The sequence below is a fragment of the Panthera leo genome, chromosome D1 (assembly GCF_018350215.1).
Source record: "Panthera leo isolate Ple1 chromosome D1, P.leo_Ple1_pat1.1, whole genome shotgun sequence".
In the NCBI taxonomy this organism is placed as follows: Eukaryota; Metazoa; Chordata; class Mammalia; order Carnivora; family Felidae; genus Panthera; species Panthera leo.
Window position 1 is genome coordinate 50684465 of NC_056688.1, and position 144179 is coordinate 50828643.

A 144179-nucleotide genomic window follows, 5' to 3' on the forward strand; every position below is an offset into this window, starting at 1 on the left:
CTCCTGTGCCTTCAGGCACTACCCGCAGGATATAGTGAACAGAACTAAGGCCAAACTGCCTCAGTAAAACTGTCCACTGTTTCAACTTGTGCATTAATTGAAACTGTCCCTAGATGACATTATACCTGACTTTACTGAACAAACTAATCACTTGTTCTCTGTGACTTAGATTGATGCACCCAAACTTCCTGAGTAAGTTTTCTGTCAGCTCAGAAAGAACGTTTACAAAGATCCACATAGCCAGCAGCAATCCCATGGTCTCAGCAAGCTTATTCTTCATACCATGTTCAGCCATGGACATGTGTCTGCTTTTGGTATATCAAAAGGACACAAATGAGATGACTGTATGGGGTACAGTGGGGTGGCACATTACAAGTAAAAGTAAAAAGAGTGGATTTTTTTCAGTTTATAATTCTAGATGCTTTTCCAATCAAAGGTCAAACTTTGATGACATGTTAATTCCCTGATTGCACTGAATCTAAAAGACCGGCCTGAATACTTTGAGTTTAGGGAAGGAAACCAGCATGCTTCTCCCCACAGCTGTCCATATGTATTCAGTCAAGAGGAGGAAGCAGCATCCCATCTCAAAAACAAGGCGAGTACAAGCTGGAAATATCCCAAACAGTTCTTCAGAGGAAAAATGCTTAAGCGAGAATGGCTCACAGAAGTTCAGGTTCTACTTTGGGAAGGGCAGGCAGAGAAATTGAGAGTAAGACCTGCTAGGAATAGAAAAGGAAAACCGACAGCATTGAGATCATTGCACTTCAGTGAACAAAAGACCTCTGCAGGGCCTTTATGTGTTGACAGCAGGATGTGTCAGTATCGGGAAGACAAGATCCATTTAGGGAAACTGTGCAGCTGGTCAGTGTACAAAGCTAATCTTCATTACCTTTTCATTGATTGCTATTTCTCAATCCTTACAGGCCCTGGACTTAAGGGATGTGTCTGGAGCAGTATTTTCACAGTAACATATATAAAAGTATAGTATCTGTAGCCAGATTGCATCTGACCTCAGCAATGTCATTTGCTGTCTTTGTGGTCTTGGGAAATTTGCTTATGGCATATGAGGACTGTATACATATTAGCTGCTATTATTATTATTAATTCGTGTTATTATTAATTCATCCTCCTCCTCTTGAGGAGCTTCTCACAGTGTACCCCTTTGCAGTGAGAAAATGGGCAAAGTAGAAGGAAACTAATTCCTCGAGTGAAGCAACATTCCAAGAGCTTTGCTTCCAACATATTTAAACTACATAGCCATCAAGAAAGATAGATAGTGTCATAGCCATTTGGCAGATTGAAAACAAACAAATAAACAAACAAACAAACAAAACTGAGGCTTAGGAAGGGATAGCAACTGGATTAAGGTTACACAGTAACAAAGTGTTGGACTCATAATTTAAATACTACTCTGTCATTTTCAAAGGCTTCTGTTCATTTCACATGGTTAGAAGAATTCTCAGAAAGTATGCATTCTAATTCTTTCTTGACCTAAAAAAGCAGACAGTTATCTTTGGGAAAACTGACCTCAGATATCTTTTCCATCTTTCAGTGGTATCAGATATTTCTTGGTGCTTATTCTAAAGAAACAGGTTGGTTATATAAATTAATTATTCAGAAAACATTGGCAGGAGTAGAAGGAGGTGGGGAGCCTTAAGAAGTTCAATAGCCATGGTTGCCTTCTTCCTAGCTCTAGGGAATATAAAGATATAAAAATGACCTGGGCCATACCATGATAGAGCCCACAGCTGTCTTTGTTACTGACAGCTTTATTTTACTAAAACATTTGGAACTTCCTGCTTTCCATATGGACCCAAGCTTTACTTTAAACACATATCACATAGATATTCTAGATACTGTTAAATGAAAAGATTATATGAAACATTGAAATTGGTACTAGAGAGAGCTTTAAGATAGGGATATAATCCTTAGAAAGATATTTTTTTGTCTCCCATTAATGGAACCACATTAAATGCCTAAGGCAGCAAGCAATGTGAAGAGTTATGTTTTCTTTATTTTTATTAAGACAATCCCAGAGCTTTGTTTTAAAGAGGTAATTACATATCTTAAGTCAGACTCACTTACATCTCTTTGTTCTTTATTTGATAACTTACAAATGAGATATATTTAGGATACAGAATATTCCATGAGACTCTAATAAAGCAATTATGAGCTTCCCCTCCTCCTCCTCTTACTAGCACTGTTACTACTACTACTTTTAACATTGTAGTGTTCCTCAACATTATAGAGTCCCTATTACATGTTGACATTGTGCTGGGCACTTTACTTAGCTGATTTATTTTGTTGACCCAACAAGAGTACTACAGTGAAGAAATTGAAGTAAATTGATAGAAAAATCAAGATTATTCTTCTACTAGAAGAGTTAATCTCTTGGCTCTCTGGGAGTTGAATTTTGACTCTGCTAAATTACCTAAATTACTTTGGGTCATTTGACCCCATTCTGTGCTTCAATCCCTCATCTATTAAATGCAAATAATAGTGTCTACTGCATTGGAAATGTTGTTAGGATATTGAAGGAGTTATTGAAGAGAAAACACTTTGAACAAAGAACAAATGCTACCTATTATTACTTAATGTGATCAGCCTTAGATCACACAGTTTCATGCGACATAATTAAGCAAAAGCCACTAACCCACAAAATTTGGACAAATGAAGCCTGGTTGTGTGGTATGCTAGGTCTGAAAATATTAGAAATAAACTCAAAATAGGTAAAAGACATAAACATAAGACAGGAAGCCATCAAAACCCTAGAGGAGAAAGCAGGCAAAAACCTCTTTGACCTTGGCCGCAGCAACTTCTTACTCAATAGGTCTCCAGAGGCATGGGAAACAAAAGCAAAAATGAACTATTGGTACCTCATCAAGGTAAAAAGCTTCTGCACAGTGAAGGAAACAATCAGCAAAACTAAAAGGCAACCAATGGAATGGGAGATGATATTTGCAAATGACATATCAGATAAAGGGTTAGTATCCAAAACCTATAAAGAACTTATCAAACTCAAAATCCAAAAAAACAAATAATCCAGTGAAGAAATGGGCAAAAGACATGTTGGCCATCCAGATGGCCAAATGACATATGAAAAAATGCTCGACATCACTCATCATCAGAGAAGTACAAATCAAAACCACAATGATACACCACCTCACACCAGTTATGATGGTTAAAATTAACAACTCAGCAGGCAATAACAGATGTTGGCAAGGATGTGGAGGAAGGGGAACTCTTTTGTACTACTGGTGGGAATGCAAACTGGTACAGCCACTCTGGCAAATAGTATGGAGGTTCCTCAAAAAGTTAAAATAGAACTACCCTACGACCCAGAAATTGCACTACTAGGCATTTATCCAAATGGTGCACGTGTGCTGCTCAAAGGGAACATGTAACCCAAAGTTTATAGCAGTGCTATCGAAGTATAGAAAGAGCCCGTGTCCATTGACAGACGAATGGATAAAGAAGATGTGGGGTGTATGTGTGTGTGTGTGTGTGTGTGTGTGTGTGTGTGTGTGTGTGTGTATTTATATAATGGAATATTACTTAGCAATCAAAAAGAAGAAATCTTGCCATTTGCAACCACATGGATGGAACTAGCGGGTATTATGCTGAGTCAAATTAGTCAGAGAAAGACAAATATCATATAACTTCACTCATATGTGGCATTTAAAGTACAAAACAGATGACCATAAGGGAAAGGGAAGCAAAAATAATATAAAAATAGGGAGGGGGACAAAACATAAGAGACTCTTAAATATAGAGAACAAATTCCTACTAGAGGGGTTGTGGGTGGGGGGATGGCTAAATGGGCAAGGGGCATTGGGGAAGACACTTTTGGGGATGAGCACTGGGTGTTATACATAGGGGATAAATCACTGGATTCTACTCCTGAAATCATTGCACTATATGCTAACTTGGATGTAAATTAAAAATAAAAATAAATTTTTAAAAAGAATTAAAAAGACAGAAAATATTAGAGCCATTGTGTCTAAAGATAAATAGTTATTCAGAGCAGAATTCCTATTGTTTCTTGAATGGGAGTGAGGAACTAGGCTGATACCAGATACCTGCAGCCGTTGGGGTGAAGGCTCTGGAAGGGCACCTCCTCATTGGAGGGCAGCTTGAGTACTTGCCTGACTGAGGCTCTGCATGATGCCAAAGTCATCACTAATGAAGAGGTCTCCGACACTAATGTTTGCATTTAATAAGTGCTGTATCTTTTACCAAAAGGATTTTACTTGTTATTTGCATATCTGATCAAGCAGAAAACCTTACCGAATAAATAATACTTAACCTTATTGAAATAAAGAATTACATGCAAGAGCACATAATTTTGTAAAAGTTCCTTCTTTGGTAGGAATTTCCAGAAAGCGTAGTATTTTGATTTGTGTTTATGGTTGTGCATACAGTATATACATTTGCAGGCTATGTGTATATGTGTACATTTATCTATGTGGATGTATGGGTTTGCAAATATTCCTTACACATTTGTTAATTAGTAGCCTCTTACATATATGCATTAGATCCCAGTTAATTGGCTTTTTCATAACTACATGTTCACTACACACATTTGTATTTCAAATATACTTTACATTAATAAATATATTTTCTTTAAGAAATATTTGTTTACTTCGAGAGAGAGTGCAAGAGAGGGAGAAGCAAAGAGAGAGGGATAGAGAGAATCCCAAACAGGCTCCACACTCAGCCCAGAGCACAATGTGGGGCTTGATCTCACGACCATAAAATCATGACCTGAGCTGAAATCAGGAGTCAGATGCTCAACCAACTGAGCCACCCAGGTGCCCCAATAAATTTATTTTCTTAAACATTTTTATATTCTGATGTTTACAAGAATTATTACAGTTTGGTTTATTATGAGGGAATTGAAGTTTAGGGATTTTAAGTGATTTACCTCAGGCCACACCCCTATATGACCATGTGGAACTAAATCCTAGGGCTTTTCATTCATGCTATACCAAGCTCACCTTGCTCATCACTTACTGTTTCAATTTAAGTTAAAAAAAAATTAAACCTTACTCCCTCAAACGCCCTCCCTCTCAATTAGTGAAATAATCAGGTTTTCCTGCAGGATGATAGACATTCTTATCACATTCTTGTTGTATATATACATATGCATATATATGTGAATTTGTATATAAAACCATCACAATTTATCATATAGTACTTTAATTTCAAACAAAGATGAAATAACTAATTTAAATGTAGATAAATTCAGTAGCGGTTATCAAGCACTTATAACGTACCATGTAGTCTGATAGGATATGCTCTGATGGATAAGAATCTCACTGTCATATAGGTAAGATAATTGTGATAGCAGAGCTATATTCAATATGGTAGAGCAGGGAATGGCTCTTTCATGACTTTTGTCATGATGGTTTTAGGGAACTGGATTCATGTGAAACATTTTATCACAGAAGAATGGCATTCCCCTCTCCCCTTTTAATATAAGCTCCATGGATAAGATAATTTAGATTAGATATCATAAAATCTATCATTTTGCCCCTAAGATAACTCACCGTGTATAACTCCAAAGGTGCTTGTTTATTAAATGGGTCTGAACGAGTGTTTGTTATCTAACATTTTAAAATACCAAAACTCTCCATTCTCATGTATTAACATTGAGCTAATAGGTTCATTTTAGAGTGTATGATTTAAGCCCTTTATTCTATTAAAAAGTCAACCAATAATAAGTGATGTGAAATTAATTTACCAAAGTCACACGTTGAAAGACACATCAAAGTATAGTAATATATGAAAATGCCATCCCACTTGTGAATGAAGAGCTAATAATGAAATTATTATTGTCAACAGTATAATGAAGTTTAATTCAACAAAGTTTAACTGAACATCATTAGTATCTTCATTTATAATTGTAATCAACTAATTAAATGTATATATGATAATTACTTCTTGCCAAAACTACTTGTCTACTTCTTGCATATGTGTCCTGTCAGTATTTGCATTTGTTTTTGGTGAAATTTAAATCTCTGAATGGTAGCTTAAAAGAATGGAATGATTGACTTGACATTTATTGTGTGTTAACTGTCACAGCAATACTCACTGTGCTGACTGGAGCCACCATTTTAGGTAAAGAATGCTGAATGAAAGATACTGATGGCAAAACATAATGTGAGGCTAAAGAATAGCAACATTATTTACTAGATTCGTAACTCTAGAATTTTCCTTTAGTGGTAGTTAGAATTAAACTTATAATGTTTGTATATTTAATGGTCTCCCAGTGTGAACATATATAACATCATATGCCTTAGATACTGACAATCTTTATTTCTGATTTGAAGTAGCATTTAGAGTCCAAAGAATTGTGACACTCAGTTGAAAACTTTGTAATGACAAAAAATAACAATACACTAGTTAAGAGGCCATATATGTAGGAGGGATAAGTAGCTTTAATACAACAGACATATAAGGAATCCTTATAAGGAATTCCATGGAAAGTTTACTACGTAATTAATCAATCATCTGTATGTAGAAGCACTTCTAAACACTACCTAACGGCATAGAATGTAACAATGCTGAATAACTCCCTGTACTCAATTAAAAAAAACCCTTACTATGTTAAATTTGCATACCACAAAATAACACAATGGTTCTAGAGTGGCCCTGTTTGGTTTTATTGCTAGTACCCATCAGTCAGTCAGTGCAAGGTTTTGCCTGTGTCTTTGCCACTGAGTACTGTAAAACAATTGAAAGTAATTTAAATGCCATACTGATTTGCCATCTAAAATCTTTACAAAATCAGATATTTTTCAAAAGGCAAATGGGAAAGTATCCTAGAAAAGAATTTAGATCTGGAAATGAGGAGGGGAATAGGAGAGCTCAGGTTGTTTCAAAATACTGAAGAGTTGCTGAGCGGACTTCACAGAAAGAAATAGAAAGGGGCATAAATTGAAAGAATGCCCTATAAGGCAGTTTTTTACAAGTGATTTTGTTTTCAGTATAGTTCCTTACACGTAGGTATTCATCCACAGTAGTTCTCTTCATCTCCCTTTCCTAGAAATGTTAATATGGTAGGACTTATTAGTATCTACTAAATATATGCACAAAGCATATGGGCTCTCTATCATTAAATGTATTTATATAGAAATGGGGGAATTGATAACTAAAAAAGATAAGGAAGATCTTCCCTAATAGATATCAGTAATAATTCTGAAGTTACATCTATTAAGACTGAGATAGAGACAAACTGAAAGAGAATAAGGAGCTTATAAAGACGTCAAGAATATATGGGGATTAGGTTTCTGATAAAACATGCATAGCAGATTCCATCCAACTTAATAAAGTATCAAAATATAAAGCAATTTAATACTTCTGAAATTCCATTTCTTCTGTCAAGCTAAAAATACAGAAATTAATACAACCTTTGCCAATAATAGCAAGCAGTAAGATGCCAATTCTTGATGACATTCGTGTATATTTATCATCTATGTTTTTCTAGATGGATAGATACATGAATAAGTTCATCAAATATAAATGATTCTTATTTGAAAAAGATAAATTCTATATATTTTTTAAATTTGTTCTTCTGCAATTCTTAAGTTCCATAAGTGAGCATATGTTCTGTTTTTCCAAGTTTGATGTTAAAAATCTTTTAAACCATTATAAAAATTAATATTACTATTTTTTAATATGAAATTTATTGTCAAATTGGTTTCCATACAATACCCGGTGCTCATCCCAACAGGTGCCCTCCTCAATACCCATCACCCTCCCACCTCTCCCTCCCATCCCCCCATTAGCCCTCAGTTTGTTCTCAGTTTTTAAGAGTCTCTTATGGTTTGGCTCCCTCTCTCTCTAACTTTTATTTTTTCCTTCCCCTCCCCCATGTTCTTTCTTCCATTATATACATTTTTGTCAAATTTTACCACAAAAATTTTGAATTTATGTTGAATGTATAGATCAGTTAAGGAATATTGATAATCTCTGTGATGCTGTGTCTCCTTATCTCCTTATTTATGAAGCTGGCATACGTGCCCGTTGACTAATACTTTTTAACATATTTTAATATACTTTTGTAATTGTCTCAACCAGAACTTATCCATGTTTTGTTACACTGATTTATAACTACACTCAATACTAATTGACTAACTTTAAAAATGCTTTATCAACTTGTTTACAAGGTAAAAGATGTAAACAAAATCTGTAGATTCCAGTAATTTCCTTTTATTTGTAATTGCTAAGAATGTTTTTAAATAAAAATTAAATATATCTTTAAAAAAAAGAAATGGGGGAATTGACATAAATTATATCAGGGTCCTCTTGGTAGTGACATCTCTGCTAATTGGATGCTGGAAAACAGTGACCTTGCCACTCCATGGATTTTAAACAGAAGCTGACTGGTTCTGTCTTAACCATCTTTTCCATCAAGTTAAAGTGTCCATCAGTCTAGGACCTTTTAGTAGTGTGCAGAATTGTTATTCGGGTTCAGATGAGGGCTCTTGTGTTTTAGAAACCTATAAACATACATGTGTGCATACACACATATGCAGAAACACCCCACATAGTATGTGATGATAGGTACAGAACAGGGTATCCACAGTAAAAAGTCTTCTTTAGAAAGGAAAGAAGGCAGAAACCATGGTGGTCACTGGTCCACACCGTTGATGGAATCTTACTTGACGTATTGTGAAAAACTGTGCAGTTGAAAAGTCCTTTAAATAGAAAGGGGATCTGCTCTTTGAGATAATTCCCTTGCATTGTTCTGCATAGTTCCTGCTTCTGAATTCTGGAAAGTTCTTTCTTGTTCAGTGTCCTCATTGGAGATCTGAAGTGGGTTTTGCAAAGTGTACCCTCTGAGCTACTTTTTGTCAGTGAGGATTAAGAGGCCTGAGGACTGTTTACCGGTCATGGGCTTTTGGGACAATATGAATTCCCTTGAAAGCTTTTGAGACTTTTAATCTGTTTGCTTCTCAATCATGTTAACATGTAGTCAGTCAGCACAATCAAATTTCTTTCTTAAACATGGAACTCATACCTGCATATGTCTTTGCTGCTTCCTCAACTCCATGTACCCTCCCCTTCCCCCTTTCTCCCCTCATCCCTTTTTGTCTTAATCTGATTTTTGCCAAAGGGCTTAATCCCTGTGTTCAATTTATAATTATGAATAGATTTCTTTCTATTCCCTAAAATATTTGACTATCTTATTTTCTACTATTTTAAATCCAGAAACAATGAACTCTGCAAGGCCCAAAATTTTCTGGATTCTTTGTTTTCTTTCATTTATGCTCTCAAGGCAAATAGTTCTTGGTAGAGCTCATCCTTTTTGTTTACTGTCTTGCTTAACATGGCAAGTAATAGCTAATACACACTAATATGATATCTTTTTCTGCCTCTGTTTCCTTGAATTATAGACTTCTAGGCATTTGGTCTACCTTTCATGTTATTACACAGCAAGAGCTTTACCAACTATTTTGCCATTGAATTAAATGAATCCCTGTTTTTCCAGGCTCTAATTCATATTTCCTTGTCACCTTCCAGTGCCACATAATTTAAATTATTTTACAGCAACACTTAATTTCAAAGCACTAATTCTTATATTGTTTAACATAAACATTGTTTAACATGTTAACATGTTTAACATGTGCTAATGGCTAGACCTGCTGTTATAATTAATGGCTGAAATAACAGCCTGAGGTGTATATGTATGATCTGTAAGCAGTTAGTTGTCTTCTTTGCAAACATCTGTCTTCTTCTGGCTTCACTATTTTCTATGATCTTGTCATCATCACACCAGCTCACAGGGGAGGTAGCATGAAGGCATGTATAGAGCAAGCACACCGCTTGAAAAGCTTGGCCTCGTATCAGGCACATGGTCACACCACACTGCAAAAGAAACTATGAAATGTAATCTAGCTGTATGTTAGGAAAAAGAACAAGTAAATATTTGTGAACACTTATACCTGCTATAGGTCCTTTTGGCACTTTCTCCATTGTTAAGATAGCCTGGCCACTAAAAATAAAATTATTTTATGTGTTAAATTTCTTTTTTTTCCTATAGGAAGATAAACAGGGTGAATAATTGATACAGACAAACTGGTTATGTGCTCATGTTATTACAGTTTTTTTTAGTGTGTGTGTGTGTGTGTGTGTTGTTTTTTTACCAGTTGGATAAATTATAGGCTCCTTCAAGAAAGGACTCAAGGTCTTACATTTTGAGTATTTATAGTGCCCTAAGCATAAACATGACAGCATAACAGTGCTAAATAAATCATTGTTTTCTGTTCATTATTTAATGCTCTAGAGCAGAGTTCAGCAATTTTTTTTCTATATGGCTAGATAGTAAACAATTTAGGCCTTTTTGGCCACAGTCTCTGTCGCAACTATGCAAATTTGTTTTAGTACAAAAGCAGCCATAGACAATAAATAAATGAATAAGTGTGGCTGTCTTCCAAAAAATCTTTATTTACAAAAACAGGCCGCAGGCAGGAGTTTGGGCCCTAGAGGTAATTATCATTCTACTCTTACCAGTTGCTTAATATAGAACACCTTGCCTAAACTCTCTGAGTCTCTGAATTCCAGTGTGAAGTAGAAAAAGCCTATCGGTACTTTTTTAACTATGTGATAATGTGAGAAGTGCCAGTCACTGAGCCTTGAAAGGAGGAGATTCCCATTCAGTAGACACATATTATCATCACATCTATTCCTTGTTGAATGTTTATAGGAAAGAAAGTTAATTTTGAATGTCTTTCTAGTCTTTTAATAGAGTAAGGAACATTGGAGAACTGAAACTATTATTTTTCCTTTTATTTCTCACCATGAGTTTGATAGCGGATGCTCAATAAATATTTAACTAAGGATTTGAAGACTCGTCTGTGTTGTCGCGTATTAATCACATGAGGATCCATAACGTTGCTGTGGAACAGTGATTCTTAACCTTTCCGGTTTTATATTCCTCCCATTACTATATCAAAGAACGAAGAGCTCAGCATGATAGAAATAAAAGGGCACTTTATTTTGAGAAATATATAGAGATGTTTATAGACATTGTGTTGTTTCATTTATCATTGATGGTAAATTTTAAGGACAGGGTTACTGCCTTTTTATTGATGGAAACCAGTTTTACAACTCTGGTTTTAAAACAAATGATTTTGTTCAGTTTTGAAATGTATAATGATATAGATAAGAAAAAAAGATATTGCCATGGTAACTATAAAACCCAAGGATAATAATTTTTAAAAATTTATTTTATGTTTATTTTTGAGAGAGAGCGACAGAGTGTGAGCAGGGGACGGGCAGAGAGACAGGGAGACACAGAATCCAAAACAGGCTCCAGGCTCTGTAAGCACAGAGCCTGACATGGGCTTGAACCCACGAACCATGAAATCATGACCTGAGCCGAAGTGGGACGCTTCACTGACTGAGCCACGCAGGCGCCCCCAAAGAAGATAATAATAATTTTTAAGTTGGAGTCATGTTATTGTCAGGTGGGGTTGGCGGGAGAAATCTGCAATATTGGTTAAAAGACATAACAAGTGAAGGACAGTAGTCTAAGAATTGTTTTGAAAAACATACAGCCCATTGAGTCATTTTCTTGTCCCTCCAGGGTTATGCTTGTAGCTGGTTAATCACAACTTTATAGAGAACCTGGGAGGAAAAACAACAAAAACAAAAAACTCTGTATTCCTTCCTAGATTTGAAATTCATGTGATGGCTCTATATGAATACTGTGTGAATGGAGTTTTTAAGTAGAAGTAAAAACAATACTTCCCATTAATTGGTGAAAAAAAGATTGTCACAGTTAATTTTTTTCACCTGTGATTTAATCAGCATGTGAGGTAGCCTTTGTCAAAAGCAGTGGTGGGTGATTAGGGCATCAATTGAATAAGATAATTTCTATATTTGAGATGCTAATATACTAGTGGGACAAACAAGTAAGCAGGCAAATGTAATACAATACTACCAGTGATAGAGGTGCAGTCAAGGTTAAAATAAAGGAAGAAACAGTTCACATTAGGGATTCAAAGATAAATGCTTGAAGTGAGTCACAAAGAATGATGATATCTTCCCCCAAAGATTAAGATGGGAAGGGAATTCAGAGAAGGGGATTCCAGAAGGACTTAGAAAGCAAAGTCCACTAACGTTGTTTCTTATGCACAGCTCTACCTTTCTGTTCCTTGAGTTTGCACACGCTTTTTCTTTACCTGTAAATACCTTTGTTGCCTATTATCTATCTGGTGAAAATCATCATTCTTCAAAACACAGCTCACATGTCTTCTATTTGTGAAGGTTTCCCTGTCGTTTATAAGCACATTGAGCCACCCTTCCTTTGTTCAACAAATGTCCTGCTCCTGTTACATCACTCTGTTTGGCAATATTTTTTCCCTTGCTTATTTGCCTCATTAAACTAGAGGCAGTTTATGGACAAGCACACTTGTTGGCAAACAATAGATCATCAAATCTTTGTTAGTTAGATAAATGAACAAGTATTTTCTTATTCTGTTTCAAATGATAGTCTTTTAGTCCCAACAAGAGTGTTGGTTTCTTAATCGGGGCCTTAATATCTAACTACCTAATATCAAGTTTTTGCATCATCTAAGGAATTTAACACATTGTTATATAGGTCAATGCATACCTGTTTTAAATACTGAATGGATCACTTCATGATTTAATGATTTTCATTGTATAGAGTTACAGATCAGTCATCTTTCCTTCCATTGCATTATATAAACCATCAGCTATTTGAATGAAAGAAATTTAAAATAATATTATTAAAATCATATTTTAAAAATCCAGTACAAATTTATGAAGACATTGCACAATGCTGGTCATTTCTTATTTGTAAGCAATTATAACTATATGGCAAAGTAGTAGTAAATTCTATCTTTCACAATTTTTCTTGCTTCCACCCAGAAATGAAATGCTTTGAAAGTATTTAAGTCCAGACCAGTAAAGAAAGTCTTACAGAAAAAATGATATGTGTGTACCATATCAGAAGAAGTTGGTATTAAAAATGTAACCTCACCTGCTTAGATATCTCATATCTTAGAATTTATAAATATCCCTTAGTCTACAGCATTTACAAAGCACTTTGTTTATAGGATTCATACAGATCATTTTATTTGAACCTATCAATGCTTCCGTGGGTTAAAATAGCATTTATATTATAACCCCAATTTTAAAGATTATAAAAAAGGAAAGATAAGTGATTTGCCCAAGGCTGCACAGGTAATAATTGGTGGAATCAGCTTTAAAACCAAGCTCTTCCTAAATGTTTCTCGTTCTCTCTAAATTATACTATAGTGACTGTTTGAAAGAATGGTTTACAAGATTCAAAATAATATTCTGGATTCTTGTCAATTACTTAAAGGTATCACCTGGAAAAGGAGCATAGTATACTGAGAGAGCAATCGGGAGAAATTCAGAGGGTGAGAATTATGGCCCTAGCACGAGACTTTAGCGATGCTTCTAACCAGATAGAAGTCACTTAATCTCAGTTTACACATCTAGAAAATTGATATGGTAGTAACTTCCCTGACCATATTTTAAATTTCTATGAAGATCAAAGAGCTTTATAAACTATAAATCATTGTCTAATCATACAGTATCATCATAAAGTTGCACGATAATAAATGTAAAGGACACTATACGCAGCTTTGTGGTACATACCTGGTATGCTTTTATATAGTAGCTAGGAGATGCAAGTTCTAACTTTGGCTCTGCTACTACTTGACTATATGTCTTTGAAAAATTCCTATAACCTCTCTTTCCTGACCTGCAATATTAGGATGAACTATATAATCTCTAAAGCCTTTTCTGTGTTGAAGTGTGTGATTCTCGGTGAATCCAGCCATACTTTTTGGCTTGGACTACCTAATCATCAGCAGAATAAATTGCAGAGACAGCTGGCTGGGGTTAGGGGTATAGTCTCTGGCCACAGAAGAGCATAAAACTAAGGGGACCACACAGTCATCAAACAGATGACAGAGCTCTCATTAGCAATGTGCTGAAGCTAGTGACATCCAGGGACAATTACAGCTGGCATTTCTTCCATGTTAGGATGCCTGTTCAATTAGTTTTTCTGTGCTAGCTCAGTCTGAACTCATCCTCTGAAAAGTCAAGAAAGGGCCCTTTGTTTAATAATCAGAGTTGGAGCAATAATCATTAAGTTAACACGTTATAACACATCAACTATATACAACAACATGCTATGTAATGGTAAAATTAAAAAAAAAAATGAATGGTACTCAACCTTCTGTCTTGGAAGAAGCATGTGGTTTGATACCAAAGAACTTTGAGTTTGGGGCCCCATCTGTTGCTTCTTGGCTGAATCTCTTTTATTTCCTATTATGTTCACTGACTATTCCCATACCTGACAAATAGATATTATGTGTTGACCAAATAGATATTCTTTGTTTATATAATACTTTCTCTAAGTTTTGTCAGAGAAAATAGGAATAATAATACCCAATTTATAGAGTCATTTGTGAGGATTAAATGAGGGTAAGAACAGAATGTCCTTTGCATGGTAGTTACTCAGCAAATATCCCCTTTTCTTATGCAAACTCTCCTACCTTTCCTTATATTCTAGTGTGGAGGAAGTACTGAAGACATCTGCCCACACAGATTTAAAAGTAAGATAATCTATGTAATAAATAAACCACATCAGCAAAAGGAGCCGTTAATTCAGATTGAGAGATGAATGTGATGAAAAACAAGAAATGCAAGTCACTGAAAGCCATTGATGTAACCACTTTGGTCAGGGAGACATAGAAATAAGCCAAACATGGTGGAAGCCCTGTTCTTATTGCCTGTCATACTGAGGAACTGTATCAAAAGTGATACGAAGGAATATGCTTATAGGAATTGCTCTAAATTGAGGACTCTCTAGATTAGAATTACAGAGAATTTGTTGAAGAGTATCCAGAGTGACCAAACAGCAGGGTCTTTTGTTTGCTTGTTTTTTAATAAAGATGGTATTATGTAAAAAAGAAAGCTTATAGGTGAGAGCCCTAGAGATCCAAGTTCAAGTTATATCTCTGATACATGTGAGAACAGGAGCAAGTAACTTAATCTCTATAGGCATCAAATGCTATCATTTAAAACAAAATGGAGATAAAAATACTGATTTTATAGAATGGTTGTGAGGAGTAAGTGAAATTATGTACCCAGTACATTGCAAGAATAGACTATTTGTCACAGTGTCCAAAATGCAGTAGACACTCATTATGTATATGTTGGTAACTCAAGTCACTGAATTAATAGTTGCGATACTATCACTTCAGAAGGAACATATAATGATTTAATTGAACTTGCCTATGAGGTAAGGTACTCAAAAATATTTTATTTCTTTGACTTAGTAGAAAGATTATTAGAAATGTATTAGAATTTTCAACTGCAATCCATAATAGGATCCACTGAACTTTTGGAGGTTTGGTTGATGAACTCAAACAGGAATCATTTGGAAGGAACATTATGTGTAAACACTCCAAATTCAGAGAAAGTCTTGGGTTCTCTATTACTTATTGCTTAGAATACTTTATTGCCAAGATTCACAGAGCTGGCATCATGAGCATGTGACCAATGCAGTGTTCAGAGCCTAGCATTCAGAAGAACCTTGCCTTTGGGATTGAAACCCAATGATTGCCATCTTGAAATTCTTAATTAGTTGGTCTTTGAATTTGTAAGTGAATTCTGATGGCACAATGGAACATTCTCTGGGAATTGGAATTTTGGCTCATAAATGATAACTACCTCCTACCTCTTCTCTACCTTCCTGGGATAGGCTTCTCTGTTGCCTGCTTTCTTCTCCCTGGTACCCCAGGTCCCAGCCTTGCTTCCCTTCCTGCCCCTGCCCTAGGACTTGATGCTGTTCACCCAGGGTGACAATTCGATCACATGAAGGGGAGATCCATGTTCTCCCATTGCAGTGCCACTGCCACTCCCTGATTTGGACAAATGGATTTAGAGTCAGGCACACACTCTGAATTTTCTTGGGCTAGGCAAGATGGCAGCCACCCCTGAACTTGCTGGCAATGCCATTGCACATTCAGCAGGTGTCTCAGCACGACGCTCATACTCAGTCCCTTTATCTGGATACTGAGTACATCCTGAAACAGAGGAGAGGTTTCAGTGTCTGACTGGTCATTTACCTACCCTGGGTTGAAGTGGTGGACCCATGGGAAGGAGAGCTAAACTTGCCGGCCCTCAAGCAGGGCCTTGTATTCACATTTTGTATTGGTTCTCACAAATTAGGTGGGAGGTCCTGAATGTTAGGCACACAATATAGCCGAGGCCAAAGCTAGCACATATTCTATAATGTGACTGAGGTTTGTCCCCATCATATATATACATTTAGATATCTTAAGCTTCTCTGAGTACGGAGCCTCTCTATCTGTCTATGTACTGAACATACTCACTTGTAAGTGTCAAATACCTCAAACTCAAATGGCCTAATTAACACTCAGGTTTGCTTCCATCCAACCCTCCTGCCCTGACTTCCAGTCTGATTATTTTCCAAGAATGTCATGATCATCTTATTCCCTTTTACAATTTAAGAACTCCGAGTCATGTTTGAAAATTCTCTTTTACCCCTTTAGGTGATACACGTCAAATATGTTTCATAGAATTTAGTTTCAAAATATCTCTTTAGCCATTTCTCTTTGTCCTATCATTATGTTTTTAAGTTTATTTGTTTATTTTGAGAGAGACAGAGAGAGAGAGAGAGTAGGGGGAAGGGGCAGAGAGAGAGAGGGAGAGAGAGAATCCTAAGCAGTCTCCATGCTGTTAGCACAGAGCCTCACTTGGGGCTCAAACCCACCAGCCACGAGCTGAGCCAAAATCAAGAGTTAGACATCTAATCTACTGAGGCACCCAGGTGCCCCCTCACTATCATCATCTTAATGCAAGCTCCCACAACTTGCCTGATCAACTATATCTATTCTCTCCTGCTCTCAGCAACTAGGATGATTTTTTTACAAAGATAATCTGATCACATTACTTCCCTTACATTAAACTCTTAATGGCTTCTGATTTCTCTTAGGGAACAAAGAGCAAATTCTTAACTTGGTCTGCAGTGTCTGTCATCCCTTGCATGATCTATCATCCACTGTCTATCCTTTCAGCCTTGTCACACATGATGCTCCCTGATACATCCTTTGCTTTGGCCACACATTGCTCTTTTTAATTCCACTGAATGTCATTCTGCTCATGTTGGCTTAGTAACTCACCTTCCCAACCTTCTCATCAACTCCAGCTTTTCTTCAGACTGTGGTTCACTTATTCCTTCCTGGAAAGAGCCTGGTCTAATTTTTATGACTATCACACAATGCAGAACACAATGTAGCATGTCCTGGTAATAATATATTTAATCTTTTAATTTATATGTGTGATTCTTTGATTATTAGCTGCCTCCCCTCACTAGACCATGGCCAGATATATTGTATCTCTACAGTTTTTCACAGTGAATGGAACATAGTAGCTGCTTAATAAGTGTTGATTAATTCATCGAATGAATGAAAGTGCATTTAGCATGTTTTTCTTTAATAAAACCTATAGGGCAAACAATACACGCTGTTCCCACCCTGTATTATGCAGTGTGACTAGAAGTTGCAGGTTAAGGCTATGCAACTTTTGGAATATCATTTGATCTCTTTGCATCTTAGAGCACTTAACCTATAAATAGGTTGGATAATAGCCTATCAAAGCTATCTCTCATTTAATAGGGGATTCTGTTTAAGAAACATCACTTGATTCTTTGGCCTTGCATTTTTCCATCCTTTGTGTGTGTTTGTGTGTATGTTTTGAAGAGGTATATAAAATGGGGGTTTATTTTTGTTTCATAAAATAAATAGTTCATTTTTCAGTGGTTCATTTTCCTTGCTTGCTAGGTGTTTTACATGTTCATGCCTCTGGATATTTTTTTAGGGTGTAAACTGTTCATCAAGTATAGTAAGAATAGAGATGTGTGCATGCGTGTGTGTATATGTATGTGAATATATGTGAGATTAACATTTTATTCCACTGTTTCTGTTTGTCTCTTTTGGTAAGATCAAAATATTTCCTATCAAATATTCTGGTTTCTACACTAACATACTTCTGCATTTCCATTTAGGAACCTGCCACCCTAGCAGCCTTGGGCAGTCAGTCCAACTTGTTATGACTGCGTTGGGCCCTCAGGCGTCACCCCATCCCAGTGTCTATTTGATTCTCATTTCCAGGGCAGCCACGCTATTGGCATTGTCTGCATCTTTAGTCTCTTGAACTTTTTTATCAAATTCAATTGTCCAGTTTATTTGTCTGTCTTCTTTATAAGATGATAAATATTTTGAAGGTTGGAACAGTTTCTCTTGAAAGATGTATTCCCTAGACCCTAATCTGTAGGGTTGTCATATAATTTGTTGGATGAATGATAAAATTAGACCTTGTGACGATGTGGGATATGATCTCTTAGGACTCCTCACCATCTTATCTTAGCATTGCCCTATCTGACTAAGCATACTCCAGGAACTTTAAGGAAAAGATTCAGCCTTTCAGATGCCCATTTCTCTTCTTTCTCTACTATACATGTTTCAGATTTGACATTTTTCAAAACAGGGCATTTCAAGATGTTGGCAATGATTAGGACCCTTTCATGCTTCAGTGGTGTTCACAAATGGAATTCAGAGTTTTAGAGTCAGAAAACTCAAGGTGAAGCCTTGGCAATGCCATCTTTTATCCCTGTGTATCTTAACCAGTCAATTATCTTTAATTCTTCATCAATAAAGGAGGTTTGGTAGTAATGATTTTGCATGGTGGTTGTTAGATCAAGTGCAATATTTTAAGTGAAACCACTTCATGAAGAATACAACACGTTGTTATGCTTGTTATGTATTTTCACTTACTGATTTATGAGCTGTTTGATTTCTAAAGACTGGACTGTGAATGTAACTTTTTGCAATATGATTAACACACATCTATTCGGAAAGGTATTTACTTAATAATAATTCTATGGATGGAACATCTGTAGCAGATTACCAAGGAGAATTCTGAGTCTGTGATTTTAAAATACTGGGTCTAAAAGATGGGTGCATATCAACTATAAGATGATGTTGATAATAGCAAATTCTGTGTGTTTCTCATGTTAAATTTTAAAAGATAACAGTGCCTCATTTAATGTTCAAAGCAGTAGGACATTGAGGTATAATTCCATTTCATAGTTGACCACACTGAGCAATTAATGAGGGCACCAAAAGTTTCCATTTTTCTTCCTTCTTTTCTTCTTCTCCTCCTTCTCCTTCTCCTCCTCCTCCCTCTTCTTCTTCTTCTTCTTCTTCTTCTTCTTCTTCTTCTTCTTCTTCTTCTTCTTCTTCCTCATCCTCCTCCTCTTCCTCCTCCTGCTCCTCTTCTTCCTCCTCTTCCTCCTCCTCTCCTCCTTTTTTTCAGGGCAGCAAAATCAGCCAGGATCTTGTGATGGCAATACTCATTGCATATGATCCAGAAACAAGATAGCTCTTTCAAGTTGTGCGGAATGAAAGTTATTCAGTTTTTTGTAACGCTTTTATAAGAATATTTTATTTATCTTAAGTGATTATCCTTACTAACTGTGTTCCAAGAAGCATGCTATTTTTGTCAATGGAGTTAAAATGCATACAGTGGTTAGTACAATTTTGTTCTTATTTCAGAAGACACATTGTCTTAATCAGTCTAATAGAAATTTAGGGGGAAAACTATTTTTTCCTCATTGAAACAGAATACTTTGCACAAGGAAAATACTCCAATGACAAAAGCCTTGCTTGTTTCTAATATCACTATTTTGTTTCTCTTCAAGAGGAAAAAGAAAGTCATCAGAAAATGTGATTCCTTTAGTGTTGTTGAGAAAAGAGCTTCTTACCATGAAAGTTTTGACAATCTCTGTGAAATCAATGCATAATTAATAGTAACTGCAAGCTATTCATGGTTATAGGGTCTAATATATTAGAATAATAGACTTGGCCATGACAGCTTCTTCTAAATATTTCTCAGCAGAGTGATAGCATAGATAACAAGCAAATCAACTGTGTATAATCATGAGTCTTAACTTAAATTTTCTGTGCAGGATCTAGACACAAAATTACTGGTGTTAAAGGCCTGTGATTACTTAATTCTCCTTCATTCCAACCTCATTAATTAAAATGATTTTAGTCCATTGGCTTAATCATGAGATTTTCCTAAACTATAATTATATTAAAAATTTTTTTGACATACAAGTACATATTCTCATAAAGTGATGATTATTGGAAAAAAATACTTAGAATTAAGCTTTATAATGTATTTTGAAGTTCAATGGGGAGTAATTTTTATAAAACATTTCTGTTTTCTCCTGATTATTTGGAAAATGATCCTAAACTTACATTTCTGCCAGCTTTTAGACATGTTGTGAATAAAGCACATAACCTTTACTCTATGCTTGGATCCCTTTTGGATACAAAGAAGAAAGGAATAAACAAGTCAATGGATTATATGCGCTTGTTACTGGCTAAGCATGTGTACTTGTTTTCCTCAATGACTATGTGAAGGGAAAACAAGTGTTAAGATGCATTGAAAAATTGCTATTTGCTGGACTTCATGAGGCAAATATCCTATTTAATTATTTCAATAATTCTAATTTTATACATGAAGAAACTGAGCTTTAGAAATTTAGTGACTTGTGCCAGGTTGCAAGTTGAGAATGAAAGGTTCAGGGTCAAAACTTGGGTATTTGGATGCAAAATGTCAGGCCTCTCCCTTCATATTGTAGCTGCCAGGCTGGCAAGCGTTGCTCCAGAATGAGTGCATGCATGCACCCCCTTTTGAAACTCCTTTAAGTCTTCCAGCTGATTTCTTTTGACACTCTATCACAGACACAGACTGTGATCAACAAAACTCTACACTGAAGCGTCGAGTGCAAGGAAAAGACTTGGAAGGAAACTGATATCCTGACTGCAACAAGAACACACAGAGCAAATTTGCTGAAAGTAATCCAGGTACCTTAGGTAGGTGAGTTATCAGCGGGAGAACATGAAGTAGTTACCAGATTATCTTTCTACTATGAAATTAAGGCTCTGATATGTAGAGAAAATCACGTTTTCCAAAAGAGTATGCAAGTTAAATGATGTCTCTGGGACATCATCTACCATGTATCCATAATATGAAAAGGGCATAACATCTGCATTAATAAAAGTAATTCTGGCTGCACAAACAGAAAACCTTTAAATTGCCAGTGGCCTAAGACAACATAAGTTTTTCATTCAACACAGTCTGATGCATTGTTCCTAGTCAGGTGGCACTTAGGGACCCGGGTGTGTTCAGAGTCCCACACTCTTGTAGATTCCAAGAGCCTTCTCTGTTCAGCCAGAAGATAGAGACTACAGCAAATTCAAACTTTAGCCTTTACCATTTTTACCAGAGTGATATGCTCACTTCAACTTAATATCTTCCTGGCTAGAACTAATCACAAGGTCCTGCCTAGATATAGGAGATGGTGGGAAATGTAGCCCCTGATTGAGTAAACCGCTCCCTGCATTAATTACACCTTGGAGAGGATTAAGGATTAAGTGGTGAGTAACTGCCTCTACCAAAGTATCAGCCAACTGCCTTATGGGGAATGTTAATGTTAAGAACACCTACAGAAAAATGAAAAGCAGATAGTCCACGGCCAAAGCAAAGGAATAGATGGGGTGAAGGTGTGGAAGTAAAACAGTTAAAATGTGATCATGAGGTATGAACAATAAATAGTTCAGGGTGTTACTTGCACAGGGAGAGGATATTTGAACTTTGCCTTGAATGAAGAAAGAGATTAAATTGATTGGGAAGACAAATTAGGGAGGAAACAGTCATTTATGGAGCACTGACTATGGCGGGGGGTGGGGGGACCTATTGGGTGGAGGCTGGCACAGGCAATAAAAGTATTCACCCAAGGCAGAACAAAGGAGATAAAAGTTTATTGAACACACTGCAAGGGAGCAGAAGCTAGGACAGCAAAGGAGAGATTGTCTGCCAGGAGGCAGTGGTCAGGAGCTGTAGTTAAGGGACAGTGGTTGGGGACGGGACTGAGAAGGTATGGGAATGTATGGAATTTTACCTTTTTGGTGCCTCTGCCCCTTGTAAGTAGCCCAGTTGTCAGCTAGTGCTTGTAGATATTTTGAGGTGTGTCTCAAGAGTCTGTTTGTACTCAGCCTTGTGGTCACTGTGGGCCCTTTCCTCTTACTCAGGTTTCCATTGTCAAGCCTATTGCCTGGAAGCTGCCTCTATACTTACCTTGGTCAAGAAACCTGTTAAATGCTTTACACATGGCATCTCATTTAACCATCAACATCATGCAAGGTTGATATTGCCAAGTCTCTGTTTTTAGAGGAAGAAACAAAACAAAACAAAAAAAACCTAAGAGTGATTTAGACATGTAGCTTATATGCACAGCAGAAATGGCTAGTGGAAAACACACTCCTGAGTGTGCTCTGTCAGTATTCTACTACTACACTGCTTCACTTCTGATACCGGGTGTGTGGGCTTTCCACACAATCAGGCAATTCTGCACCACCGGCTTAGTGTCCTGCAAATAGTGTCATATCCCACAGGTTAAGGGCTCAATCCTACAAGACTATCCTCTTACCCCAACTTCAGATTCCAATCACAAGTCCAGTTTGTCACCTGTACTTCTGACAAACTGGCTGTAGATAAGAGGTTTCCATAACCTCCTCCTTGGGTTCAATTAATTTGCTAAAGTGGCTCACAGAGTTCAGGAAAACATTTCACTTTCTAGATTACCAGATTATTGTAAAAGGGTAAAAATCAAGAACAGCTAGATGGAAGACATGTGGAGGACAAAATATGTGGGAAGGAGCATGGAGCTTCCATGCCCTCTTTGGGTGTGCTACCCACCCCGCATCTCTAGGTGTTTACCCACCAGGAAGCTTTCTGATCTCATCCTTTTAGTTTTTTTAGAGGCTTCATTACATAGGAATACTTGATTAAATCATTGGCCAGTGGTAATTGAACTCCATTTTCAGCTCCTGTCCCCTCCCCAGCATTGGAAAGGAAGGCTGAAAGTTCTAACCACTAAATCACATGGTTGGTTCCCCTGGCAACTGGCTACATCTTCAGGTGCTTTCCAAAAGTCATCTCATTAATATAAAGGTGATTGAAAGGGTTTGTTTTGAATATCAAAAGACACTTTATGGGTCTTATTAGGAAATTCTGAAGATTTTAGGAACTGTGTGCCTGACACAGGGCAAGACCACATATATATCTCTTATTATAGTTTACAGTATCAGACCAAATTCTGTACAACTCAGAATCTTATATGCCAAGAACAAACAGATACATTGAAACCTCTTGAAAGGTTCTGTTCCAGACACGATTGCATTTGATTAACTTTTCACTCCAGTTTCCTGAGAGGAAACCAAACTTCAGGGCAGGTATGGTGGGAAACAGTTAAGGAAGGGTTTCAGGAGAATATCTACTGGATAATGCACTATACCATAAGTACATTCTCTCTGATAATGACTTAAAAAACAGGTCCTTGTGGAGAGGGGTGACGTAGAAAGCACTTAGGAAGAGGGAAAGTCCCAGTAGATATTTAGTGCCAACTCTACACCAGAAACTCCTGCAGGCACTTATTATATCTCATTGAACCTTCATGTAACCCTCTGTTGATGCTGTTAACATTCTCTTTTATACACATAAAGAAATAGAGACAGAGGTTATACTCCAAATACTCAGAGAGAGTCTGAGCCTGAATTTGAATTCACTTTGTCCGATTTCAACTTTCAGGTGTAACATGATGCTATAGTGTAAAGGATAGAGGTCCATAAGAGGAATGTCTGTCTATTGAACTTTCAGAGAAGAGAGAACATGAGAACAACAGGGAAAAGAGAAAGAGGACATACTATGTTCTATTTTTTTCCCTGTGGTTTTGGTTCCTTTTTAGTTCTGTGGAAGGACATAGAGGGCAAAGATGATATTCGCTAAGGAAAAATAAAGGTATTATGGCTAAAGTATTCACACTAAAAATAATTGTATCGGCTAAGATTTGAAACAGATTCCTGACTAAAATAATCTATAGGCATAAATGCAAAGCCAAGTACTTTGGTTAAAACAACACAGCACAAAACAAAATAAGGAACAAATGAGAGAAAATTATTTCAGTAAAGAATCTGGAGTTCTAGATTAATGCAATTGACATGAAAAATAGTTATGGATTTAGTTGACCAAGAGTTACTTTGCAGACTTAAACAGTTCCTGTCAATTTTGATGGCATTAGGAGAGTCACAACGTCCCACTGATGGGACACATGCCATCTCTTTGAGGCAGGAGCCTTGCCTCTCTTATTTACTACTGTATTCACCAGGACACAGTATCCTTCCTGCAAGACAGTTAAGTGCTCGAAAAATATTTGTTAGATGAGTAAATGAATGAATGATATCAAAACTGACGATGTGACGTGTGGGCCTCCTAGAATTTTCTTTTCACATTTAAGGGTCTAAGCCAAGAGAGGCAGGATTAATTCATTTATGTCACACATATTTACTGAGCCTCATGATATGTCAGGTGCTCTGCTAGATAATTGGAAATAAAATAATGCCAATACAGGATCTATTCCTCATGGAGCCAGTATACTTAGGGAAATACAGATGGAAAAAAATGTCTCCAACTTCGGTTATATTAGAAAGAGGTAAAGGGCTCTTTGAGCTATAGAAAAGTACACGTTTGGACGTGTGTGTGCAGAAAATAGATATTGGAGCTATTTGAAGGGATGCCATGTAGGGAGAAACATCTGATCCCTTTTTTGTAGTTCCAAAAATCATAACTAGGTGTGATCCATACAAGTTACAGGAAGGCAGTGTTCTGTCCCATATTAATGAGAAACCTGTTAAAAGATTTTTCTACACAAAAATAGAAGTTTCTGGCTCCTGAAGTGATGAGTTCCTTTTCACAAATGAATTTGGGAAAGGTAATTATTATTAATAACAGCTACATAGTTGTTATAAAGTTAATTTTTTAAAGTGTCTTGTGCACTTATTTGAATAATTGCAAAACTTTCAGTTATTAGTATTACTAATTATAGTAAAGGAGACATGGGAGGAGAGAAGGAAAGTTGGTGGTAAAATAGACAAAAGCTTGTCATTTGTATCCGTGGAAGAGGAGAAATTCACCTAGTTTTCACTTTCACTCTTGTCTACTTGCTCAAATTGGGGACAAGAGTACTGATGTGTTAAATTGGTCAGATTAGAGATTGTTTCTCAATTCTCTATAGCTCCTTATAAGCGGTGTGCGGGCATAGATTATCTGGGTGAAGCAAAGGTATGTTTAGTATTCCCTTCCATTACAGAGGGATTTAGGAAATCCACCATGAAATATGGAGACTTCTCTGTGGTACAGTTGAGTTAATAAATATGTCACCAAAGTTTATCTAAAATTTTTCTCTCATTTAAATCATACAGGTTTTCTCTGCCTCTAGATAGGATCGCCAAACCTATCAAATAAAAATACAGTATTCCCAGTTAAATTTGAATGCAGTATTTGGGACAGCTTTTTGCTAAAAAGTTATTCTTTGTTTATCTGACATTACAATTTGACTCTCTTATATTTGTCATATTATGTTACATTGTGTTATGTTATGTTATGTTATGTTATATTTATTTAGCAAACTTACCCTAGAGCAATATTTCATAGTGGGACAGGTGTCAGCAATAATTACCGTTAAGTTGAAAATATGAAATGTATTAATGTGAAATATAGATACTCTGTATAAGCATTGTTTTAGGTGTCAGAAATTTAAAAAAAAATGAATTTAAAACTGCCTCTTTCTCTTATGGATGTTAGAATCTAGTAGTAGGTGACAAACATGTAAACAGAAGCAAAACCTAGCATTGAGAGAGAGATGCTATGAGAGACAGATGAATGGAGTAGGGTGGAGGTAACCAAGGAGAAAGAGTGAGATCTGACCTGGCAGAGGTGAGGAAGGTTCAGGGAGAGTTTTATAACAGAGACAAAGTTTAAGTTGAATCTTAAAAAGGTAAATTGATCTTTATCAAGAAGATAAATTCTACTGTAATAATTATTAAATATGATTTTTTATCCACATCTGTATTAGGCTACAAGTGTACAAAGTGTAGCAGTAAATAAAAGGTTAATATTGAAAGTATTCTTCATTTTTAATCATATGATATGTGTGCTTTTAAATCTGTGTTATTTTTATAATAAAAGTAAAGAATTAATTAAATGCTTAGGACTCCAAGCAGAATCCAGATAATATCTTTAGAAATAAAGGCCATATTTTTAGTGTGAGTCAATAACATATTAATTATCATTTTGAACCAGCTTGCTGTTGTCTATTTATTGGCCTTCTCATAAAGTATTCCATTTAAATTTATTGGGATGGATTTTCCTTGTAGCACGTAACAAGCTATTAAAAACAGTGCCAATGAAGAAAATAATTACCCAAAATCATGGCCAATAGCTGAGCCAGAGGCTTGATGGGTTAATTGTCTGGAAAGCAGTGGCTATGACAAGATGCCTTTATTTAAACCTCTTACAACCCTGTGTAGAGGCACAAAGAAAACTCATTTGCATATTAGCAGCTTTGTATTAGAAAATAGACTGGGTGGTGAGTTTAAAAGAAAGATAATGTCAAAGGATTTTACAAAGGGACTTGAAGAAAGGTGGAAAAAGAAAAACCAATAATTGAAGAAAAGTAGAAAAAGAGAATCTGTTACATTCTATGTGATCTTATTTAACTCAAATACAACACCATAGGTGAAATGTAATTGTATATGTCTTTATATTTCAACTTGATGTAATAGGTTCTGAGATGTTAAGCAACCAGAAAAGGAATACGTAGCTAAGTAGTAGAACTGAGGTGTAAACCAGGCTTATCTAACACAAAAGTCCAAACATATGCACTGTACCTAGTTGCAGGTAGTCATATTTAATTCAAGTATAAACAATAATAATGACTATTGTTATTATCATCATTGTTATGTAGTGATTTGAATTATTGGAAGACAAAACAGACTGCTCCAAAAAAGTGGCAATGTGGATTGTTTTGCCCCTAAAGTTTCTTAAAAAAAAATTTTTTTTTAAATGCTTGTATATTTTTGAGAGAGAGATAGAGTGCGAGTATGGGAGGGACAGAGAAATAGGGAGACGCAGAATCCGAAGGAGGCTCTATGCTCTGAGCTGTCAGCACAGAGCCTGACGTGGGGCTCTAACTCACAAATCATGAGATCATGACTGGAGCCGAGGTTGGATTCTCAACTGACTGAGCCACCCAGGCATACTTGCCCCTAAAATTTCTAAAGCAAAGCCAGGTCACCCATAGATTAAAAAAAAAAAAAAAAAAGGTAGATTTTTGTATAGCGAGCAAGTTTGGACTAAAAAATCATTCCTACCTTTTCTAATTCTATATTTTTCTATCATATTGCATGTGGCTTACTCTCTATCCACTTGAGATTACTTTCTGATATTTAAAAATACCAAATCCTTTCAAGAGTTTTTATCCATTCTGGTTTTGTTTCTTCTTAGAATGCTTATTTTGTGAACTACATTTGCCTTAAGACTGAATTACCAGTTTTTGACTCCTCTTGCTAACAGCTCCCTACCTTGCTAGATTTAGAGGTTCTCTTTTCTTTATTTCCATTGTATTTTTTTCATTTTATTTTATTTTAAAGATAGAGCACAAGCGGGGAAGAGGAGCAGAAGGAGAGAGAGAGAAAATCCCAATCACGCTCAGTGTGGAGCCCAATATGGGGCTCCATTCCATGATCCTGGGATCATGACCTGAGCAGAAATCTGGAGTCAGATGGTCAACTGACTGAGCCACCCAGGTGCTCCTCCATTTTATTTTAAACATATTTTTATTATGGTTCTTATTATTATATTAGAGATAATATATATGTTTTCAAATCTATATTTTAAACACTGAGCTCCTAATAATAAAAAATTATTAGTCAGAGACAAGATAAAAGAGTTAATGACCTTTTCCAGTGGAGGCAGTTTAGGGGGAGTTGGGTAGGATTGCTTTGTATATTCCAAAGACATAACCACTGAAATCCCATAGACCAATGTCACCATTCACTTTTCTAGACTGTATCCCTTACTCATGTCTAGCCATATTCCAGAAACTATGCATTCTTTATTTTTTTATTTTTTAATTTATTTTATTTTTTTATTTTTAAGTTTATTTATTAACCTAGAGAGAGAGAGAGAGAGCAAGCTGGGGAGGGCAGAGAGAGAGAAATTCCCAAGTAGGCTCCACATTGCCAGTGCAGAGCCCAGTATGAGGCTTGAACTCACAAACTGTGAGATCATGTCCTGAGCCAAATTTGGAGTCAGATGCTTAACCCACTGAGCCACCCAGGTGCCTGAAACCATGCATTCTTCATTCCTATCTCTGCAACTTTGCTTATGCTTTTCCACTTCTCAGAATAATCTACCTCAGAGATAGCAAATAGGTTCCATACAGAGTATTAAAATGTTTGATTGTAGCTCCCTAGGTGGTAGTACAATAAGAAGGGTGACTCTGCATGTGTCAAAGAAGAGTCCAAAAGCATTTGCTTGGGTAAAGACAGGGTGGCAACATGTGTGTCCATATTAGTGATTTTAATGCTATATCTTGCATTTTCCTCATCTAAACATCCCCTTCTGAATCTTTAATTTGACTATAAAAGATCTACATTTAAATCACTAATCAACATGAAAAGAATAAAGAGAAAGGAATCTAAATGTGTCACTAAAGAAAATCAGCAAAACTTGAGAGAAAGATGAGAAAGGATCAGAGAAAATCACCAGAAACAACCACAAAAAAGTAATAAAATGCCAATAAATACATATCTATTAATAATTACTTTGAATGTAAATGGGTTGAACACTCCAATCAAAAGACATAGGGTGTCAGAATGGATAAAAAAACAAAACCCACCTATATACTGCCTAAAAGAGACTCATTTTATTTTATTTTACTATTTTTTTAATGTGTATTTATTTTTGAGAGAGAGAGAGCGAGCGTGCAAGTGGGGGAGGGCCAGAGATATGGAGACAGAATCTGAAGCAGGCTCTAGGCTCTGAGCTGTCAGCACAGAGCCTGACATGGGCCTTGAACTCACAAACTGCGAGATCATGACCTGAGCCAAAGTTGGATGCTCAACCAATTGAGCCACTCATGCGCCCCCAAAGGACTCATTTTAGACCTAAAGACACCTGCAGATTGAAAATGAAGGGATGAGGGTACATTTGTCACACAAATGGACGTCAAAGGAAAGCCTGAGTGGCAATACTTATACAAAATAGACTTTAAAACACTGTAACAAAAGACAAAGAAGAGCACTATATAGTAATAAAAGGGACAATCCAACAAGAAGATCTAACAATTGTCAATATTTATGCCCCAAACATGAAAGAAGCCAAATATGTAAAACAATAATAAACATAAAGGAACTAATGGGTAATATCACAGTAATAGGGAACTTTAACACCCTACTTACATCAAAGGATAGATCATCTAAACACAAAATAAATAAGAAATGTCTTTGAATGACACAATGACCAGATGGACTTAACAGATATATTCTGAACATTCTATCCTAAAACAGCAGAATACACATTGTTTTCAAGTGCATATGGAACATGCTCCATAATCACATATTAGGCCATAACACTGGCCTCAATAAATACAAAAAGACTGATGTCATAACATGAAACTTTACTGACCACAATGCTCTGAAACTAGATGTCAACCACAAGAAGAAATCTGAAAAGACAACAAATACATGGAGGTTATACAGCCAGCTGCTAAACAGGGAGTGTGGGTCATCCAGGAAATCAAAGAAGAAATAAAAAAATAAAAATAAATGGAAACAAATGAAAATGAAAACACAATGGTCCAAAACTTTTGGATGCAGCAAAAATGGTCCTATGAGAGAAGTATACAGCAATACAGGTCTACCTCTGGAAACAAGAAAAATCTCAAACAACTAAACCTTACATCTAGAGGAGCTAGTAGGAGAAAAACAAATGAAGCCTAAAGCCAGCAGAAAGAAGGTAATAATGAAGATTAAGCAGAAATAAATTATATAGAAACTTAAAAACCCCAAAACAAAATAACTGATCAATGTAACCAGGACATGGTTCTTTGAAAAAAATAATAACATTGATAAACCTCTAGCCAGACTTATTGAAAAGAAAAGAGAAAGCACCCAAATAAATGAAATCACAAATGAGAGGGATGAAATAACAACCAACACCACAGAAATACAAATAATTATGAGAATATTATGAAAAACTATTTGTCAACAAATTGGACAACCTGGAAGAAATGGATAAATTCCTAAAAACATTTCAATTACCAAAACTGAAAGAGGAAGAAACAGAAAATTTGAACAGACCTATAACTAGCAAAAAAATTGAATCAGTAATTAAAAAAACAACAACAACAACCTCTCAACCAACAAAAGCCCATTGCCAGATGGCTTCACAGGGAATTCTACCAAACATTTAAAGAAGAGTTAATACCCATTCTCAAACTATTGCAAAATATAGAAGAGGAAGGAAAACTTCCAAATTTTATTCTATGAGGTGAGAATTACCCTGACATCAAAACCAGATAAAGACACCACAAAAAAAAGAGAACTATAGGTCACTATTCCCAAGGAACATAGGTGCAAAAAATCCTCAACAAAATACTAGCAAACCAAATTCAACAATACGTTAAAAAAATCATTCACCATGATCAAGTGGGATTTATTCATGGTTTGCAAGCATGGTTTAATATTTGCAAACCAATCAACATGATACATCACAATAATAGAAAGGATGAGAACCATATGATCTTTTCAATATATGCAGAAAAAACATTTGACAAAGTACGACATCCATTCATGATAATAGCCCTCAACAAAGTATGTTTAGAGGGAACATACCTCAACATAATAAAGGCCATCTATGAGAAACCCACGGCTAATGCTCCAAATGGGGAAAAACTGAGAGCTTTCCTCTACAGTCAAGAACAAGACAGGGATGTCCACTTTTAACACTTTTATTTAACATAGTACTGGCAAGTCCTAGCAAAGCAATTAGACAACAAAAAGAAAGAAAAGGCATCTAAATCAGTAAGGAAGAAGTAAAACTTTCTCTCTTTGCAGATGACATGATGAAAGAAATTGGAGAGGACACAGACATAGAAAGATCTTCCATGCTCACAGATTAGAAGAACAAATATTGTTAAAATGTCTATACTACACAAAGCTATCTGCAGATTTAAGGCAATGCCTATCAAAATACCAAGAGCGTTTTCACAGAGCTAGAGTAAACAATCCTAACATATGCCCGGAACCACAAAAGAGCCCAAATAACAAAAGCAGCCTTGAAAAGCAAAGCAAAGCTAGAGGCATCACAATTCCAGACTCAAGTTACTTTACAAAGCTGTAGTGATCGAAACGGTATGGCACTGGCACAAACATAGTCACATAGATCAACGAAACAGAATAGAAAACCCCTGGGGTGCCTGGGTGACTCAGTCAGTTGAACTGACTTTAGCTCAGGTAATGATCTCATGGGTCATGAGTGAGTTTGATCCCTGCATCAGGCTCATTGCTGTCAGCACAGAGCCTGTTTTGGATCCTCTGTCCCCTTCTCTTTCCCCCTTCCTCACTCATGTTCTCTTTTATTTAACATAGTACTGGCAATGTCTCAAAAATAAATAAACATTAAAAAAATACAAAACCCAGAAATAAACCCACAATATATGGCCAATTAATCTTTGACAAAGTAAGAAAGACTATCCAATGGGAGAAAGAATGTCTCTTTAACAAAGAGTGTTGGGAAAACTGGACAGCAACACACAAAAGAATGAAACTGGACCACTTTCTTACACCACACACAAAAATAAACTAAAAATGGATTAAAGACCTAAATGTGAGACCTGAACCCATAAAAATCCTAGAAGACAATACAGGCAGTAACTTTTTTGACATTGGCCCTAGCAACTTTTTCTAGATATGTCTCCTGAGGCAAGGGAAACAAAAGCAAAAATAAACTATTGGGACTACATCAAAATAAAAAGTGTCTGCACAGCAAAAGAAACCATCAATGAAAATAAAAGGCAGCCTTCAGAATGGGAGAAGATATTTGCAAATGATGTATCAGATAAAGGGTTAGTATCCAAAATCTATAAAACTCAACACCCATAAAATGAATAATCCAATGAAAAAATGGAAAGAAGACACTAACAGAAATTTCTCTAAAGAAGGCACGAGATGGCCATTACACACATTGGAAGATGCTCAATGTCACTGATTATTAGGGACATGCAAATCAAAATTACAATGAAGTAACACTTTGCACCTGTCAGAATGGCTAAAATCAATAAAGAAACAACAGGTATGGTGAAGATGTGGAGAAAGGGGAACACTCTTACACTGTTGGTGGGAGTGCAAACTGGTGCAGCCATTTGGAAAACAGTACGGAGGTTTCTCAAAAAGATAAAAATAGAACTACCCTATGATCCAGTAATCATACTACTATGTTACCCAGAGAATAAACAAATACTAATTCAAAGAGATACATGTACTTCTATGTTTATAGCAATATTATATACAACAGCCAAATTATGGAAACAGCTGAAGTGTCCATTGATGGGTGAATGGATAAAGAAGAGGTGCCATATATATACATACGTATATATGTGTGTGTGTGTGTGTGTGTGTATAATTCAGCCATAAAAAGGAATGATATCTTGCCAATTGCAGTGATATAGATGGGGCTAGAGAGTGTTAGGCTAAACAAAATAAGCCAATCAGGGAAAGAAAAATAACTATATGATTTCACTCATATGTGGAATTTTAGGAGCAAAACAAATGAACAAAGGGAAAAAAAGAGAGAGAGAGAGAGAGAGAGAGGTAAAAATCAAGAAACAGACTCTTAACTATAGAGAACAAACTGATAGTTACCAGAAGGGAGGTGATTGGAGGGATTGGTTAAATAGGTGATGGGGATTAAGAAATTTAAAATAGAATAGAATAGAATAGAATAGAATAGAATAGAATAAAAATGACTCACTTTTTGTTTTCCCTCTCTGATTCTCAGTATATTTAGTCTGTATCCTATAGGCTAACAACCTCAGAAATTATTTTGTTTCTCTCTGTATCGTGAGACCCCAGTAGACTATGCACTTCTGGGGGCCAAAGTATAGAACTGGGTTCACTTTTTGTCCTCTATCTCCATAGCATACTACTGATCCCATGGTGGAAAATATACTATTTTCTTTTGATTATTACCAAGGTTTTAATTATTTTTTTGGCTGTACTTCTGTGGCTACATTCTTATAAAGGACTGTTTGTAAGCCAGATCTTCACTTTATCCCTGAACATTTCCAGGGAAGGCAAACCAGTGAAGATACATAGATAAGAATGAACTATGAAGATAATTCAGGAAGAAAATTTTGAGCATGAGCTAGGAGTTTGCCTGTGAGTTATGAAGATAACAGTGGCTTAAGAAAAAAATATCTACCCATTTGTCTTCACAGTGTAAATACTTTGTACATACAAACCAGAATTATATAGCAGCTCTGCTTGAGGAAGGGACCACAGCTCCAGTTTGTTTGCTACTCTACCATAGGCTTGTCTTGTGGGTTTACAATGACAGTTGGGTCTCCATCCATGACATTCATGTTCCAGACAGCAGGATTAAGGAGAGTAAATAATAAGGGATAAAAAAATACATGGAGATGTCCCGTAAGAAACTTCTTGGGAACCACAACAGGACAGTTTTGCTAACCTAATAGACAAAACTCAATCACATGGGCTTACTTCATAATGGAGGCTAGAAAATGTAGTTCTAGTCTGGCTAACCTTTTGCTCTGCTGAAAATTTATTTTCTATCACTGTGGAAGAGAGAAAAGATACTGGAAGCCAATTAGCAATGTCTGCCATAGTGACTTTTTTTGTTGTTGTTGTTTTGTTGTTTGTTTTTTGTTTTGTTTTTGTTTTTGTTTCTGAGGATGAATAACATCAAAACTTTTTCCTGGAAAAGATTCTATTCTCTTAAGATAACTTCAGTCACTAAACATCCATTCATGGGCAAGACTATAGTAGTGAGATTAATAAATTATGACACATTAGAATAATGAAATAACATAAAGTAGAATAATGAAATAACATAAAGCACACAATTACAATATTATATAGACTGTATAATAACAGGACCCTGTACACAATGTAATGATAATTCATGACAGCTTTTGGTGGAGAATTGGGAGAAGTAAAGGAGATATTGATTTACTATACATGGACACACATAGTTTAGCTGCAGTATAAAATAGAATATAAGGAGGACTCGGGGATTCAAAAGAGGAAGAAATCACATTAAGATGATGGAGAGAAAAGTTTACTCTGGTAGATAGCCTTTTAAGTGGACATTGAAAATGGGAAGATATTTAAAGCTAGATATGGAATTGGCATTGAGGTTAAGGTAAATTTATAAGCAAGGCAAAGGAGGTGGTAAAGCAAACAGTATTCTGAGAAAAAGTGCTTATCAGCTTCCTCTGAGTTGAAGCAATTTCTCTGTCAGTAAGGACTCTTTTGTTTGTCAGCAACAGAAGTTCAGTCTGAGCTGGTTTAGGTATAAAAAGGCTTACATAAACGAACCTGTCTGTTAATTCACTCCAGACATATGTATTGAGCATTTACTGTATGCAGATCTAGATCATTGCTAAGATCTAGATCATCAGTAGAGACTAAGATAAATATAATTCCAGGACTCACACAGTTTAGTTGTAATGTAATATTTATAATTATCCCATTAGAAATAATTCATTAACCCTTTTAGGGGTGGAGAAACTGAGAGAGAGTTTGCGTAATTTACAAGAGAATTAACAACTAAAAAATGTCAGAGTCCAAATATGGATCCAGATCTCCAGGTCCCCAAAGCCTAGGCCAGCAAATGATACTAGAAACAGATAATGTCTGAGCCTTGGGCCAACTTTTGGAGCAGGCGTTCTGTATCTGTGAGAGAGGAACCTTTGCTTTCTTTAGAAATTTATATGTAGTCAATCCATGAATCAGGTCTGCTTTTGATGTCTTTCAAACTGTCTTATGCAAATTCCAGTGTTAAATATCTAATAAACATACAACAAAAATTGCAAGCTGCGATGGGTGTAAAGATAAAACAGAAACAAGGTTATACTGTGTGCTCAAAAGTGAACTGTAACCTTGACATATTCATTGTATTCTCAAAATATCCTGTGAGTTTAAGTTTTGTGATCCCCTGGTGACTAAATAAAAATAAATTATCTTTCCATCTCAAGTCTCCTTACCCAACTGCATTAAAACTAGGTGCATAGAAGCTAGGGCACAGGGTTCAAATTAGTCTAATTGAAAAGCTGACCATCGTATTTTTTATAATTTTAGTATTTGAATACCATACTACCAGTTGAGAAGGACTTCCAGGTTCTCTCTACACAAGGATGCCCAAAGGGAATTTCTTTACTTCATTATCACAGTCCCTAATGTTGCTTGCGTCTTGCTCTTTCTCTGACAATTTGCCTTTGATGAAGATACAATATGTCCAAGAAGAATAAAGCGTGACAGTATATTCATTCATCTACCAAATTATGAGCTCTTATGCCTGCTTATTTGCTTGGTTCTGGGAATACAGAGATAAAAATGAGTGTAGTGTGTGCCCTAAAAAAAATAACATTTTGATGGAGGACAGAGAAGTCATAGAACATCAGTACTTTGTGGTTAGTGCAGTGATGAACATGTGATGGGTGTGCAAAGAAGGATACTTAAAATCAGGCTGGGAGTGGGCCACTGCCCATGGGTTGGGGTCAGAGACCACAGTGGGGAAGTGGTCTTAAGGGGGGGGTCTTTCAGAGAAAGTGCGAGGAAAACCATGTCTTCCTTCAGAATTCTTGCAGTAAACAGTTTATGATCTGAAACATAAGATTTTATTACAGTTATCTTTAAAAGCACACTTGTTCAAATGTGGTTTGGGAAAGAAAATTGCCAAGCTCTGCTCCTGAACTCAGGATGCATCTAAGGCTGTGAATCATCCCCAAATCACACATGGTGCAGAACCACATTTCCATTTATTTGCTTGACATTTTACTTCCAAAGGGAGGAACAAGCTAGTTCTTCCTCATCTTCTTGAAAATATGAAATGTGTCAGCCAATTATCTCCCTCAGCTCTTCATCTACACAAAAGACAAGACTAGCCCACAAATTCCCCCAGAGAAATGCCAGTATATGCTCTGTATTTCATCTACTTTTTGTTTAATGTCCTCATCCAAGGATAAATAATGTTCGATTGTCATGGAAACACATTAAATTCAAGTACAATTTATTACTACACAAACTATAAAGTGTTCACCATCTTTAGAATTAAGTTTTCTTTTATCTTCTTTTTTTCTTATTTTTATCTTTTGGTTTTTCATTTAACTCTTCTCTTTTTATTAATTATGAACCCAGTAGGTTTTCTATAGTGCTTAGTACAAATTACAAGCATGGAGCAAACAGGATTGTTTAAAAAATAGTTGTGCATTATAACTGTGCCAGGAAATTCATCTTTATTATTGGATCCTCATAAATACTCTCTAAGGAAAATTTCATTCCCATTTCTCAGATAACAAAATTAAAAATTATAAGGGTAAATGAGCGCCTGGGTGGCTCAGTCGGTTAAGTGTCTGACTTCAGCTCAGGTCATGATCTCACAGTTTGTGGGCTCTAGCCCCGCATCTGGCTCTGTGCTGACAGCTCAGAGCCTGGAACCTGCTTTGGATTCTGTGTCTCCCTCTCTTTTTGCCACTCCAGCTCATGCTCTGTCTCTCTCTCTCTCTCAAAAATATTACAGTTTTTTTTTTTAAATTATAAAGGTAAAGTAATTTATCAAGAGCACATGTGTGTAACAGACAGAACTAAAGTGCTCAGGCGTATAAGACTTTGAAGACTATTTTTTTGGTTTCATTTTTTTTTTTTTTTACTTTTTTTTTCCTGGACCTTAAAAATGTCCGGTAGTCAAAAAACTGGAGAAACTCTAGCCAGTTTGTTTTTCTCTTTTTACTTCACAATACATATTTATAAATATTATGCTTTATTATTTACCAAGCCCTTTTTTTGTAGCCATTGCCTCATTAAAGGCTCCCTACAATATTATAAGTTAAGTGTTATTAGCCCATTTTTATAGATGAAGAAACAGAGACTCAGATAAAAATGAATTATTTCCCAAAGACATTAAATCCAGTAAGTGACAGAGCTGATACTTGAATGGAAATTAAGACTATAAACTCCATGTTCATTTCTTTTACTACAGTAGCTCACTGAAAAACCACATTCTATCTCATTCGGTAAGGCTGGGTGTCTCAGCAATTGTTAAATCAAACGTCCAGTTATGATGGGAAACACTGGGAAAACTGTGGTAGCAATACGAATGGTTGGGCTTAAATGATTCCTCCTTTGCCTTCCTCCAATTCCCATTGTAAGTATACACAGACACACAGACACACACACACACACGTGCGTGCACACACACACACACACACACACACACACACACACACACACATTCTGAGTGTTCTGAATGCTTCCTGAGAATGGGATTTGAAACCAAAGAGGGGCCAAGACATGTCAGATCACTAAGGTTTTCAATCCCAAAGCTAACCATAGGTTTTCTCAGTTAGTTAAATATTCATATTTTAGATGAAAATTCTTACAGAACATTATTTTTCAAGTTGAGCAATATTTCTAAAATCCCAAATCCATAATTTGCAAATAAATTTATATAACATAAATAACCAGCAACTAATTTATTTTAGGATTATAAAGTTTTTAATAAGGATAATGACTAAAAGAGTAATTTAATGAAGTAGCAATTAGTTAAATATTACCAATCCAGACTTTTTCATCTTCAGAGATTTGCAGATACATATATGAGAAGAAATACATTTGGGACATAGGCAAAGTGAAATATTCCACATGTGCAGTGATTATAAGTGAGGTTAATAATTTTTCTGTTTGAATGAATTTCACCTATATTTATGTGAAGAGTTGGCCAAACATTTAAATTTCATTCTCACAAACATTTATCAAGCACCATTATATCAATAACAGTGTGCTATCCTGTAATTTCAAAAATAAATGCCAATAATTCATTTCCTTCCCCTTGTTTCAGGCAGCCCAGAATATAGTGAGAGATTAAAAGACTCATGAATAAATACATTGTATAACTGTATAACATTACAGATGATTTTCAAAGATACTAATAATGTTTACCTTTTAGTATCTAAACCTAAGCTTAGAAAAGCTCTTATTAATGAAATGTTAAAGAAAGGTCATAGAACAAAATGACATTGCATAGTCAAATAAGTCTGCAGTCCCACAGTAAGTCACTAACTGAGTAACCTTCCTAAGACTCACTTTTTCTTTTTCCTTAGTAGAATATTACAACTGACCTTGGGAGTTTGTGGCATGGATTTGGAATGTTGTATGAAATCAACTCTAGTATTTTGTGGGCTCTCTCGCTGTAATCATTATCATTATTACTACCACTAACTCACTTTTGTTTTTAATGCTATTATTTGTTATTGCTCTTGTTTTTATTCCTTTTTTTTAAGTTTATTTATTTATTTTGAGGGGATGGAGCGAGGAGCAGAGTGAGAGACAGAGAGAGAGAGAAAGAGAGAGAATCCCAAGCAGGCTCTGTGCTGTCAGTACAGAGCCTAACATGAGGCTCAATCCTGAGAATTGGGAGATCATGATCTGAGGCAAAATCCAGAGTCAGACTGGACTTTTTACCAACTGAGTCACCCAGGCACCCCTTGGTTTTTATCCTTAGTGTCATTATTAACATTATGCCTAACTAAGTACGCATTTTCAGAAAGTTCCCAAAGCAACACTTGACAGCCTCATGGGTTTAGGGTCTACTGCTATATATTGTTCTTCCCAACTAATAACTGAAACCAAGCATCACTTCAAAGATGGATGAAAGACATTTTTTTTTCATTTTTATATATCCATTTATTAATTATTTATTGACCATGAAACAGATACTGTACATTCTATGCTGGGTAAAAGAGATCCATTTTCTGCCCTTAAGGAATTTATACTTTAATTGGAAAGAATAAAACTAATCAGATGTCCCCAAAAACAAATGTCAAAATGAAGAAGTGATAAGCACTACCAAGGAGGGATATAAAGTGGATGAGAGCTCATAGAGGAGATTTTGTGGTCAGGAAAATTGAAGCTTAGTGGAGCATCAGAAGCTGTCCAGGTAATAAAAACCATAATGGCATAAATGTCATAGATCTGTTTCCAAGTTCCACCAGGAGAGCATATCTATCTAGCTGGCTTCCATAAGCGTATTGATGATCCTTAATTCATCTGACAGTTAAAATGCATCTATTCCCTTAGGAGAATAATATGTTGTAATCTGTGGGAATTTGAACATAGAACTTGATAATTGATAAATTAGAACATGACTATAAATGTATGACTGTCTAACTATTGCACTTCATAATCAAGTCATCCACAAATTAACATAATAGAAATAGGCTAAGATTGCTATTAGCTGTTTATGAAATAATTATATAAAATATGATGGGACTGGTTTATATGGTTGTTCGTTTCTCATTGTTTTCCTTTTCCTGTTAGAAAAAGTTATCTTCTATATCTAACCTTCTAGTACATGATCATATAGTCTCTCAACCAACAATTATTAAACACCCACTATGGGAAAGACATTATGAAAACCTCCACAACTCAATTAGAGATTGGCAATTAAGTGTCTATAAGACATGGTGGTAAATATTTTTAAAAGTATAAGGTACAGTGACAACAAAAATGAGGGTGATTATTAAATTTCCCTGGCTAAGGAGAAAGGTAAGAAACAAAAAAAAAAGGAGACATTATTTCTGGTTCTTGGAGAATGAATACATGTTTGCTTAACACACAACTGTAGCCTTATCTATCTTAGAAAGAGGAAGCAGTCTGTACAAAGACACTAAAGTGAAGAATATCATGGCTTATTTGGGGAAATATAAAAATCCATAATTACTTGACCAAAAAGTTTTAGGATAGAAATAACAAGGATAAAGTTTGAAGAGAAGCAAGACAATAAGTCTAGATGATATTAGAGGAAGAGAAGGAAATCATGATATCTGTATATACACATGCATGCAGGTCTAAATTGTTAATAGTATGTTTCCTTATGTTATCATATGTGTATATGAAAATATGTTTATATGTTGTACATTCCCTAGAAAGTATCATAAATATAATTAATTAAGCTGGAAGCAAAGAAATTAGGATTTCTGGACTTAGTTTTTCTACTATTCTCTGTATTATTCTTTTTAGAAAGATAAATGAGTTAATAGATGAGGAGATAGATTTTGGAAAATATAATGTTCAGTGACTATAGAATAACCTTATGTGAACAGTGTGCTTCTTTAAGTGGAGGCTGATCTGAGAAATACAGTTGTAAGTAGTTTAAAAATCTGCTTTAAGCCTTTCCTCTCCTTTGGAAGAGGAGTGAAATAACTGTATGTGGGAAATGTGCTGCAGTTCTGAGGGTGGACCTCTGTTCAGAGTGGACCTCTGTTCTCCAGACAGTTTTGAGGAGATGCATACCCTTATGAAGGGAATGAGGAGTCCCAGATGTTAGATCATGCAGAAGAAAGCAGAGCACAGTGGCTAAGAGTAAAGGATTTGGAATCAGAGAGAGCTTTATGAAGAAGTTTTGGATGGGTTTTTGACTTTCTGCTTGGTCTCAGTATCCACTTCTTCAGCTCTGGTGGATTAATGTAAAGGAGTTGAAATGTAGCAAACTTCATTTGGAAAAAAAATGAACTTTTCTGAAACTAAGAGGTTTTGTGGGAGAGGGTTGCCCTGAAGTAGATGGACAGGCATATTACTCTTCTGACCTTCAGGCATTTCCACAGTCACTTCCTTGGCAAGTGTGTGCCACATGACTTCCTCTTCTTGGCTAGGCTCCGAAACTGGTTTCTCTGTAGTTTCCTCCATTGGTAGTTGGCAATCTCATTGAGACCAGTGGAAGGGAGGAGGACACATCTGTGTCCTTTTAATCGTACAGCTTCTGTTCTACAAAGGTTTGGTCAGCAGTGTCAAAGCTTAATGATGAATCATGCCATCTAGAGGCCCTGGAATATATCTTCAACTGAAATAAGCCTTATACCCTGGGGTAATTAGATGAGGAAATTGAAATTATAGGAAGCTGGAGTGAATGTGATCACATCAACTTGTAGTTATTGAACATATCATATATGTTAGGAATTTAATCTGTAGAATGGCTGATGTACCTAACAACCAAGCACAGTTGGCATTATTCCTTATAGTGAAAGAATAAGAGAGAAAGATAGTTCAATATTATCACTGGGTTCAAAGTTAGGCAGCTAGCCAATAGTAGAGCCCAGTTAAGAACTATAGCCTATTCTAATTTCAACAGTAATCATACGGATATTAATAATAACATAAGGAGAAGAAAATGTTGAATGCTTTCTTTTAGATGCTCTGCTAGCCATCTACATTGATTATCTCTTCTACAAAAAACACTTTAAGGTACGTACTATTGTTATAATCATTTACAAATGAGAAACTGAAGCCCTAAAGGCATAAACTTATATAACCAAGCTTTCAGAAGCAGTAAATAACTTAGGACATATTCAAACCCATACAATCTGATTCCAAAGCTTACACTCGTAACCATGAAACCATACGCTTTTCCCCATGTAGAATAGAATGCAAACCTTTGTATTGTACCTAAAATAAACATGGTAATAGTTGAAATTTCTTCCCATTTTATTTTTGTATTAAATGATTCTGTAAAGGGTAATGTCAAGAGGTGAAGGGATTTGCTTCATTCAAAATAGTTGTTAATTGACAAACCAAAACTAGAAACCAAGTGCCCTGACACACAATCTAGAGTTATTTATATGTCCCATATCAGTGGTACTAAAGAGTGGCAGAGAATATTCAGTGCATGGAATTTATTTGATTTAATTTCTTTCACGCATGTGGAACTGTGGCTTTTCTTATTTGAATGTAACTCAAAGAAACAAAGAATACAGATTGCTTCAAAATACTTCACTGCTCTGTGTGTGAAACTAATCATTTTCTCATCCTCTATTCTCTATTTCATATACGTTTTGAGAATAATTACAGCCTGAACTTAGACACTTTCTCTCTTTTTTTGTGCTTACATCAAAAGTGCCAATCCATTGCCCCTTCATTTTTTTTTCCTTAAATGAGTGACAATTTGTCATGTGTGTTTGAACCTGTATGGCTAGGGTGAAGATTTTTTAATCAGCACATTAGTGTAAAAGGTGGCTTAGACAGCCTTCAATTTGTACCAATTAGGCTAGTCACAGTCTGTTCAAACTGGACAGAGACTCTGTGTAGCTGAAAATTATGCAGTGTCTGGTTGGAATCTTATGCACCCAATAGCTAAGGGAAACACACATGTATTTATTAAGCAACTACTGTATACCAAGAACTGAACATATAAAAGAACTCTATGTAAATTTTGCTTGCGCTGCCATGCAAGTGCTAACCTGATAATTAAGTTTGCATGGGAATATGAATGTATGGTATGGTCATTGTGACAGTGAGTATATAGTGGAAGGAATGACAGCTTTGAAATTCAGTTCTACTTTCAACCCCTCTAGTGACTAACTTTATGGCCATTTGCAAATCATTTAACCTCTCTCATTTCTACCCCTTAGTTTTGTGAAGAGAAGAAAGTATTATAGGCCATCTTAAGGACTTTGACATTTACTCTGAGTGAGTCAGGAATTTTGTGAAGGGATCTGAGCAGATTAGGCGTGTTCTGACATTAATGGGTCCGCACCTGAGTTAAGCTCAATATAAAAACATTAGCTGACTCTGTAATGAGTCCTTTTATTGTAGTAGTATTATCCATTAACCCACTCACTTCCAACCTGGAAAGAAAGAAAGAAAGAAAGGAAAGAAAGAAAGGGAGAGAGGAAGAAAGGAAGAAGGGAGGGAGGGAGGGAGGGAGAGAGGGAAGGAAGGAAGGAAGGTAGGAAGGAGGAGAAACTGTGTTAAATTAATGGAGCAACTTCCATGTATAATCCACTGGCTATTTTCAGTGTCTTCCTGAAAGCTCTATGTCTCTTCTTCTAGCTGCCTGCCAATCTCTATTTATTTTGAAGCTTATTGTTATTTTTGTCATCATCATCATTATCATCACTATAATCAAATTAACTTAATTTATCTAAAGACTTAAGATCATTTAGAAGGTGGCAGAGTGTGCCAAACAATGAAGTTAAAATTCTTTTGGGGAAAATGTCTGGAATGATAAGTCATCTCAGAGATCTCAGAGTGACAGACAAAATAAGATGGAGGTACTTGTTTTCATGTGTTTTTGGTGAATCAAATCCTCTGATCTCCAGAGGATTAAGCAGACAGATCTAGATATAGATATAGATGATATAGATATAGATGATATAGATATAGATATAGATATAGATATAGATATAGATATACATATACATATACATATACATATACATAAAATATATGCAAGTTATTTCTTAAGGAAAAAAGCTATGAGTTTTCATTTTCTCTTAAATGTTAGTTACTTGACATATTTTATTACATTCAGGATTTCCTACATGTATGTAGATTTGAATTTGTATCCCCATTTGATAGATGAAGAGAAAGGGTCATGGACATTGAGTAACTTACCCTAGTGTTTGCAGCTCATGTTCTACCTGACTCTTAAATGCAATAGTATTGTTTCATTTTACTTTCAGAGATATATGACAGGCATGCCAACCTTTCCCTCTTTATTTCCACTCTTGGTTTTTCTAAATCTCAACATTATTCCCAGATATACCAGATAGGGCTCCAGAATCGTTCCCACGATTGTTCTAGATTAGGCATGTTCTCGATTCCAGGAGGATGGAATCAGCCCCTGAGATGAGATAGAACTCATTTCCTTTCTATTCTTGTACTACCCCACACTGTTCCCCATTCTTACCTTTAAAATGGTAAGCAATTTCCCTCCTATAATTAATTGTAGAAGATAATGTAGTAGAGGGTTAACATTATTTAGTCATTGTCTTAACATTCATCAATAAAAGAGGTCTTTGGGGCGCCTGGGTGGCTCATTTGGTTAAGCGTCCGACTTCGGTTCAGGTCATGATCTCGCGGTCCGTGGGTTTGAGCCCCGCATCGGGCTCTGTGCTGACAGCTCAGAGCCTGGAGCCTGTTTCAGATTCTGTGTCTTCCTCTTTCTCTGACCCTCCCCTGTTCATGCTCTCTCTCTCTCTGTCTCAAAAATAAATAAATGTTAAAAAAATAATTAAAAAAAAAGAGGTCTTTGTTTTCAGGTAACTGACATTACTATCTACAATTTGCTGAAACTAGTAAAAGAAGGGTTCTCCTGGATTCCTTACATTGCTTCATGCACATATGCTTTCCATCACAATGCCTGGTCAGCTCTGTTTCTTAAGTGTATCCTGAGATTGACCCCTGTCTGTCTTCACTGCTATCAGCCTATTTCAAGACGGGTATGTAGTCTAGGTTAGTATCACATCTTGCCTAAATTACTGCAATCACTTACACACTTACATGCTTGCATTTCTCTACAAAAGTTTATGACATAGCCAGAAAACAAAACTTAAACGTGTAAATCAAATCATTGTTTTTCTTAGAATACAACCCAAATTTGTTAACTTGACATATAACAGCTACATTGTATCTGCTTGCTTCTGTGAATGCAACTTCTACCATCCTTCTCTTTCTTGCTCTAGAGAGCAGGATACTCTAGGAATGTTCTAGAGAGCGTCTCTAGATGCCCTACATGCTCTAGGAAGCAGAGACACTTCCTTGTCACTGCCTCCTTTTGTGTCATTGCAGTGAGCCCAAGTTCATTTCTGTCTCAGGGTTTTTGCTCTTGATACTCCATCTACCATTAGGTTCTTTCTCCTGGTCTATTTCTTTCTTCTTTGTCGGATGTCTGGTTAAGTATCTCCTTTCCACAGACTTCTCTCTGGAGTAATCCCTTTTCTTCCTTGTGTTCCTTCACATATTACTAGTTGAAGTCATCTTATTTATTTGTTCATTCACCCATTGTCTCTGTCTCTGAAATATAAGCTCCATTAGAGAAGTTTCTCTAATCTCTCATTCACCACTGTGCCCAGTGCTTGTGTCAAACCAGCAGCACAGGATCAGTAATGATTTCCAATGAAAATGAGCAACAAGTATGTGTTGTTAAACCCACTGATCATAATACCTAGTCCATCCTTATATATATGGCATTAACTCCCTGTCCTTTATGGCCATTACTCTTGGGAAAATAGAGCAAAATCAGACCCTAAAGAAAATGTGTAACACACGATGTATTGGTAGATGACAATTTTCCATTTTCTTACAAGTTTTCTTTTTGGCCTACAGTGAAAAGAAACATCTCTATATTAAGACTATTGTTTACACATATTAAATCCTGCCCCAGGCACAAGCTTTATTGAAGCCATTATCAGGCCTGCCTTGTTCCTCCTGGGTTCAATAAGTCCTGCTTTGTCAATATCTTCCCATTACACCTCTCACTTTAGATAATTGCACATGATCCCTGGAGATAAGTCCAAGCAGGCTTTATGGTCCTTGAGCCTGAGTTTTGCGTTTTGGTATTCAGAATATCTGACTTGCAGTTTTCATATAGATTTTATAACTTAATTTGGAAAAAAAAATCCTGAAAGACAAGCCTATATCGGACTATAGAAATAAATGTGGTAGAAATAAGAGCAGGCATTGCCAGTTTCCCCATACTGAAATGTGTTCAGTTCTCCAGATGCAACAAGCTGTTCCTTTCCTCTGGACCTTTTTCAGTGTTTTAACCTCTGCCTGAAAGATGCTTCACCTTTCCTCTCTCTTTATTGACCAGCTCTCTTTTAACTTTCAGGTCTTAGCTTCACTCTTACTATCTTCAGAAAACTTTACCTCTCACTGCCACTCCCAACCCCAGGCTGCTCAAAATGGAATTCCTTTTCATTGCTGTGAATGTCTATAATATGTAGAACTCTCACTGGCATGTGTTCTATTTGTTCTTCACTCAGTTATGCTCCATGAGGGCAGGGGCTGCATCTGTCTTCTATGAGCCATGTTTTATATCCAGCGATGATTCAATAAATACTAAATGAATGAATGCATGAATGAGTCATTTCTAGCTTTTCCTGCTCCTAATTATCCTATTATATAGATCTCATCAAAATATTTTTCCATGAAGACAAGGAACAATTCTTTTATTGTATTTTTGTATCCTTCATGGACTAAGCATGTTTCAAATCACAGAGCAGATGCTTAATCAAAATCAGTTAATTATATTGGAAATCAAATAAAGCATGATAGTGTCACTTTGTAAAATTTTTTCAAGCTCTATATTGCCTTTTGTACGTTTTATTGTGTATATTTTATACTCCAGTAAACAACATTTAGACATATTTTATACTACAAGAAGTAAAATATTAGGGAGTTAATGCATTAGAAATAACAATTATCTTCATTAAATTCTTATAAATTGCTATTAAGATTGAGAGATATATAGGAATAAATGAATAGGAGGCTAGGGTTACAGCTTATTTATAAAGAGAGCAGTCTTTGCAGAAGCCCTAAGAGCAGGAGCAAGCAGCCACAGTGTTTGCATGGGGTAGGGTGGCCGGGTTTGGCCAAAACAGGTCAGGCAGGTGCAATAAGGCTATAGAAGTGCAAAGGCCAGAAGTGAGAGGGCCTGAAAGTCACTGCTGAGATTCTGGGTTGTTATTTTAAGGTCAGCAGAGAGCTGCTAGAAGGGTTGTAAGCAACTAAAAGAATGTTCTTGCTTCAGAGTAGAGAACATAGTAGTAGATGGGTCTGTGTTGTAACGATGGAAATGAAATAAAGGAGAAAAAAAAGGAATACAGGAAGATAGGAAAGCAGGATGGAAGAAACGAAGAAAGAAAGAGATGGATTTTTATATCTAAGATGTAAGTCAGTAAATTTGTAGGATATGCAGGGATACTAAGGAGAATATTGATTCCTATTTTCTTATCAAGCAGAAAATATTTTACTGTTTTTAGTGATATTAATTTTAGCAAGAGATTTCTTTGTTCTGGGCCTTAGTTCACTGATTTTTAGTTCTCTAAATGAATACTCAAGATCATCTTATTGACTATTAAATTTATTAGTACATACCTGTTACTCTCAACAATATGGCCAGTATTTTATGGACCACTTTGGATGAAAAGGTGACTGAATTATTTAGTCGAGAAATAGTGGTTGGTATTAAGAGTGGTTGATGTAAAATCAGTATGATTGAAGGGGAAGGTAATCAATAATCCTCTCCGCTTCTACCTGAGGTTTTCTTCTCTTTTTTTTGAAGGAAATGGCCTTCTCTTTAAACACAACAGTGTGACAGATGGTATAAAAATGCAGAATTCTTTGATGGCAGACATAACACTTAATTCTATTGGATCTAGTACTTGTAAAAATAAATAAAATAACAAATATATACATAGAAACACACACACACACACACACACACACACACACACACACTTCTTAGCATGTAAAACTCTCCATGATCTATCCTCTGTTCGCTTCTCTACACTCAGCTTTTGCCATTCTCTCAAGCACCCCAGTGCCATAGTCTTGACCAAGTATTTTCTACTTTCTGGGTCAGCATACTTACTAGTTCTTTAGTGTCTTAGTACTTGCTGTTCTCATTGTTTTGTATTCCTTCTCCCCTTTTCAAAGTTCCTGCCATACAGTTTTCAATAAATGCATATTATTATTACTGTTATTATTCAAATAACCATAAACATTTTCAAGAGAAGAGTGTTTAGAGCTGGGTGGCATTTTAGAGAGATTGTTTTAGCTGAAATGTTGGAGAAGACTGCTTGTAGACCATGAGCAATTCAGGCAGGAATGATAGTTACAGCATAGTTAGGAACAATGGTAATAGAGACAGAAATATATATTATGTTAGCTCTTAAATAGTTAGAAGCAGGAAGAGTTAATAACTTTTTTGTATTTATGTGGTGTTGGTTGTGATCTCTCCTCTTTCTTTCATGATTTTATCTATTTGGATTATCTTTAGTTTTTGAGAAGTCTGGCTAGGGGTTTATCAATATTGTTTATGTTTTCAAAAAACTAGCTCTTAGATTTATTGATCTGTTCTACTGTTTCTTTTTTTATTCTATATTATTTCTGCTCCAATATTTATTACTTCTCTTCTGCTGACTTTGGGGTTTCTTTACAGTTCTGTTTTTAGTTCCTTTAGGTATGCAGTTAGGTTTTGTATTTGGGATTTTTCTTGTTTCTTGAGATAGGCCTGGATTGCGATGTATTTTCCCCTTAGCACTGCCTTTGCTGCATCCCAAAGTGTATGGACTGTTGTGTTTACATTTTCATTTGTTTCCATATATTTTTTAATTTCTTCTTTAATTTCCTGGTTGACCCAGTAATTCTTAGTAGGACAAATTCTTAGACACCCAAAACTCAAACAGGAAGAAATAGAAAATTTGAACAGACCCATAACTACTGAAGAAATTGAATCAGTTATCAAAAATGTCCCTACAAATAAGAGTCCTGGGCCAGATGGTTTCCCAGGGGAATTCTACAAGACATTTAAAGCAGATGTAATATCTATCCTTCTCAAGCTGTTCCAAAAAAATAGAAATGGAAGGAAAGCTTCAGGACTCATTCTATGAAGCCAGCATTACTTTGATTCCCAAACCAGACAGAAGCTCTACTAAAAAAGAGAATTATGGGCCTATATACCTGATGAATATGGATGTAAAAATTTTCAACAGGATACTAGCAAATCAAATTCAACAGTATATTAAAAGAATTATTCACCATGACCAATGGGATTCATTCCTGGGCTACAAGGCTGGTTCAATATTCGCAAATCAATCAATGTGATACATCACATTAATAGAAGAAAGAATAAGAGACATATAATTTTGTCAATAGATGCAGGAAAAGCATTTGACAAAATACAGCATCCTTTCTCAATAAAAAACCTCAAGAAAGTCGGGTACAAGTAACATACCTTAACATCATAAAAGTCATATATGAAAATCCCACAGCTAGTATCATCCTCAGTGGGGAAAAACTGAGAGCTTTCCCCCTGAGATCAGGAACATGACAGGGATGTCCAGTCTCACGGCTGTTGTTTAACATAGTGTCAGAAGTTCTAGTCTCAGCAACCAGACAACAAAATAAAATAAAATGCATCAAATTGGCAAAGAAGAAGTCAAACTTTCACTTTCCACAGATGACCTGATACTCTACATGGAAAACCGGAAAGACTCCACCAAAAAGCCACTAGAACTGATAACGTGAATTCAGCGAGATTGCAGGATATGAAATCAATGTATAGAAACTGGTTGTATTTCTATATACTAATAACGAAGCAACAGAAAGAGAAATCAAGAAATTGATCCCATTAACAATTGCACCAAGAATGATAAAATATCTAGGAATAAACCCAACCAAAGATGTAAAAGATCTGTATGCTGAAAACTTGTGAAAGTTATTTCATAAATTCCATAAATTTAGAAAATTTATGAATGAGATTGAAGAAGACACAAAGAGATGGAAAGATATTCCATGCTCATGGATTGTAAGAACAAATATTGTTAAAATGTCAATACTACCCAAAGCAATCTACACATGCAATGCAATCCCAATCAAAATTGCACCGGCATTCTTCTCAAAGCTAGAACAAACAATCCTAAAATTTGTGTGGAACCACAGAAGACCTGGGATAGCCAAAGTAACGTTGAAAAAGAAAACCAAAGTGGGAGGCATCACAATCCCAGACTTTAGCCTGTACTACAAAGCTGTAATCATCAAGACAGTATGGTATTGGCACAAAAACAGACACATAAACCAATGAAATAGAATAGAGGACCCAGAATTGGACTCACAAATGTATGGCAAACTAATCTGTGACAAAGCAGGAAAGAGTATCCAATGGAAAAAAAGACAGTCTCTTTATCAAATCGTGCTGGGAGAACTGGACAGAAACGTGCAGAATAATTAAAGTGGACCACTTTCTTATACCATACACAAAAATAAACTGGAAACGGATGAAAGACCTAAATGTGAGACAGGAAACCATCAAAACCCTAGAGGAGAAAACAGCCAACAACCTCTTTGACCTCAGCCGCAACAATTTCTTGCTCAACACTTCTCCAAAGGCAAGGGAAATAAAAGAAAAACATGAACTATTGGGGCCTCAGCAAGATAAAAAGCTTCTGCACCTAAAGGAAACAATCAACAAAAATAAAAGGCAACTGATAGAATGGGAGAAGATATTTGCAAATGACATATCAGATAAAGGGTCAGTATCCACAATCGATAAACAACTTATCAAACTCAACACTCAAAAAACAAATAATCCAGTGAAGAAATGGGCAGAAGGCATGAATAGACCGTTTCCAAAGAAGACATCCAGATGGCCATCAGACACATGATAAGATGCTCAACATCACTCCTCATCAGGGAAATACAAATGAAAACCATACTGAGATAACACTTCATACTGGTCAGAGTGGCTAAAATTAACAACTCAGAGTGGCTAAAATAAACAGCAGATGTTGACAAGGATGTGGAGAAATGGGAACCCTCTTGCACTGTTGGTGGGAAACAAACTGGTGCAGCCTCTCTGGAAAACAGTATGAAGGTTCCTCAAAAAATTAAAAATAGAACTACCCTACAACCCAGCAATAGCAATACTAGGAATTTATACAACGGATATGGAATGCTCATTCATAAGGGTGCTTGTACCCTAGTGTTTATAGCAGTGCTTTCACAATAGCCAAATTATGGAAAGAGCCCAATGTCCATCAACTGATGAATGGATAAAGAACATGTGATTTATATATACAGTGGAATGCTACTTGGCAATGAAAAAGAATGAAATCATGCTATTTGCACCAACATGGACGAAACTGAAGGGTCTTAATGCTAAGTGAAATAAGTCAGTCAGAGAAAGACAGATATCGTGTTTTCACTCATATGTGGAACTTGAGAAACTTAACAGAAGACCATGGGAGAAGGGAAAGGGAAAAAATAGTTTCAACCAGAGAGGAAAGCAAGCCAAAAGAATCTCTTAAATACAGAGAACAAACTGAGGGTTGATGGTGGGGGCAGGGGAGAGGGGAAAATGGCTGATGGGCACTTGAGGAGGGCACTTGTTGGGTTGAGCACTGGGTGTTACATATAAGCAATGTATCCTGGAAATCTACCCCCGAAACCAAGATCACACTGTATATACATTGTATGTTAGCTAATTTGACAATAAATTATATTAAATAAATAAATAAATAAGTAATCATCCAAACGCAGTCTTTATTTTTTTTTAATTTTTTTAACGTTTATTTATTTTTGAGACAGAGAGAGACAGAGCATGAATGGGGGAGGGTCAGAGAGAGAGGGAGACACAGAATTTGAAACAGGCTCCAGGCTCTGAGCGGTCAGCAGAGAGCCCAACGCGGGGCTCGAACTCACAGACTGAGATCATGACCTGAGTCAAAGTCGGACGCTTAACCGACTGAGCCACCCAGGTGCCCCCAAACACAGTCTTTAAAAAAAGAAGAAGAAGCTGGAAGAGTTAGCATCTTTCAGATGAGTTTCAGCCCCACATGGTTTTGAGAAACCAAACTCCCAGGTTTCTAGTTTGGATTACTGGGTTGGTAGTGGTAACTTTCATTGGAATAAGCTGTGAGTTGTGAAATAATAAGGCCAAATCTGTATTTACTGGGTTTGTAGTATCTGTGGGGTAGCCAACCAAATGCCTAATAAATGGTTAAACATAAGTATCAGATGATAAACCTAATATAATTGGTAATTTAAAATATGAGTATTAGGGAAGTGACTGCCTAACTCTGCAAAAGGAGGAATTGTTGATATGCATAATTCTAATAATGAAGAACACAGTGTTTGTTTTGGTTAAGTAAATTACTTGAGGCCATTCAGTTAGTGCAGATCCTTCATTTGAACTTAGGTCCAGAGAGTGAAAGAAGATGAAGTAGAAAATTTGGCATGAGCAAGATTAGCTCCCTTCTCCTTTAGCAGATGTAAGAGCACCATCCAGTGAACACGTACTGAACATCTACTATGCCAAAAAGTGTGCTCGACTGTTTGGGGTATGACAGCCAATAAGGTGCAGTCCATTTGTCAGCCTACCTCCAAGGAGCGTAAGGTCCAAAAGAGATGGAGACATGTGTAGGTAAATTACCATTTTATGTAATCCTTTGAGGAGCCTTTCAATGTTTGATAATAGCAGTCAAAGAATGGAAACAGTGCTGATTGCCTCTTGTTTTTTGTTGCTGCTGTTTTTGTTGATGTTGTTGTTATTATTGTTGTTATACAGTGTTGTCCCCACCTCCTAAGCTGTTCTCATCAATTCCTTCATCACTGGGGAAAATTATGAAAAGCAAAAAAGGATCATATTTGTTTCTCACATGCTGGAGCAGTTGGGAAAATATAGTAAAGCAGTCTCGGAAACTATCTGGAGTTCAAGTTCTTCCATATCTTAATCCTTCCTCTGCTGCAAGGGTGAACACATAGACTGTACTGATCTTCTGTATTTTGAAGTATTTTGACACTGAAATAATTGAGTGGTTTCAAATAAATTTCTTTAACCATTTTAATTCCAGTCCAGAAGTGCATCTTCATCAACCCTGAAGCTGAAAAAAAATGGCCATTCCAGGGCAAAGATTAGGAAAATTAACTGTTAAGTCAGCTCCTTATTGAGTTTTTACAGTAGCCTCAACGTCACACTAGGTCATGGTAGTGAAGAACAAAGAGGGGCACCTGGGTGGCTTGGTAAGTTAAGTGTTGGACTCTTGATTTAGGCTCAGGTCATGATCTTGCAGTTCATTAGATCAAGCCCCATGTCGGTCTTCACCTGCTTGGGATTCTCTCTCTCCCTTCTCTGCTCATTCTCTCTCTCTCTCTCTGTCTCTCTCTCAAAGTAAATAAATAAAAATTTAAAAAGAAGAACAAATAAGACATATTCACTGAGTAACAGAACTATCCTAAGTACATTCACATCTGTTATGCACACAATACTCATGAGAACCCCACAAGATAAGCTTTACTATCTCCATTTTAAAGATCAGCAAACTAAAGTGGAGTATAAGTAAATTATTTATCCCAGGCCATACACCTAGTGGGATTTATACCTGTGTCTTCTCAAATTCAGAATCTATGGTGTAGGGAGAGGAGATGGTAATATGTAATCTGATTTTAAAAAATAAATTTTTTAATGTTTATTTTTGAGAGGGTGTGAATGGGGGAGAGACAGAGAGAGACACACACACAGAATCTGAAGCACGCTCCAGCCTCTGAGCTGTCAGCACAGAGCTTGACGTGGGGCTGAAACTCACAAACTGTGAATTCATGACCTGGGCCAAAGTCAGACACTCAACTGACTGAGTCACCCAGGCACCTCTATAATCTGATTTTTTAAATTTACTGATTGTGAGAGAGTGAGAGAATGTGAGTGAGGGAGGGGCAGAGAGAAGGAGAGAGAGAATCCCAAGCAGGCTCTGTGCTGTCAGCACAGAGTCCCACGCAGGGCTTGATCCCACAAAATGTGAGATAATAACTTGAGCCGAAATCAAAAGTTGGATGCTCAGCCGACTGAGCCACACAGGTGCCCCTGTAATCTGATTTTTTTAATTGAAATATATTTGAGGAGTTGAACAACCATGATATAACATCAAATGCAAGGTGTTTCATGGCAAGTTGGTAAATGATGTAACACAAGTGCTCTTGAAATTAAGGGGTCATGGGCAGGAGCCAGGCACTAGTAAGTGTTGGAGTCAGCAAAGACATTTTTGTGGAGGTCTTGAAAATCAAGATGGTCCTAGGATGAAAGGATTTTGACACACATAGAGTATCTGCAGTGTTTGGGATATCAAGAGAGAATGGAGAGCATTGAGCATGAGGGTGATATGTTAATGGTGGAGAGACTTAATCCTTCCACAAGGAATGGACTCAAACACACAGGACCATGATGGAACGAAGTTCTACATCTCTCTGTCCTCCAGACAATCTAGTTCCATGTAGAATAACATTCTTATGATCTTGCTGATACAGATTCCTTCTACTTCAGTTTTGTCCTGGGTCAATGTGTCTCTTAAGCATTACCTGATCTAGGATTTTAGGGATTTTGATCATTATGTTTGTATAGTGTCATTAAGCAACAAACTACCACCAATAGGAAATAGTCCATTCTTTATTTTTATTTTTTTAATGTTTATTTTTTTTATTTTGACAGAGAGATAGAGAGTGAGCAGGGGTGGGGCAGAGAAGAGAGGGAGACAGAGAATCCCAAGCAGATTCCATGCTTTTGGCAAAGGGCTTGATGTGGGGTTTGAACTCAAGAATCATGAAATCATGACCTGCGTCAAAATCAAGAGTCGGACGGTTAACTGACTGAGCCACCTAGGTGCCCTAGTACATTCTTTAAAGTAGAGAAAATCAACCTTGCTTCCTAATGCATTGCTGTCATCATTCTTCAATAATTACCCATGTGTTCAGAAAGCTTTTAGAATGAGCTTTCCATTCCAATGTTAAATGTTGGCTGTGGCAAAGCTCAGTTTTCATTATTGGGATCCCACTATGTTTATGGGTCCTGATGAGTTGTTTGTTCTGGGTTGATGCCCTGCAATTTTGCAAGAAGTTGCACATTTGAATTATAAATATATTTTAAGATCACTTAAAAGAAACCAGGCATTCCAGGCAGTATAATGCTCTTAAGGGATAATATTAGCTTGAAAGGAAGTGCCATAGGCATGCATATATATATATATATATATATATATATATATATATATATACACACACACACACACACACACACTATAAATGCTGATTGATTATTTACCAGGTGGTCATCTGTCTTCTAATTTTTATATGCCATCTACATTGTAAAACTAATTTTCAGAAACGTGTTTTGATTCAGAATTTTATTGAATATTTGTCAAATAAATTGTTAATGCTGAAAAACTCACCTCACAGATATGTGATATTGAAGAAAAACCAGTTGTAAAGATGCTCCAACAAATATACTATTGTGGTCTGAGGAGGCCTTAATGCAGTACATGTCTTCAGTTTTTTTTGGCTATACTTTCAGAAATGACTTTTATTTGACTAGTCCTTCTGCCCAATTAAGATAAAGCAGAGGGGTGTAACAATCAAATAAGAACTGGATTCTGGCTTCCTATGCTCATGTGCAGATGTGCCAAAACAAATTTTATTCATTGACCTTGGTCAGTGCTTCCAGGAGGATATTAGGACACTAATCTTTTAAGATTATGCAAAATCAGAATTTAACTTTTGTCCATACAGAGACTTCTCTCTCCTTCATGAAGGACCGTAAAGTGGTGTTAGTAGGATTTCACCACGGAGAGATTGAGGACATTAAGGAAAAGGAGGGTTACAGCATCATTTTTCATCATCTTAGTTCAGCATCTTGTCTTAGGAGCTCCTCCCTAATCAGTGCTTATTTGGCAAGTATCTGGGATACAGCATGCATCCTGCCAGGCAAGAGCACAACATTGAAACATGAACTCTGCTTTCTGTGGCTTCTGCTCATGCAGGCAAGTGGTTTGTGCTTACACTTGAGCTAGGATCTAAAATAAGAGTAGTTTTGTTCTGGGTAAAGAAAAAGGCATATTGCAATATGGTCAAGTGAGTAGGAGCAATTCTCATGGGAGAATGTTGGTTAAAAGGATAGCTTGGAGTCCTACTTTTTTGCATCGCAAATGCCATTCTAAGGAGTTTGGACTTTACTGTCTAAGCAATAGGGAGGCATGGAAAGTTTTTTTTAAGTTTTTTTTTAAGTTTATTTATTTTGAGAAAGAGAGAGAGAGAGAGAGAAAGGAAAAGAGGGAGGGAGGGGCAGAGGGAGAGAGAGAATATTAAGCAGTTTCCACATTCAGCATAGAGCCCGACGGGGGGCTTGATTTTACAACTGACCAGATCTCAGGACCATGAGATCAACACCTGAGCCAATATCAAGAGTTGGTCGCTTAACTGACTGAGCCACCCAGGTGCTTGGGAAGTTTTTTGAAAGAGGAGAGGGAATTATTCGTAGTATGTGTGTGTGTATATATATATATATATATATATATATATATATATATTTGTGTGTGTGCGCGCGCACGCACATATATATTAAAATTTATATATAATTATAAGCTTTATATATAATTTATATATTAAAATTATATATATATTAAAAGCTCAATATCAGTCATCTATTATGTGTCAGGTCTGAGTTGGGTTCTTTCTGTATAAGATGAATTAAATAAGAGTCAAGTCTTTAATGAGTTAATATTCCTAGGTGGAGAAAGTATTATGTAGGTATATACATACATATAAAAGATTCGAACCTCTTAATTTATACTACCCTGTCCCCTAATTCCAAGACATCATCATGCCCTATACAGACAGCTATAATACCATTTTTCTGGATCTCCTTTCTTACCATCTTTCTCCAATGTAGTCTCCACATAGCAGTTACAGTATAATACTATATTTCCTCCTGTGCTTAAAGATAGTACACCTTAAATAAAACCCAAATTCCTTGCCTTAGTCTGTCCGCTATCAAAATATTCAGATACTGTGAACCATTCCAGCCTAATTTGTGGCCATTGCAATGCTCACCCCTTAGCTGCAGTCTTGTTGATCCTCTCTCATTTATTAGACATATAGAACTCTAGGCTCTCCTGGGTTTCTCAGTCAGTTAAGCGTCCAACTTCTTTGGCTTGGGTTGTGATCTAGCAGTTCGTGAGTTGGAGCTGCGTGTTGGGCTCTGTGCTGACAGCCCACAGCCCAGAGGCCGGAACCTGCTTCGGATTCTGTGTCTCCCTCTCTCTCTGCCCCTCCCCAGCTCATACTCTGTCTCTCTCTCCTCAAAAAGAGATAAACATTACAAAAATGTTTTAAAAACACGTTGAACTTTTTTCTGCCTTGAGTTATTTGAGCACGTTCTACTTCTGCATTGAATTCTGTCTTATTGGTTCTTTGCCCATTTCTATTCATTTGTCAAGGCTTGGACTAAACTTCATAGACTTGGGAAGCAGTTCCATAGTTAACCCAAGAAGGTCTTCCACCTACCCTATTTTCTGTCCCTGAAACTAGTCCACTTGTGCGTATACATCCAATGTATCCTCTTTCATTTGTCTATTTGTTTAATGTTTGTCTGCAACACTTTTTATAAGATTCATAAGTCATGAGCCTTTTTTCTCTTTCATTTCCCAAGGTTTACCCAAGGCCAGGTAAAGAGTAGACAATAAATATCTGTTAAGTTGATTACATAAAAATTGATCATTTAATGAGGATGGCTTTTTGTAAAACAAGAAAACACAGGACTCTGTTTGCTATACCACCTGTGTTCCCTGCCCTCTTACTTGTGTTTTCTTACTTTCAACCTTAGGAATAATCAGGGATAAAGGAAGTCTAAAGTTTTGTTCTTTTTTAAAGTAGATCTAAGGAGGGCCTGGATAGGGGCACCTGAGTGGCTGAGTCAGTTAATCATCTGACTGTTGATCTTGGCTCAGGTCATGGTTTCATGGTTTGTGAGTTCGAGCCCCACCTTAGGCTCTGCACCATCAGTGTGGAGCCTGTTTGGGATTCTCTTTCACTCCCTCTCTCTCTCTGCCTCTCCCCTGATTGCACTCTCTCTGACTCTCAAAGTAAATAAATTAAAAAATAAAAAAGAAGGGCCTGGATAATGCACCAGCTAGAACAGTGCTGCCTAACAGAAATATGTCAGCAATATAGGTATTTTTACTTATTTTTTGTTAGCCATTTCAACAAAGGTAAAATGAAACAGCACATGTAAACGTTATAATAATATATTTTAATTCATTATATACAGAATATCTCAACATTAAATCAGAATAAAGACTGTTAATGAAGTATTTCACATGATCTTTTTCCTATTAAATCTTTCAAATCCAATGTGTATTATACACTTATAACACATCTCAATTTGTATGCTAAATTTTCTCTGGGAATGCTTGATCTGCATCTGAATTTCACAAAATTTTCAATTGGAAAAGTAGATTCCCATGTTCAGGTTGTTTCAGGTATACTTAAAAGTTTTCCAGTTTAAGAAAAATGTTTTCCAGTTTTTATGTTTAAATTAAAATTAATTAAAATTAAATTAAAAATTCATTTTCTCACTCTCATTAGCCACTTTTCATGTGCTTTATAGCCATGTGACTAACTGTGACCATGTTGTACAGCAAGATTGAGAGAGAAAGGGAAGTGTGAATGTGGGTGCATATTTTTTCCCTGAATTTATAGAGGGTGGAACATTCTGATACAAGATGTTTATCTTTTATGCGTTTACAATAAAGAGGCCAATTTTCTTCTTTGGTAAAATGCCCAGTGAAAGCAATCATGATAATGAGCCAGCATTCAAAGAGTTATACTCATTACAAACTAAGGGTACTCTCCTTGAAAAGACAATTGCATATTGATTGATTCAAGCAAGATGCCTATGCTTTTCACAGACCAGATGAGCATTGTTTGAGATTCTTTTCTCTGAATCCTCTGCTGTTGTCTGCTCAACCACCACTGAGTGTCACTGTGGGCTGAGAAGCCTGTCCAAAATCAACAACCAGGAGAACTGCCTTAAATGAGAGAAGGGAATGAAAATGAATGATGATATATTGAATTCTCCTGGGTTTCTTTGCTTCTCTTTTTGCTTCTGACACTAGTACACTTCTAAATCCATGACAAGGACATGAGGAAAATTAAATCAGAGTATAAAGCCACTAAGGAGCAGCCCAGTAGATAAATATCACCTATCTTTGTAGAACCTGAAGTTGCCATAATAGTCAATGCAGTGTTGATTAATGTCATGAAAATAAGATTTACTCTTGCAAGGCTATATCGTCAGCATCAAAAATAAGGTTTTGTATTTAATGCCTTTTCTTTTACTAAATGGCTAGTATTTTTTTTTTTATTTCCGTTTGATTTTGAAGGATGCGAGGTTTTTGTTGTTATTCTGTTTACACTCGTAGTATTTCTAAATGGTTTTGAGATAGTATAAATTACATATAATAGAAGCTCAAAACATTATACTGTAGGTACCAGAAAGATTATGTATATTTAATATAGAATAATATATGAATGACCATTCAATATCATGTGATTTTTGCAAGTTTTGGTGAATATGGAAAAACAGATTTCATAGTTGTTGTTGGTAGACATGGGCACATATACACTAGTTTGAAAAGAAGTAAACATCTTCAAAGTTCAAATGTGTAAGTAGTATTTTTTAAATGTTAGTACTTACATATTGGGCACATAATCTCATAATGAAGAGTACCTGATGGTGACTTTAAGAACTATCCAGGAGTGTTCTCCCAAAGATATGTTTTCATGATGAACCAAAAAGGTAGCATTAATGTGAAAAGTCAACGAAGATGTTCTGTAGGCATTGAAACTCAAAGGACCCAGACACGGCTTTGTTGTTGTTGTTTATTTGTTTTATCTTGTCAGATTTTGAATATATACTTCTAGACATTTTGAGGAAGTACATAATAAATTCATTTATTTTCATCGATTATATGTATTCCTTAAACTTTTCTACAACAATTGTTTCATAAAGATTGACCAAAATAGAAAGGTAGCTGGATTATAGTTCTCTTTATTTCTTTTAAATATCAAGAGACTGAGACTCGAGAGGAATGAGGAGGCTGTCACTCCAAAACAACCCCATATTAATGCCACAAGATGATGCTGAAGAAGATAAAGCTGTTTTAGATGACAAATATCTGGAAGTGAAGATTGATAACTATTATACTGGGTTGAGAATATTATCTTGTATTCACATTGATGAATGAGAAAAGGTGACTTTCACAAAGGAGAAACAGAATTCTGGTCACTTGGAGAGTGTGAAATACCCTCAGATTCCATCACCTAACTACTGAATACTTACTACACCTAAAGCAACTGCACTTGCATTAGTTTAATAACCCTTGTCACAACTGTGTGAGTTAGGAATGGATGTCCATTTCATATAACAGACCAATACCCAGAAATGTTCTGTGATTAATCCAAGGCCTTACAGTTAATAAGTGTTAGAGTCAGGGTTTATTCTTGGGTCTGATACCAAAGTCTTGGCTGTTACCCAGTACTCAATTCTAATTCTCTATTTCAATTTATGTAACTCCATATGGGAAGGCATTTGCCATAGTGACATGACCATTACCTAAAGTAAGTATTAAAAAATCTGTTAACCTAAGGAAATGGAAATTTCTGTTGATAAGTTATAGAAAAAGTTCTCATTTTTTTTAAAACCTCTGTCATTGATCCTGAATGCTACCTTAAACTCATCTTACTTAGTTATTTTAAGATTTAATATTTTAATGTAATATATGAAGTTAAGACTCCGTATTAATTAAATATAAACATTAGTTAATATAAACATTGTGAAAATTAAACTTCCTATATATAAAGTAACTTCCAAGGCTTAGCCATGAAGAGTTCTCAACAAATGGTAGCTATGATCGTGTTCTTTAATTGCTTTCTTTATGATGCCCTTCTTGAGAACCTAAATTGGCCTAATATTAAGTATAAACATTTTAATTTAGGCACTACTGATCCCTACCCATAAATAAGCTTTATTTTACATTCAAAATGCTGTAATTTTGAATTACAAAATGAAAATGTACATTTTCCATAAACATCTATCTTTCTATTTTCTGTCTACCATCCAGCATTCCTTCCAACTTACTTAATTTTTAGGGACTTCATGGTTTTCTATTAAGGCAGGGTTAGCTAAATTTTTGTGGTTTGTCCTGGCATCTTGGTGATTAAGAGAAAGCTAGGGCCAATCACCTTTAAATGTGGTGGCAATTGAAAGGAAATGGAGAGTCATGAAATATTACAGAGTCATGCTGTAAAGTACAGGGGACTGTAGTTCTGGGATGAAATGGAGTGATTGTTCCCACAGGATTTAGAGTGTTAATGTTCAAATAACGAGGCAAAGAATGGCAAGAAATTAACACAAAACCCTCTCCTTGGAACTGTTGAAGTTCTCACAAAACATGCTGTATCACCTTGATAATTAAAGTGCTTGTATATAAGAGCACATGTTAATGTAAATAAATACCAGTCTGGATTAGTAGTCTACTGCAGGGGTGCCTGGGTGGCTCAGTCACTTAAGCACCCACCTCTTGATATCAGCTCAGGTCATGATCTCAAGCTTTGTCAGATTGAACCCCACATTGGGTCTCCACTAACAGTGGGAAGCCTGCTTGGGATTCTCTTTCCCTCTCTCTCTGCTCCTGTCTCTCTCTCTCAATAAGTAAAGAAACAAACATTAAAAAAACAGTATACTATAATTTATTTGAGAATCATGTATTTAGTGCACATGAGGGTTGGTGGGGAAACCAGAAAGGAATACAGAATTTGTTGAATAGTTTTCTGTACAGCCTGGTAATTAATATGGCCTCTATAAATGTGAGTTCCCTTGCACTTACTTCTCTGAATCACTCTGTAAAAGCAGTGGTAATATCCCCATTTTTTGATCAGTAAAATAAAGTTCAAATAAATTAAAAGATCCTTACAGTGTCATATCATTAACAAGTGGTAGAGTTTCAATATAAAGTTTTAGTTCATGGATTTCTATGGCTTGTATTCTTTATTAAACTAATGGTTTTCAAATATATTTTTAGCGTCAGGACACTTTTTTTTCCCAAACAAAATCTTTCACAGAAGCCTATATATAAAACAGGTTGAAGCTGTGCTTCTGTTTGGTGCAGGTGTGAAGGTCTGGTGTGGGTACTCTCAAATATCCATTTCTCACCTCCACATGAGTCCTGATACATATCTGTGGATATTCTTAGGGTTTTGTGGACCACAATTTGAAAACTAGGGCATCAGGACATATGCACTTTCAAATAGACTACAAATCTGTGAGTTTTTTGCTTATATAGCCATATGGCATGAGGTAATTTTTTGCTCTACTATTTTACATTGTATTACAAAATAATTTTTTAAGTGGGAAAGAAGTAGTAGAAATAATGAAAAGCAATTTTTCTGATGATGCATTTGAGATATGGTAAAACTTGAGCTATCGTAAGCACAGAGGCTTCTAGTTATCTTTTAGGCTATGGTATAATACAGTAAACCAATGAGCCATTCTCCCTCTTTTTTTTTAAACAGCTATTCTCTTTTATTCCAAGAACTTTAACTAACCCTTCAAAATATCTTATTTTTCTAAAAATAAATAATAAAATAATGAGATTTTCTGCCCATTTCCCTACAGCCCCCAGTTGAATCATAGAGACATCTAACTTTTCTGGATACTTTGATTTACAAAATAATACATACTTTTTGCAAGTGGACACACTTGTGTGAGGGTGAGCTGCATCCCAGATGCATCCCACTGCTCATCTGTGATCTTCACAGATTTCTTTGTGGGCTGGAGAAAGGGAGAACTCTGGATGTCCTTTGTATCCTGAACAAAGGAGACAGCATGGACATCTTCAAACAAGTTCAGAGTATGAATTTATGGGCTGACCTTTCTCACCTCTGGCTTCTTCCTGGAGTGTTCAAGGCTGTTCCCAAAACAGAAGCTCTGTTTGCCTCAGTCTGTTTGGTACAGCATCTCTCTAATTACTATATATCTAAGAATGTACTGGGATTTGACTATAGATATCTCTTGACAAAACATATTTAAGCCAAGGGTGGACCAAATCAATTGCAGAAAGTATTCACTTATTATAAGGAACAAACACTGGTATAATCTAAAGGAGATGTCGCTTTGATATATTCATATAGTCATCCTTTTTACCCCTAATGTCTATCTGAGGATAAGCAAATCACTTGTGGCTAATGGGAACAAGTAAACAAACAACAACAAAAAACAGAAACCAAAAAAAACTTTTAAAGAAAGAGACAGAAGGAAAAAAAGAGAAGGTGGAGAATTAAACTGTATTGAATGCCTGTAATGCATTAGGCAATATGCTAAAATAGCTCAAGACAATAGAGAGTGAGTTACATTACAAGTGCCACAAAATTTGGACCAAGTTCCTATCCCCTGTGCTGCCATAGTATCCCATCCATATATGCATGACAGCATATTATGTTGAACCTTAACTGACCATCTCTCCACGTTTCTGAGACTGTACTGTAAGCTCGTCAAGGACTTACCTACCTTTATTAATCAAAACCCTATCTTTGGACATTCTGTTATCCTGATGTGAAGTTAGAAGGGAGCTAGATGGATTTGCTTGATTAACCTCCTTGTAACATACCCACCTCCCCACCACCAATTATAATTCCAGGTGGGCAGTTTATGACAAAGGCAGACATATCATTTACATTCAAATTAAGTTATTTGCACTCCTATCAACCATAGTGAAAAATCACTTCCTATAGTTAATTACTAAGTTTTTACCTTACTCAGTCTAGATTTTCATCTATAAAGGTCAAATATTTGCCCTTAACAAAGCCTCTTGTGGATGAAAATTATGCGAAATCCTCTCTGCTGAAAATAATTTTCCTATTTCAAACTATACAAAATATTCTTAAAATCCCAGTTATTAACAAAATACATTAAAAATTTTAACCGTATTATTCATTTAGTAAGAATTTACTGAGTACATAATGTGATTCTACTAAACTGAGAATATGAGTAAGAAAAGACAGCCTAAAAGCTTGATGAGACACTTATATTCCGCTAAAATAACAGTACCAAAATATTGTGATACATTTAAAAAACAATTTCTTTGGGGACACAGAACAAATGCATCTAAATCAGACTAATGAAATCAGGGAAAGTCTTGAGGAGGTAAAGTTTGAGTTGAACATAAACTCTAAGTAGGAATTACATAGATGAAGGAGAATGAATAAGGGTGTTCTAGATAAACAGAATGACAATTGTTTTGAATGAATAACATCAGAAGTCATTGTTTTAGAGAGATTAATAAATGTATGTTTTTGAAATATGCTTTTTTAATCATAACAGCATACTTCAATAAGGATACGATCACCTTGGAATCAGATGTTATTAATCCTCCATCAATAGCATATATTTTGAGCATCTCCCACCAGAAGTGAGAATGCATTACTCTGAGAAAGTCACACTCTTTTGCCTGTTCACTAAGCATTTCTCAGCTATTTAGAAAAAGATGTGTAATTTAGGGCAGAAGGGGCAATGTTTTGTTCTGGTTTGTTTTTCTTTAGTCCAAGGATGTCACATTGATGTGTAAATTCTTCAGGATGTTTGCAATCAAAGGATATGTTGAGCATGGAGACCATCTCTTTAAAGAAAGTATATGGGTCTAATGTAAAAACAGCAGCCTCATGACCCAGCGTTGTGGCCGAGCTCTTAATGTTTAGAAAGTAGACACTGTAGGCAATATAGGAATTTAATAAACACAGTAATTTTGTTTTTTAGTTGTTTGTTGATTATTGTTTGTAGAATTGTGGAAACAGCATAAGATTGGGACAGTGTTGATTGGACCAGGATATGGGATCTGGTACAGCCCCTCACTCTCTGTGGGATCTTAGATTTACCATTTAATCTCCTTCAGCCTCATCTGAAATAATGCCAACTTGTTTACACGAGCCACAGGGTTGTGAACATTAACTGCATGAGTCAACACTTGGTAAATTATAAAGTGCAATGCAAATATTAGTTACCAAGGCGCCAGTGACTGTGTTCTCATATTGCAGTCAAGAAAGTAATTGTTTTACAGATATATTCCATACTTGACATAGCTAAAAGAGCTTTGATAAAGTGTATTTAAAATTTTAATAGATGATGATATAATAGTAAAACCACTACCTCTGCCACCATAGCAGATTCTGAATAAGTCATATCACAAATGAAAACTCATCCTCAATATTGTGGAGTATTTTCAAGTCCTTACTCTTTACTATAAAGAAAGCCATATAAATCTAGTATGCTTTGGGTAGTACCAAGTTCTTTGAAATCAGATTGTGTTGGTTTGAACTTCATCTCTATCATGGTCTCTCTCTCTTTTTTATCGCTAGCAAATGTGTTTATCTCCTTGTAGTGTCAGTTAGCTCGTCAATAAAATGGAAATTGTAAGACCTCTCCTAATGTGTGTATATATGTCAGGTGTAGAGAAAGAGAAAGAGAAAGACTGGCCATCACAATATAAATGTGATTAACAACACAGCACCAGCTGAACCAGACATATTAAATACATGTTAATTTCTGTCTCCCCCTCAGGAAATCCCATCATGGTTGGCCAAGTCACCATTCCTTAGTTAAGAACAAAATACATTTTAGTTGTCTAATATATGTTCCTACCTTAAAACTGTAGAAGAAATACCTTAAAATACTCACAATACTCTTTCACATAATTTTAGCCAGGACAGAAAAAAATGTTTAGAGCCTTCATAAAGAGATAAGGTATCTTTAAGACTGAGAGAGGGCAGAAAGGTTCTCAGGTCTCCAGATTAACTATAAAGTGTGATAATTTGTTCTCAGGTGGCATCAGTACTGAAAACACACTTTTCTAACACAAGGAAATGATTGATATTAAAGATGTATTGGCCGCAAAAGTTCTCTCCTACATGCCTGTGTTTCAAGATGTAGTTATAATTGGATGGAATTAGACTTGCCCTGCCTCTGGTAGTGGAGACTTCTTCAAGGAGCCTCCATATAAAGCCAAGGATGCCTCCATGGACTCATCCATGCCTTCCACTGAGCCAGAACCCAAGGGCCTGGAAGATTTAGGTGGGCTGAGTGGCTTTTTATTTCCAAGGGTCAATATAAACCTTCATATACTCCCAAGGAGGAGAAGGGCTCCTTTCTTTATTGTGATTAATGTCTGAAAATTAAGATTTGGAAATTTGAAAGCAGGGTGTTTGGAGTCACACAGACCTGAATTTATATATGGCTCTATCTACCATTTTCTAGCCTTGTGGCCTGAGAAAAAATAGTAAATTTTGTAAACCTGTATCTCCTTAAATTGTAAAAAGGCACATATCTGTTTCATGTGTCTGTGGAGATAAATCATTGAATATATATAAACTATCTAGATGAATGCCTGGTATCTGGCAAAAAGTCAGAGCTAAAAATATGGTCTATTTTTATGAGCTAAAAAATTTGTCTCTTTTTATCAACAATAAGACCGCCAACAAGTAATATTTAAGCTCTTCTTACATGCCATAGATTGTGTTATTTACTTTCATGCATAACTTACCTGTCAGTCTTTTTGGGCTTCTACCAGAGTGCAATACAGTGGTTATATACCCAGGTTTTCAGGTTGAAAGCTTGAGTACAATACTCCTTTTGTGCCACTTATTTTACCAAGTGACTTAACCTTTCTAAATTTTGTTTTAATGTTTATTTAGTTGAGACAGAGAGAGAGGGAGACACAATCCAAAGCAGGCTCCAGGCGCTGAGCTGTCAGCACAAAGCCCGAAACGGGGCTGAAACCCATGATCTGTGAGATTATGACCTGAGCTGAAGTCAGACATTTAACCAACTGAGCCACCCAGGTGACCTGAGACTTAACCTTTCTAAATCTCTCATCCCTCATCTATAAAATGGGAATGCTATCAGAACAAATTCATACCATTGTTGTAGACATTTGATATGATGGACAGTGGAAAGTGGTTGGCAAAATGCGTGGCATATGGCAAACATTTTAAACTATGGTTTTTTATGTTATGGTTGTAATGATTATTGTTGTTTTCACATGTTAAGTGGTATGCTAAGACGCAGGCAGAGAAAGTGATTTATCTTTCATAATTATTAGTTCCTATGTAACTATTGTGTGGTAGAAAAAAATCACACTCCTGCTGTGAAACAGACTTCTTCTGTATATGGCTGTATATCTTAAGTAAGTGGTTTGCTAAGTCTCAGAATCATCTTCAGCCATAAAGTGCTACAATCTATTATTTTTCTATCACTGCTGTAACATACCCTCTCTGCTTTTTACCTCACAGTTGCTATTGGTTAGAAGTCTGGTATGGTATGACTGCTCCTTAGGATCTCATCAGTCTGAAGTGAATATGTTGTCAGGCTAAGCTATTTTCTGGATACTTGTGGGAAGAATCTGCTTCCAAATTTATTCAGGTTGGTGGCAGAATTCAGTTCCATAGGTTTTAGGAGTGAGGTCAATTTTTCATTGCTGGGCTGCCCTTAACACCCAGAGGCCTGTCCCTGGTCTTTGCACATGGCTCCTTACGTCTTACAACTAGCAAAGGCTCTCTGAATACTTATCACACTTGGAATTTCCCTCATGTTCCCTACCACTATATCTCTTCTGCCTTCAGCTGGAGAAAATTCTTTGTTTTGAAAGGCTCATGTGTTTAGATTAAACCCATATGGGTAATCCAGAATACTCTCCGCTTTTGAGGTCTGTGACCCAAATCTGCAAAGTCCCTTTGCTACATGGCATAAGATATTCACACTTTTCAAGGAGATTCACATGAACATCTTTGGAGCACCGTTCTGCCTACCACAGGAAATAATTACAGGTTCATACATTCAGAAAAAGGAGTGTTTTTCTAAAAGTATGTTTTGTTGTTGTTTTAATGTCCTAAAGCAAGAAATACTGAATGTATAATTTTAAATAAAACAAAGAAAACTAAGAAGGAAACTAAAATCTACTATAATTGCTTCACCTAGAATAGCAATAACCACACTTAACTAGAGTTTATTTCATGGGTGTGATCACAGTCTTTCACTTTAATATATCATTTTATAACACAAGCACTTTCTGTGTATTCTGAAAATGTGAATATGTTTCATATGATTGCCTAATTTCCCACTGAAGACATTATATTCCAGGAATTTCAATTAACAATTATTTCCTCAGTGCCTATGAAGAGCCTAGCACTGTGTTGGAACTAGGCTTAGAAAGATGAGAAGGGACTTCCCTCACCAAGTGTTGTGTGGGGAAAGACGTCTACACAGAGAAGAAAACACACCATGGTTTATTTTCAATCATATGTCTTACAATAACAGTATAAATTTACTTCCCTAACGAGCACTCATATAAATTTTGCATTTATTTTTTAAGTTTATTTATTTATTTTGAGAGGGGGGGAGAGAGAAAGAAAATACGAGTGAACGCCGGGGAGGGGCACAAAAAGGGAGAGAGAATCCCAAGGGCTCAAACTCATCAACCTCATGACTTGAGCTGAAATCAAGAGTCAAATGCTTAACCAACTGAGCCACCCAGACACCTCTAAATTTGGCATTTAAATCATCACTTTAAACTCTAAATATGTTACAAGCAGATACACCATTTTTTTTTCTTGTACTTGCAGCTTTACGGTCAATGTCAATAATTGTTACTAATTTAGCTGGGTTTATTAATAAATATTCAATTACCTTCAGACCTTTAAACAATTCAAGAATCCTGAATCCTCAATTTGTTCTGCAATGTCAGGATGGTAATGACCATAAATAATAATCGCCTTCTTTGTGTGGGCACCCTAATCTTAATTACATGTTTGCTCCATGGACTCATCTAACTGGAATTTTATGATCCAAATGTGATTTACAGCTATAAATTAAATAATTATCTGAGGCACTGCCAGGGCTGTTGGGACTAGTGATGTGAAATCTGATCAATCTTGTGGAGTTTAATGTCTCCTACAAATGGAAACCAGCTCAGGAATTCATAGCCTGTTTTATTGTCTCCTGCAGCCTGGTCATTTAGATCAGGAAAGTGAAAAAAAAAAAGAAGAAGAAGAAGAAGAATAAAATGTATTATCTGTCTCAAACCTGTGGCAGCCAAGTGAAAAGATTTAGAAAGTCATAAAAATTACTCTAAAAAAAAGAGTATGGAAACAATTTGATCTGGGTGGTTTGGAAGAAACGGACCAGAATAACTCTTGTCCAGCAGTTCATGGAAATATCTGCCTAGAATTGTACTTTTACACAATTTCAGAGGACCATATGTTACTTCAAATCTTCTAGCAAACAAACAAAAAAAATTTAAATTCAATAGCTTCTTCCATCCCCACTGTTATCTTACATGTGCTTGAATTATTATGGTCATGAAGTGAAAAAAGCAAGTATTTTATACATGTAAGGCAAGGGTAAAGCAATGTGATACCATTTATTATAGACATATGCACGAAGCATGAAGAGAGCATAGAGGAAAGAGAATGCCATATTATTTATGAGGTTGGAATGGTCTTAGAGACTACCTATGGCCAAAATCCTCTCTTGTGGATACACTAAAGCTCAGAGTGATTGTGGATTGCCCCAAGTGACACTACTCAGGAGATAACATCTGGCTATGCAGCTGAATTCTGGATGCTATTTTCACTTGATTTTTCCTCCCTCACTCTACCTCTCCTGGTACAGCTTAGTTGAAAACTTTATATTCTTTTCGAAAGAAACTTTTGCTCACCTGCCAATGTCTGTCCTTTGATCAAGAGAGATGCTTGCTGCATATTCTTTTACATTTCAACCTATACTCATTCATTATTATATATTTATTAAAGTCCTATTCGACTACAGAAATAGCTATGGACAAGGTCACCACCTTTTGTCTGATGGAATCAGCTAACTACTAGGGAATATAATAATATGCAAATAAACTAATAAAATAATTATATATGGTGATAAGTGCTGTTAAGGAAACCAACTGGACATTGAACACTTGGGGCTGAGGTTAGACAGCATATAGGAGATGTATTAGAGAGTGTGGCCAGGAAAGGCTTCTCTGGCAGGATGCAGCTTTGCAGAAGAGAGAAAGCAAGCTGAAACTAGAAGCATAAGGGGAAGGGCTGATTATATAGCATCATATGCTCATCTCTTCAACTCATTGCACCACCTCTAGCATTCTCTACAAATGGCATACTATAGAAGTCCCCAGATGGAAACGTTGTCTGTATCTTAACACTAAACCTGCACATTTGCATGCAGCTGCCAATGATCTTTTCCTTCTTTTATTACCATGAAATGGGGTCCTACTTGTTCTCTAGTATAGATCATGGATGAAGGATAACACCATTAATATATGAAAACTTGTTGATGTGTCATATTTTATCTTACTAAGTTTAATCTAATATAGTATTGATTCCAATTCCATTACTCAGTGAATGCCTCCTGTTGGTGATGGCCTTCCATTTGTTCATCTATCCAAGAAACATATACTAAGTATCTACAGTGTGTCTGAGACTGTGTGATTTAGTACTTGAGAGCCAATGATCAGGACGACAGACCAAAGCCCTACCCTCTAGGTTCTTGCATCAATCATGGAAATCCATGTGGAGCTCTTCCCTTGTTTACTAATGAGAGGTGAATTACTTGGCCTGGGCTCTGTCTTTACGGCTTTTAAAACATACAACCTACTGGCTATAGTCACTAGTGATTCCATTTTCTGCAGGCTTCTGTTGTCTCCTTCTTGGAAAATAAGAGGTAAAGAACATGATTCCTCCCTCAGAGTTTTGGGGGAGGATTAAAGGAGAGCCACAGATGTGAAGAGTGTTGACATGTAGTACAACTTGTCTGTATAATGTACTACAGAAGCAGTGACTACCATTATTTGTTCAAACTCATTGGAAATAATTAGTCATTATCATCATCACTAAATATTTGCTGAGTGTTCACCACAGCCAAAATTTATGTGAGGCTTCCTTTCCTGTGATTCAGAGAAAGTATTTTTATATAATGTACTCATATTCTCCAGTGGAAATTGAATCATACATTCTGTATTATCAGATCACTCTAAGATTGCTAGAGTGATCAGCGCCACTAGGAGATAGGGAATTTTCTAGGTTTAAGTGTTGGTTTTATTATATTCTAGATGGATGTATTTTTATATGTTATTTCCCTTTTATGAAATGTTTCTACAAAAGTAGATTATGAAGAACTTCCCAATTATTTTTCCTTTTTCTTTTTTTCTATTTTTACCCTAGGTAAATATCCCTTGGGGGATATTGTTCTTAGAAGAAAAAAAAAAAAAGTTGGATTCTTTCCAATAAGAGGAAACTAGATTATACTGGGATATATGTCAGTAAAGTTTAAGCTTTATTGACAAAGACGCTATATCATAGTGTAAAATTCTTGCTGACTGTGGCTTAGGATGGCCTAAAGAGAAATCAAATGACCATAACAGCATAATGATGTATTGAATCACTAAGTGGTACACCTGAAAGTAATGTGATATTTTAGTCAGTAGAAAATTTAAAAACATAAATAAACAACTACATAAGTGAAAACAAAACAAAATGAAAAAAAAACCAAAGCGGCATGGAGAAGTATTCGCCACACTTTTAGCCTATTACAAAGCTTGTAATACTGCTTTCGTTCAATCCAGTTTTTCACCATCCAAAAAACTTTACCAAGACTCAGAAAACTTTTCATAAATGAAGCCAGTTGTTGAACTGATCAACTAAAGATGCAACAACATCCAGGCTAAAATAAACAAATTCCATTCTTTGGAGCAAATTCCTTCTTCTAGGCCTTCTCCAGAGTTGCATGTTACTAAATTTACAATTCAGCACCCTAAAAAAGCTAGAACCACACATAACAAACAAAATGTTCCCAGTTTGGTTTAGGTCACACTCAGAAATTTGGAAGCAATTTATTACTCAGTGTAAATATTTCTGCTAGGGTAAGGCTAATTAAATTGAAAGTAAAAGCTTTGCACATTTGATTTGTGTATGGATTAGCATGAAAATATTGTATTAATTCAATTGGCACACTAGATTTTCAAAAGTGATTTGCTTTCTGGGTCTAATTTGTAATAATTGCGATAAACGTGTATGGATACCCTTGCTTATGCTCTCCTTGGTAATCAGCACATCAGCTGAGGACCAACTAATAGGAGATGACAAACCTTTTAATTGCAGATTATACCGCCAAAGCATGATTCAGATCTCTGATCACCTAGCCTAGTTCTGGAATTTTATTTATTAAAAAAATTTATTAAAAAAACCTCAGGGAGGGGCTGAGAGAGAGGAAGACACAGAGTATGAAGCAGGCTCCAGGCTCTGAGCTGTCAGCACAGAGACCGATGTGAGGCTCCAGCTCATGAACCACGAGATCATGACCTGAGCCAAAGTTGGACACTTAACTGACTGAGCCCCCCAGGCGCCCCTAGTTCTGGAATTTTAAAATCCCATTTAAACTCCTGTTATAACTTCTAACTTGTCTCTGCTGTCAGGTTTTGCCTTTTACTCCATTGTACACAGGGTGCCACATCAATCTTAATAAAGCACAGAACAGTGTCAACTCCTTAGCATGGTGACAAGATCCTCAATAATCTAGTCCCAATCCAGTTCACCAATCTTTGTTCACCCATTCCTAGACTAGCTAGATGCTTACTCTGCTCCTCACACATTCTCATGTTCCTGCCTGTGTGCCTTTGCTTGCAATGTATAGGATACTGACATCATGTTCATCTCTTATTTGAGGCATTTAAAAGACAGAATGTTCCATTAATGTTGAGTAATCCTGCTAAGAATCCTTAGAATAAAATTCTCATGGTATATAAATCACTATGAGGACTAGTTCTTCCTTTTTCTCCTTCCTTGTTCACGACAATATCCAGTGTGCAAAACAATGCCTGTCTTGCTAACTTTGATATCACATGCCTTTCTTGGATAGTTGAAGGAATACAAAGTCTTTTATGATGTCAGACAGATGTGCTTGAATCACTCCTTATCTTCATCTAGAACATCTAACCTCTTACCATAATTTCTCCTTCCACAAATATTTTGATCCCATAATTGCTTTATTCTGCTTCAAGCTTAAGTGTAGGTGACTTTTCTTCTTGGAATCATTCCCTAAGGATCCTTTGGCAGTGGTATCTCATCATATCAATGGATGTATTTATGTTATTGTACTTATTTTTTTATACTATTTTTTCCTCTTCACTTAGATTGTAAATACACTGAAGGCAAGGACTCTTTATATCAGAATGTTCAGTACTGAATATGAGGCCTAGCACCAGATAAGTAATGTTTATAAAAATGTTGGATTTATACACGTCTACTCCCTAATTATCACTTGTAATCTAGGCCACAAACTACACTTTTGTGAAGTCCTTCTTATTTGTGTCCATTGTAAAATGATCTCCTTCCTCTAAATTTTCACATCATTTCCTTCATGGAATTTATAATTTTCTGCCTTGCAATATCTGTTTATAAACATGATTATTTTTCCAGACTAAATACTAACCATTTTGATAAAAAGGGACTGTGTTAGATTATTCTCTGTACTCTCCTGTTTCCCCAATCCTCACACAGATTGGGAACCTAACAAGCATTCAATAAATGTTGAATAAATGGGTGGTTAGGTGATGATGTGCACCACTTTTTGAAATAGATCCAGTACTCTGTATTAGTTATATTAGAGTAGTGGGCAATCATCTAGCACAAATCCAACTTGATAATGAAATATGTACACTTATCATCACAGAGAAGCACCTTGTAGCATCTCCAATATCGACAGCAGTGATGACAGAGGAGGAGTTGGCACTGTGGTGGAACTACTATTTATGTTGGCATGGCACTGTAATTTTCTACAACCATTATTTAACTTGACTCTGGCAAAAGGCCACTAAAACAAGCAAAGTGTGGAGTCTGTGTATTGGATTCCTCTTTAGTTTCTTTAAATCCTTACTAAGAACCATGCTGTAGACATTGTGCTAGACATGGAAGACACAAAGATGGAAACTATAAAATTTCCTTGACATATAATCATGTTTTAATGATGAAAACCTTGTGGCTGAGAGAAATTGTTTTACTAACCCTGGGTCACATAGTAAATGCAAGAGTTCAGCATAAGTTTTCTGTCAACGAAGACATAAAATTAGGAAATAACGGATTCCTACACTCCATTGCATTATCTTCTTTCTCAGTAATTATTCCATCTACCCAGGGGCAGAAAATCAGTAAGCAAAATCTTTATTGTAAATGTGAATGTTTTCTAGTGGCAGTCAGTGTTATACAGAGAAAGAAAAAAAAGAAATATTTCTATTGAGGTTTATTTGCAGTCAGCTATTGCCATAGATCTAGACAATTTCAGGAATGTGTAATAAAAACCCCAGTATCAAATTTGAGATGCTTTTAGTGTTGAAGAATTGAATCTTAGACTTTTTGTCAAGAAGGCTTAATGAAGAAACAACTCTTGAGTCTCAAAACTTAGGTTAGTAAGTAAAATAAATGCTTCTAATTGAGTCATTAATACTTTATACCTTGTTTTATTTCTTATGGAATCCTGCACTAGTATGTAGTATGAAGAGTTTACATTATATAACAAAGTTACATTACATATTTTATATATGGGATGTATTTTTTCCTTTAGTATTTCATCATTCCTGTTGTTCTGTTAAAAACAAAAACAAAAACAAAAACAAAAATTTTAAGTAGATTCCCTGACCATGAAGTAGTAGCAGGAAGGAAAAATCACTTGGGTGAGTATCTGCTGTATGGAATTCACAAAGAGAATAAAGCATATGTGGGTAGTTGGGGAGCAGTTATATCAGACATGGTGAACATCTGTCAGGAGTACAGATGTTAACTGCTACTTGGATAAGACAGCATATTAATTGATAGCAATTATTTTAAGTGGTTGGAAGACTTCAGGTTGACAAGACATTTGTTTTATTTTATTTACCTACCTTTCCTTCCTCCCTCCTGTCCTCCCTCTCTTCCTCCCTCCTTTCCTCTCTTTCTCCCTCCTTCCTTCCCTCTTTACCCTTTCTTTCTTTCTTTCTTTCTTTCTTTCTTTCTTTCTTTCTTTCTTTCCGTCTGTCTATCTGTCTGTCTGTCTGTCTGTCTGTCTTTCAAGTATGCAAACAATTTACTGTGGAGAAATGACAGGCTCATCATTTAAAACTCTAACTCTTGACATGCTGATGATATGAAAAATTTGAAAGCCATCAGTCTGTCCCAGCCTGACTTAGCTAGTCCTGAAGTGCTGTACATGAATGTGAAATAGCACAAAATATGAAGAAGAAGCTGACAATAATAATGATAATGATAATAATTGCTAATATTTGTGTAGTGCTTACTCTTGCTTTACATACATTAATATAGTTCATTCTCACAGTATCCATATTAGGCAGCCTGAACTATTATCCCTACTTTTTAAATGAGGGAACTGAAGGACAGATAGATAAATGGAAGAGATTATAACTGGTGGAGCTAGGGATCAACTCAGGCAGTCTAGTTTCAAGAATTTGTGCTCTTAACCATTAAGCTCCAACTTAGTATAAATACATTTATTAGTATTATTAGTCTAAATAAATTCATGTGTATGCATGTGGGGTATGTACATTTGGATGTGTATGACTGTGTAAATATGTATAAGTCATATACAATTGTGGCATTTTCTCCTTTGCACATCTTGTTCTAAGTGCTTTTCCTAAAATGTGGCATCACACTTTGATGAATATAAGTTATCCATTCATTTATTCAGTCATTCATGCATTGTTTGAATAATGTAAGACCTGTATTGTTGGTGAATGAATGCATCAGTAAATGAATGAGTGAATCAATAGATGCCAGAATATAAGATTAAAAACATGAATAAATGAAGAGTGAATAAACAAATTAATTCATAATTCAAGGAATATTTATTGAGTATAAACTTCAGAAGAAAAAAAAAAGAAAAGAAAAAGGAGGGAGGACCTTGAACTCCTGAAGTTCATGGTATAGCAGTTTTGAAAGACGGAGGACAGAAGCTACACAAATCCAGCAGAGTACAAGGCAAAGCTGGAGTGAGAAGAAGAGATGGGCCAATCCAAAGTGGTGCCCAAATTCAGCTGTTTAATAGAATCAACTAGAAACCTGTTGCAGAAGATTCATTGCCAGTGCCTACTCTAGGCAACTTGAATCCAAATCTTGGGGGCTACCTGCTGAGCCTATGAAATGATCCCAGATGATTCTAATGTGCAACCATGTTTGAGAGCCACCAGTTGGACAAAGGGAGATGTCTAGAAAGCGTTTAAGAGGAGACCATTTTCTGGTTGAGTCTTGATAGTCTGAGGCTTTGCTAGGCTAGAATAATGTGGGAGTAGTGGATGAATATGGGATAGAACAGCAGGGGAAGGGCAGGAATGGGGAGGAAAGCAAAGGAGAAAATTGCTAGGGACGGAGAGACTTCTTGGCAGAAGAATTTTATGTCTTCTGCTTCTGCAGTCCTCTGAGCCCCTGGGCCCTTTGTGTCTTGCTATCTGCCTTTCCTCCCTTGCCAGAAAGGGAATAAAATACTCAGCTGGTTGTAAGGTGTTCTGGACTTATTTAGGATAATGGCCTTTATCGATTGTTGGTTCTCTGCCTCAGGCCTCATAGGACGTTTCAGCTTCAACTTTGACTTCAGACTCATACTTCCCTAAATAGCTTCTAAATGGATTTTAAAATGCTCCATCTAAATTACTTAAAGGCTTACCTCAGCCACCCCATCAATTTCTAGAGAATGAGCTCTTGCCAAAAATCAAGATTTTGTAGCACTTTGCAAGCCAAGTAAAAGCTACAGCCCTTGCCCTAAGGTGTTTTCCTCCATGAAGTAGGTGTGACTGGGCACTTAAAAATACATAAAATGCTATGATTTGGAATTGATTCTAGAAGTGTTGATTCTCTCCCTGTCTTTAGAGCTGTTAGCTACCTTACTGAGCGTTTCACACCTTTTCAATCTGACAATACAGTAGCTATAACATTTTGTGTTTCTTATACTAAGAGACTGTACAGTACTTTCAAAATCATCTGAAGAGAATCATTAGATGTTTTGACTGTCATCTTCGTTGAATAATAATAATAGTACCTAATGATTCTAATAGCTAGCTAGCACTATTGAACATTTACTATGCGCTAGCCAATATTCTTAGCACTTAGCAAGTATTAATTGATTAAATATTCTCAATCACCCTGTGAGAGAGGCAATTCATAATTTTCAATTATAGATGACAAATTCATGTCATGGAAAGTTATGTAACTTGACCATGGACTCTGAGTGTTTAAGGGGCAGATATAGGATACACATCTAAGCAGTCTGGTTTCAGATCCTATGTGCTTAATATAAAACAGACACAGCTTGTATCTCACTTCTCCCACCTTTGATATTTTGACATTATAAGTAAGAGTATTTGCAGAATATTTACCAGAGTCTCTGATACGTCATAAATAGTCAATCCATATTAGATATTATGCTAATTATAATAATATTTTCTAAATATTTTAAAAAGGGTGATGAGATTATCATTTGAGTAACTGACCATATTTTTGAGTTCTAAAGCCATTGTCTCATGAATGCTCATAAAAACCCTGAATTGCATCTATAACCAGGCTCATTTTATAGATATTGAGTTGGGAATTCAGAGTAGTTAAGTGATGAGTTTCAAGCCATACAATCAAGAAGTGGTAGAATCAGAATTTATAACCAAGGTTAACTTGGGGCTGTTTTAAAAAAATTTTTTTTTATTATTTTAATTTAGAGAGAGAGAGTGAGAGAGGGAAAGAGAGAGAATCTTAAGCAGGCTCCACAGTTAGCATGGAGCCCAATGTAGGGCTCCATGTGGGGCTTGATGTGGGGCCTGATCCCTGGACCCTGTGATCATGACCTGAGCCAAAATTAAGAGTCACATGCTCAACTAACTGAGCCACTCAGGCACACCAGGGCTTTTTTTTTTTTTTTCCCTTAAGGAATAGCCTTCCTTTTAACTGCTGAGTTGTGGTGAGTCCTCTCATTCAGACTGGCACAGTTATGAGGACTTTTTGATGCATAATTCAAATATGTCATTATGTCTACCATATGCAACATGAAAGGTTCACAAAAATATTTAATTAATACACAGTAGAAGAGCAATTGAAAGGATAAAGTCAAATTTAACTAGTTAAACTTCTAAGTACTTACCCAGGGTTATAAAAGGAGCTTCATGTGAATGTAATTTTGAGTCTAGGAAATTCAAAAAAATGTTACAAAGAAAATGAGGGTGTTGATTTCTCCCAACACAGCTCAATTACATAGAATACAAACAACAATGTGTCAGTAAAGATAGATGGCTCAAAGGGGGAAATTTAGAGGAGCATATGAGTGCTTAAATGCAGTAGCTCCCATTGTCTGACAATACATCTATTTGCTTGCTGGCACTGGGCTTGGTGATGCCTCTCCTGAGCTATAAATTGGTGACACTGAATATATATATTATATATGGTGTACACTGTAGTATGTATTGTATACTTATATATGAGTGTCCCATTATATATGAGATAGATATGTATGTAGGTAGGTAGATAGATAAATAGCTTTTCCAATGAAAAATGCTAAACAGCTTAAAAATGTGTAATCCCTTTTTATGCATCGGATATAAACTCTGAATTATGGAAATAGCACCAAATAATAGCTTTCACTTTTTAACACTCTTAAAACAAACAGATAATATTCTAAGTGTTCCATTATATGATCTCTTTTAATCCATACAGCAATCCTATTTTCTTCACTTTACAAGTTAAACTAATGCTCGGATAAGTTATTAATTTTTTCAAGCTCACATAGCTAAGGTTAGATATGATATCTGATTTCATGTCCACGCTTCCTCTACAGTTCTTGTAGCCTCCAAAGAAATAAGAGATTTCAAACAAATAGTACAAGTTGGAAAGAAAAATAACTTTCTTTCTCTAGTACTCTCTCTCCACCTCTTGATCTCTCCACCTCTCTACCTCTCCCTACCCCTCCTCCTTCTCTTTCTTGGTCTCTCTCTGTCTTTGTTTCTCTTTCTGAATACTATTTGATACAATTCAAGATTAACAATAAAGACTTGTGCTGTTTGCATGTTATAACACATTCTCTTGAATTTCCAAGAAAGAGGCCATGACACATAAGCCAGGTTACTTTAATACATGTTCCTCAGTTCTGTTCTTGGGAGATTCTGATCAGTAAGTAAAGGCAAGTCCCCAGCATTTGTATTTGTAAAAATATCCTTTTGTCATTCTGATGCAAAACCACCTTTGGTAACCAACTCCAGACATTGGTTGATATTCTTTGCTACAAAATGCCACAAATGACTTCCCTCAACTGGTCCCTCCTGTCTGTGTCACAGTGTCTTCTTCACTGCACAACAAGTGATAAAAACAAGAGGTTTCTGATACTCAAAAACTTATTGCATACTTGTTCCTATAAAAGATGGGAGCAGTTACACAAAAATGGCTTGATCATTTTTAAAGTGTCAGGTCTTTGCTCTCTCAGGATCCTTTACCAGAGAAGAGCATTCATATTTCTTCTGGCTCCCCTAATAATAATACTAAGAATGAAATGAAATGAAAAAGCCTCTTTATGTCTCTAGTCCATTGCCAACTTTAATTCATAACAGTCAGTATTAATGCAGGCCTAAGGTCCCTAGGAAGGATAACAGATGCCTAGACTTTTTTTTTTTCTTCCATTCCTACATTTGATTTTCTCATATTCCATCAAGGTTTCTAAATCTATTTAGTCCAGATTCTAGCCTCAGGCATCTCTAAATGTGTTAGTTTAATACTTTATCATCTCTTCTTTGCATTCTTCATGAGGGATAGATAGTTTTATATTAAGAAACCACAATAAAGTGTTTCTTGACAAGGAAAGATTGATTCTGGGAACCTGCATCCAACACACTAAATTGATTTTTCTCATTTTGTACTGAAATCACAAAATGTTTGGTGAAACGTATATTCAGGGTCTCCCCTTTAGGGATAACGGTTTGAAAGGAATGTTTACAATATTTCCTTTCCTGTATCTCAGCCTGTGAGATAGAAAAGATTATACAAATCCAGAGATTATTTGGAATCCAGCATAGAAAGCCAGGAAGATGGTACCAGAATCAGATCTGGGAGATCACTAGGGCTAACATCTCATCTCAGAGATATCACTTGTACTTCCTGAGCCTCAGTTTCCTCCTCTGTAAAATTGACATAATGTATTTTATTGGTTACTGAGGAGATTATTTTTTTTATTTTTTTTAATCTTTATTTTTGAGAGAGAGAGTGTGAACAAGGGAGGAGCTGAGAGAGAGGGAGACAACAGAATGTGAAGCAGGCTCCAGGCCCCAACCTGTCAGCACAGAGCCCGACGTGGGGCTCAAACTCATGACTGTGAGATGATGACCTGAGCCGAAGTCAGACGCTCAACCGACTGAGCCACCCAGGCACCCCTGGTTATTTAGGAGATTTATTGAGGTAGAGATTACAGTCAAATTTAGTTTCAAATAGTTAAAAATAAACTCATACAAATATAGAATGAAAATGTGTTAATTTATTAAATCATTAATAAGGAAAATAGAAGAATGATAAAGCTAGTACCAAGAACATTTGAAAAACTATATTTATATGTTTTGTCTGAACAAAGAATGTTAGACAAAGATTTTTAAGTTAAATACTAAAATGGTTAATGTTACTTAAAGACAATAAAATTAATAATCTTTGGGTTACCTTTTCTACTTACCATAAATCTGCAGGTTAACATAAAGTTCTATAGTATCTGAGCTCAAATAGCAAAGTCAAGTGCTGGTATTTTATCTTGGGCTGTGCTTTTCAGCCAGGCCTCTTTCAGAATATCTACAACATCATTAACTATTAACATTAACTATGTTAATAATCATACTGGGTTTTTATTTGCCTCTTTTGCTCTTATTTACTCATAAATGGAGTTTTCTAGAGGTTATACGATGTGTGATATTGTTAACAGATTAAATGTAGGAACAGACATGAGAATTCAGCTATTTTCCCTTAATCTAGACATTAATGAGATTTATAAAAACGTAAAGCAGTGCTACTCTTCACTAATTTCTCAATTGTTTTGGAAAATGTATTTCTTTTATAAACACATGTAATATATGTTAGTATGCAATTATAGTTATGTTAAAGTTAATAAATATATATTTTTCAATTTTATAATTTAGATTTCCCATGTGGTAAAACTCCATAGTTGTAACCCACCAAATCCAACCCTCTTTTGGATGCTGAACAATTACTAAGGCAGAAAAGAGGTCCTAACGACAAAATACTTGAGAACTTCTATCCTAGAAAATTAAATAAGATCAGTTAGGCCTGTTAAGTAACGCACCAGTATAACATTGAAAGGACATGTTTTACTCTCTTTTTGCCTGAATTCCACATTTTGGACATTTCTTAACAGAGCTAAAGGCACAAGAAAGTGCCTGCTATAAAAGCAGAAGCTTGATATTATTTCCCTTCTCATTCTTCTATTTATTTGGTAGAACAGTCTAGTTACAAATTGGTCATTATCTTGAGTCTAAAGCAGGGTAATGTAGGGTAGAATCACTCCTTGTTGAGAACAATCCAAGTTTCTCCCAGATATCTTGTGCTGATGGCTGAGTTCTAAGCTCTGAGAAGATAACCCCTGTGGCCTTTGTATCTCAGAAAATGTACATGCAAGCCCTGAGAACTAGCCAGTTGTATGGTCAGACTCTTCTGCTTCTCCATGCAAATGTTTACGTCTGTATGTATGTATGTATGTATGTATGTATATATATATATATATTTTTTTTTTTTCTTTTGAGAGAGAGAGAACACAACTGGGAGAGAGAGGCAGAGAGAGAGAGAGAGAGTAGAGAGAGAGAGAGAGAGAGAGAGAGAGAGAATCTCAAGCAGTCTCTGCACTCAGTGTGGAGCCAGACACAGGACTCTATCCCACGACCCTGGGATCATGACCAAGGTGAAATCAAGAGTTGGACCCTCAACTGACTGAGCCACCCAGGCGCCCTCCATACAACAATTTTTTAGATGCCAGTCACTCACTGATCATTGTGCTAGACAGTATAAATAAGAAGCATAAGGCCTAGGCCTGGAGTAAGTATTTAGCAACTAATGAGAGCAGCTATTCCAAGAAAACCTTTAGGATACCAATATTCACTCCTGGCATGACTCTTTCAGTGAACTCCTATTACGTAGGGCCTGAATAACCTGACCTTATTTTTGTCCTAGGATCTCAGTCTCAAAGTCTAGAAATAGAAACTTGGTAACATCTCAGACTTTTCTGTGTCTTCCATTTATTTACTATCTAGCATCTTGTACTTTGTAGCTCATAGAGCAATTGTATTTTATTAAATATTTGTGTAAATTTTTTGCTTAAGAATTCTCTTGGCTTTTAGTCCGTGATCGCAGTGAGGGCAGAAATTACATTTTGTTTCCTACTGTAGCCTTCCATCCTGTGACAATGCATGACACAGAGAGGGTAAGTATTCATTGAATGAATAAGATGTGCTAATTATGCAGAGGAAGGAAAAGTCAACACTGAGTGGAGTTGAGTGAGAAGTTAGGTTAGGAGCACTAAAAAAAAAAGGAAAAACACCAATGATGGAAGGATCTCTAAGTGGCTTAGTGTTCCTGGAGCTTGAAGTAAAATGTATGGAGAAGATAGTAAGGCACATTAAGTTCCATTTTGTCCATCTTAAGTTACTAATTTATTTCATTACTTCATTTTCTTTCTCAGTCATTAACTACCTAGTATTCATTGTATGTGAAGGGTTTTTAAGTCATGAAATGACTTACCAATTCTGATAAGTAAAAAAAACCAAAAACCTCTTGTCAATGCGAGTTGATATTTCAGTTAAGGATATAAAATATATAACTTTGAAATGATAAGGTGGCAATTAAAAAGTAAAAATATAAAGCAGGTCTTACAAATATCATTATGGACTTTATGTAAATGTGAAAAAAAATGTATGTCGATATCTATCTTCTTAGCAAAGGTGATATTTTATTAGATTTCATGTACCCAAATTTAACATAATACCTGGCATAAAATCAGTTCTCAGTAAATGCTTTCATTTCAAATTGTGTAATGAACAAGCGGAATTCACAAAAGGGATGGGGATTAGAACAAAGAAAATTATATAGTCATCATCATCTTCATCTTCATTATCACATTAGCTGTATTTGTTGAATTTCATATGTGTACTAGGTACCAAACATTGCACTGTACAATTTGCATGAATTATCTCAGATTATCTTTACAATTCTTCAAGGTAGGAATACTTTCCCATTTTCAGATATTGAAAGTAATGCTCAAGATTTCAAGTTACTTTTTCAAGGTTGATGGTTATCAAGGTTTAGAGAGGTTTAGAGTCTGTAACAAGACTGAGGTTCATCTGATAGCAATACCTGTCCTATTGCCACTAAACCATGCTAAGGGAAAAAAAAAAGTGGGATGCTATATCCCAGCTATACAAGGTAATTGATTAAAAAGAAAGCCATAAATGAATTAGAGCAAGTAGATCTATATTAGAAAGAGTAAAGCACAGATGTATGTGGTCCTCAGATTATGCAAAAGTCCATCATTCCAATGATTCTCAATTTTTAATATTGTCAGAACATTGCAATGTAATTAAAGATGTTAATTTTAAGCAAACATTTATTACCTTGTGCCATTCTTTGGAGAAAATGCTTTATTATTTTTTTTCTTAGATATTGAAGGCCAGCTTCTGACCATTTGAAATAGCCACCTATATTTGTAATTCATTTTTTTTTCTATATGGCAATCAAACAATTAATTTAAGGGAAAAAAAAGAAGCAGTATTTCTTTATTAGACATTAAATAAATTGAATGTAAATCGTCTACCATGCAGATTTACATAATGAACATTAGCATTTGGGGTTGTTCTTACTTATCATTTATTTTTAATGAGTTAAGTGAAAACACCCACTTAACAAAGTGATCATACTCAAACCTGTAAAGAGATATAAATACATTCCCTATCATCATATTAATGTGGTGATGATTTATATTTCATCTATTAAACTACATAAAAGTGGAGAGTTAAAATAAATTCCTTTATGCCCAGTCACTAAATCCTTCTGTATATGTCATTAAAATTAAGTATGGAAGGAAATTCACAACTGTATCAGAAATTGAGTTCAATTAGGGACTCATTATGAAGGCACAGTGAAATTGATTTGCAACTGTGTCTTTTTGGGCTTCCATTTTCTAACGTTAATAATAAAATTTTAAATCTGACAAGGAGAGTCATTAAAGTGCTTCATAGGAAGGGTTATTCATTCCTTCAAAAGTGTATTATCTGGAACTTATTCCCTTCTGCTACCAAGATTTGTCATGTCCAAGAGATTAATGATGTTGAATATAAACTAGTTGGCTGACATCAGTTACCATGATCCACATTATCAGTAGATTTATGTGCCACAGTACTGTTCTTTTATGCCTTAAAAAAAGTTCTTGTTTAAAAACAAGTATTAGCTTTAGAAGATTGGTGCTATTGTGTAGGCCATTTCCTATACACAGAAATTGGTTGATTGTGATACTGTGGTGACAATAGTTCTCAGAATAACTATACATATTCGTAGTGCATATAAATGTATATATAAATGTTCTGGTCAAATAAGTCGTAGAGGGTCAAAATGGCCCTGGAAACAGTTCAAAGAAGAGCATGCAGAAGATTCTAGGCATCGTAAGATTTTCAGCCAGCTTGCAAGAGACAGATCGTGTGTATTCAAATTTAAAACTACCATCGAGGATATGACTAGTGGATAGGAGTATCTACCATCTCACACAACAAAAATGTGTTAGTTTTCTATTTTTATTACCATAAACTTAGCAGCTTAAAAAGAATCATATGTATTATCTCATAGCTCTGTGGATGAGAATTCCAGCATGGCATAGCTAGGTTCTCAGCTCAGTGAATCACAGGGCTAAAATCAAGCTGTCAGCTGGGCTGCAGTTTTCATCTGGGGCTTGGAGTCCTGTTCTACACTCACTGCTAGTTAGCAGAATATACTTCCTATCCATGATTTTCATATGGCTCTCTACATCTTTAAGTTAGCAATGGGGTGTTGAGTCTTTTTTAAGGTTTGAATCTCCCTGACTTCCCCTTCTTCTTTCCTCCTTCATCTTTTAAAGGCTTATGGGATTACACTGTGTTCAATCAGACAATCCAGGATAATCTCCCCTTTTAAAAATCATTGATTAGTAAGTAACCCAATTACAGAGGCAAAGTCTCTTCTGCCATGGAAGGAAACATAACCATGGAAGTACCACCAGGGGTTGAAGATCATGGGGCTAAAACTCTGCCTCCCACAACCAGAAGGTAGAACTGGAACTCAACATTTGAGAGAAGTAAGTTTAGAGAACATAAAGCTCAAATTTAACACAGTGAGAAGTAATTTCTGTAATTCATTAAGCCACAATATCTTCCTAATTAAATATAGAGACTTCCAAAGTTTTCATAAAATGTTGAATGACAGTTCAGTACTAGGTGAATAAAAGGGAGGCATCTGTTATATTTTGAGGCTGATATCCATTCATCAATTCATCCTCAGTGACAGGATACCACGCTAGAAGCTGGAGGGATCATCAGTATGAAATATGTGGCCTAGAGGCCCCTGGGTGGCTCAGTCCCTTGGGCATCTGACTTTAGCTCAGGCCATGGTCTCATGGCTAATGAGTTTGAGCCCTGTGGTGGGCTCTGTGCTGACAGCTAGGAGCCTGGAGCCTGCTTTAAATTCTGTCTCCCTCTTTCTTTGCCCATCCCCTGCTCACACTCTGTCTCTCTGTCTCTCTCTCAAAAATAAATAAACATTAAAAAAATTAAAGAAATATGTGGCCTGGATTAGGCTCTTCTGTCGGATGTGTTTTATCACCCTCAAATATTTGAAAATAATGTTAATCTTAATTTTTCACTTCATGCAGCTCATAGGTATACCATTTGAACAGTAATGGAAAGGCTGAATCTTTTCATGGAGGAAATACCTTTAAAAAAAAAAAGTAGAAAACAAATGCCAAGATATAGGTTCACCTGCATTTTGTTCAACCTAACAACTCCAAAATGAGTAAAAGGATCTCTGAATTTTGATTAAACTGTAAATGCCTTTGAATTATTATTATCGTCAGTTGAGATTGTTGGCAGTGTACTTAGCGCTAGATAAGACACAGGGGACATAACTTCTGCCCAAGGCTTTTTAAATTCACATCGTATTACATGCATGCTGTGTGAAATGTAATTCATCTAAACTTGACCAAACATTTCATTAAACTTCTATTTATGGTATTGGGCAGAGAGGTGCTTACACTTTAAAGTAAAGTAGTTTAGTGTGCTTTATTAATGCATATTGCAAATAAAGCCAGTCTCCTTCTCATGGAGGGAACTATTTTACAGACTGTAATCTTAATTCCGTATAGTCATTTTTGAAAGTATTTGCCTGTAGGAATAAAAGATCAAGATGAATTTGGATGATTCAGTTTAAATCATTTCAAACAGAAAAATCCACACAAAATCCTCATCATCATAATAAGAGCACTATATATTTAGCAGAGGGAACTGATTTTTATTTAATGTGTACTCAAAACCAAGTACTCAGCTTACATGTCCTCTATATTTTAAGGCATCATCAAAATGCTATAAAATGTAAATATCTTTTTTTTTCTTTTTATAAAGGAAGAAACTAGGATGCAGGGCTTTCAAATCAAGTATCAAAGTTCTCCCATGGGTGACCCCAAGTTTGCTTCCTTTATGCTCATTTATACTTCTTTCCTACAAGAAGTAATTCTTAAGCAATTTCATAAGAAATCATGAGATTTTTCTTATATTACTTTGGAATTCTGAATGAGATATTCGGCACCCACAGAGTTATTCAGATTTCCTATTTTACTGATTGCTTAGCTATTCATAATCAAGATTGTTGAGTAGCTAGAAACTGATTAGAATTCTGAATCATTGAAACAATTGAGACAATTACTTTATTAATTTCAAAGCCATTGGGTTGCCTGTGGGAGAGTTTTTGAAATCTTTATATAGCTTACTTCTGTTCCCCTTGCACTGAATGGAACCTGCCAAATGACCTTATGGACTGCAAAGGGGTTGGGAAGTGTAGTCCAACTGCAGCCCCAGGAAAAAGGGAAAACAGTTCTTTAAGTAGCTGCCATGTTTTATTACTTTCTTTTATTGTCTTCTGTTCACCCTTAATCAACTCCATCCATTCTTCACACAACAACCCTTTCTAGCCCATCAAGACCAATCTCAGAAGTGCTTTCCTTTGGAAGACTTTGTCCCACTCCGTCTGGATTAGATGTTCCTTCTTTGACCTTTTATTGCATCTTGTGCATACTGATATCACAGAACTTTTCATACTATAATTTAATCTCAACAAATGAGCTTTATCTCCTTGTTTCCAAAATTTGACATAATACCTAGAATTCAGATGTTGATTCAGTGAATGCATTCAAGATTTCAAAAGCATCAGTTTTCTCTTCATCACAAATGAAATGGCTAAATGACATGGAATTTGTTTTTTAGTCTATTTTCATTTGTATTTAATCTAATATAGATAATTGAAAAATAGTAATGACAAACAGTATTTCAATATATCTTCAATAACTATAATGTGCTCTAAAAATATCTTCAGTTCCTATCAATGAGAAAGTTATTGGTACTGTTAATGCTATTGGGGTTTTCTTAATTTATAATTAAGTAAATGCTAAATTTCAGGGAGAAGTTAGTAAGAAAATAAACTACAGAGTTTTTTTTTGATCCAAATTCATAGACCCTGAATTCTATGTGGACCTTAAGTTCAGAACTCTTGTGTTAAATCCTAAATACTTAAAGATAGAGATTTTATATGATTGAGGTTTGTCTTTCCATAGTCTTTAAAGAAAATTACTTCAGAAAAAAAAATAGTCATTCTTTATATGTTAAAACTATATCCTGAAATATGTGTTTGAATTATCCCATTGTCTTCATAACAACTATCAGACAAGAGAGCAGGGTTTGTACACTTAAGCAGCTGACTTAAGATCACAAAGTTAGTAAGAAGGAAAGTAAGGACAGAAACCCAAGTATGTTTGAGCTTGATTGTTATCTTAAGCACTGTGGTCAATGATGTCATGAAGATACATTAAAAAAGAAATCTGGGGGCACCTAGGTGGCTAGGTCAGGTAAGTGTTGACTCATTTTTTTTTAACGTTTATTTATTTTTGAGACAGGGAGAGACAGAGCATGAACAGGGGAGGGTCAGAGAGAGGGAGACACAGAATCTGAAGCAGGCTCCACACACTGAGCTGTCAGCACAGAGCCCGACATGGGGCTTGAACTCACGGACCGCGAGATCGTGACCTGAGCCAAAGTCGGCCGCTTAACTGACCGAGCCACCCAGGCACCCCTGTTGACTCTTGATTTAGTTTCAGGTCATGATCTCAAGGTTCGGTTGGTGAGATGGAACTCTGCATCAGGCACACTGACATCCTGGGGCCTACTTGGTATTCTCTCTCTCCATCTCTGCCCCTAACCCCCCTCTCAAAATAAATAAATAAACTTAAAAAATTTCTGGATTCAAATCTTGTGTCTGCCACATTGAAACTGTAAACTTAGATAAACAAATCATTTTTTTACTGCCAAACTTTATTGTTTATTAAGTTTATTTATTTTGAGAGAGAAAGTGTGTGTGTGCTTGTGAGCAGAGGAGGAGCAGAGAGAGAAGGAGAGAGAGAATCCCACGCAGGCTCTGTATCAGCACAGAGCAAATGCGGGGCTCCACCTCAAACCCTGAGATCATTATCTGAGCAGAAACCAAGAGTCAGTCGCTTAACCAACTGAACCACCAAGGCACCCTAAGGTTTATTATTTAAAAGTCAGTATAATATCAAGCCAGTTACTTTTGTGAAATCACTTCATAATCCCTAATCATTACATAAATTATGACAAAACTCAATTGAGAGACAATATTATTCTATTTTTCCCCTGAATACAAATCATAATAAAAAGCATTTTTGAAGTAAACTACCTAAAGGGTCAAACTATTACAATCTAGAAAATCTTACAGTAGTCACTTTTTTTTTGTTCTAACTGCATTGCAAGTTCTTAGTTTATACTAACATCATTATTTTCTCCAGTTAAATTACATGAAGCATTAATTATGTTAATTTGCTAGGCAAAATGATCTGTTTCACATAGTAAATCATTTCAATTAAATTCTTCCAGGAAGAAAAACCAGATACTATAATCCCCTGTTTCAGGTTTTACTATGTTACAAATCACCACAAAATTTAGTGCCTTGACAACAACAAGCTACTTTGCTCACTCTTCTGCAGGTTGGCAGTTTGCACTGGGTGAAACTAAGCTGCAAGATTCTTCCACTCTCAGCTGGCTCAGTCATGCAACTGTGGGCCCCCCAGGGGGTTTGCTAGGTGGTAGCCTCAGCTGGAACATCTCTTCTCTGCTCCATGTGGTTCCCCATTCCCTGATAGGCTGCATGCAGCTTTTCTCATATTGGCCAGGCTGGTGACCAAGAGAGATCATGGAAGAGTATAAGAACTCTTAAAGCCTAGACTAGGGGCTAGCAGATCATTGCTTCTGCCATATTCTCTTTGTTGGTCAAAGTAAGTCACAAGGTCAATCCAGCTTCACAGGGTAGAGAAATAAATTTTACGTCTTCATAGGAAGGGCTTCAAAGTCACTCTGCAAAGGGATAGCGATACTGAGAGGGGAAAGATTGAGGCCATTTTTGCAAACAGTCTACCACAGTATCTGTCTTTATTACAGTGTATCTACCACAGTATCTATTAAGGAATAGAGAATGGAGAATCAAATTAAATTACTTGAGGGACATCCTAAGTAGCAGAGCTGTCATTTAACCTCAGGCCTCCCTATGCAAATCCATTTTCTTCTAAATAGAACACCATCATTTTTAATCAAGTTCCAAATCTTCCTTCTTCTTTGACAGATGAGTGTATATGTATAATTTATATAGAAAATCATAAAAATAATATATAATGTCTATACACACAATCATCTGTCAAAGAAGAAGAAGAAAAAAAATATATATATACACTTATTGTCACAGAAGATTCAGTGGCTCAAATAATTTTTAACTTTTTATTATGCTTATTACTGAGAGTGGGGCATGTTACAAAAACAATATAAAACAAGGGACCAGCAAAAGAAGAAGGAATAGGGATGAGAAGGAACACAGAGTGCTCCCCCTGGGTACCACTGAGCCCAGTAATGAAGGGGCTGTGCTCATCTTGGGAGATCTTCTTCCAGGGAGCTTCAAGAGTTCTGTTATTTTGGGTAACTAATTTTCTATACAAATTAATGAGTATGACCTCACCAAGAAACCCAAGACCAGAAATGAAAACTCAGTCCACCTCTTTTACTGCAAAGAACCAAATCAAAGAAGGAAGCATATTGAGATTTCAAAATGAGATTCCAAATTGGCAAAATTGTACTTTATCTCATAACCAGATGATATAGACTTTTAAAGGCATGTGCTCTATAATTTTTTACCTTCTCCATTAAAAGTGAGTAGAATTGGGGATGCCTGGGTGGCTCAGTCAGTTAAGCATCTGACATCGACTCAGGTCATGATCTCACAGTTTATGAGTTCAAGCCCCACATGGGGCTCTCCGCTCTCAGAACGGAGCCCACTTTGGATCCTCTTTCTCCCTCTCTCTCTGTTCCTTCCCTGCTCTCTAGCTCTCTCTCTTGCTTTCTCTCTCAAAAATAAATTTAAAAAATTAAGAAAATAAAAGTGAGTAGAATTAAAATTTGTGCCAACAAAGACACAAAAGATTGAGGAACTAAATGAAGATATAAGTGACATAATGCCCCTTTATTGTTAATGAAGAGAAAAGGTTCTACCTACAAGTAGTTGATTATAGGGAAATCACCTCACTATAACTTTTTTCCTGTCCCAGTACTGCATCATTCATCTTATCATTAGGACTGCAAAGAAAGAAATAAGAATATCATTATGTATGGACAGCAGTATACTTTGAAAAGTAGAAAGTGTCTGTCAATAAAGACATACAATTAAAATGTAAATTTAACGAGGCTGCTGCATAAAATTATAGTTTCATTTATTATCCACAATTAGGAAATGCAGAAAGTTTAAATATGATTTAAAATCATATAAAAATATTAAATAACCCCCTGAAAAAACAACGAAGTTGCCTTCACTAAAATTACATTCATCAAAAGACACTTTTAAAAGAGTAAAACAATAAGCCATAGACAAAGAATATATTCTTTCTGTGTTTATCTAACAAAAATTTCATGTCCAGAATATATAAGAACTACATGTCATTAAGAGAAAGACAGATAATCCAATTAAAATGGTCTAATGACTTGAGCAGGCACTTCACAGATTGGATTTTCAAAGTGCCATAAAGATATGAAAGAGTCACTTATTAGCTATAAGGGAACCACAAGTTAAACAAGAATGAAATACTAATACTTATAAGAATATAAATATAATACTATATTATATATTTATTTGTATATATTTTTATAAATATTTAATGGAATAAAATTTATTTAATATGAATTTATGTATATAATGTAAAATGTAATAAATATGAAAATATAATAAATACACTGATTATAAATATTCATATTTGACATTACCAAGTGGTGGTAAAAATGTAGAGCAACTGTAACTCTCTCGCTTTCCTCATACACTGTAAAACAGTACAGTGAATTAAAAAAATCGTTTAGCACTGTCTATTAGTACTGAACCTATGCATATTCTCTGACCAAGCTTTCACTCCTAGGCGCATCTCGATATCCCACTAAACTGCATACAGATGCCGAAAGCATATACAACTGTGATCATAGCAGCACTATGCCTAATAACCAAATACTGAAGCTATTCAGTGCCTATCAGTAATGCCTATCACTTAACAGATAATTTAGTGATAGTAGATTTATATATTACTTGAATGGTACAAATGAATAGCCAAAATGTTTCAAAATGTATTAATAAAAATAAGTATCACAAACAGAATGTTGAGCAGTGAAGTAAAACATGATGCATTTAGTATGATTTAATTTTCATAAAGTTCAAATATAGGCAAAACTAATATGTGGTTAAGCAAATGTTGGGAGAGTTGTTACCTTTGGCTATGGGTTTCGAATTACAGGGGATTCAGAAGTGCTTCTGAAAAACTAGTTCTGTATATAGCATGATATAATATATATGGATATAAATATAGATAGATATAGATATACATGCAGATATAGATATAGATATGATATATTTGTTGATTGTTTTGTCTTGTTTTTGTTTTTCCTAGTACATGATACTACATTTTTAAAATTTATTTAATTTATTATTTTTTAATTTTATTTTTTTGAATTTACATCCAAATTAGTTAGCATATAGTGCAACAGTGATTTCAAGAGTAGATTCCTTAATGCTCCTGACCCATTTAGCCCATTCCCCCTCCCACAACCCCTCCAGTCACCCTCTATTTGTTCTCCATATTTAAGAGTCTCTTCTGTTTTGTCCCCCTCCCACTTTTTATATTATTTTTGTTTCCCTTCCCTTGTGTTCATCTGTTTTGTCTCTTAAAGTCCTTGTTTGAGTGAAGTCATTTGATATTTGTCTTTCTCTGACTGACTAATTTCACTTAGCATAATACCCTCCAGTTCCATCCACGTAGTTACAAATGGCAAGATTTCATTCTTTTTGATTGCCGAGTAATACTCCATTGTATGTATATACCGCATCTTCATTATCCATTCATCCATCGATGGACATTTAGGCTCTTTCTGTACTTTGGCTATTGTTAATAGTGCTGCTCTAAACATTGGGGTGCATATGTCCCTTCAAAACAGCACACCTGTACCCCTTGAATAAATACCTCGTAGTGCAATTGCTGGATCATAGGGTAGTTCTATTTTTAGTTTTTTGAAGAACCTCCATACTGTTTTCCAGAGTGGCTGCACCAGTTTGCATTCCTACCAGCAATGCAAAAGAGATCCTCTTTCTCCGCATCCTCGCCAACATCTGTTGTTGCCTGAGTTGTTAATGTTAGCCATTCTGACAGGTGTCAGGTGGTATCTCATTATGGTTTTGATTTGCATTTCCCTGATGATGAGTGATATGGAGCATTTTTTCATGTGCTGGTTGGGCATCTGGATGTCTTCTTTGGAGAAGTGTCTCTTCATGTCTTTTGCCCATTTCTTCACTGGATTCTTTGTTTTTTGGGTGTTGAGTTTGATAAGTTCTTTGTAGATTTTGGATACTAACCCTTTATCTGGTATGTCGTTTGCAAATATCTTCTTTCATCCTGTCAGTTGTCTTTTAGTTTGTTTCCTTTGCTGTGCAGAAAAGTTTTTTTTTGATGAGGTCCCAGTAGTTCATTTTTGCTTTTGTTTCCCTTGTCTCTGGAGACGTGTTGAGTAAGAAGTTGCTGTGGCCAAGATCAAAGAGGTTTTTGCCTTCTTTCTCCTCAAGGATTTTGATGGCTTCCTGTCTCACATTTAGGTCTTTCATCCATTTTGAGTTTATTTTTGTGTATGGTGTAAGAAAGTGGTCCAGGTTCATTCTTCTGCATGTCGTTGTCCTGTTTTCCCAGCACCACTTGCTGAAAAGACTGTCTTTATTCCATTTGATATTCTTTCCTGCTTTGTCAAAGATTAGTTGGCCATACGTTTTTGTGTCCATTTCTGGTTCTCTCTTCTGTTCCATTGATCTGAGTGTCTGTTCTTGTGCCAGTACCATACTGTCTTGATTACAGCTTTGTAGTATAGCTTGAAGTCTGGGATTGTGATGCCTCCTGCTTTGGTTTTCTTTTTCAAGATTGCTTTTACTATTCGGGGTCTTTTCTGGTTCCATACAAATTTTAGGATTATTTGTTCTAGCTCTGTGAAGAATGCTGGTGTTACTTTGATGGCGATTGCATTGAATATGTAGATTGCTACATTTGATCTATAAATAAGGAAATAAAAGATGAGTGAATGGGCAGAAAGTGGATGGATGGTTGGAGAGAGAGAATAAAATGTAGACATTAGACACTACAAGGGTAGAATTAGAAGAGACTATAACTCAGATCCTTAGGAATTTTTTAAAGTGACCAGTTCGCTCTATTTTTCATTCATTTATTCCTTCATTCATTCTTTATTTAATAAATGAATCAATCTATCACCTTAAAGGATGGTGGAAAAGATATACAATAAACAGAAAAATAGGCAAGAAAAATCACATTATTTATCATATTAAAAATCAAAATAAAGGGGTGAGATGGAGTGTAATTGGGTAAGGAGAATTGACAAAAGACTATTTTGAAGAGGTGACATCTGAACTAATACCCTAAGGATGAGAATGAACCAGTATTTCCAGGGGAGGAAGAATCATAGGCAGTTAAGTGTGAGAACATGCACTCTTGCAGAAACAGACAGAAAACAGTGTGGCTGGTGCATGGTGAATGAGGGAGAAGATGGTATGAATTATATTTGGAAATGTAAGCAGCTTATGACTGGCCTTATGTGTTTTAGTAAATCTGTATTTTAATCTATGAATAATGTAAAGTAACATGGCAACTGTCTTGGACCATTCAAGCCACTGTAACAATATAACAAAATACCAAAATTTGGGTATCTTATAAACAACTGGAATTTATTTCTCCCAATTGTGGTGGCTGGAAGTTCAGGATAATGGTGCTAGCATGGTAGGGTAAGGGCTCTGTTTTGGGTCCCAGAATTCTCATTGTAACAGTTACAAAGTTCAAATGTTCTCATATGGTGTGAGGAGAAAAAGGAGCTCTCTCAGGACTTTTATATATATAAGGACACCAATGTAATTCATGAGGGCTCTGCCCTCACAAACTAATCCAATCACAAAGACCCTGCCACCTAATACCATCACCTTTCAGGGTAGGTTACAATATACGGATTTTGGAGGGGGGCATAAACATTCAAACCATTTCCTGAGCAAAGCTACTTCTAAGCTATATATCAGCTTGTGGGCTGTGACTTTTCATTTATTTCCTGCCCAGGATGTCCTTGACTCAATGACTAGACAGATAGGACTGAGCCTGTACTTAGCAGGCATCACTGACTCCAGCTCTCAGTTAATAAAATTAAAGCAATGTTCCTCAATCCGGACTGTTCATTAGAATCTCCTGGAGAGCTTTGAAAAATCTAGATGCCTGGGCCTTACCCAAAACAAATTAAATTATAATCCTTGGTGTTGGGGCAAAAGTATCTGTATTTTTAAATCTCCTTAAGTGATCCCTATGTGTAGCCAAGGTTGAGAATTACTGAGTTGAAGCTTGACAACCCTTACAAGGTTGTTGAGAGGGTTCGGTTAGGTAACCTGTTTGATACTTCTAAGCATTAGCTCCTCTAAGCATAACTCTGTGATCAACAGTACTGCAACAAGAGCATTCCATACCTTTTTAAAGATTTTCTATTTTTATGCCAAACCATACCCACATGCGTAGAACACAATGAAAAGCCTTCCCTGGTAAATCCAATATAGATCATGCTTCTAAGATCCATTCTCTGACAGCTAAGAAAATTTCCAATGTCAATCTCACATGGAATTTTTAAGAATAATGTGTCTGTGGAACTAAAAGAAGTAGCTGAAGCTTCTGCTCAAAGGGATTGAGTCAAGATTAGCAAGCATGGAACTATTATCAATAGAGTTAAGGCAAAATTCCTGGGAATTAGGTGTCAGTTTGGTAATTTTATTTTTACCTCACATTTGAATATCTTGTACTCTTTTAGGAACTATGCAGTGTTGTTAAATGGCCCTTTAATTGTAACTCAGAAACCTAAAATTCCTTTGTATTTGTTTATCAAATCACTAACTCACCTTACTGTTCCTTTTGATAGCAGAGTTGGTGATAACAATGAAAAAGAAAGTGAAGGGTACCCATGGAAAATAAATGTAGAATCCTGAAATGTTTGACACTTCTTTCTCTTAGAAGGTTAGGAAAAAAATAATATTACTTACAAAAGGGGTAAAATGTATATATAGATAGAATGAGAATTTTTGCACTCAGATTTGACAGGGTAGTTTATAGATCTTTCTAAAGATTTTAGATAAAGATACATACCCCAAATTGCAGAATGAGTCATAACTACCCAGAAATTGGCCTATCATTCTTGTGAGGAAAAACTGTTAGAGGCATTTTATGAGCATTTGTCCAAATTCCTCTCACCGTTTGTATGATAGGAAAGAGAATGACTAAGCTTACTTTTGTTTGGGGCTAGAGCAGAGATGATGGAAGATACTGAAAGTAAGAGGAGACAGGTAGCCATGAGCCATGCAGGGACCTGAAGTATGAGGGGATGAAGACAGAAGTCTTTCAATAATAACTAGTAGTTAGGGAGCACCAGCTGTGTCAGGTGTTGGGTAGCAAATGGTGAATAAGGCAAAGAAGATACAGTATTTAGATTCCCAGAATGAATAACCTAGTGAGGACTACAGTAATATGTGAGACACTAAAGACTGCTGTGGTGAGCAAACTTATGCTTCCTATGAAGTCAGAGCAGACTTCATAGGAAGAAGACTCTAAAATGAGATAGGGGATGGTGGTGGGCAAAGTGGGTGAAGTCAAGTAGAAGGGATAGGCTTCTAGTTATGGAATGAACAAAGTCACAGAGATGGGAGGTACAGCATAGGGAACACAGTCAGTGATATTGTGTTAGCATTGTATGGTGACACGTGGTAGCTACACTCATGGTGAGCATAACACATTGTATATAGTTGTAGATTCACTATGTTGTACAGCTGAAACTAATGTAATATTGTGTGTCAACTATAGTTAAAAAACAGTGTTTTTTTAACACAAAAAAATGAGAGAAAAAAGGGAACAAGATCTGAAGAGCGAGAGGTACTTATCTAGAAGGAGAAGAAGGTAGAGAGGCAGGTTTCAGAGAAAGGGAAAAGAAGGTATGAATGAATATTCAGTGAAGAGAGAAAACAGACACAATTGAGGGACTGAAAGAGTTTTTGGAATGCCTGAAATAAGACTGAAAGAAAGAGAAAAGAGTTGTTTTAAGATGGTTTGAAGTAAATTGGGAGAAAACTACAATACCTAGTTACAGAGATTGTGTTTGATTCCAAGAACAAGGGGATCCAGTTAGTGATTTTGAAAGGAGACGAAACATAATCAGATTTGTATTTCAGAAAAAAAAAATGATTCTGGCTGTCATGTACTAGAAGAATTAGAGAGTGTGGGGGTGTGAAGGAGGTCCGAAATGAACATATTTTGAAAAGTCTAGGGGAGGGGCGCCTGGGTGGCTCAGTCGGTTAAGCGGCCGACTTCAGCTCAGGTCATGATCTCGTGGTCTGTGAGTTCAAGCCCCACATCAGGCTCTGTACTGACAGCTCAGAGCCTGGAGCCTGTTTCAGATTCTGTGTCTCCCTCTCTCCACCCTCCCCTGTTCATGCTCTGTCTCTCCTGTCTCAAAAATAAATAAAATGTTAAAAGAAATTAACAAAAAAAAAGTCTAGGGGAGCATGAAGGCATAGATCATGATGGAGAGAGATGGACATGAAAGATACAAAGGATATTTTAGAGGTAGAATTGATGACCTAATGACTAATTGGATGGTGAGGGAAAGGAAGAAGGATGATTCCCAGTATCTGATTGGAGCAACTGGAACACACTGGTTATCATGGTTGGCCAGTAAGACTAATTGCAGAACCTACCACTAATGTACTGAGTTTGTAGAGAATTCCTTACTCGGTTAGGAAATGATTGTACGACTGGTGCTTCTTTTTGATACTCTGCCTTTCTCACTGTGTTGTATGAACTGAGTGGAATAATCTATATGAAAGAATTTATGGACTCTACACAATTCTCAAATATAAGGTATAATTATTAGTGCACAGGGTGGATCTGTCTTGTTTGGATTAGACCTCATATGGTGAGTACAAATATAAAAACTTGAGTTTCCCATTTGTCTTAGTCAACATGGGCTACTATAACAGAATACCATAGGCCAAGTCACTTATAAACAATACAGATTTATTTCTCACAGTTCTGAAGAATGGGATGTCAAAGATCAAGGTACTGGCAGATTCAGTGTCTGGTGAGAAACTGCTTCATTTTCATAGATGTCTTTTTCACATGGTGGAAGGGACTAGCTAGTTTTTTGTGGTCCCTTTTATAAAAACATTAAAACCATTTGTGAGGGCTCCACCCTATGACCCAATCATCTCCTAAAGGCCTCGCCTCTGGATACCATCACATTGAGAATTAGGTTTCAATATATGAATTTAGGGGGCAGGGAGGAACACAAACATTCAGTCTTTAGTACCACCCAAGAAGAAAGAACTGAATATTGGCTCAGGATTTGAGTCTAATTGTGGATACAAACATGCCATGAACTTAAAATAACTGTAGTTTGGTTGATTTGTGGGTGTGGGAGATCAGGAATGTTCACATCAGCCCTAATAGGTATTGAGTTATGAGCAGCAAAATCAATTTCAGACACCAATGGCCAGTAGGACAGGGCATGCTCAGGAGTAACTTACACAGTAGGTAAGGCTGATCCTGAAGTCCGAAGGTCTTCAGTTTCTGCAAGATACTAGAGCTGGGAAGGATTGAATGGACAAACAAGGTCGCACAAATCAATTTATGATACTAGCTAAGGGAGACTGTGTAGAACAAGAAGAGAATGAAATATTTTGGAAACTTGGTAATGATCACTGATGTACCAGGGAAAGCTAGTGGCTAGTGCTCATGCTAGATGCTCACCAGAGAAATTACAATGTCAAATTCAAATTTAAGAAGAGTAATGCATTGTAACACTTTTACTGATGAAGAGAAGGTAAAAATAAAAATTATATGTGATTTCTCTGATAAAGTTTTGAGGCTTGATTTTATAAGCTACAAGAGAATATTTTCACTATTTAAAGTGAATAACACTGTTTATAGAGAAGGCAATTTGGTGTATCTTGGGCTGATAAATGTGAAAATGAACTGCAAGAATAAAAAGCATCAGTACTAGTAAGGTGTCCATTTTCTAGATGCAGTCTACTTCTATGTTCAATAATTTCAGAGCATTCACCTAGTATTTCAACAAATGTTTGATGCTCACTGCATGTTGGCAAACAGGGCAAGCCTGTTAAAGAAGAAACAGTGTCTGTCCTACAGGAGCTGAGTTCTATTGTGATAGATTACAACACAATGATAGAAGTGAGAGCAAAATTATCAATATACTTGTGATATTGAAACATGATGTTCCCAACTGCCTGAAGTGGTTGAGAAAGGCTTCACTTAGATGCCAGAGAGCAGGGTCATCAAGGATGAAGTGTAATTCCCAGGTGAAAAAGGGAAGAAGGGGAGTTCTGGGTCCATATAAAGACATTGAGTAATAGAGAACAACAGGTTTAGAAAAGAATGAATTGGTGTTCAAAGAGAGTTTGGGGACATATTGTAAAGGGTCTTGTATGAGCTTGTTAAGGAGTTTAAACTTTACACTACAGAAAATGAGAAATAATTAATGGTACATAAAAGACCCATAGTTTTTGGTAAATAGCTAGTGATGCTGAGGAGATGTGATCCATGGGTAGAGACAATGGTAGAGAGATGGGCTAGAAATTGTCAGAAAATTCCAATTAAGAGATAGTAAGAGTCTAAACCCAGGCAGAAGCAGTAACACAGAGAGAACTCAGGCTAGAAGAATGTTGCTGATACAGAATTAAGAGTTGTGATTTATAAATATTTTCTTAGTCTACAGTCTCTCATAATCCATAATAATGCGTTTAGTACCTTGAACTGAAAGATCAGGGTTCCACCAAGAACTTACACTATTTTCAATTAAGGAGACCAAGGTTTTTGATGTCTGGTGTTTTCATTTTAAGAATTTCACATACCAGTATATGGTGGTACTCCCATCCCCACCCTCAAAATCTGTGTCGGTGATAAGGAAGGAAATTACAAATTGTATGAAAATGGATAGAAGTATTTTATAAAGTAGCTGAACAATTCAAAGCAACTGAAAGAAAGAGGCTTAAAGACCTAGAACAGCAGGAGTTTATAAATGAAAATTCATGGTAGACAAGCTGAGTTCCTTCCTTTGATAAATTCTCAAAATTAATGGATAGATGGGAAAATGTGATATATTTAGGCATTAGCAAAACATCTGATACTATGTCTGATGATATTTTACTTGCAAATTTGTTTTAAATGAGCTTAGATGACAAGAAAATCAGTCAGATTAAAATTGAGGAAAAGCTTATAAACAAAAAGTAACAAATGCTAGGTCTGGTCTTATTTAACATTTTTATTAAAGATCTAGAATGGTGGAGTAAATGGCATATTAATAGAAATGCCAAATGACACTATATTTATAGGATTACAAAGTGTGCAGATTCAAACTGTAAGAAGGAAGATTGACCCAAATATAATAAGAATATAAGTATGAGCAGAAAGAAAAAGACATAACTTTTTTCAATAATCACAGTCACAAAAACATGTAAACTGGAAAAAATGGCAAGGACAGTGGGTGAAGTATTAAAAGAAACGAGTTCTGGCTCCAATTTGGATAATGCCTAGGTGGATGACCTTGTGTAAGTGGCTCAAATCCTCTGCCATATCTGTTTTCCCAAGGTTATGTTAATAGATTGGAAAAGTCAGTGTCCACAGTTTCTTCCATCCCTAAAATTCTTTTTTTCAGTTTCCCTTTTTTCCACGTTATTAAAGCCAGCTCTCTTATACTGAAGACTTGCTTTATAAAAGTCTTCTGAGGCTTCTCTGTCCAACTGAGAAGTCATTAGCATTTTTAGGATGACATAGCATCTCTGTAGAGCCATACACTGTCATACTTGATAATACCAGACTGTAATATCACCCTATGTCAGGAAGTGACTCGCTGAAAGGCCTACGATAGTCTAAATTACCTGCTGGTCTCACTACCATGAGCACCATTGACAGAATCTGAAATGAACACAATATACTTTTCTAGAGGAGTAGGGTGGATATCATCTTATATTGTGGAAGAGTGACAAATTAGAGGTTGTTTACACTTTACCCTTCAGGGACCTGTTAGTCATGTAATAATGTAATGTAAATTATGACACAGTGCTTTAAATGAACTTTTGTTTGTTTTGTTGTATTTCTTTGTCAAAGGCTATTTGTATATAGACCTATGGAAATCTATACTAGCTCTGAGAAGAAGGCAATGTAGGTAACATTATCTTCATTTTCTTTTTAAGAAAATTGAGATACAATGTTTAATGACTTCACCAGGGCTATAAAGATAGTGTCAAAGTCTTGACTAGAACTTTTGTTTGTCTAGTGGTATTTTAGTTCTACTTCATCATGTTACACATTGATTTAGAATAATTTGTATGACTTTTTAAAGTCCTATTTCTAGGCCCTCAATAACATGACCAAATACAAGAAAATGATTTATTTCAAGTGCTGAGATGATAAGCAGCTTGTAGATCAGTTATGTGTATTAGGGATGGGAGTATTAAGAAGATTTATTACTTCTAATATTATATAAATGCTAATGAGGAATTTTAATGCAACTTCCATGTAAACAACAGAGTTTCTTCATGAAATGCAGAAATGATTAGGACATTCCATTAAAACAGACCCTGAATGATTCTTATTGACTCCATTACTTCATGGATTTCAAATTCCACTAATAAATGGCTCCACTCTTCTTCCACACTACTCTTTTTTCAAACTTATGCATTCTTGCCCCACTCCAAGCGAATTGCTTAAAAGAAAATGGTATGGAGATGGAAGCTTCTCTACAAGACAGCTTTAAGGACGTTTTCTGTCATGATCCCTGCCCTGTCTTCACAACTGAAGACAGTGTCATGCACTCAGAAGTCACTCGATGAATTTTTGTTGAATGAACAGATGTCTCTCTGCTAACTCTTACGTAAAGTCTCAATTCTCTCGGGAATTTTGCTATGACTTCAATAATAGTTCATGCCAAGTATTGGTTTACATTTTACAAACAAATATGTCTTTATCTCTATTTAAAATTTAAAGTTCTCAATATCATTGTTGGCATGGGATTTTTAATAGGAATATTTTCCTCATAGGTCACTTGTGCATTTTGTAAAACTACCATAGTGATTGATTCATAGTGGCTGGTACTACTTCTTTATTTTTTCACTTAGTTTGTTTTCTTTTTTAACACAGTGAATAATTGATTACAATCCAAGCAATATGCTTCTGAAACCATAAAGACGCTCTTGACATTTACTGTTCTAATGTCTTATTATAAGAACTAGCATAAAAATTCTAAACTCCTGTGGATTTTAAAGCTCTTGGAGGACTACAAACTTACTTTGAAGATAGGTTATTGGATAGTGACTCTTTCCTAACGTGTATCTCTTTACCATATACACTAAGGCCTTAAGGAGAAAAGTATGTTTGAAGAGTTGTATAATTACATTTGTTTTGAAGACATCCCTTTTTCACTGACTTTGTCAATGACTCCGTGTTTGCCTTTCAACCATAAAGATCTTAAAAGTTGTAATCCACAAGTACATTTTAACTAGCTTAGCACAGAGAAAGGGTCCAAGTATGAGCAAGCATGGAGACTCTTCTATTGTAAAAGCTACGCTAACTCTTCTGACTTTTTAAGAATTTTTTATTTGCAATAGGTTTTTATAAAGAGAGCTCTTTGAAATCTTCAGCTTTAAGATTTTCCCTTTGGTTTTGGAAGCCTGCTGAATTCCTCACCTTCCTAGAGGAATACCTGGAATTCACAGATCAGGGACAACATGATTTAGAACACAAGGGGTCAAACTGCAAAACAGTTCAGCCTTAGCTGACCACAGCTATTAAGGACAGCCTTCAATAGTTTGATAATGGATAAAACCCAACTAGTCAGAGCAAGTATCAATTGGCCAGATCACAACAGAGAAATAGGAAGATGACAGTGGTATAGATCAAGCTCTGAAAACATCCCCAAATAAAGGGAGTGGTATGTATTCTTGGCAGAAGTCATCAGGACTCCATTTTTCTCAGTTCTTGTCTTTTTCAGTAATACCCACCTCTCCTCTCCAAGCCCCTACTCCTTCTTCTCCATCTCCATCAGAAATATCTAATAGCCCCCAAAACACCAGCATCATGCCCTCAGTTTCTAAGTTAACCCAGGCATACGACAGGAAGAGAGATTGTGATAAGAAACTGTATGTAATTGGTAGTTAATAGTATTTATCAACACCTACTTGCTTTTATACGAACAGTTGATGTTTTCTCATTTTTAACTAAAGTGCTATATAGGTACTTCAAATGCACCTTTACCTTCATCCCTTCCTGAGAGATTGATAATCCTAAACCTCTAATGTGCCTAAGATATTCTTCAAGGATTATCATTTTTCTAATGGATAATTGATCACTAATAATCCAAATGAAGTGCTTCTATGATCTCTGTATCATTTTGAAGTTAGCATCTTACCTTTTACTGTCCATTCAGCTCCTTGAATTGACAAACAAGTCCTGACGTTTTGTCACATCTGGATTTGCTTCTCCTTCAGAAAAGGAATTTTAATGTGTGTCCCTGGCTGCATGTTCTATTATTACAGAGGAGAAGTTCCTTGAACTGTTAAGTCTACCCTAGTCCAAAAGCCTACATGTCCAGGCACGTCCACTGATGAGCTCAAAAAGGTTTCCATTATAACATGAAATTATGTTTTATCTCATTGTACTTTTCTTTATTGTGATCATTTGCTTTTGTTTTCTTGTCTTAATGATATATGGAGAGAAATTAAGGCTAACCTTTTTTTAATTTTCTTTAATGTTTATTTTTGAGAGAGAGACAATAAAAAGGCATTATGTCACTTTATCTTCATTTATTTCCTCAATCTTTTGTGTCTTTGTTGGCACAAATTTTAATCTTACTCACTTTTAATTTCTTTTTTTTTTTTTAGTGTTTATTTATTTTTGAGAGAAAGAGACAGAGCATGAATGGGAGAGGGACAGAGAGAGAGGGAGACACAGAATCTGAAGCAGGCTCCAAGCGGGGCTCGAACTCTCGAACAATGAGATCATGACCTGAGCCAAAGTCAGATGCTTAACTGACTGAGCCACCCAGGTGCCCCAGGGATAACCTTTTAATAGCTAAGGGGATATAATATATCTTGCTTTTCAGTCATTTGCATATAATATTGCCCTGAATATCCCTTCTGGCCATATTTTAATCCACTTACTATCTATCATTCATCCAAATCTTTTACTTTCATAATATTATTAGGTTTTAAGTTTATTTATTTATTTTGAGAGAGACAGAGAGAGCAAGTGGGGGAGGGGCAAAGAGAGAAGAGGAGAGGGAATCCCAAGCAGGCTTTGCACTGTCAACACAGAACCCGATGTGGGGCTTGAACCCATGAACTGTGAGTTCATGACCTGAGTCGAAACCAAGAGCCAGACGGTTAACTGACTGAGCCACCCAGGCACCCCATAATATTATTAGTTTTAATCAATTGTGAAATACCTAGAACACAGACAGAAAGGAAAGAAGACATACTCATTAATTGACTTTAGATTCACCATCTGTCAGGGGTATGATACTGGTAAAGTGCCCTTCCATAGCCCATCACTTTCCGAGAAGGTCTCTCATATCTATACTTAGATACGCTTCTGATTCTAATCAGCAAATTCTATTATAGGCCTTTAAGTTTAAAAAAAAAAAAGTGAGAGAGAAAAAAAAATGCTGATGAAGGCCGTAAAAATAAATGAGGCTTATTGCTTCTTGACATCTTTAGCACTTTCTGTGGCTTCCTGAGTGAGCAGCAGTGGCAGACAATAGCTAAAAGATTGTGTGTAAGATAATGAGAAAAATAAATGCATCCTCAGATGCAGCCAACAGGAACTGCTGTTAACATTCATTATCCAGGGTCTTGAATGCTCCCAAGATGATGTTATTAATTTGCAGAATGAGCTAAGAGGTGTGAAAGAAAGCTGATGTTTGCTTATAACCTTCTTGACCATCACTTTGAATATTAACCAATGAGGTCAAATGTATTATTACTGTGATACTGTATTTCTTTTTATGGTAGTAATACCAGCAGACAGCATTGTGTCAGTGTATATCCTTACAACCATTGTCGAAGAAGGAATGGAAAATATACATGGGTGTATACTTGTGTTCAACTTCAGCCATTAATTCTGGTCAATGTTTAATATGAAATTTATACGTGATTCTTAAAGGATCTAGCACACTACTCAGTTTTCTAGGTCCTGAAGTTAATTACACAGAGTACATTCTTGTTTTAAGGACTTTAGAGAAATGTTTTGATCATGCCAATTGACATAAAATATTCCCTATATCATGCAAAGCCTTCCAAAAGACAAAACAAAATCTAAAGCAAGTGACAAAAAGCCTTTTTACAGTAGTTTCTTTAGGTCTCAACACACCTTTAAGTCTCCAAAATTTATTCTTTCCAGTCCCCTTGATACACCCCACATCCCATAATTACTTACAATGAGACTATATTTGCCTCATTAAAACATTTTTTGGACATAATCCAAAGTAATTAAAATTTCAGACAGATTAAGTTACCCCCATTTGTGTTTCATGAATTGTGTATGCTGCATTTTAGATGTCAGATATGGAAAACTGCTGTCCTTTGAGAGGGCAATTACACCTGCTCATATGGATAACATAGACTGACCAGGATAGACTACTGATTTCAAAAAACTTTTCTGAAAGTATAGTCTAGAGACCCCTGGAGGTCCCCAAGACTCTTTCAGAGGATCCATGAGTTTCAAAACTATTTCATAATAATACTAAGATAATATTTGCCTCCTTTACTCTCATTCTTTCATGAGTATATAGCAGAAGTTTTCCAAAGGCTACATGACAGGTGATATTGCAAAAGATTGAATATGGGAACAAATATGAGAATTCAGCTGTCTCTTTTGAAGCTACATATTAAAAGAATTTATAAAAACTTAAAACCATGCTATTCTTCATATTAAAATTACTTTTTTGAAATATAGTTCTTTTTCTTTTTTTAAAGTTTATTTATTTTTGAGAGAGAGAGAGAGTATGAACAGGGGCGGGGTAGACAGAGACTGGGGAGAGAGGGACAGAGGATCTGAAGCAGGCTCCATGTTGTAAGCAGCCACCCAGATATGGGTCTCAAACCCACAGACCATGAGATCATGACCTGAGCCAAAATTGGACTTAACTGACTGAGTAACCCCAGTGCCCCCAAATAGTTATTTTTCATAAAATATGTTGTTCATGTAAGCATGTAATTGTCATTATTTTTAATAATTTAAAATCATCATTGTATACATTTATAGGTTTTAAATTATAGTTAATACCAATAAATATAAACCATGTAAACAAAAGCTCTTTGGAATTCTCAAAGACTGTAAATTTGTAAAGTTGCCCTGAGATCAAAAGGATTGACAGCTGCTGGTCTAAATTAAAACCACAAAAAAGCCATTGTACAATTATGGCTGTTGAGCACCAGGAAAACATAACCCTGTAAACAAACTCTGATATGAAACTAGAGAAATGCAGGAAATATTTTGTCACTCAAGCTAAATACCAGGGCCCTTATTTTCTATTTCTCATTTAACATTACTCTTTTTAATTGCCATCAATAACAATTTCTTAATATGTTTCCTAATGTCCAAACATTAAATGTACAGTAGTTGATAAAAAGCCATCGATTTATTATTTAAGGTTTCAAGTGTTTATGAGTAACCTCACAGTTACTCATTGTAGACAATAAGTTTCATTGAAGACAGTAATTTGCAATTTGTAATAGACTGCACTTGAGGAGGAATAGAAAGTCACAGCACATAGCTGTTAGTGAACCTGACTGTGAACTCTATCCTAATGTGCCATCATTAATTTCTTTTTTTATCATCAATTTTGAAGTTATAAAAATTGTAGTTAAAAAATAAAGTCAAGTGAAAGAAATCTTTACTAGGTATTGATACAACAATAGATTTCACATGAACAACTTCTATCTTGAAGACAGTGAGATAGCAGTTTCTGCCTGTAGCTTGTGAAGCTACATTTTCACAGGTTATTCTAATGTATGTACTAGTTAAGAGTTTTGGCTAAGAAATATGTATTTGTGTACAGAGTATATCATCTGTCTAAAACTTGCATGTCTCTATTCTTTAACCATGTAATACTAATGTTTTAATTCAGCAATTCTGTATTTAATACAATATTAGCCACAGATTTAAAAACTAAAACCTGATCAATTACTTTGGTTCCATTTCCATAGGATATCATAACAAACTTTGTGGAATCCTGCAGGGGAGGAAACCTTTTATTTTCTGGTAATTTTTTGTCACAGGAGAAAAGAGAAATCAATTAGTCCAATTTTTGGATTGAATTGAATATCATATAGACTACTGCATTAATTAAAATATCAGACTGAAGAAACATCAAGTTTTGGTGAGGTTGTGGAGAAAGAGGAACTCTTGCGCACTGTTGGTGAGAATGCAAACTGTTGCAACCACTGTGGAAAATAGTGTGGAGGTTCCTTAAAAATTAAAATTGAATTACCATATGATCCCGTAATACCACTCTGGATATTTACCCAAAAAATACAAAAATATAATTTGAATGTATATATATGCACACACACATATGCCTATAAGGAGCACATGCATGCACACACACACACACACACACACACACACATATATATATATATAAAATACATAACATATATTTATAGATAACATACACACACATGTATGACCTTCCCCACAACTCTGCAGATTAGGTATTGTTTTCCTTTATTTCACAGATGAACAAAGGGAGACTAAGAAATATTAAGCAACTTGTTCTAGGTTCCACAGCTAGTAGATGATTTAACTGTGTTAAAATCCAAAGGAGATCGACTTAAACCTTATATATTTCAAACTTTATATTCTTATTACCAGAATGTAGTAATTATTATAGTTATTAGAGGACTTAAAGCACTAGTCCAGGAAGAAAATTTGATCTGCAGATGCCAGGATCTTAAATGGCCATATGCTTAACTTCTTTATTCATTTATTCTACCTGTTTGACCCTAAAGATGTTTGAATGTGGAATCCCTGGATCAGATGGTCTGTAAGGAGCCTTCTGGTGCTAGAGTATCCCAATATTCTGTGACAAGGACACACATTCCTTGGCTCACAGAGGAGGGATCTGACTCCTACCCAGGAAGAGTGTGAGCCAGGATCAAGCTCGAAGTCTGGGATTTGTGGTTCGTTACCTGGCTCTGTCCTCTAAGAAGGAAGATTGCATGAGGATACAACCCTCATTCTCCCATTCCCTTAATAATTCTTAATTCAATTAAAATCTCCAAAGATATACCTGGCGCTTTCTAAATCCCTCTCAAATTGGCCAAAACATTATATTCATTGGAACATTGTCCTAAATCCTCACACCAGACTGCTGGGTTCATTATGTGCAGTAGAGGATATAATTCATCCCTTTGGTTTTAACAGCAATCTGCAAAAGCTCATTTGAAGTGTGGTTTTCCAAAGGGCAGCCTTAACTGTTTACAATACATTACACAGAATTGCTACTTCCTGCATTTTTGCCGGGTGGAGGAACAGGCAAAAAATAATTTGTCCAATCTAAGTCTTCTATTTCACAGGTAGCTTCCTCTGGTCAAGACAAGTGGAATCAGCTCCCACATGCAATAATGAAATATGTGGGTACAAATTTTTCTGTGCGTGGACATGATCATTCACAGAATTCTTATATGGAGAAATACCAGAATTAGGTCTACTTTTGCTGTTGAATTTTAACTAGATTTAATTGTTGTTAAAGGCTGAGTTCAAATAGACTGTGAAGTCCTCAAAGAAAACAACTAAAATCCAAGCATTTCATTTTAGTTTCTTACTTTCTCTCTCTCTTCTCTTTTTCATCTTTCTCCTTAAAAATCAGAGGAGAACATCACTTATTATTTAATTAACTTTAAATCTAAAGTATTAATTGAATTCCAGTTAAATGCTGTGGCCTAGGATTCTATAAAGAAATTTCAACATGACATTCCTTTCCAGAGAATGTCTTGAACAAACAGCACTGCCATGAATAAAAATGCAGATGAAAATTATTCAAATGATATGCTACCTGGCATGCTTCCTGTCCTTTTATACCCCAGGCAAATGGATTTCCAGTTGCCTGCAGCAATATTGTGCACTTTGATTGACTGGCTCTCATTCCCTGTTTCAGTCCTTCATTTCTGTTCCCAAAATAAACACTTGGGTGAGAGACACAGTCTTAAGTAAGCTTTGTTTTGGAGGGGTGGTGTCAAGGCTAGGTCATGAATGTATATGTATCAGATCTAAAGCCTTTGCTCTTGACCATAACATCATATGAAATGCACTTCCCAGAACAGAAAGAAACTGAATTCATTTTCAAACTGTAATCTACTTCTGCATAGTCCTAATTTAGAAAGTGCCTGAACGCAGATCTCCAACTTTACCATCCTATCAACTTTCAGAGTCCTCCAATCCTGGTTGTAAGTTCTCCTAAATTCATTTTACCATGCTTGGAGAACATTGAATGCTAAACTTCAGAAGTTCTTAGCTGTGCTCCTGGCCAGTATATCTCCTGATATCAACCTTTTGATTTGATAACTAGGCCTATATTAGACCACAGTAAATATATTGCATTATGTTGCAAATATACTGGCAGGGAATTCAAGAGAAATTCCTAATAGTGAATACTGTGCCTTGAGCATTTACTCATTTAATACCAGTAAACAAGGAGTGGGTCAGTAAGGTATCAGATATCCTCTATAATTACTTGTAGGTATCCCTGGAGATTATTCAGGGACCAACTTAAGTGTGCAAGGGGGAGGAGAAATGGATTGCCCCATCCCAGAGTAGGTCCATTTTCAAAAGCCTCATATATTATATTTATATATAACCTTTATTGTGGGAGAGGAAAAAAAGGGCTCTGATATTTGAAAATATTAGAAAACTGACATAATTGGAAACACAACCTTTAGATCAAACAGAATTGTGTGATTTTAGGGAAATTACTTCTTTTAATATTGATTTCCTGGGGCATCTGGGTGGCTCAGTTGGTTGAGTGTCCAACTCTTGACTTCGACTCAGGTCATGATCTCATGGTTCATGAGATTCAGCCCCACATTGGGCTCTGCACTGACAATCCAGAGCCCACTTGGGATATTCTCTCTCCCCCTCTCTCTTTGCCTTCCCCCACTCATGCTTGCTCTCTCTCTCTCTCTCTCTCCCTCTTTCAAAAATAAGTAAGTAAACTTTAAAAAATATTGATTTCCTTTTGCATAAAATGAGAAAACAGAATAGTAAATGCATTTGTGGAATGTTATGAGAATAATATTTAGCCAGCCAATCATACATATCTGTATATTGGTACTCAGCACTGTGCCAAGTCCTGGATAAAATACTACAAGCACTGATTTGACACCTATTTGTGTCCCAATAAATACTAGCTATTAGGAGTATTGTTTATATAAGTTTTTCATTAATTCATAAGATCTAAATCTTTTAATGAGTAACACATAAATTAGTTAGAAAAGCTTAACTTCCTCATTTTTGCCTTTATTACTTTCTCATTCATTCAGTTAATACATCATTTATTCTTTCTGTATGCATTTAGCTCATACATATATATATATATGTATACATATGCATATATATATATATGTATGAGCCCAGCCTCACAGAGCATCCAGCTTTGTGAGGATGATAGGACCCTGCAAATATTGTGTTACAATTTAATATGATAAAAAGAGCATACTGAGGACATGGAGAGGAGAATGCTGAACAGAGAGAGTCAAAAATGTTTCCTGAAGGACTGAGGTCTAAAACTGAGTGGGGTGAGGGTAGTGAATTTCAGACAGAAGAGCATAGGCAAAAGCTTGGAAATGAGTTACAGAGGGATATGTACACAGGAGATACTGGAAAGGATAAAGAGTTGGAGTCGAGAGCTCATAAATCACGTTTAGGAGTCTTAAGGGTATTGGGAAACCAGTGAAGATTTTTGAAGCAGGAAAATGATGTGGAAAGTTTTCATTTTACAAAGTTTACTGGCTATGGTATAGAGAAATGATTGGAAGTAAGAAACAATAGCTGTAGGAAGTATTCTTTCTGAGTCTAGTTAAGACAATAGGAAAATGGTATGTAATGGAGAAAAGTGGAAGGATTCAAAATATAGTAAGGGTATCTAAGATGGGGGAAATATTAGATGAGGCAATTTTAGGGAAGTCCAATTTATAATAAAAGGAAAAGACGATAATACTAAGAAAATGTTTAATCCTGTTGCTAAAATTTTTGAGCTAGGTCATTGTTTAAAAAATTACTTTTTATCCATTATATTTTCCCAAATTTAACCTTCAGACTTGTGTTCCACATCACATATCGATATTACTTCTCAAAAATTCTTGATTTTACTATGATTTTTTGGTCTGTGTTCCATGATTTGGCTAATATGCCATTCTGCCATTATCTCTAAACTCTCTCCCACGTATCAAAATCCCAACCATTTTTCAAGAAACGGATCCCAATTGTTACTTCTTGGATGAATCATTTTTTTACCTCTTCAGATTTTCCCCATAACAATGTGTATGTTTTTCAAGCGTAGGACTACATTTTGTTCATTTCTGTACCATTTTTAGGACCTTATACAAAATCTTATTTGAACAGAATTGGTGCTCAAGAAATGTTTGGAAACTGAGGTGAATAATACATAGGGCATTGCCTTTCTTTGTTGATAACTAACTGACAAAGAAAACAAGAGCATAAGATGAATAACCCAAAAGGAAAGATCGAACCATCAATCCAAAGAAACACTTTGAAGGAGCAGGAAGAAGAGGGAGGATTTTAATTTTAATATCAACGATAAATATGAAAATTAAAAATGAACACAAAAACACTAAAAAATGGAATCTGTTAGGTCTGAATAGTTATTAACTGCTCGGTATGTGTCATGCTAGATATTAAAATTAAGGATGCTTTAACATCTTTACTTTCAATCAAAGACAATTTGTAGAAAGACCATTTTTACACCACCTCACCTCTGCAGCTTTTTTTCGCAGCTTATTATTATATATACAGGCCTGATACAATTGAACCTTGCTTTCACAAAAATGAAATACTTCGGTGTGAAAAAGGCAACACTAAGAATTGGACTTCTGATAAGACTCCTTTTTTTTCACACCCCAAACTGAAAATAAATGCTATATATCCTTTGACTTTATCTTGAGTATTTTCTAGGTATAAAGTTGAGTAACTGTCACTGTAGTATATAGGATCATAGAAATACCAGATTGTGACTGTTCCTCCCAGTAAATCCCTTTTCCATTCTTAACAAACACTTCTCCTTTCTGTTAATGTAAAGAAAGAACTAGGTTATTCATACGACAAATTAAATAATTTGATAGCATTTAGAAATCCTATTGTCAACTAAAGTTAATATATAGTAGTATTGCTTAATATATAGTAAGAACACATAAAAATTGTATGTCCGTTTTATTCATTTCAACATTGGTTTTATTTCACTCACTATTTAAATGATAAAATCTGATCTTCATGTTACACCCAAGTTCACTCGTAGCTGAGAGGCTGTGTAAAATTAAATGTGATTTTTGTGTTCAGAGTTATGGACTTATACTCAGCACGACATGTGTACATTGACCAATTCATAGGGAGCCATTGATTGTAGGTCCTTCCTTCACTTTATTCTTACCTGCCAAAAGCTAGGTAGCAGGAATATCATTGCAAATCTAGAAATACTATACAATAAATGTTTAATTGCTGCTAATTTTAGATGGAGATTGCCTACACATACAAAGAATAACATTTTAAACTATTCTAAGCATATCTGGAAATTGTTAACATTTTGGTGTTTTGAGAAGCATGTCTTATTTATCTTTATTTACTTATTAAGGAAATAGTTATTGAGTGTCTACCATGTTCTGGATCCAGGTGCAGGGATTGCAACCCAAATTCAGCAAGGAAGGGAGATTGTAATCTCCAGGTGCTTACACTCTGACATTCTCCTTGGAAGGAAACATTCAACAAGCAAAGAAACATACATATGGACAAGATTTCATATAGCAATAAGTATTCCAAAGGAGTAAAATGGTATGTATGATATAGAGTTATTGAACTTGTTGAGGTAGGGATGGAGAGAAATAATTAAGATTAATGTTCAGGAAGTTCTCTCTGAAGAGACGACATTTTAACTAGGACCTCAATGATAAAAAGGAGTTAGCCATGTTGAGACCTAGGTAGGGTTAGAGTCTTCCCACCAAGGAAACACCAAGAAAGATCCTAAGTTGGGAACTATATGGCATCTTGGAGGTGCTTAAGGAAGGGAAACATGGGTGGAATTTACTGTTTGTGGTAGCTTTAGTCTTAGAATAATTGTTTGTGGGTTGAAACATTTAGAAGTCAACTAAATTTTTTCTCTCTTTTTAGCTTGTTCTTGTTAATATAATATATGGTAAAATTAATTTATAAGTATATATCATATAAATAAACCTAATGCTTACTGTGTGTCAGGTACAATTCTATTCTAAAAACTTTATATTCCCCATATCTATTAATTCATTTTATCTGTGTAACACCTCTGAGGTAAATACTATCCCTAAAAATAAAATGACATAATGAAGTAAATTGCATTCTGAACAGCCAACATGTTTTGCAATAACGTTCCACCATAATTCAATATAACATGTGTAGGAATCTGTAAAAATGACTTCCTGCTACTCTGACTCCATGCCTGTGAATTGTATTTCCCCTGTCTCTGTGGTGGAGCTCTCAGCACAGCAGTTAGTAAAAGCTTTCTTCCCTGCCCTGCAACTCTCTCAATATTACTTCTCAGTCATTGCTCTGGTCTCCTGCCGCTGTCTAGATCAGATTCAGATTCTGTGCCCTTGATACCAAAGTCATAACAAAGAACACTTTTATATTTTTCCTTTGGCTTATAGTTTGTCTTCCCTTATGACCAATATGTACTTAAAAGATTGCTTGATCTCCAAGTGGGGGAAGAATTAGTTATTCTTTTCCATGGCATCTTTTAGGGATCTCTATTAAAATGATGTCCCAGCCTTGCAATGGGCTACATTCTGATTTGGAATTAGAATGTAGTTTTGCATTGAAGTTGTGGTCTGAGAACAGGCAGTGCTGGCATCCCCCGGACACTTGCTAGGAATGCAGGAACTCAGGCCTTACCCTAGGCTTACTGAATCAGAACCTGTACTTTGACAAGACCCCCTGAGCGATCCTAGTCACATTAAAGATTGAGATGCACTGGTCTAGGGGCCTGCCAGGGTAAAATTCAGACTCAATCACACAGACAGTGGGATGTCAGGGAAAGCCTTTCATGGAGTGAAATCTGCCAATGGTGGCACAAGATGATCATAACCCACATGTATGAAGGATCTCTGTTGCTTGGCTACTCATCTAATTTTTAATGTACATTAATTCATTTTATTCTGACCACAGTCCTACAAGGTATTTTATATTACCACCTTCTAATAATAAAGATTAAAAAGCAAGACCCTGGAGGTTAAGTGACTTCCCTGAGGTCACACAGTAGATAGATGATAGGCCTGGATACAAAACCAGGCAGGTCGGGTTCAAGCCCAAGTTCTTGATTGTTACCCTACACTGCCTTTTTCTGAATAGCCTGTTTCACCTTCATTGGCTGGCACTGCTCCTGGCACTTCAGAGGCAGTCATTCAGTACTTGAAAATGAATGAAGCCAGAGAATTCAGACAAATGCATACATAGAATTCACTGCCACAGATAATCCTAACACTACTTCTCCACTATTGTCTGTGAAGAAGAAGCCTCGGTGATAAGAAGTGAGTGAACTTATCAATGCCTATCTTTTTTGCTACTTCTATTTTAACATCTCCATTCCTCACAACCTTCTGTCCATACCCCAGAAGTAGGCAGCTTGTACCCTGTTGAGTTGAAGTTACTGCCCACATTGCTAGCAAAAACTATAATGAATGGAATGAATACTGAGTTCCTAGCTCTATACTAGATATTTTATACATGTGATTTGATTTAATACATACTGAGAGAGATATTGTTATCTCTATTTCACAATTGAGAGCACATTCAGAATGATTAGGTAAAATCAGGTAGGATCAGAGAGTCATGTGTTAATTACAGTTCTTTCTGATTCCAGAAGTAGAGCTCTTTCAGCCATCTAATATTGGCACATAATGGTTTCCTTGCTATTTGATGGAATCAGTCTTGAAATGCATATTTCTGAGAGATCAGGGGTTAGTGTTATATTTGTTTGTGTTTTTGAATGTTTCTTCACCTCCACCTGCTGCACTGACTGTTCCCAAATTTTAAGCGTTCAGAATCACCAGGGGGACTTGTTAAAGCACTGATTGCATCACCTTACCACAGAGTTTCTTGAGTCTGTGGTGGAGCTGGTGTGTGGTGACGCTCCATAATTTTCATTTCTAACAAGTTTCAGGAGATGCTGATGCTACTGCCCTGGGAACCACACTCGGTGAAGCACTCAGGAAATAAGCTTTTCTAATTCTTTCTGTATCCTTAGATACCTTTCATCCCACTCTGTCTGAAATAGAGTCCAGGGTGGTGCCCAAGGTAGAAGCGCTAATTTGAATCCATTTCACACAGGCGTGAAGTGGTCATAAGGATATGGAGAATGGCATAGAGTACATACACAAGGGGACTGGGTTCAAAAAAGATGCATCATTATTTTTATTAAACTTTTCTATTTGAAGAAACAAGTAGACTTAGCATTTACCAAATATACAACTGAATCCACATGCTTTTTACAGTTCTTTCGGGTTTCTAGCTCTTGATATTTCCCTCCCCTGGGAAGGAGTTAAATTGTGATTTGTATTTACTTTAGGGAGAAAACTGGGAAAAGCTAGCTATTGTCTTTGATTGCTAATCAGCATGGCTTCTCCCTCAGAGTGTATGAAGGTGAAACAGAGTTAGGATTAGCATTGATTGAATAGGCATGTGGCTACTAAGAAAAGGAACTCATCTGCCTAGACTTAGGGGAGCCAGATGCACCCTTTCTGCCATCATCTAACCTACCAACACACACTGTGCTGTGAAGGGGGAAGTATATATATGCGTGGCATTATGAACTGCCTTATAAAATGACTTCCTCAATTCCAGTTGCCAAGAAAATACGTGGTAACTTTTCCCAGAGTGTTTATTACTTACAGAAAAGTAAAGTTTCTTTCCAGAAAAAGTAGTGCTTACCATTCTTTAATTAAATTACCGCAATAATTTGTACCATAAATGGATATCAACCTCCTACATCTGCTCTGAAAGAGTCATTTCATGCACCCAAACCAATAAGCCACTTCCTATGTTGTTAGATAATAATGGTAGTAGTTAATAAAACTGAGTGCCTGCACTTAATGGAATTCTTGATGGATGATTTTTATGTCTTATTTTATGTAATACTCATGTATATTCTGTAAAGTGGGTATTATTATCTCCATTTTAAAAAGGTGACAATTGGAATTCTCTTATCTGTAGAGCATGTGACTCTCAGTCTCCAGGTTGTGAATTCAAGCCCCATGTTGGGCATGGAGCCTCCTTAAAAAAAATAAATGAAAAATAAAAAATAAAATTAAAAGGTAACAATTGAGACTCCAAAATGTTGAATAGCTTAATGAGTTTTCAAAACTAATAAATGGTTTGGCTAAATTTTTTTTTTTATCTCAAATAAGTCTTCTTCTTAACCAAAGCATGTTACTTTGAAAACTAGTTCTACTACCTAGGAGATTATCCACAGAAGGAGAGTCATTGGGTGCAGAGAGGGAAACTGGGAAACAGAGCCAATCATCCTCAACTCTTAGAAACTTACAGGTTTGGGGCACTTGGGTGGCTGAGTTGGTTAAGTGTCTGACTCTGGATTTCAGCTCGGGTCATGATCTCATGGTTGTGAGACTGAGACTCTCATCATCCTCCACACTGACTGCATGGAGCCTGCTTGGAATTCTCTCTATCCTGCTCTCTCTGCCCCTTCCCCCTCACACATGGTCTCTCTCTCTCTCTCTCTCTCTCTCTCTCTCTCTCTCTCTCTCTCAATAAATTAATAAACTTAAAAAAAAAGAAATTTGGGCACCTGTCAGTCAGCTAGGCATCCAACTCTTGACTTTGGCTCAATCATGACCTCTTGGTTTGTGAGTTCAAGCCCCACATCAGGCTCTGCACTGACAGCACAGAGCCTGCTTCGGATTCTCTCTCTCCTCACTCTGCCTCTCTCAAGTAAATTAAAAAAAAAGAAATTTACAGGTTTATTAGGGTATAAAAAGGATTTTTTCCACCCTTAGAATACCTTTAGCAAATATTATGACTATGTATCTATGTCTGTATAAAAAATACCATAAATTCCAATAGCTTAAAACAATAACAGACATTTATTACCTCTCATGACTCAGGTTGACTGAGTTCAACTGGAAAGTTCTGTTTTAGGTGGTGATGGCTGGAGCTGCAGTCATCTGGGAGACTCAAATGTTTCAAAGCTCCAGGACAGCTCACTCACATGGCTGGCCATTGGTGCTGGCTGTCAGGTGGGACAGTTAACTAGAGCACCTCAGTTCTCCCCCATGTGACCTGACCTCCCTACATGGTTTGAGCTTCATAGATCATGGAAGCTGGATTCCACGAGAGAGACAATTAAAAATGGAAACTGCTGATTTCTTACATGCCTGCTTAAAGTTCACTTTAAGAAGTTACAAGTTTGCCTCATTCTGTCAACTGCAGTAAGTCATAAACCAGCCTGGATTAAAGACATGGAATGGCAGCAAATTTGGGCTAACTTGAATTCACCACAGTCTGACCTCTGGTCATAAAATATCCATATTTCTCCAGAAATATAAAGTATACTAACCCCCTCTCTGAGGGCCACCAGAAGTCATATCCTATTACAGCCTGAAGTTCAGGCTTAAAGTATAAGATATCAGTGTGTAAATCTTATCCAGGTGTGGATGAGGCTCCTCTTTAAAGTTGGCTTCACAGATGTTTGTTTATTTGTTTGTTTGCTTGTTTGTTTTTAATGCAGAGATTTGTGGTCTAAAAAGACAAGTTACCTGTTCCAATAAATAAAAAACCTACTAGAAGATAGTGATAGAATAACTCCAATAAACACATTCAAAACCAGATAGATAGCAACAGCACATGCCCCAAATCTTACTGTCCCAGGGCAGGGAACATGTATTTATTAGAAACCCAATTTACCCCTGTGTGGAGTTTTCTGAGACTATTAATTCTGTTCTGTGATAAATGCTTCCTTTTCTCTAAGGATTGCCCCAGGATTACAGTTCAGAAGCTTTGCTAACTTGCTCTCTGTCCATAGAAAAATGTAAGCCTCAAGTCATGTTTTAATTTTGAATTTTTTTCCTTTAAATTCAAGCTGGCTTTGAGTCCACTAGCACACTGACCTAACAACTTTGCATGTTTTTTTTTTTTGTTTTTTTTTTTGTGTTTTTTTTTTTTATTGGATTTTGAATTATTAAGAAATAACTCACTCTTGGGGCACCTGGGTGGCGTTGGACTTGATTTTGGCTCATGTCATGATTGCAGGGTCTTGGTATTAAGCCCTGGGTCGGACTCTGCACTGAGTGTGGAGTCTGCTGCAGCTTCCCTCTCTCTCTCCCTTTGCCCCTCTCACCCATTCATGCTTGCTCTCATTAAAAACAAAAAAACAAAACAAAACAACCAAAAAACAAACAAACAAAAAACCCCACTCTTGCTTGTATTTCTGGACAGGGAGGAAGAAAACCAAGTTAGTTCTCATGATAACCACCTCATTGAGCAATCAACACATATTTTGTGTAATTCTGACAACAGTCATGCAAGGTGTATATCCACATATATATGGATTAGAGAATTGAAAGTCAGCAAAGTGAATTGTTCATTTTCATGCAGCTTATAAGCAGAAAGGGCAAGATTGAAAAAAAAAAAACCCGAGTATGACTAGAACCAAACTCCAAGCATTTTCTTTCTTATTGTATTGTTTTTAATTGCATAATTTTCTTGTCAATTGTTTGTTTATTCATAACCTGTTTTAAAAATGAAATTGAATTAGCAGAACAGCTGTAGAATGGATATTTTTAGACCATGTCATTTGGGCAATTTTTATCTAGCGAGCTCTTTCCTAAAATTTAAATTTAAAATGACTGGATTAGTTTGAATTTGATAAACACACCAAACATCCAGGAATACAGTTACTGAGGGAAAAGATGGACACCTTTGCAAGCCACAGTCGGTGCCAACTTGATTGCATATTCCTGATTAGATATGTAAGGTTAGAGAAGTTAGCAAATAATATCAAACATAGTTTTCAGTGGAATACTGTGACAAAAATGAAGAGTTCTATGGTTATGTAATTTACTGAGCTATCTCAAACAACTTTTATCAGTTCCTTTAGTGCCTTAATTCTTAGAGCTTTCAATATTTTAATAGCTTTTATTGACTCTAAGGTCACAATATATACTACTTGCAAATATATTTGATTTTGGAAATTTTTATGGGAAGTCTTATAAGAGGAGCAGACCTTAAATACATACTTTTAGAAGTTATGCCTTAGAAAAGTCTAGATTATTGTTTATATCAAGAGAATTATTGAGGAATATAATTATTGTATTTTCAGACCTAAGCCTATATTATGTCTGAAAGTGTAAAATAATTTGCTGTTCGATACATACTCTATGAGAATTTAAAAACCAGATTATGTGTTGTGGTTTAGTTATATTTAAAATTAAGAAAAATTATGCTGTTTTGGAAGGTAAAATATTTAGGAGGGTCAACATTCAAAACTAAGGCTATTATTCAATTTATACTCTCTGGTATAGTCATATGGGTTGTTTTTGGTCAGAATCCATTTTGATTGGTCTTTGCACAAATAGATGGGTTAATGTTCCCATCTGGATAGTGCTGCACTGGTGTGTGTGTGTGTGTGTGTGTGTGTGTGTGTGTGTGTGTGTGTAAGTATATATATTTGTATATAAATATATATTTAAATATGACTTCTGATTAAAATAAGGCAGTTACTAACTGATAGGTTTTCTATCACTTATGTCCTGCCCACTATGCTTCTCTCAGCCCCTGTAAGTAACCCCTTTTTTTTCTTTGTATATCCTTCCAGTGTTTCCTTAAATAGATAGAAGTAAATATAAGTATATATTAGTATTGTATGCCCTTTCTTTTATAAAAGTAGCAGCATATTATGATTTCCTTTTTTTACTTGACAATCTACTAGAGGGTTTTTACCCCCATATCAGTATAAAGAGATTCTTCATTTTTTAAGACAAGCCCTGTATTATAAATACAGGTGCCCCTTGGTTTATATAACTACTCGTCTATTGGTGGACATTTGTTTTGTGCCTCAGATTTTGTTATTAAAAACCATGCTGCGGGGGTATGTGGTTGGCACAGTTGGTTAAGTGTCCATCTCTTGGTTTCAGTTCAGGTCACCATCTCACAGTTTCGTGGGTTTGAGCCCCACTTCGGGCTCCACACTGACAGTGCAGAGCCTGCTTGGGGTTCTCTGTCTCCCTCTCTGTCTGACCTTTCCCCACTCGTGCAGTCTTTGTCTCTTTCAAAATAAAAAAATAAATAAACTTACCCCCCAAAATGCTATAGTATATAGTTTGTACATATGGCAAACATGTGTGGGTATTTTTAAAGATAAATTCCAAAAGGTGCAATTGCTAGGTCAAATGTTAAAGGTATTTGTAATTTTGATAGATAGTCCCAAATTGCCTTTTATGGGTTTCATTATTTTGAACTCACATCAACAACAGATAAAGAGTCCATTTTTTTTTTCCAGTTTCTGGAGTTTGTTGTCAAACTTAGATTTTTGCCAACACGATAGGTAAAAAATGGTTTCTCTGTGTGACTATACTTAGCATTTCTCTCAATATAAATGAAGCTGAATATAATATCTTTTGGTATATTAAAGGACGGTTGCATTTGTTCTCTTCCTCAGGTTCTATTATTCTTATAAGCCATTCATGAGGAAATTACTTAAATTCCAACCAAAGAAGAGGAAAATGGGAAATCTTTAGGAAATGAGAATACAGTAGAAGACTTTATAATATATATACAATATAATATATATTAAAATAAAAATAATATATAGTATGTGTATAATTCAACAAATATAACATTTGTAATTTATATTAAAACTTAAAAATGTAAATTCAGGGCACCTGGGTGGCTCAGTCAGTTAAGTGGCTGACTTCGGCTCAGGTCATGATCTCGTGGTTCATGGGTTCGAGCCCTGCTGACAGCTTAGAGCCTGGATCCTGCTTCAGATTCTGTGTTTCTGTCTCTGTCTGCCCTTCCCCTGCTGATGCTCTGTCCCTCTCTCTGTCAAAAATAAATGTAAAAATTTTTTAAAAATGTAAATTCAAAAGGAAAGAGACTGGTTTAAAAAGCAAAACCCAAATAAACACTGTATCAAAGAGGCAGAATTGAAACAACATAACTCAGAAAACTTAGAAATAAAAGCCATTTGGGCAACTGTATGGCTCAGTTGGTTAAGCATCAGTGGTTTCACTTCAGGTAATGATCTCACATTTAGTGGGTTCAGGCCCCACTTTGGGCTGTTGCTGACAGCATGGAACTTGCTTGGGATTCTCTCTCTGCTCCTCCTTTGCATGCATGCTCTTGATCCCCCTTTCTCTCAAAATAAATAAATAAGCATTAAAAAAAAGAAATGAAAGAGATTAAGGGAAATTGTTTTTGTAATATGTACTTATACGCATAAGTGCGTGTACGTGCTCACTCAAAATAAGTGTTAAAAAAAAATGAGGAGCACCTGGGTGGCTCAGTCAGTTGAGCATCCAGCTTCGGCTCAGGTCAGGATCTCATGGTTGGTGAGTTGGAGCTCTGCATCAGGCTCTGTGCCTGGAGCCTGCTTCAGATTCTGTGTCTCGTCTCTCTCCCTCTCCAGCTTGCCCTCTGTCTCTGTCTCTCCAAAATGAATAAACATTGAAAAAAATTTAAAAAAAAAGAAAGTGATTAAGGGAAATTATTTTGTAATCTGTACTTAAATGCATATGGAATAAACATTTACCAAAGTTTTTATTTAACATATTAATGAAGAGGGAACAAGTAAGATATAATCCCTTCAATGTAGATTTCCAAAAGTACACGCAAACATAGGCAATCCAGAATATCAAAATTAATTTTATTTATTGTTTCTTTGTTTATTTACTTATTTATTTTGAGAGAGAGAGGGAAAGAGATTGAATGTGAGCTGGGGAGAGGCAGCAGGGGTTGAAATATTAATATTAGAAAAGTTAGGTCAGGAATAAAAAAAGCATTTAATAAGGAAAATAAGGATATTTTATAATTCTATAGGGCATGTCACAATTGCCAATGAAGATATAAGAATTACAAATTTCTACATAACAAATCTCTCTTGAGAGAGAGCACGCGAGCAGGAGAGGAGCAGAGAGAGAGAGAGAGGGACAGATTATCAGAAGCAGGTACTGCACTGACAGCAGCGAACCCAATGTGGGGCTCGATAGAACTTACAAACTGTGAGATCATGACCTGAGTGAACTGAAGTCAGATGTTTAACTGACTGAGCCACCCAGGCTCAGACTTAATTCACCTATCTCAGTTCAGGTCACACTAGGATATTTTATTTTGACCATTTAGAGAGGACTTTCAAGATATCATAGTTTTCCTGTACTTCATCTTTTCTGGGACCGCTTCAACCTCAGTGTTTATCAATACATCACTATCCTGGCTGACTCCTGTCCCTGTAAAGAAAAAAAAAAGAATCATCCTCTCTCTGTAGGAAATTCTAATAGATGCAAAGCATTAAAGAGAGATGAGCACCTCACAGAGTCCCTTCCCCCCATAAAAATCATAGAATTAAAAAAGCTTGTTGAGAGCACTTCAGAAATAATTTTGAAGAAATTTGAGTACCAACTGTTCTGTATTATGGTAAAATTCTATGTTTTTTAACTTTTAGTTATTGTTATTTTTATCTGTTGTTTTTCAGTATCAAGATAATAGAGTACTCTTGAATTTTTATATAAGGAAACTTTAGAACAAAGCTGAAAGGGAAATCTATGTATCAATAGATTACTTCATACATGTGTCTTTTCTTTTCATCTTTTCCTGAAAGTTCCAAATTAGGGTTGCATTTGCTAATTCTTTTGGTGTTGGCCATTACTGTAGCACATACAAATTTTTGTATTTGGTATAATATCAAAATATCATCAAAGTATTAGTAACAAATCTATGATTGAAATATTTTAATTGTGGGATTTCTCTGGAGCTAGGGCAGAAAGCTGAGTTTCTGATTGCTGAGTCATAGACATGACATTTTTAACTGAATGGTCTGAAGTTGGCACATTGAATAAAATATTTCTGTGAGATCTGTCAAAGGTGTACATATTAGAAAGAAAAAAAATGCTACGTGGAAGCATGATTTTCAAAGTATGAGCCTCCTGCTTCAGAGTCACTTAGGTTCTTGTTAAAATACATAATTTTGGTGCCCAAACCCAGATCAAAGGAATTTTCTTAAATGTTTATTTATTTATTTTTGACAGACAGAGAGAGGGAGAGAGAGAGAGAGAGAGCAAGCAAGCGAGCATGCACAAGCAGGAACAAGTGGGGGAGGGGCAGAGAGAGGGAGAGAGAGAGAGATTCCCAAGTAGACTCTGCATTGTCAGTGCAGAACCCAGCTCAGGGCTCCATCCCATGAACCATAAGAGCGTGACCGGAGGTGAAATCAAGAGTCAGACATTGAACTGGCTGAGCCACTCAGCTGCCCCAGATCAAAGGAATTTAAGCTCTAGAGGTAGCCCAAACTTTGTATTTTTAGGAAACTTCCTTGATGTTGTTGATTTATACTCCACTTTAAGAACCATTGATAAAGAAATGTTTATCCCTTCTGTGGTAAATTGCACTCCTGATCGTGATTCTCCGTCTTTTTTCCATATCTATGCCATTTAATAATAATTTGGCAGTTTTCTCAACTGTGTGTGCAGTGTATAATGTCACATCTTGGTGTTGCCATGTTAGCTAATAGGATGTTAGAAAGATGATGTAGCTAAAGCCCTGTACACTTGAGTTTGCCCACACATGTGCCTCTGTGCCATCACCAGATGTGCCTGTGCTAGCCTGCTGGTCCCAGGAAGAAGAGAGACTTGTTGAGGACAGTCACTAGAGAAAAGCTTAGGTCACACCAGCTGACCCCAGGTACTCTGCAGATCATCAAAGATAAAATGATTGTTGCTTTAACCCCATGAGTTTGGAGTGATTTGTTATGCAGCATTTTTTGGACATGGTTAACAGACATACCTATTTTATATTAAAAGAGAAAGGAAAACTAATATTTGGTGAGTGTATAGTAAAGAGTTTACATTTCTTTTTAAAGTTTTATTTTGTTTTTGAGAGAGAGAGACAGAGCACAGGCAGGGGAGGGGCAGAGAGAAAGGGAGACACAGAATCCAAAGCAGACTCCAGGCTCTGAGCTCTCAGCACAGAGCCCAATGTGGGGCACAAACCCACAAACAGACAGATCATGGCCTGAGCTGAAGTTGGACACTTAACTGACTGAGTCACCCAGGTGCCCCATAAAGAGTTTAAGATAGAGGGGAAAGCATTGTCTCAAATATCACATGTCTCTGGGTTTCTAGTCATTACTTTTCGGCCATTATTTTTATGTATGACAAGTTAGTACATTTCTCAGGCTCAACTTAATAGAATGTTAATTTATTATAATAATAGCTACCTTGCTGGATTGTTATAAATACTAAAGAAAATGATACATGCAAAGTGCATCTTGCATTATTTCTGTTTCTCTTCTTCATAATGCAGTGACTTCGTGATACTGACAGAGACACAAAGAGTTGGATTTAACTGGTCATTTCTCTGTTAATAATCTAAAGAAAGAAGAGAAAAATAACCTTGGAAAAGAATTTGAGATGCTTGTAAAATTTGATTTTTTTTAAAGATGGTTAGATAATGGCAGGAATGTTAATTAGTTTTAACACTGAAGGCATAACTGAGTGCATATGAATTTTTAACTCCTTATTTAACAAGTATTTAGGAAGAGCTTGCTTCTTCTATTCCTTAAGCCTACAAAATGGTTCATTAATCCTATCTATAGTATCAAACTTAAGCTGCTGAGCATATGATGGCCATATGTCCCCATATTAATTAGAGAGTCTTGATGTTGTATAATTTATTTTCAAAATAAGTAAATCTCTAAATATATAATTAAATACAATTTGCATTTTATACTCAGTAGAATTTTTCATTAACATGAACTAGAAATCATGTATGGAGGAAAGGCTTTTTTCACAACCTTCTTTGATTTATGCTTAGGAAAATGTAATCATACAAAATGGATCCTTCGGTTTCCACAAAATCAGATCAGACAGAAGCAAGGTTCCAGCACCAAATATGTATCAATTGCCAACAATGTTATAACCACATTATGGATGCAAGAGAGGTGGTGGAGAATAGTGGGACACGATGACTTTGAAAGCAATGGAACAAGATTTGGATTCTAGTTTGGCCACTTATTGTTGTGAAATTACAGGCTTCAGTTTTCCTGTTTAGAAAATTTGGGTACTCATAATTACAGCACAGGGTTGGAGATTTGAGATAATATTTATAATACTTAGCATTTATAAATGATCCATAAATTATTGTTATTTCAGGGAAACTAACTTCCAAGACATTTTTTTAATTGAAGTACGGTTGACACACAATGTTACATTAATTTTGGGTGTGCAACAGAGTGATTTGACAACTGTATGCATTATGCTGTGCTCAGCTCAGTGCAGCTATCCTCTGTCACCATACAACACTATTACAGCACCACTGACTATATACCCTTTGCTGTACTTTTCATCCCTGTGACTTAGTCATTCCATAACTAGAAGTCTGTATCTCTCACTTCTTCTTCACGCATTTTCCTCCCCATCCCTACAGCCCCCCCGCCCCTGGCAGCCACTAGTTTGACCTCTGCATATATGGGTCTTTTTTGTTGTTTTTGTTCATTTTTTTAAAAAAAATTCAACATACTAGTGAAATTGTATCATATTTGTCTTTTTCTGTCTGATTTACTTCAGTTAGCATAATGCCCTCAATCTATATTATTGCAAATGACAAGATCTCCTTATTTTTTATAACTGAATAATGTTTCATATTGTGTATGTATCTCTCTCTCATATATATATATATATATATATATATATATATAGTGTATGTGTGTGTGTATATATATATGTATACATACATATATGTATATATGTATATATGTATACATATATGTATATATGTATGTATACATATATATATACACACACACACACATATATATATATGTATATACAATGTCTTCTTTTTCTATTCATCTATTGATGGACACTTAGGTTGCTCTGGTATCTTGGCTATTGTAAATAATGCTGCAATAAACATAGAGGTGCATATACTTTTTTAATTAGTATTTTCATTTTTTTTAGTAAATACCCAGTAGTGGAATACATTATATACTATATGGTATTTCTATTTTTAACTTTTTGAGGAATCTGTGTACTGATTTCCACAGTGACTGCACAGACTTATAACCCCATCAGTAGTGCATGAGGGTTCCTTTTCCTCCATATCTCCATATCTTTGCCAACACTCCTTATTTCTTTTGTTTTTGATGCTAGCCATTCTGGCAGGTGTGAGGTGTTACCTCATTGTAGTTTTGACTTGCATTTCCCTGGTGATTAGTGATGTGGAACATCTTTTCATGTGTCTGTTGGCCATCTCTGTGTCTTCTTTGAAAGAATGTCTATTCAGGTCCTCTGCCCATTTTTAAATCAGATTATTTGTGGTTTTGATGTTGATTTATATAAATTCTTTATGTGTTTTAGATATAAACCCTTTATAAGATATATAATTTACAAATTATCTTGTCCTATTTAGTAAGGTGCCTTTTCATTTTTATAAACCCTCAGCCAGATTATCAAGACAAATTTTAATGTGCAAAGTGTTAGGACTATTCCATCTTTAAAAAAGTGTGACATAGAATGTATGAGTCAAACCAGTAATAAATCTGGTGATAAATCATGGTATATTGCTGTGTCTGTTCTTTGAAGTATAGAAACATGGTTGAAAGTTTGTTCAAGAGCCATAAAATCATTTGGATTGGTTCATGGCTAAGCTTCATTACATACAGTTATAAAACCTTAAGTAGCATGATTAACAACTGTGGGCCTTATGTTTTGTATTTGTAAAGTGGGAGTAGTGTTATTATGATTATTTTGTGATCATAAAATTTCATAATATGCTTAAACCACTTAGCACCCTCCTGTATATAGGAAGAACTTAATAATAATTTTGTTAATGTTACTCTCATTAATAGTAGTAGTGTTGGTAGTACTAGTATTTTCTAACACAGACAACTCATTTAACTTTTCTAATCCTACCAAATATTTGCAATTATGATGATCAAGGATGATAACATGTACAGAGGTCTCTGAATTGTGCCTGAAAGACAATGATGCTTTCTTATTTTGGGGGCACACTTTATTTTCTCCAAAAGGGGTGCGTTCAGGTGTTTTGTAATTGGAAGTATCAAAATGAACTGGGAAGTCTGAGGAGACATAGTAGAATACATGAGGTATGAGATAAGTTTCCAAAGTTAAGAGGTGGGACAAATTAAGATGAGAAAAATCCAGAGTGGGAATAAGTGTCAAGTGAAAAACTTGAAAGGAGCAGTAAAAAACAACAACAACAACAACAACAACAAAACAGTGGCTTACTCGGTTAAGCATCTGACTTCAACATAGGTCATGATCTCACAGTTTGTGAGTTCGAGCCCCACATCCGGCTCTGCACTGACAGTGTGTAGACTGACTAGGATTCTCTCTCTGTCCCTTACTCTGCTCTTTCCCCACTTGCTCTGTCTGTCAATATAAATAAAATTTAAAACACACACAGAAAAACAAACAAACAAACAAACAAACAAACAGCATGTGTTAGGGGTAAAAGGACATAATGTTGAATTGAAAATATGTAAGGCTGTCTGACAGAGAAGGTGGCAGAATGAATACATACAAGTCTAGTCGCCTGGCATTGGTAGGCAAGGGGAGTGAGATAATGATAGGAAGTTACATACTGGATGTGGAAATGAAGGTGAAGTGGGGAGTGTCTTGGAATTAAGAATTTAAAGGGGCACCTGGGTGGCTCAGTCGGTTGAGTGTCTGGCTTCGGCTCACGTCATGATCTCTCAGTTTGTAAGTTCGAGCCCCGCGTTGGGCTCTGTGCTGAAAGCTTGGAGCCTGGAGCCTGCCTCGGATTCTGTGTCTCCCTCTCTCTCTGCCCCTGACCCACTTGCATTCTGTCTCTGTCTCTCTCAGAAATAAATAAAAATTTAAAAAATTTTTTTAAAAAGTATTAAAAATTTAAGGAATATACCTTCGATAAAAACAAACTGAATTGTACTTTGGTTTATGTTGATAAAACAAATGGTTAGTTAAAATTTTTAATTTTGCCATTACTCTTGAGATTTTGTAGATACACTGGAAAAAGCTTAGGTATCACAATAGCAAGGTGACTTGTAATAGACTTGGTCAACAGCATAAACCATAATTTCCCCAATATGTCTGATTTTTGTATTGTTTCTAATTGTTAGGAGTTTGAGTGTTGTTTTGAGTATTGCACTGGACCAGAAGATAAAAACTGTCTGCATTTCTCAGTTCTACCACTATCTAGGTATGTGACTTTAGACAAGTTGTTGAAGTTTTCTAAGTCTTGACTTCCTCATATATTATATTTAGAAGTTTTCTGAAAAAGACATCTGTTGACCTCCCAGGACATCCTTAACATGTTACATTAGATGAGTCATTGACCTCTCCAAGTCTCATTTTAATGACCTGAAAAGTTGCAAAAATGTTATCTGCTTTGATTTATGAGTTATTCTATGATGGAGCTGAACTGAGTTAGGAGATATGAAAGTGCTTTGAAAATGGCAATTGCTATATAAATATAAAGCTTGATTATTATAAATTAACACGTATTCACTGTCTATGACTCTGTATAACAAATGAAAGGGGTAGAGTTGTTAATTGAGAAGAATCAGGAGTAACAACCTTTCTAGTAGAAGATAATCTAGAATTTATGTTGTCTAATGCTGTAGTTAATTGATTGGGGTTGGATCTAGTGAGTAATTAAGTTTAGCAACAGTCTGCCAATACAATTTTCTATCTCTTGTCACGTTAAATCACTTACAATGAACTCAGATTCAGGGAGAATATAAACTATTGTATGACCTAGAGCTATTTGAAGAGCACATACACTGAAGTCTTTGGGAATGGATAAGAGATGCAGATGTTGAAATCTGACAACAAATTAAGGTGGGAACACAATTCTTGAAGCCAAGGTGTGTGATTCAAAGTTAATGCCCCTTCTTTACTCATTGTGTAGAAGGAGCCTAGTCACCATTTCCCATGTGCAAAATGCAAAAGACAGCTTTCTGTGTGTCTCTTACTCCTCTCCCTCTCTGTTCCCTCTTGGAGTTCTGTCAGCCTCCAGTTGTAATTATTTGCGAACTCACTTTTCTGGTTCTCATCAGAATTGCATGTTGATAAAAATGAGTGCAGTACTGTGAAAAAAATCACAGGCATGGAAAGAGACAGACTTTGGGTTTAAATTATCCCTTTATCACTAACTGGGTAATATTTCTATGCCTCTGTTTCCTCCTCTGTAAAGCTGCAGCATTAACTTCTCCCTTAAATGTGTAGGCAGGGAAATCAGTCAGCATAATGTCTGATTCTCTGCATCAGTTCAACACTTTTTTGTTGTTGTTATTGCTGTTTTTTCCCCTTCTTCAAGGCTTGGACCATCCCTTATTCACTAAATGATATACAAATGGTATATTCAATGAACATTCCCAGTGTTTGGCTCCTTTCATTACAACATGTTGCCATTCTAGTGATTTACTCTGCCTTTTCACCTGTCTACCAAGACACTTCTACGATCCACTTAGCACCTTTCCTCTAACCTTCTAAATATAAAACTTGCTTAAGAAATCAATTGGCCTAGTGTGCTTACTTCAGAAGTCATACAATAATATTGGTTCAATGATGACAAAATTAGCATAGCTCTTGAAGAATAACGGATAAGTTTATGAAGGAATCCCAAGTTTTAATGAAACGAGGGAGGTACTCAAGTCACTTTTATAATTATATAAATGTCAACTAAAATAATGAGACACCTTTACTTCTCATGACACGTTGGCAAATAGTAACACATTTGAAAAAAGACGATAGTGACAAGGTTGTGTGTAAATAAACACTCACAATCATTGTTGGCAGGATTGCGACTTGGTTCAGCACCTTCAGAGAAGGGGATGAGGTATGACAATCTGATTGGAAAGGGGTCCAAGGCTTATGTGTTGAAGCTGTGCTTGCCTGACAGACAACAGACACTATATTTTTACTTAGATTGTATTTTTCTGTGAGGACAAGGGGGCTCTGTAAAAAAAGGACTTGTATAGTAACCGTTTGAGCAGACTTCAAAAAAAATAATCTGATACTTTATGTTTACTTCGAGTAAAATGCGGGGGTCAGATGTATGAGTAAGAGATTTTGAATTTTGGAATGGAATACAGTAGTTATTATTTTAAAACGGTTAGTGATCTGAGGACAAGTTGTCAGTTTCTGTCAAAATTTAAAATGCACAGAACTTTTAACCCAGCAGCTTCACTGTTGGGATTCTGCTTTACAGATGTGCACACAGTAATGGCCCACACACAAAAATGCATGAAAAAGGTATGTGTGGCAACTTTATTTGTAGCAGTGAAAAATCAGAAACTATCTAAATGCCTAATAATCGGGTCTGATTAAACAGCATCATAATTATGGAACACTTGGGAACTCTCATATGGTAAAAGTGTATCTATATACTGTCTACTGGAAGCATTTGTAAGATATGTGAACACACATAACCACTTACAAAACAAAAGCAAAAATAATATCCAGAACAGAATATATAACACCTCTTAATTTTGTAATATCATATGTAGACAGGTAGACATATATAATGCATTATATATGTATATATTTGCATATTTATTTAAATATTAATTGTCTACTATGTACTATAAAGGGGAAAAGGATGGGAAAAAATATTCTTGAAGGATACTGAAATCTGTTAATGGAAGATAGGCGCAAATTGGGCATCTGGGAGGCTCAGTCAGTTGAGCATCTGGCTTTGGCTCAGGTCATGATCTCGCGGTTCATGAGTTCAAGCCCCGCATCGGGCTCTGTGCTGACAGCTGAGAGCCTGGAGCCTGCTTTAGATTCTCTCTCCCTCTCTGCCCCTCTCCTGCTGGTACCCTGTCTCTCTCAAAAATAAATAAACATTAAAAAAATGAAAAAAAGGAAGATAGGTGCAAAGGATCTAAAATGGAAGGAACTTCCTTTTCACTATACTTCATTTGAAATTTATTTTTTTATCATATGTTTTAAAATATCATCTAATAAGCAGTTTTAAAACATTCGGTTTAGAGACAAATGCATTAAGAAAATGAAAGCAAGATTCAACACATAGAAATGTTTTAGTTGCTAGCAGCCATACTAATTTTACTGTTGACCAATTTATTACAAACATGTATTGAAATTATATTACACATAATCCTCAAATTAGGCTAAATCTCATTTTAAAAGATTAATAAGACACATCTCTCTATAGTTCACTAAGTTTAAATCTGCTACAAAGACAGGTTTAAAGTCAGTGAAACATATGAAGCAACTTTGGGGTTTAATGAAGTTAAAATTAGTAGGTATTTAATACTCTTGCCAATTGATCAAGCTATTCTAAAAACCGTTATGTTCAGTCTCCCTTGTTTCCATATTAGTATCTCAGTTCTCTGTATGTGCACTGTGAGAATTATGGAAGCCTGGTGGCTCATAAAAAATAGAAATACAGATAGAGAATATAGTTATCTAATTAAATCTGAAATCTGGTTGCTCTTGAAGGAGGAGCAACATGCTCATGGATGTTTTCCTCTTCCCATTTCAACATTCAGAGTTGCTTTCAGTCAAATAGATTTATTTCACCAGGAAATGCCCATGGTTGCTTAGTTATACCCTGATTCTTTCCTGGCAATTATTTTTCAAGGGCAGCTGTTGTTTTCATGTAAACTTACTATAAATAGGAAATGTGGTATACAGACATTTAAATGCAGATAATTAAGAAAGATTATTTTTTGGCATAAACTGTATTTACAAATGCATATGTACATAGAATCAGATTTTGCATAATCATTTTTAAAGCATTAACATGAACTAAATTAAGAGGTAAAAGGTAAGGAATTAAAGATAATATTTTATACGTCAAGTACATGAAACATTTATTGATATATGGTTTTCTACTCTCTGTGTGTATATGTTTAAAAAGTTTAGTTCCACATTGGGTAAAAATAAAATGTATCTTGTGCTGAGGAATTCAGAATCACAAATCATCCCCCACAGTTGACTAGATATTCTGCCTCTGATTTATGGTAGCATCCTGAGTGATTCTGAGAAAGTAAATAACCTTTCCAAGGTTACACTTAGAAGTGTGTAAAAGCAGGAGTTCCATAGAGTAAGATATCAATTCCAAATATGGAAGAACTTTCCAAAGTCAAGAATATAGGATGGTCCGTATATAAGAGTAATCTCTGCCTCACTTAACATGTTTTTAAAATTATAATAATCACTTGTTAGAAATGGCATAGATATTTTCCTGTAGAGGGGTGAGAATGAAGAAGAGAGAAGAGAGGAAGTGGTTGTTCTAGACTATACTGAATACTTTCCAAATGGAATTGAGTATAAACCTAAGGTACTCACATAGAATTACTTATTAGACAAGGTAATGAGGCAATATTCTAATCATATAATTAGGAGTCAATGCCTGGGCTCCAGTCCAATTTATGATTCAGTAGCTGTGAAGTTGGGTGGAAGTATTGCTGTTTCTAAGTCCCCAGGTGATGCAGAAGCTCCAGGTCCAAACTTTTGGTCTCAGGTAATAGCATGGCAAGTTTAGAATGACTGTGTTGAATAATTTGATTATTAAAATAATTAAATAATTAAATTAAATAATTAAAATAATTAAAATAATTTAATCCCTTCTCGTAATTGTATATATTATCTCCATTCTTCCACATAAATAGTTGACAATGTTTTCTATATTTATGTATGTGTACATGTATGTATGTGTACATATACATACATACACCCATTTCCCAGGAGTTTCTTGACTTTGTAAATGTCATCATGGCCCCCTTGGCTAATTCTGTTAACTCATATTATTTCAATTACCATCTGTAGCTTAATAACTTTCAATTACCTTTTTTCGACCTAGAGGTCTCTCATTCAACATAAACATATTAAGTGCCTTCTATGTGTAAGACATTGTGCCAAGGGCCTTCTAAGTACTGATGCTTAAGGACAATATTGTAGTCATTTATATTCATCATGGTTCACACCCCATTACCCTTGGCCAACTACTTAAGAGATAAGTGCCTCTGGTCATATGTCTTTTATTATCAACTCACCTCTGTACTTCTTTCTAATTCCCATGCTCTGATCTAACTTTCTTCTCCTCTCATAACTAATGGACCCCTATATTCCTTTATTATGTCATATGGATAATCAGTTCCTTAACTACTATATCCTTCTACATCTTCAAGCTTTTCACTGAATATGCGCCATACCTCATATCTCAGCGTAAACTTCTTGCTTTTCTTCTATGAATCTGACTTATCCTTTTCTTTCAAATGAAACTTCTTATTTTTGCATATCTTATGTACTTTGTATTCAGAAGTGTGTTCAGTATCCCCCATTCCTCCATACCTAAATAACCACTCCTTCATAGGTCTATAAAAAATCTGGCTTCCTTGAGACTCTGCTACATTACCGTCTGTCACATCCTTGTTATTAACTCATGGCCACGCCTCTTATTCGATGAGGAAGTAAGGACATTAGCTGTTCCTCTGCACACCATGCCCTACCATTATTTTATGTGTTCCTTGTCCTTGTCCATAACCTGTTTAGCGATCTGACCCCGATCATTGTCATTTGCCAGTCTAATTTATCATTTCTTATTGACTTGTCTCTGATCTCATGAGAGTAAAGATCATCTTTTGAAACTATTTGTATCTTACTTCCACCTGGAAGATACTGTTTAGTGGTATTTCACATTTGTTGAATAAATGGTTAAATAGTACCTTGATGGTGTGGCAGAATTTCAGAACAAAATGTGTTTTCTGTGTTTGTTGATAATAAGAGAAAGCTCAAAGTGTATAAAAAGAAAAAAGAGTCATTGATGAGAGAGAAAGATGCAGAGGAGCAGATATTTCACTGAAGAAGCCAGCAGAATGGTAAATAGGTATCAAGACCTCCAAATAAGTAAGGTTGATATAGATGGTGATGATAATGAGAAAAAGGAAGAAAATAACAGAACAAAGAATCTCTTTGGGAAGTAAGTATAATATTTGGGAATAATGTGTATTAGTCCTAAAAAGGGGAAATGGAACTAAGCAAAACATTCTCAACAAAGCAGTTTATAGATTTGTTACTTACCTGTTGCTGCAAAGAAAATTATCCAAACCGTAGTTTCTATACATTACAGTTTTCATGAAGCAGGCATTTAAGGTCGGTTTAACTGAATGGTCTTTCAGAAAGTTAAAGTCAACATGTAGTCCAAGGTTGTAATCATTTGAAGTCTCTAGGATCCACTCCGAAGGTGGCTCACTCACATAATCAGCAAGTTGGCTTCGCTGTGGGCAAGCTCCCTATACCCCTCCATTTGGTCCTTTCCATAGGGACTATTGTCTTATGATATGGTGGCTAGCTTCACCCAGAGCAAGTATTCTAGCAGGTCAAAACAGAAGCTACAATGTTTTTTATAACCTAACCTTGGAAGTTGCACACCGTCACTTCTACCACATTCTACTAGTCTGACAGGCCAACTATGATTTAATGTAGAAAGAGCCCGAATAAAAGGGCATGAATACAAAAAGGTAGGGATCATTGGGGGTCATCAGAAGCCAGCTATCACTAAACCTAAGGTTTGTACCTTTGAAACCCCATACCTTTAAGATCTGGGCAGAAGGTTGGTCTTTTACATTGCTTTTTATTCATTATCTTTTTTTTTTTTTTTGAGTTTTATAACATCTTGTCGAAGTCAGTTAAACATATAAACTCTTTTTTCTCTTAAGATGAAACCTTTAATATTTTACTCAACTTTGATATCTGTGGAAAACCCTAGGATAAAATCTGAATAAAGTTAAACCAACATCAAATTATAAAAATACACTCCCAACAAGCATATTTCCATGTTTTTAAGTAGTAATATTTTTTGACTAAAACATGCTAGACCTTAGGCTCATTTACATAGATTAACTTATACCACGACCAGTTGAAATGACTTATTCTCTCCATTTTAAAATGAAAGGACTGAGGTTTAGGAACTTTAAGACTCTTGTCAAGGCCACACAACAAATTCGAGTATGGACTGTAATATTAAACTCTCTTATTTATCTCAGCCAGCATTTACCAAAGTGGGTGTTTTGTTGTAGTTTTAGACCAAATGAATGCTCTAAAACAAGAGTTTCAGAACAACATTTGGGAACGACTTCATATTGTATTTCATTTTTGAGCAGTCGATAGTTCACAGTAACATATTAAAGAATTTCTAAGTTCGATAGTAAAGAAACATTTTAAGCTTTTAAAACATTTGGCTTAACATTTATCTAACTTATACTTGCATGAAACATACCTTATTGACTTAGTTATTTGTATTTGAGTATAGTTGACACAGTGTCACAATAGTTTCGGGTGTACAATATATTGCTTCAATAATTCTGCACATTATGCTATGCTCACTACAAGTGTACCTACTGTCTGTCACTATGTAACCAATTTTAATAGCACTGATTATATTTCCTATGCTGTACCTTTCATCCCCATGGCTTACTCATTCCGTAACTAGAAGCCTGTATCTTCTACTCCCCTTACTCATTTTACCCATTCTACCACTTCCCTCCCCTCTGGCAAGCATCAGTTTGTTTTCTGTGTTTATAGGTCTGATTCTGCTTTTTGTTTGTTAGTTTGTTTATTCATTTGTTTTATTTTTTAGATTCCACATATAAGTGAAGTAATTTGGTATTTGTCTTTGTCTGACTTATTTCACTTAGAGTTATATCCTCTAGGTCCATCACTGTTGTTGCAAATGGCATGATCTCATCCTTTTTTATGGCTGAGCAATATATATATATATATATATATATATATATATATATATACACACACACACACACACACACACACACACATACACATATGATAATGTCATAAGGTACGTATACACACCTGCAGATATGTCCATGAATAGATGAATGGATACACACACACATGCACGCATACACACACACACAAGCATATCACATCTTCTTTGTCCATTCATCTATCCATGGACATTGGGCTGCTTCCATATCTTGGCTATTATAAATAATGCTGCAATAAGCATAGGGGTACATTTATCTTTTTGAAATAGTGTAGTGGAATTAGTGGGTACTTCTACTAATTAGTGGGTACCCAGAAGTGGAATCATGTGGTACTTCTTTTTTAAATTTAATCAGCAAAATAATTATAGAAATAGTTCGCTTTGTCTATTTAAATTTTAGAATTATATTAAATAACCACTTTTGAGGCAATTCATGTCCATATAGTAAGTATTTACTGGGTGTCTCCTAGAGGTGTTGTAAGGTTGTTCAGAAAGGAGGTCTCACTTTGGTTACAAAGTCATACATTGTGTCTCCCCTGTCTACTTCAAATTCCTGCCATTCTTTCCTTCACTGACTATATTCTTATATCCTGGCCTTTAGTTGATTCTTCCAGCACACCAGACTTTCTCCATCTGTCAGGCCTTGCATTTTATAGTCTATCTTTTCAAAATACTCTTTTTCAAATGTTAAAGTAGTTCATTCTTACTGTTTCTCAGCTTAAATGATCCTCCTCAATGAAGCCTTATTTGGCTATGTGACATAAGGTTGGATACCCACATTATTTTCTCTCACAGATCACTTGATGATTTTATTTATGACATTATCACAACTTATCATATATTTTAATTATATAGATATGTGTCTATGTCTATGAGATATATATATATATGTATATATATATATATATATACATATATATATATAATTTCTTTACTTATTTTGTCTTTTTTCATGCAGTGTTCTTTATGCAGACCAAGCCATGGATTTTTTGTTTTCATAATATGTACTCAAAACTGAGTGCATTTCCTAGGCTATATATCCATTCAGTGTACATATGCAAATGGATGCTAAGAATTAATACATTAATAGCTAAGAATAGGACCTAAAAATAGTGTACTTACTATAAAGCAAGCACTATTGTAAAAGCTCTTTATATATGCAATTATTTAATTCTCATTAGAAAGCTATTAGATAGAAACTATTATTATGTCTATTTTTAGACAAGAGAAATAAAATGAAGACAAGTTAAGTAACTTGGACAAGATTTTACTGATAGTATTTGGTCAAGCCAGACAATCTTGAGAGAGTTGTCTTCTTGATCACTGGGATAGGGCATGGACATTATTGACTGAATAAATAATAACACAAATAACAGGCTCGAGCATGCAACCACACAGAAATAATTAATGCCTTATAAGGCATATTCTAATGTTATAAAACTTCTCATCATGTATTTATTTTAAAATATGCATGGCTTTAGACAAAGTGCTGTGGAGGCAACAAGACATTGTCTTGTGAGGGAGAAAGACACATACATGAATAATTTCAGTATAATTGGTGCTCTCTGAGAGCATGTTATTGTGGGTACGTAGACTTTGAGAGTCAGAGCAGACTTCCTAGAAGAGCTAAAATCTTATGTGGTTCTTAAAGAATTAGAGTAGGTGTTCAGTGAATAAACATTTTGAAGAAAACATCCCAGGCAGAGCATAAACAGAAACAATATAAGGAACAATATAAGGAAATTCGTGTTGTACCCATGTGATGACCAGTGACTGCGTGTTCTTGGTGCTTAAAGTAAAAAAAGCCAAGAACCTTAAGAGATAAAGCCAGCAGAGCCGGGATCTCAAAGTTCGCAGAACAGAATTGTAAGCAGTAAAATACAGGACTGCCTTTTGGATAGGATGGATTTGAACTATGTTTTGAATAACCATTTTTTTAGGAAAGAGTTCTATAACTGGAGGTTATTCCAGTTAATATTGCAGTTAATTAAAATAGTAGGAACAAAAGTAGAAATTGTATGCATACTTTGAAGAAAAGTGAGATGGTGTTATTGTGACATCACTAGGTCATTTCATTCATATTTCCTGAGAAGAACCCAAATTTTAAGAACTAAGTTGGTGCAAGAATTCTGAGATTGAGGATTGATAGACAAACTGAAAGAGAAGCTTAGTCCCTAGCCTTTAGTAAGTTACCTAACCTTAACTGAACCTGAATTCAGTCTATCGATTCCTTCATGGTGAAAGTAACAGTGACATTGATAATAGGAATGATAGACTTTGCATGCCTAATGCCAGGCAAACACCTGCTACTTCACATGGGTGAGGTAAATGTAATATTTTTGTAGTTGTTGATATTGCTATTATTGTAGCCATGTAGACTATGACAACGCGGGGAAGCTAGGGTGGGAAGAGGAATTTAGTTGGTCTTTAAAAGCTTGTGTCATTATGAATATTATATTGATGAGAGCAGGAGTAATTTTAGATCCTACCAGCTGGTAACTCAGGAACTCCTTGATTGGTCTGGATTATGGCATGGACACACCAAGTAATTTCTTATATTAATGCTTAGACCACAAAGGTCATTCCAGATGAGGCCTAGAGGAGGTCAAGAAACAGGAGCCTATACTCAGCATATTGCTTTATAAACTAAAGGTATGACAGGGAGAAATGTCACTGTCCATCAACTGGAAGCCTTCCTTTTCCATTTAGTGCAGGGATTTAAAAGGTTAGTGAGATGCTGAGATTGCAGGCTTTGGGGGTGGGGGGAAGCAAAGTCTTGATTTGTGTTAAGAAGGATCATGTGGTATTCTTCACAAGTCCAAGGAGTTGGCCCATTGCCCCCATAAAATCCAGTTTAGCTAATCACATATATATTTTTTTCCCTTGAAATACCTTTTCTGTAAAAATCAGTACAAAATTTGTGTAGCAAGGACCCTGGAGGGCAATCCAAATTAGAGTCAACATTTTACGTTTCACAATTGCCTAAATAATGGAATTCGATTAACCACAACCTCGGGGAAATGTTCAGTTAAAAGTTCAGGTGTTTAGGAACATAACCTGAGGTATGATTGGGACTTGGGATATTTTAACAGGGTAACTCTCAAACTCTATTATCTAGGAATATAGAGTTGATGGTTTCTTTTTTATTTTCCTTTCCACCACTTAAAGCTATTTTATTTTTATTATAAATACAATATATTTATATATTATATCTCTTTTCCTTAACAAACAAAAAGGAATGACATTGAGTGACTTATTGGTTTATTCTATTTTTGTCTTTGTCCCTTTATCAGAACAAATGTTGTCTTCATAAGAGTTGCTTACACATATGAGATAATAATTAACTAATTTCTTCAAAATCTAATTTTCTCATTTATTACATTTTCCAAAGGAGAATAACTACAAACTAAATTATTAGTTGTTTCAAATTAATAAAGCTTTCAAGTTCTCCTTAGTGAATATCAAATGATCCAAATATTGTGGAGACCTGTTGATAATATAACTCTAGGTATATTTTTATAGTCAAAAGTACAGTACTAGTGTCAAGAAACCAATTAGAATGTTAAAATATGTTTAAAGCATTTTAAAGTATTCTGTTCTGCAGAATGTTCTCTGAAACATGATAGCTTTAGCTTTAAACAAAATGTATATTTTAAAATTATTTTTAAAACAGCTCTAAAAACTTTATATTAGCACTGATGTGCCAGTAGTCATTTACCCTTAGAAAAGTGAGCATATCATATAAAAACCATTTTTTATATTTATTTTCAGATCCAACCGAATCCTACAACTTGGACATACGTGGTTCTATCATTCTCTGTTTTGTTCTGTTTTTGGTTTGCAAGAGAACTGTGAGGTTTATCTAATCTGACTCTCCCTTTCTTTGATAAATAATATTGAGAGTCAATGATAAACTAAACATAGTGGGGTGAAATTCCTGCCAGATTCCATCCAGACCATTAGAGATCTATCTCCCTGCAGAAAACAGTGGTTTTATTTGAAGAAAATACCATAACACAATGACACAGCTTAGAGCTGCATATAATATATGGGTCACATTTACATATTATCTTATTTAATTCAATCACAAAACATTAGTTTGCCTTCACTGGATTCTTCTTTTATCTTTTTAATAACATTTTTCCCAGGACTATATTAAGTTCCTATGTGAAAAAAATGGGGGATAAGAAAGAAAGTAACCCTTCCGGGATCACATAACTTGGTTGGCTTGAATTTAGATGTTCTGACTCCAAATACTACAGATTTCCCCAGCTGCTTGCTATTGGAGCCCATATCTAGTTCTAAGGTTATTTGCATTTTAATTAGAAATGGGGGAAAAGTACTTCTAATTACCTGAACACTTTGCCTAATATATCTAATCTCTTGAAAAAAAAATCAGTTTTTATAGGTTTCTACTCTGCCTTTCAGTTGAATTTCCTTTTCTGTTTTTTGATTAAGCATGTAATCCTTTATTTAAAAAGATTATGAAACTTATCTTAAACTGTTTCCAAAGAGTCCAGGAACCTGTATATAAGTTACAAAAAAATTAAGGGGGGCACATGGGCGGCTCAGTCGGTTAAGAGTCTGACTTGGGCTCAGGTCATGATTTCACACTCAGTGAGTTTGAGCCCCACGACAGGCTCTGTGCTGACACTGGGAGCCTGGAGACTGCTTCAGATTCCATGTCTCCCTGTCTCTCTCTGCCCCTTCCCTGCTTGCATTCTGTCTGTCTGTCTGTCTCTCTCTCTCTCTCTCAAAAATAAATTAACATTAAGAAAATATAAAACAGATAAATAAATAAATAAGCAAGCAAACAAACAAACAAACATTAAGTAATAGTCTAAGAATGCCATTACTAATAATACTCTTTTATATCAAGCATGGGACTTCTTAAAAACAAACAAAACATACATGTAACTCAACATCTGTAGACTGCCTGAACTTCCTTTACATTGAAGTTATTTATCTGACAACAGCCAATTAGATAATAGAGCAAACTAAATACAATTTAGATATCTATAAGTGCTTTATTTAAAGGTCATTTTCATATCAGGGGAGATTAATTCTGAATTTTATATTAATAGTCTATACTAACTCTTTAACAAATGTAAAAGCTGTGATAGAAACTTACCAGAAACATTAAATATGTGAAAACCACTGTGCCTGGCTCCACTAGGAAACAAAGGAGTGAGCTTAAGATCTAGTGTAGTATATAAGATATAATATAGATATGTATAATGTGAGTAGGTATAGAAGCATACAGAGAGAGGCAGAGAGAACAGTAATTGGAAATCAAAGAAAATGTTACTCAGGGTGCTTGGATGGATCAGTCGGTTAAGCGTAGGACTTCGGTTCAGGTCATAATCTCACAGTCTGTGAATTAGAGCCCCATGTCAGGGTCTGTGCTGACAGCTCAGAGCCTGGAGCCTGCTTTGGATTCTGTGTTTCCCTTTCTCTCTGCCCCTGCCCCACTCACACTCTGTCTCTCTCTCTCTCAAAAATAAATAAACCTTAAAAATTTTTTAAAAAGCAAAAGAAATGTTACTCTTACTCTGTCAAAGAAAATAGAAGTATTTGAGATGGTTTTTAAAATGAGGATAAAATTGGGGCGCCTGGGTGGCTCAGTCGGTTTAGCAGCCGACTTCGGCTCAGGTCATGATCTCACGGTCTGTGAGTTCAAGCCCCGCGTCGGGCTCTGTGCTGACCGCTCAGAGCCTGGAGCCTGTTTCAGATTCTGTGTCTCCCTCTCTCTCTGACCCTCCCCCGTTCATGCTCTGTCTCTCTCTGTCTCAAAAATAAATAAAAACGTTAAAAAAAATAAAGGTATGGTTTTAAAAAAAATAAATAAAATGAGGATAAAATTTAGTCTATGTTGACATAGTAGAGGAAAGAGATGAAACATAACTCATTAGGGAAAGCCACCCAGACAGGGAAATACGAGGCATCTGAAATTGGAGATCGAACAAACAAGCATTCATAGAATGACCGAGTCAAATTCATCCACTTGATAGAAAGTAGAAAATTTCACAATGTGCATTCCTCTTTTCTTAAAGAAATAAATTTGAATCCTGTCCACCATGAGAATGTTCAAGCACTTAGCTAGTGAGTAAGCCTAGACCACATAGCACAAAAGGGTAGGATTCAGAAATGCTTGGTTTCACTTGTACAGTCTTTGTCAAAATATTACATGTTTCTGACTTTACTAAATTCGATTTTTCTCACGAAAAAATTGGATTTCTGTCATTTGTTGTGAAGGAGAAGGAAGAAGAGCTAGAAGGAAAAGGAAGGAGAGAAGAAAATGCAGCAGAAGTAGTTTTGGCAATGCACTAGCTGGTAATCATTCCATAAGGCATCTGTTAGAGCTTAATGCAACTGCTGCTCTCAGGCAGGACAGGAGCTTTCCAATTAGAGTCAACCCTACCATCCCCTATTGTTACTCATCGACTGTCATTCTCATCACCTGAGACCTATAGGCATTTGAGTTTTCTCTTCCTGAAAACATGCCCCTCTCCCTACGTCTCCTCCAGCTTATTGTTTTATATCTTGTTTATGTAAGGATTGCAAAAGAAAAAACAAATACCTTTGTTTAAACCTGAAAAAGCCCAGAAAAGAAAGATAACTCTCACAAACACAAGTGAAAATTAAAGTATATGGATTTATTGGGGTATGACCAAAAATACCTATTTCTATATAGTTGAATGGAATTTTGAACTCAACATTGGCTCAGATCTATGATTTAAAGGAGTCACCATATGTTTTGTACAGAAATAAGAACTGTTATTTGAGATACTGTTTCAGTGAGTGGCTTTGGCCAAGTTATTATATCTATCTATATCTATATATTTATATGAAATACATATTACATGTTATATTTACATATATGAATAATAGTATGACCCTATTATAACACTCTGGAGGCACATCTCTTATAGGTCAACTTTGGTACATTTGGGTCTTCTGCACTATGCGTACAGAAGATCAGTACCTGCGTTTAGTAAATTTCAAATATAATATTCCTTGAATCGGCAAATAAGTTTTGCTTCTTACTTTATTAGTGCTTTGCCACTTTTTAAAATTCATGCATCTATTAATTCACCCACATGTTTTTATAGACAGGAACTAAATACCTATATTCTTCAGGTGTTGGGCTAGGCAGTAGTAGAGTATTATCCCTAACCTTGAAAAACTCCCAGTTTAGTGTAGAAAGTAGATTTGCAAAAATATAAATAAAATATGTTGTTATTATATAGGAGTAAGAATGTGACATTACTGTGAATTTAGGAAAAGCCAGAGGAGATTGAACTCGAAGAGAGAGTGTAAGTTTTGTGATTGAAATAGGAAGGAGCATTCTAGAGACAGGACCACTGAGGAAAGGCGTGGCAAGCTGGACAGGCAGGCAGTTGGAAGTGGCTGCATGTGGAAGAGTGATGGAGAATGAACTAGGAGGGCAGGGAGAAACTCATCATGGACCTTCTAGTGAGCTACCTGGCAGAATTAGAAATTTATTCTACAGATGATGAGAAGCCATGGAGGAGAATTTTATTTTTTTTAATTTTTTTATTTATTTTATTATTTTTTTAACGTTTATTTATGTTTGATACAGAGAGAGACAGAGCATGAACAGGGGAGGGGCAGAGAGAGAGGGAAACACAGAATCTGAAACAGGCTCCAGGCTCTGAGCTGTCAGCACAGAGCCTGACGCGGGGCTCGAACTCACGGACTGTGAGATCATGACCTGAGCCGAAGTCGGACGCCTAACCGACCAAGCCACCCAGGAGCCCCGGAGGAGAATTTTAGAAGAAACATGGTCAGATTTGCCTTTAACTTATATAATTTTAAAAGTAGGATAAAGCCACAAGGAACTAATTATTTTATAAATAAATTTATCAAAAAGTAGAAAATTCTTTTAAGAAAAAAATAATGTATTTTTATAATGCTTCAGTAGCACTTACAGAGATAAGTGGAATCAATGTTATATCATTATTACATTATTATAAGGAAGATAGATTTTAAAATTTATTAAAAGGTATTTGTCAGTTAAAGATTTGGTATCCACTAGAAAAAAAGAATACAATCCAAAGAAATGTAGGTGTATGTGTATGCACATATTGTACATGGATTTAGCCGAAATATAATCCAAATTTTATGATATCCTAGTAAGACCCAAAAGTGGAATTAACACATATGGAGAGAAGGAGGAATATATTTATTGGGCTCTTGGGGACAAAGTGATGCCTTATAGCTTCAGTGAATGA